Consider the following 119,421-nt stretch of genomic DNA (forward strand, 5'->3'; position numbering starts at 1 on the left):
ACTGTGCCTCTGGGTTGATCTTCCCTCCATTCCGCTCCTTCTTCTTCCTTTCTCTCCCGTTCCTGTGTTTTGCCCTCTCGGCCTCTCCCTGCCCATCCTCTCCCTCCCCATCCTCCAGCTCACCCATCCTTTCCTTCTATTCCTGCTCTTTCTTCCTTTCCTCCCTTTCCTCCCTCTCCCCTTCTATCTCCTCCCCTCTCTTCCTCCATCCTCATTCACCCTACCCCCACATTACCCTCCTTCACCTTACCCTCCCGTTCCCTCTCCTTTCTCTATTTCCCTTTCCCCATTTCCACCCTTCTCCTCGGTGGACCCTCTCCACCCCCTCTCCCATTCACTCTCTCCACCCCCTCTCCCATTCACCCCTCTCTCCCCTACACCTTCACTCCCCGCTCCACATCTCCCTCATTTCGCCACTCATCCTCTTCTTCGTTTTCCCTCTCCCCCTTTACTGCCTCTTCTTTCCCCTCTCTCCCTCACCCCTTCACTCTCTCTTCCCCCTCTCCGCTCTTTCCTCACTTCCCCCTCTCCCCTTCTCCACTGCCTCTCTCCCCAACAACCCCCCTCCTCGGCTCCCGGTCGAGCGCAGCCTCATCACATGACAAAGCCGATCATGGCTTTATTTCCGCGTTCACACAGCTCGCCAGTCTGAACCGTTCTCCCGGCTTCTCCCTTCCCTCTCTCTCTCTCTCTCTCTCCTTTCCGTTTCCCCCTCCGCAGTTGTAGGGTTGGGATCTCTCTCTCTCTCTTACCTGAATAGGAGAAAACGAAAAGAAGGCAGCAGCAGCAGCAGCAATAAAGGAGATACGAGCCTGCTCCTTAAAGCGAGGGGGGCTCTCAGCAATAACATGCTCACCCGAGTGAAATCTGCCGTGGCCAATTTCATGGGAGGCATCATGCCGGGCAACGCCAGCGCTGAACATATCAATGGCACCGAGCTGCCCATGAAATTTCCTTACAGCAGGCCGGAGTTCCTGGGACTCTCGCCGGATGAGATCGAGTGCTCTGCAGACCACATCGCAAGACCCATCCTCACGATAAAAGAAAACCAGAGGCTGCCCTGGTCAACGGGCTACGCAGAGTGAGTAACGCACACTACTAGCCAAAATTAAATACATTAATACATAATATTTTAATGTCCTTTGATGGTTGACAAAGCTCCTCAACAGACGTGCCTGGCTTTAAAAAATAACAATCGTGCAGGTTTTCATTTTAAATATACATAAACCTCAATGCAGCAAAGATGACTCTATTGCTAATCCATTTTGTCAGTGGGCTTTGAGGGTCTATTTATCCATAAATGTAACCATATGTTTAATGTAGCAGCAAACGCAGGGGAATATAACGGCGAGGTTCAATGCAGAGTTACTAAATATTATAATATTTTTGATTCCCATATCGTTTGCCTAAAGATGAGACTGAAGTAAAAATCAGTGTGAACGCAGTTGAATATAATGGTGAGGTTCAAAGCGGAATTTGAACTGAATATTTCATTTAAAAAATAATAATTTGTCTGAAATATAAGATCAAAGTATTCAATGGATGTAATCCCACGAATGTGGGGGGAGGGAAATTTTACTCGTATCCTGGTGAAATGACCATCTGTTTTGCTGGGTTATTGAATCTGGAATTGGAGCGACTGCTGGAGGTGAACGATTGTTTATTTATGATGTCGGTGCATTTTTTTTTAAAAGACGCAATGGGTTTGGTGAGGGGGGGGGGAGAGAGAACGAGAGAGAAATAATGAATGCAAGTGGCTTCAACACGGCTCAGATGTTGTTTCTGGAAGATTACGGATGTAAAACAGGGGGGTCAGATCCCCGCAATTTGCTCCTTATTCTAACGCTGTATGCGTAAAGGTGACGTGTGGTTGGAAGGCACACGGGACTGTTTCCGCTATTAAAGGTTTGCTGCTGCTATCGGCATCAGCGGCGGCTCCAGCCAGCGTTGCTGTAACGTCGCTCCTTTAAGGCATTGGCGTGGCGGATTGTGTTACCTGTTAAGGTGTGCACACGAGCGCCTCTGCATACGTCCTAATTCCACACCCCGTCTCCTCCCACAACCTGCATGGCCATGGTGGGGATTATAAACGGCATCTTTGCTTCAAAGCTGCCCGTTTTATGCATGGAAAACAAGGAACTGGTTCCCACTCTTCCATCTCCACTCCCCCCCCCCCCCCCCCCCCTCCACACTCCACTCCCCCCCCCCCATCCCATCTCCACTCATCCCCCCCCATCCCATCTCCACTCATCCCCCCCATCCCATCTCCACTTCCGCCCCCCCCCATTCCATCTCCACTCCCCCCCCCCCATTCTATCTCCACTCACCCCCCACCTCCCCCCCCCCCATTCCATCTCCACTCATCCCCCCCCATTCCATCTCCACTTTCATCCCCCCCCATTCCATCTCCACTCATCCCCCCCCATCCCATCTCCACTCCCCCCCCATCTCATCTCCACTCATCCCCCCCCCCCATTCCATCTCCACTCATCCCCCCCCTCCCCCCCCATTCATCATCCATCCCATCTCCACTCATCCCCCCCATTCTATCTCCACTCATCCCCCAACCCCCCCCCCCCCACCCCCCCCCCATTCCATCTCCACACCCCCCATTCCATAGATAGACACAAAAAACTGGAGTAACTCAGCGGAACGTGCAGCATCTCTAGAGAGAAGGAATGGGTGACGTTTCAGGTCAAGGCCCCTTTTTCTCGCCTAAAAAATCGCCTAAGTGGGACAGACCCACAAGTGTACGGGATGATCACTTGTCGGTGCAGACTATGTCTGATCTAGCGCTGTGTCTCGAAAGTCTAAGCTAAGGAATTGCAGATGCTGTTTTGTAAAAAAAACACAAAGTGGCGGAGGCAGGCAGCATCTCTGGAGGAGAAGGATTGGCAACGTTTTGGTGGAAGGTTGATGAAGGTGGTTGAATTGATGTATCTGTAAGCATTTGGAGTAAGTCATCAGATTGCTAGCCCACTGCGTCAGAGGTAAGATGAGGATTTTTTTCAATGCAGCGTTATGATCTGGAAAGTGCTGCCTAACAGGGCAGTGCAAACAGATTCAATAGCACAGTGTAAAAGGGAAAGGAAGAATGATTATGTTTTAGTATAGAGATACCGGGCCAAAACAGGCCCTTCGGCCCACTGGGTCTGCACTGACCAATGATCCCCGCACAATAACACTACATACTAGGGACAATTTACAATTTTACCAAGCCAATTAACCTACAAACCTGAACGTCTTTGGAGTGTAGGAGGAAATCGGAGATCCTAGAGAAAACCCACTCGGGTCACAGTCCGTACAGACAGCAGCCGTAGTCGGGATTGAACTCTGGTCTCTGGCACTGTAAGGCAGCAACTCTACCGCTGTGATATCCTGCAGCCTAATTTGCTGTAACAAAGTGTCCACATGTGCTCAATAAACCAACCTCATTGAAGCAACAGCCAAGAAGGCACTCCAACTCCTCTTAGTCATCGAGTGATACAGTGTGGAAACGGGCCCTTTGGCCCAACTCCCCATACCGGCCAACAATGTCCCAGCTATACTAGTCCCACTTGTCTGCGCTTGGTCCATATCCCTCCAAACCTGCCCTATCCATGTACCTGTCTAACTGTTTCTTAAACGATGGGATAGTCCCAGCCTGAAGTACCTCCACTGGCAGCTTGTTCCATACACCAACCATCCTTTGTGTGAAAAAGTTACCCCTCAGATTCCTATTAAACCTTTTCCCCTTCACCTTGAACCTTTGTCCTCTGGTCCTCGATTCACCTACTCTGGGCAAAAGACTCTGTGCATCTACCTGATCTATTCCACTCATGATTTTGTACACCTCTATAAGATCTCCCCTCATCCTCCTGCCCTCCATGGAATAGAGACACAGCCTACTCAACCTCTCCCTATAGCTCACACTCTCTAGTCCTGGCAACATCCTCGTAAATCTTTTCTGAACCCTTTCAAGCTTGACAATATCTTTCCTATAACATGGTGCCCAGAACTGAACACAATATTCTAAATGCGGTCTCACCAACGTCTTATACAACTGCAGCATGACCTCCCAACTTCTATACTAAATACTCTGACTGATGAAGGCCAAAATGCGAAAAGCCTTTTTGACCACCTTATCTACCTGCGACTCGACCTTCAAAGAATCATGCACCTGTACTCTTAGATCCCTCTGCTCTACAACACTACCCAGAAGCCTACCATTTACAGTGTAGGTCCTGTCCTTGTTCAACATCCCAAAATGCAGCACCTTACACTTCTCTGTATTAAATTCTATCAACCATTCCTCTGCCCACCTGGCCAATCGATCCAGATCCTGCTGCAATCGTTCACAACCATCTTCACTAAACCACTAACTTTTGTATTATCAGCAAACTTGCTAATCTTGCCCTGTATGTTCTCATCCAAATCTTTGATGTAGATGACAAACAGTAACGGGCCCAGCACCGAACCCTGAGGCACACCACTAGTCACAGGCATCCAGTCTGAGAAGCAACCTTCCACCATTACCCTCTGCTTCCATATCCATTCAGCTATCTCTCCTTGGATCCCATGCGATCTAACCTTCCAGAGCAGCCTACCATGCGGAACCTTGTCGAATGCCTTACTGCAGTCCATGTACACAACATCTACATCTCTGCCATCATCAACCTTTTTGGTCACATCTTCAAAAAAAATCTATCAGATTTGTGAGACACGACCTCCCACATACATGCTGACTATCCCTAATCAACCCTTGCCCATCCAAATGCCTGTATATTCTATCCTTTGGAATACTCTCCAGTAATTTACCAACTACAGATGTTAAGCTCACTTGCCTATAGTTCCCAGAATTTTCCCTGCAGCCCTTCTTGAAAAGGGGCTCAATGTTTGCCACCCTTCAGGTTTCCGGCACCTCTCCTGTATTTAAGGACGACTCGTAAATTTCAACCAGGACTCCCACAATTTCCTCTCTAGTTTCCCGCAATGTCCTCTGATATATCTGATTAGGCCCTGGAGATTTATCTACCTTCAAACATGGCAGTATCTTCAGTACTTCTTCGACGGTACAAGACACTTCCAGTGACTGCTCCAATTTCCTCTGTCCTATTGGCTTCTTGGTAAATACAGAGGAGAAATACTCATTTAGGACCTTGCCCATCTCCTGTAGCTCCACATAGAGGTGACCGCTTTTATTCCTGAGAGGTCCCATTCAATCTCTAGTTACCCTTTTACCTCTTATGTAGTTGTAAAATCTTTTGGGATTGTCCTTAATGCTACCCGCCAGAGCTATCTCCTGGCCCCTGTTTGCCCTTCTGATTTCCTTTTTTAGTTTACTCCTTAGTTCCTGAAATTCCCCCAGTGATGCGCTTGATCCCAGCTGCCTATACCTGTCCCAAGCATCCTTCGAGTTTTTGACTAACATCTCAATTTTCCTTGTCAGCCAAGCTTCCTTACGTTTGCCTGCTTTGCCCTTCACTCTAACGGGGACGCACGCATCCTGAGCTTTCTTCAGTACAGTTTTAAAAACATCCCACGTGGCTGATGTTCCTTTCCCATCCAATAACCTGTTCCAGTCAACTTGAGCGAGACCTTCTCTCATACCCTCAAAGTATGTACCCTTACCCCAGTTGAGCATTTTAACACGTGGACCCTCTCCGCCCCTATCCATAACTATCTTAAACCTAATCGAAAAGCTAAAAGGCTCCTCCACACACACTTCATTAACTTGCCCTTCCCAATTTCCCAATACTAGATCCAGCATTGCCCTCTCACATGTGGGGGCCTCCACATACTGTTTACGAAAATCTCCTGGAGCACTTTTGAGGAATTGCACCCCATCTAAACCCTTCTGCTATGATTTTCTCAGATTATATTGGGAAAGTTAAAATCCCCTACTTCAACAACCTTATTTGCCCTGCAGCTGTCTGCAATCTCCCGGCAAATTTGTTCTTCTAATTCCAGTTGACTATTCAGGGGTCTGTAGTACACCCCCAACAAGGTGATCATCCCTTTCAGCTCCACCCATATAGCCTCACTAGATGAACCGTCCGTAATGTCACCTCTGAACACAGCGGTAACATCCTCCTTAACCCACAATTCAGCTCCCCTCCTCTTTTTCCCTCACCCCGTCTCTCTTGAAGTTCCTGTACCCCGGAACATTGAGCTGCCGGTCCTGCCCCTCCCTTAACCAGGTTTCAGTCATGGCTACAACATCCCAGTCGCTCGTACCTGAAGAGACTGAGGACATTTAGCACGTCCCCGATGACCCTTACAAACGTCTACTGTGCACCATAGAGGGCATACTGTGGGGATGCATCACAGTTTGGTTTGGGAACAGCTCTGCCCAAGACCTCAAGAAATTGCAGAGAGCAGTAACTGTAGCCCAGTCAATCACACAGACCAAACATTCCCACCACTGACTCCATCTACACTTTGCATTGTCTCAGAAAAGCGGCCAACATAATAAAATACTCCTCCGTCTCAGTCTGAAGAAGGGTCTCGACCCGAAACATCACTCATTCCTTCTATCCAGAGATGATGCCTGTCCCACTAAGTTACCCCAGCATTATGTGTCTATCTCCCTGTCCCACCCCGGCCAGTCCCCCTTCTCCCCACTCCCATCCAGCAGAAGACACAGAAGCTTGAAAGTATGCAACACCAGACGCAGGAACAGCTTCTTCCCCTCTGTTATCAGGCTTCCGAATGGTCCTTCCATAAACTCGGGTACTGTCCGATTCACCTCTACCCCATTGTGGACATTGGACTTTGTCTATGGAACTGATGCACTACAATGCTGAGAACCATATTCTGCATTCTGTACCTTCCCCATTGCATAACCTATTGTACTTGAGTTTGATTTGGTTGTATTTATGGACAGTATTATCTGTTTTTCAGTGTACCTTAGTACACGTAACATTAATAAACCTAAACCAAGTTAGCTGAATGGCCTCCTCCCTTCAATATCACTCCTTGCTTCTTTTATGGTTGTTAATTGATTAAGGTTGATGGGCAAAATTTTTCTCAGAGAATTGAAGTCAAACCGGCAAGAGATGTTCTCGATGGTAAACAGATTCGTAAACCCAGTACTCAATAGATAACATAATAAACGGAACGGCAACTGAACCATCCTATCAAAGAAACTAGTGAGCCATCCTGACCTACCATCTACCTCATCAGAGACCCTTGGACTATCTTTAATCGGATTTGATCTTGCACTAAACATTATTCCCTTTATCCTGTATCTGTACACTGTGGAAAAGCTCGATTGTAATCATCTATAATCTTTCCGCTGATGGGCACAAAATGCTGGAGTAACTTAGCGGATCAGGCAGCATCTGTGGAGAGAAGGAATAGGTGACGTTTCGGGTCGAGAAACACCATCAGACTAGTCTTTCCGCTGACTGGTTAGCGCGCAACAAAAAGCTGTTCATTGTAACTCAGTACTGGTAGCAATAATAAATAAACTAAACTGGATCTGGCTACACGGTCCTGGCTATAAAGTGTGGAGCAGATTGACGCTCCAGTGTGGTACTGAGGCAACTCCGCACTGCATGAGTTTCCATCCTTCAGATAAGCCTCGGTGCCCCCTGCCCATTGGAACAGATCCGATGATGCTTGAGGCAGAAAAGGGATTGTTTTGAGGTCATTATTAATCCCGCAACGTCACTAATACAAACAGTTAATGTGGTTGCTTTCTGTGTAATATTGTTGTGTAACTATTGGTTGCCAATGAAACTTCAAAAACAACTCGCAGTAACACGGAATTTATGTGAGCAGGTGATCGCTGGTCGGCATGGACTCGGTGGGCGAAGGGCCTGTTTTCATGCTGTATCTCTACACAAAACTAAACCTTCCCAGGCAACATGTTCCAGATATCCAGCATTCTCTTTTTTTTTAAACAACTAACTTATCAAAAAATCTCATCCCAGTCCCCCCCCCACCCCCCCCACTCTTCTCCCCTCTCCCATCAGGCCAGGGGTACAGATGTTTGAAAACTTACACCTCCAGATTCAGGGACAGTTTCGACCCGGCTGTTATCAGGCAACTGAACCGCCCTCTCACCAGCTAGAGAGCCGTCCTGACCTCCCATCTACATCATTGGAGATCCTTGGATTATCTTGAATCGGACTTTACTGGACTTTATCTTGCACTAATAATTATTCCCTTTTTCCTGTATTTGTGCACTGGGGATGGCTTGATTGTAACCATGTCTTTTTGCTGACTCGATAGCTCGCAACAAAAAGCTTTTCGCTGTTCGTCAGTACACGTGACAATAATAAACTAAACCAAAGATTCCCGTTTAATCTCCAATCTTTCACATTAAAACAATGGTTTAATTGTTTTTAAAACCAGGGGAAAAAAGTGAGTTTAACATCAATGCTGCTCGTAAATTGATTCTCAAATAATTTGCACAAATGTTTGTGGGGCATATTTAAAACCAAGATGGAATGAGTTATGGGTAGTGGTAGTAGTACTTTGTTACCAGGTCAGAGAGAAATATGAATAATTAAAAAGCTGTCTGGATTTGCAACAGAATCCATTTTGTGTTAATGCTACTGAAATAGATTAAAAATAATGCATGGATTTGTTTTGGTGGTGTGCAGTGCAGTATGGTCAGTATCTGATTTAATTTTTTGAATTGCTGATCCTTGATTGTCATCTAACTCTGTACAGTGTCAAGTGGTGGCAGCGGTAGAGCTGCTGCCTCACAGCACCAGGGAACCAGTTTCGATCCTGACTATGGGTGGTATCTGTATGGAGTTTGTACATTCGCTCTAGGACTGTGTGGGTTGTCTCTGGGTATTCCAGTTTCCAAAGATGTGCAGGTTTGCAGGTTAATGTGGTGTCTGTAAAAATTGTTCCTAGAGTGTAGGATGATTAGTATACGGGTGATTGCAGGTCGATACGGACTCGATGGGCTGAAGGGCCTGTTTGCATGCTCTATCTATAAACCAAACTAATAAACTATTTTTTCTTTAAAGATTAAGTATTAATCTTTTGCGTTGTTACGATAAGCGCCCTATAAATGTTAACCCTGATATCCCACATTGAGGAAGGACCATTATTTTTATTTTTTTTATTTTATTAGAAGTTAATACAGTACAAAACAGTACAGTGGAACCTAATTTTAGGTGCCAACTATGTCATACTGTAATGCATTCTATGTACAACCTCTAGTTTTATGTTATGAGAAGGAAGTAAGCAAGACAAGAAAAAGAAAACAATAGAAAGAGGAAGAAGTGGAAAAATAGATGGTAGAGAATAGAAAAACGTGAAGTGTGTATATAAAAAAGAAAAAAAAAAGAGAAAGTGGAAAGTGGAAATAGGAGAGAAGGCCCCTTGAAAGAGAATTTTTCAAATCTGTATTCGGAGATGTAGATCTATCCACGTCATGAACTGAAATCAGCGATCTTTACGGTACCGCTGCATCACATGATTCCAAAAAGTCGATGAAAAGGAGACCAACTCCTTAAGAATTGGTCATATTTATCTATTAGTCGGAGTCTCATTTCTTCAAGGCGTGCTATTAACGGGAGTCCATCATATTCCTAATCCACAGGACCATTATTGACGAGTATTATTAACATAGATCACCAGAGGTAGTAATGACTACAAATCGGTGAGGAAAAATATCTGAAGTCTAACGAACAGGGGTATCTCAATAGGATCTCTGTAGCCGTAGCACTGTCCTATTTCCTTCGCTCCATAGATGCTGCTGCACCCGCTGAGTTTCTCCAGCATTTTTGTGCACCACTGTGCATGGAGCCAGTTTGAAAATGTGTGTTCTGGAAATAACAATATATGACAAATAAGGATTATCTCCAATGAAGTGCAGAGTCCAGTTGCCAGAAGACATTGGCAGCCACTGAACTGATTTACTTATTTTGTCACTGCATTATGATTTAGGAAAAGGGACAGTAATATGTTGTATGGCTGAGAGGATTTTGCCATTTTGTTTCCTCCCCGTGTAAATTTAATTCTATATATTTAAACCATATGGAGAAGCAGAGGAGATAGCTTTAAGGTAATTTGGGACAGATTTAAATAGGAACCTGAGGGGTAACTTTTTCACACAAAGGGTGGTGGGTGTATGGAACGAGCTGCTGGAGGAAGTAGTTGAGGCAGGTACTCTCACAATGTTTAAGAAACGTTTAGACAGGTACAGGGATAGGATAGATTTAGAGGGATATGGGCCAAATGCAAGCAGGTGGGACTAGTGTAGATGGCACATGTTAGTTGGTGTGGGCAAGTTGGGCTGAAGGGCCTGTTTTCACGCTATTCAGCACAGTCCTGACCTAGTTTTGTGCTGGCTGCCACCAAGATGGTGTCTGATAGAGCATCCATTGTAGCCAGGGTCCGCAGGGGGAGGAGTTGCTCTACTGTTAGCGACTGAAGGACTGGTGATGGAATCTAGGGAGTGGGCAGGGCTGAAGATGTCCTGGTTAGGTTGCTCCTCGGCCTTGCCAAACTGGCCATCCACAAGTCACAGTGCCAGGTCGAAGAGGGCTTTGCCTGAGCCAGATGCTTGTCACTTTACCGGGGGTTATGTCCATGCCCGGGTGGTGTTGGACAGGGACATAGTTATACAGTAGTTACTTAGTATATTTGTAACATAGTTGTTGGGAATTTAGTGACTGACTGACGTAGTGATTTTGTAATATGGTGGTGGGTGTGTCACCACAGCTGTTGTATTGTGTTCGTAATCAAATAAATTATTTTTGATGCCAAACAAAAGATGGTGTTGGAGTGTGGCGACTCTGTGTGCTGGACCCAGAAGAGGATCTGCTATCTAGTACAATTATTCCACTCATTAACCCACTCATTTCTGGGGTCATTCTTGTAAACCTCCTCTGGACCCTCACCCGAGCCAGTGCATCCTCAGATATGGTGCCCCAAATTGCTCACAATACTCCAAATGCGGCCTGACCAGTGCCTTATAGAGCCTCAACATTACATTTCCTGTTTTTATATTCCAGCCCTCTTGAAATAAATGCGAGTTTGCAGGTCGATTGGCTTCGGTGTGTAGGAGGATAGTGCTAGTGTATGGGGTGATCGCTGGTCGACACGGACCCGGTGTTACGAAGAGCCTGTTTCTGTGCTGTATCTCTAAACCTCGTTACACATGACAATAATAAACTCAACTAAACTCTACCATCTGTTTCCAAAGTTCTCACTTAAATAAAAAAAGGGGTGGATATTGGTCACGCACCTAATAGGGAAATGGACACAGAGTGCTGGAGGAACTTAGCGGCTCAGGCAGTATATCTGGAGAACATGGACAGGTGATGTTTCGGGTCAGGACCCTGCTTCCTTGATCCTGGTAAAGGCCAGCAACAGTGCATGTTCCAGCTGGACATCCGGTGGCGCTGTTACTGGTTGCCTCCGCCTTTAGTCTGGTATCTTTTTAATTTTTTGTTATGTTTGAAGTATGTTTTAAAATTTTTTTTATTTTTTTTTATGTTGGGGGAAGAGGGTACGGTAAGGGGTAACCGCCCTTCAGTCGCTTCCTGCAGAGGGTGCGACTATTATTTGAGTGGCGTCCTCGACCCCCACCCCACAGCCTACCTACTGGATTGGTGCGACCTTTCCTGCCGGGACCGACCAAAGCTCCAGCAACGGCGGTAAGCGCTGGATACATCGCGGAGCGGGCGATGCCTCACCTGGGATCGCCGTTTGGAGCTCCGGAGTGTTGGGCCTGCTGCATCGACATCGCGGCGCTCCCAACGCGGGCAGCGCTGACCAACATCGCGGAGCCCTGCGACCCTTTGTCGGGGGTCCCAAGCGTGAATCTCCGCCCAGCTCGGCCTGTGGACTTCAGGAGCCGCGGACTCTGGTGGGAGGTGGCCGATTTAGAGGTCCGGGCCACTGAGGATGTTCTACCGTTCGACGTCGGGGTTCCATCATTCCCGGCGAGAGGGCCTGAACATCGGGCCACCCGTAGCGGCGACTACAGCGTGCTCGGGAGGCCCCGACCACGGGTGAACATCTGGGAAGATCAGCGAGGAGGTTGACTGGACTTTGGTTCCTTCCCTCACAGTGGGGAACTTTGGTGCCACTGTGGGGATGTTGTGTCGTGGGCTGTGTTTTGTGCTTTCTTTTCCTTTTTATATTTATTTGTATGACTGTAAGGAAAATAGCATTTTGTTGTCTCTTAATTGAGACAATGACAATAAATTGAATCCAATCCAATCCAATGTTGCAAATAAATGTCTATAGGGTGCTCGTTGCCCTTGGGTCTTGTGCCAATCAAAGGTAAGTTCTGGTAGAAATAACAGAAACACTTAATCGGGTCATAATTATATCTTGTTGTAATTTACTTTCGCAGCTGGCAAAATATAATGCGTCATCTTGTAGCGGTGGAAATCACGGAGACTGCAAAAGTCTCTTGATACAAAGCATAAGGAATCTGCTGTCCCTGAAGATATGACCTCCCTGTTACTTTCTATAGAATCACAAAGTTAATGGAACAAGAAAGCGGATTATTTATTGGCTTGGGCATGATAACCAGATAAACCTCTCTCGGCGCTGTCATTGCTGTTTGCGTTTCACTGTCTAATTCCAGTCACATTTCCACCCAGCTGCTGGTTGTTATTCTGTGGTCTGACCTGATTATGGTTCAATCTCTGCCACACCACCAAATTCTCTTTTTTGAATGTTTCAAGCCTCTTGATTCACTATTGAGGCGTTGTTAGTTTAAATGTGACCTTGTGTTTGCTGTTTGCTATCAAAGAGAAATAGTCTGCTTCTATTTGCATTTCTGACCACTTTATTTATGCGATCAGGAGACTGTCTGTTTTGGATGAGTGCAGCAGGAACTAACCTGGTTCCTAAATGCCAAGAATAACATTATAGTTCATGTAAAACAAAACACACGCACGAAATGCTGGAGTAACTCAACGGGTCAGGCAGCATCTCTGGAGAGCGTGGATAGGTGGTGTGCGGTGTATGGTCGGTGTGGTAGAGACCCAGTTCAACCCCGACTACGGGTGCTAGCTGTACGGAGTTTGTACGTTCTCCCTGTAACCACGAGGGTTTTCTCCAGATGCTCCGGTTTCCTCCCGCGTCCCAAAGACGTGCAGCTTTGTAAGTTAATTGGCTTTGGTAAAATTGTTTAAAATAATCTTGAGTGTGTAGGATAGTTTTAGTGTACAGGGTAATCACTGATTGGCCCAGAATCGGTGGACTAACGGGCCTCTTAGTAAACTTAAAAAGGTCGGGACCCAAAACATCACCTATCCTTGTTCTCCAGAGATGCTGCCTGACCCGCTGAGTTACTCCGGCTCTTTGTGTCTACTACAGTGGTTCCCAACCTTTTTTTGGCCATGCCCCACCTAATCACCTCTAAGATCCTGATGCCCCCCCCCCATGTGGTGATATATAATTCTTATCATTTAAAAAGTGAACTCCGTTTCAGCTGAAGAAGTTTTTCGGAGCCCCGCGCGATGTCGGGACCAGCTCCACACAACTCCATACGGCTCTGGCGATCGAAGTGGGACCAGCCCCGCGAGGCCGTATGGCTCAAGCGACCACGTTAGGTCGCGCTTGCCGCATGGAGTCGCATGCTCATGGGACAGGCCCTTTAGGTCGCGCTGGCCGCATGGAGACGCATGCTCGTGGGACAGGCCCTTTACTTCCACAGCCCACTTGTTTGTCACTTAATTAAGTTTGTTCTCTGCTAAAGAATTCACATTTACTTCATAAAGTTGTTGCCTAACAAAAGTCCATTGTTGAAAAAAATGTGATCTACTTTTGGAATAGACCTAATGAGTAAGGACAAATTAATAAATATATTTAGTGGCAATAATGTTCATTAGTAGAATATTTTCTTCTTGTCGTGTGGAATACCCAATGTGCACTAAATCTCCTTCAATGTATAAGTAGTCGTTCTATAAGATGTATCAAGGTGTAATGATTTGAAGCTTTCCTCATGTAACTAATTACCACATTCATTGAATTCATTGCCAGAGACAGCTGTAGAGACCGTGAATTGATATTTTTAAGGCAGAGGTTGACAGGTTCTTGATTAGTACAGGTGTCAGGGGTTATGGGGATAAAGCATGAGAATGGGGTTGAGAGGGAAAGATAGACCAGCCATGATTGAATGCAAGAGTAGACGTGATGGGCTGAATGGCCTAATTCCACTCCTATAACTTATGAACTCACACACTCTAAGGTGATCTTCTATCAATAGTTGCTTCCATTTTAGTTGGCCTAGCAATGAAGCTGATAATGTGAGCTTAGTTTTAGATTTGTTTAGAGATACAGTGCAGAAACAGACCCTTCGGCCCACTGAGTCCATGCCGACCAACGATCCCCGCACACTAATACTATACTACACAAACTAGGGAGAATTTACAATTTTACCAAGCCAGTTAACCTACAAACCTGTATGTTTTTGGAGAGTAGGAAGAAACCGGAGCTCCCTGAGAAAACCCACGCAGGTCATGAGGAGAACGTACAGCTCTGTAGAGACAGCTCCCGTGGTCAAGATCGAACCCAGGTCTTTGGCGCTGTAAGGCAGCAACTCTACTGTTGCGCCACCATGCTGAGCTGTGTGGTTTTGGAACTGTACGGAATTGTAATCCACTGTGACTTGAGCAAAGTGCCTCCCCTTTTCAGACTCCTCGGAGCTTGCGATTAGACTTTCCATTTCTAAGTTTACCATCAATTCCCTTTGAAAGAACTTATTTTAGTTTAGGGTTACAGCGCTGAAACAGGCCCTTGGGTCCATGCCGTCCAGCGATCCCCGCACACTAGCATCATCCCACACATACTGGGGACATTTTACAATTTTACCAAAACCAATTAACCTACAAACCTGTACGTCTTTGGAGTGTGGGAGGAGACGGGAGCACCCGGAGAAAAGCCATGTTCTGGAATATGTTCCACCCCCAACATTCAGGAATTGCATCTCATGGAATATAAACTATCCGGAGTTATGCCGCAATTAGGAATTTAATTGTTCTGTTTTGGGACTTTTAGACTAATACGTTGACGACACAGTGACACGTTGTTGCTACCTTATGATGCCAGAGACCAGGTTCGATCCTGACCACGCATGCTGTCTGCACGGAGTTTTGTACGTTCTCCCTGTAACAGTGTGGGTTTTCTCCTGGAGCTTCGGTTTCATCCCACATTCAAAAGACATGCAGGTTTGTAGGGTAATTGGCTTCTGTTAATTGTCCCTAGTGTGTAGGATAGAACTAGTGTACGGATGATTGCTGGTCAGTGTGGACTCAGTGGGCCGAAGGGCCTGTTTGCATTCTGTATCTCGAAACAAAACTCTTGGCTCTTGATTCTTGGTAAGGGTAAAAGTGTCATATTTACAGGAAATTTTAAAATAATTCGCAAAGCTCTCAAATTTCCCAAGATACAGTTGAAGAACCTCATGTGGGGGCCTAACTGAAGTAACATGATAGCTTATGATAGTTTAGCCAAAAGTACATTTGTCTTTATTCTCCTTCTATCTCCAATGTGTAACTCTATTATTCCATAGATGTTGAAATCTGTGGTCAATAGTCCAGTTAGCTTAGTTTAGAGATATAGCACGGAAACAGGTCCTTTGTGGCCTATCGATCATCGCTGACCAGCGATCCCTGCACACTGGCACTATCCTACACACTAGCGACAATTTACAATTAATTATTTTTAATCAAAGCCTAGTTAACCTCTCTACGCCTTTGGAATTGTAGCTGCCGTTATTGTAACTGTTGCTGAATAAAATATCAACATTGGTAGATAGGAGGTAACCTTGTCAGAGATTTTCTGAATCGTGGACAAAAATGCTTTTGGCAAGAGAATCAGTGCGGCAGTCTAATAATAAACGGGAAATGCTGAGTTATGAGAGCCTGAGATTGTGTATTTCAGTGGAAATTGATGAACTGTTTTCCAATGCATATCCACTGTACCCCAATAACTGCTCCGCAGCTTTGCCTCTCTTGTAGGTTTATGGGGACCACCCCCTCTATTGGCCTTTTACCATCTTCAACGTATTCCTTTATAATTTCCCCCACCCTATACAACATTAATGAATTGAATAGAATAGAATAGAATAGAATCTTTATTTGCCACGCAACCAGTGTTGGTGGTATGTGGGTTCGGTACATGATGGTACACTGCTTTAGTCACATTAACACGTATAACAACACAGATCATAGTAATAAAGTGCATCCATACCAAATCACAAATCTCACCAACAGAACATAGTGCAAATGAACAGACAAAGACCATAGACAAGACACTATATACATCAAGAGTCCTTAGTGTTGTCTGTTATTGGAGGGAATTGAGTGTTCTTATTGCTGAGGGGAAGAAGCTGTTTTTAAAACGGGTGGATATTGTGGCAAGTGACCTGAGGAGCCTCCTTGAAGGGAGAGACTGGAAAAGGTGATTTGCTGGGTGGGGGGGGTCCGAGATGATCTTTATTGCCCGTTTTGAGGTACGTTGGAGGTAAATGGAATGGATTGAGGGGAGCTGGCTGCTGAGTCATGGCCACCATAACCGTCTGTTTGGGGGGGGGGGGGGAGTTGATGGTCCTGGAGGCCTTGGAGACAATGCGCTATAATCTGTGTAGTGAGTGACTGTCAGTGTTTTCGTACCAGACTGTGATTGAGGAGGTGATGATGCTTTCGATAATGGATTGATAGAAACGGACCAGGAGGTGTTTGTGGACTGTGAACTTTTTGAGCTGTCTGAGGAAGTATAGGCGTTGTTGTCCTTTCTTAATGATGTGGTCTGCGTTGATGTGCCATTTTAGATTATTGCAGATATAGGTGCCCAGAAACTTGAATGAGTTTGTGGAGTTTATGGGATGGGAGTTGACATGGACCGGGGGTTTGGGGCTTTGTTTGCGTCTGAAGTCTATGGTGATTTCCAAGGTTTTTGATGTATTAAGCTGGAGGTTGTTCGGCCATCTTGAAGGGAGAAAGCTTTCTGAAGCTTTATAGTTTTAGCGAAACAACATTTTAATTTCAAAATAGACTTTATTCAAGTAATAAATATATACAATACAGGAGCGGTGCAAAAAATTCATCTGACATCCTCGGAGGTTATACAAACATTCAATTTTGTTAGCACAAATTTATCCCCCACGCTTGCTACTCATGTGGCCCACTGGCGTAGAATTCCTTCCCTTATTTTTGAGGGGCTTCAACATGGACACACACCTCTCAGTCCTCTGATTCCACGCCGGCCATCGATCGCCCGTTCACACTAGTTCTGTTATCTCACTTTTGCACCCAACTTACATTCTTGTTAAATTTTCCCTACTCTATAACAACATTAATGCTGGGCTATCGTGAATAGACATTCTGAAGCTAGTTAGTTATAATTTAAGAGAAACTGAATCCATGCCGACCATCGATCACCCTGTACACTAGCACTATCCTACACACTAGGAGTCATTTATAATTTACAGAGGCCAATTAACGTGCAAACCTGTGCAGCTTTGGAGTGTACATCTTTCGAGTACCTGAGGTACTCCATAAAATCCATACTGTCACGGGTAGAACGTACAAACTCTGTACCGACAGCACCCCCTAGACGGGATTAAACTCGGCTGTCTACCGCTGCATCACTGTCTGTCCTAGTGGAGCTGTACATGTTCTTTATTGACGGCACAAACAGTCAAAAGTAAACCGCAGTCTTGGTACAGCAATGTAACAGGAGTCATGCCGTGTAACACAAGGCTCTAGTGGTGTGGGTAGGATTCGGACCACAGGTGCTGTTTGTGTGAGCTTTGCACCTAATCCCTTGTGATTGTCTTTCCCCAGAGCCTCTAGTTTCCTTCCACCTAAAGAAGTGTTGGTAAATTGAGTGGCTCCTGAAATTAGGTTGGTAGCAAGAGAATTGGGGAGATTGTTGGTGGTTTGGGGCAGGGAGATGGGGGATAGGGGGGTGGGAGGAGAGGACATGCAGAGGTGCAGCAGCATCTATGGAGCGAAGGAAATAGGCAGCGTTTCGGGCCAAAACCCTTCTTCAGACCCGAAACATTGCCTATTTCCTTCGCTCCGTAGATGCTGCTGCACCCGTTGAGTTTCTCTAGCATTTTTGTGTACCTTCGATTTTCCAGCATCTGCAGTTCCTTCTTCAACACGTGCAGAGATGCCCCATTTCTACCCAGCAGAAGATGCCTGCAGCCCTGCATCTGCTGGAAAATCCATCCCATCCCTCCAGTCTCCCAAACATTTGTTCGCATGTACGGGGTGTCCATAATTTGGGCATTTGTAACACGGGAGGGCCCTCTACCTGTATGTGAAAATTGGGAGGAATTGGTATAGAAAGTTCTCTGGGTGTAGATTGATTTGTATAGGTAAGAAAAATGAACTTTCGATACTGGTTTAAACCAAAGATAGACAGAAATTGCTGGAGTAACTTAGTGGGTCTGGACAAAATGGATAGGTGGTGTTCGGGTTGGGACCCTTCTTCAGACTCATTGTAGGGTGGAGGAACTGGAAGCAAGAAAAGAGCAGGACAAATCAGGGCCGGCAACGGATGACCTCAGGTAGGGAGGTTGCCTGATAGGCCGATTGTGGTCTGGGAACGGTGTGACCCCAAGAGGCATACATCGTTGTCAACTATGGAACAGATTAACTGAGTGGGGAAGGGGAAGAGGTGTTTGTATAAAGGTACCTAGAATGAGAGAAGTGAATGATCATCCCATTGCGTTGTAAACCACCCAAGGAGATGTGATGTGCCTTCAGCAAAGTGCCTCCCCTTTTCAGACTCCTCGGAGCTTGCGATTAGACTTTCCCTTTCTAAGTTTACCATCAATTCCCTTTGAAAGAACTTATTTTAGTTTAGGGATGCAGCGCTGAAACAGACCCTTCGGTCGATGTCGTCCAGCGATCTCCGCACACTAGCATTATCCCACACGTACTGGGGACAATTTACAATTTTACCAAAACCAATTAACCTACAAACCTGTACGTCTTTGGAGTGTTGGAGGAGACGGGAGAGCCCGGAGAAAAGCCATGTTCTGGAATATGTTCCACCTCCCAACATTCAGGAACTTGTGTTCCTCTAATTTATGTGTGGCCTCAATCTGGCAATGGAGGAGGCCCAGGTCAGAAAGGTAAGGGGGATGGAAAGGGGAGTTAGAATTTTGGATTTTGATATGGAGATGGTGTAATGAGCAGCCACATGACATAGGGGCAGAATGAGGCCATGCGGGTCCACTTTGCCATTCGATCATGGCTGATCTATCTGTCCCTCTCAAACCCATTCTCCAACCGTCTCCTGTAACCTTTGACGTCCTTTCTAATCAAGAACCAATCAATCTCCGATTTAAAAATACCCAATGCCTTGGGCTCCACTGCCGTCTGTGGCGATGAATTTCACAGATTCACCTTCACCTTCAGCCATCAAGGAAGGTGAGTGAATGTTGTAATTCCACACATGGACTTGTTTTGTCAGATCCTCAACAACATCACGTGCCCAGGCAGCAAGGTGATGGAGTGCCCCGACCATTATAAATGATAAATGGCTGCAATCATTCACCTCTTGCACTCCACATGTATTGTTGTCCTTTGCTTCTCTGTTCTTGCAGAAATGTGTGTTCGATTTGATTTTCATAGGTTAGTTATTAAATCAATAAAATTATGAATATTTCATATCATGTTGTGCTTCCTTGCTAGACAATGCATTCGGAGCATTCTAATTCTACTTTCCCTCAGTAGCTGCATCACATCACATCAATTATGCTGTTAAAGAATACCATTAGACACCATTTTTCTTCTTCTTTATTTACTATTCATTGGGTAAAAGCTTTTTCTGCAGCCCTGCTAATCTTTTTGTTCTTGATTGCAGAAGTAAGTCAGGTGCTCCAATTATCATGGCTTTATCTAGGCTATGAGCTAAACACAAAGTGCTGGAGGAGCTCAACATGTCAGGCAGCCTCTGTGGAGGGAAAGGACAGGGGATAGTTTTTATTTAGAGATACAGCGTAGAAACAGTCCCTTCGGCCCATCGAGGGAACACTGACCACGATCACCCGTACACTAGTTCTAACCTAGACAATTTACAGAAGCCAATTTACCTACAAATCTGCATGTCTTTGGGATCCGGAAAAACCCCACGCGGGAAAACATGTAAACTCCACACAGACAGCACCCGTAGTCTGGATCGAACCCAGGTCTCTCGTGCTGTAAGGCAGCAACTCTATCGCTGTGCCACTGTGGGCCCTCGCCCCTGGGTTGGGATGCTTCAGTCTGAAGAAGGGTCCTGATCTGGAATGTTGCCTGTCCATTCCCTCCTCAGATGCTGCCTGGCAAGCCGTGATCCTTTGACTTCTATAAAATGTAAATTGTCCCTCGTGTAGGATAGTGCTAATATTTCAAAGGTTTCAAATTTCTTTTATGGTCACGTGTACCAATTAAGGTACAGTCATATTCAAATTACCATACAGCCGTACTTTAAAAAAAAAAAACAAGACACAACAAGAAGGGTCTGTTTCAGCGCTGTATCCCTAAACTAAAATAAGTTCTTTCAAAGGGAATTGATGGTAAACTTAGAAAGGGAAAGTCTAATCGCAAGCTCCGAGGAGTCTGAAAAGGGGAGGCACTTTGCTGAAGGCACATCACAACTACATAAAAGTTAACATAAACATCCGCCACAGCGGATTCCCCACATTCCTCACTGTGATGGAAGGCTTCTTCCTTCTTTATTCTCTCACAATCGTGGCAGTCGAACCATCCGTTGGGGCGGTCGAAGCTCTCGCAGCTGGCAGTCGAAGATCCCGCGTCGGGGCGATCAAAACTCCTGCAGTTAGAGCTCCCGTAGTCGGTCTCTAATCAGGGACCGTGAGCTCCACGATGTTAATGTCCGCAGGCTCCCGCGGTTGGAGCTCCTGAAGTTGGTCTCCAGCAGAGGCCGCTAACTCCTCGATGTTAGGCCACAGTGCGGTCGGAGATATGATACGGAAAAAAAATTGCATCTCCGTCGAGATAAGAGATTAAAAAAAGAAGGAAGAGACATATAGACTGTTGGCGAGGCAGCCATTGCTGGCGCCACCTAGTGTAATGTACAGTGTGGTCACTGGCCAGCACGGGCTCGGTGGTCCAATGGGAATTTTTTCGGGCTGTATCTCTATAATCTCCAAGGTGAGGAACCTTCTGGTTCCAATATGTACTGTTCTTGTTATACCATCTGTCACTATACCATGTCTTAAATGGGGCTGATCATGCATCATCATTCAGATGATTCGCAAATGAAACTGGTCCAATGAAAACACTAATGCATACCAATAACCAGATTCCCCTTGTGATGTAGAGACAAGGAACTGCAGATGCTAGTTTACGAAGAAAGACACAAAGTGCTGGAGTGACTCAATGGGTCAGGCACCATATCTGGAGAACATGAACGAGTGATGTTTCAGGTCAGGACCAACTCAATCAAATTCATGGTTTGAAAGGTATAAATTAAGGACTTAATTGCACCTAGTATAGAAGTGAGATTGACCCACTGACCAAATGGTGCCAGCACAATAACCTGGCTCTCAACACCAGCAAAACCAAGGAACTGATTGTGGACTTTGGAAAGGGTAGGATAGGGACCCACAATCCCGTTTATACCGTCTTCTACCGCGGGCGCGGTATGGACTTACCATCTCCCCTGGAGGGGAGCTTCGACCGCCAGCCCTGCAGACGGCGGTGCTTCCGGCTGCGGCACGGCAGCTACTTTAAAACTTTGACCGCCGGCCTGCGGCCTACACCAGCCTGAAGCCGCGGTCTCTGGTTGGCAAGAGCCGATCCTGGACTCACCTTGACTTTGACATTGTCCCTTACCATCTGGACGCCCGCAGCAAAGGCTGTGGAGGGTGGAGGTCCCGAAAATGGAGGAGGACTGGCCAAGTTCTGTGCCTTCCACCACAGTGATGATTGCTGTGGTGGATGTTTGTGTAACATTTTTATTGTGGTTGTGTATTCTTTATTATTGAACCGCTGCTGGCAACCCAAAATTCCACCGACCCTGGTTGTGTGGCAATTAAATTATATCAATATCAATGGTGGAAAGGGTCAAGAACTTCAAATGTTGGGTCCCAGATGTGCTGGTCATCCAAGCAATTTCCACCTCTCCACCATTCTGGAGGGCTGATGCAAACACTGATGGGCTAAAAAGGGAGCAGGTTTCCAGACTTCCTTAGTATACGGAGAGTTGGTATGTTAAAGAGATTCTTCGGGCTGGCGTCTCAGTGCTCACTGGTTGCATCATGGCTTGGTTCAGCAACTCACTCAGCTGCGTGGGCCGAAAGTTGACTCAGTGCCCAGTACATCATGAGCTTTGACCTCCCCAGGGTCGAAGGGACCATATTCAAGTGTCGTTTCTTAAAAGGCTCTAGCATCATCAAGGCCACCAAATGCCATGCTGGTTTCATACCATTTGAAGCTATCAGGTAGAAGGCACAGCCACCTGAAATCTGGTACATCCAGGTCATGACCTCTCTCTTCCTCCATCTTGCAGAGACTAATTCAGCCACATCAAACAAACTCTGTTTTATAACATCCTGTTACACCCCTCCCCCCGAAAAAGTGTGTGGCTTTCAAGGATATGATTGACAGGAGAGATATATCTATACATTTTTATAAAAAACTAATATACACTTATTTATATTGATATATAGAATTCTCTGCATCTAGACTCAGCCGAGGGAGAGACTGAGTAAGATCCCAAAATCACAGCCGTAAGTGATAGCGTTTTATCTAAAATCAATATCCACAGTCCACCAAACAGGCTAAGTGGGTGCATTATGGGGTGAAGGGATGCCTTCCAGAACTTCAAGCCAATGCACCCCAAGCCAATGGATTCTTGGGCAGTGAGTAATCAAGCCTTTCAACTGGCAACTCACTCACGGCTACCATTTGTAGTTGAGTCACAGCTTTCCAACTTCTATTTCAAGCAGGGTATAAGGCCATCATTTGCAGTAAGTAGTGCCTTACCACTTGAAGTAGGGTGCAAAGCCACTAAATTTGCAGTAAGTGACCTGTCCCTCCTCCATCTTGCAGAGACTGCACCCCACCACATTTCCGGGTTTAAGTAGTCCCCCCCAGAAAACTGTGGCACACCCAAGGAGTGATTAGCAGTGAGAGTTGCCTTTCAACTTCAAAAAATGCTCCCAACACTTATTTTTAATTGAAGGGAAGAAGTTCTCTGCCTCTCTGCTTCATGCCAGGACCATTTGCAGTAAACTAATGGCAAAGCACCCAAGCGTACAGTGATAACGTTTTATCTAAAATCAATGCCAGTGCAAACAGGCCAGTAATTTGCAGTAAGTAGTGCCTTTTTTCAAGCCGCACCCAAGCCACCATTTGCAGTAAGAAGTGCCTTTCAACTTCAGGCCAAATCCACACGCCACCATTTCCAGTAAGTAGTGCCTTTCAACTTCAAGTCCCAATTTGCAGTAAGTAGTGCCTTTCAACTTCAAGCCACCATTTGCAGTGCCTTTCAACTTAATGCCAAAGCCCCCAAGCTACAATTTGCAGTAAGTAGTGCCTTTCAACAATCAAGCCAAAGCACCCAAGCCACCATTTGCTGTAAGTAGTGCCTTTCAACTTCAAACCAAAATTTCCCAGTAAGTAGTGCAGTCAACTTAAGCCAATTCAACTTCACGCCCCCATTTGCAGTAAGTAATGCTTTTTAACTTCAAGCCATTGCACCCCCCCCCCACCATTTTGCAGTAAGTAGTGCCTTTCAACTTCAAGTCAAAGCAACCAACCTAGCCATCATTTGCAATAATAGTGCCTTTCAACTTCAAGCCAATGCACCCATGCTCCCCATTTGCAGTTAGTGCCTTTCAACTTCAGGTCAAAGTTCCCAAGCCACCATTTGCAGTAAGTAGTGCCTTTCAACTTCAAGCCAAAGCAATCAATCCACCATTTGCAGTAAGTAGTGCCTTTCAATTTCAAGACACACCCAAGCCAAGCCAACCAGGCAACACCCAAGCCACCAGGGGAGTAAGTAGTGCCTTTCAACTTTATGGAGCGCTAGTATGAACCATTTTAGAACCAATAGACATTTTTTTGCAAGCTTTAGAACTAATAGAGACCAATTTTTTGCAAGCTTTAGAACCAATAGAGACTTTTTTTGCAAGCTTTAGAACCAATGGACATTTTTTTTGCAAGCTTTAGAACCAATAGACAGAACCAAAGCTTTAGAACCAATAGAGACACTTTTTGCAAGCTTTTGAACCAATAGACATTTTTTGCAAGCTTTAGAACCAATAGACATTTTTTTGCAAGCTTTAGAACCAATGGACATTTTTTACAAGCTTTAGAACCAATAGACATTTTTTTTTGCAAGCTTTAGAACCAATACATTTTTTATTGCAAGCTTTAGAACCAATAGACATTTTTTTTGCAAGCTTTAGAACCAATAGGCATTTTTTTGCAAGCTTTAGAACCAATAGACATTTTTTTGCAAGCTTTTAGAACCAAGAGACATTTTGTTTGCAAGCTTTAGAACCAATAGAGACACCTTTTGCAAGCTTTAGAACCAATAGACATTTTTTTGCAAGCTTTAGAACCAATAGACACATTTTTTGCAAGCTTTAGAACCAATAGACATTTTTTGCAAGCTTTAGAACCAATAGACATTTTTTGAAAGCTTTAGAACCAATAGACATTTTTTTTGCAAGCTTTAGAACCAATAGACATTTTTTGCAAGCTTTAGAACCAATAGAGACACCTTTTGCAAGCTTTAGAACCAATAGACATTTTTTGCAAGCTTTAGAACCAATAGACACATTCTGCAAGCATTTTAGAACCACTAAGGGCACTTACATTTGAGTTGACATGTGTTCAGTGTTATTCACAGCTCAGAGAAATGTGACCCTCTGCCTACATTAATATCTCTGTCTTTTTTCATCAACGGGAAAAATCCTCGGCACACATGCGGCTGAGGGGGGCTCTGAGCAAGGTGGCCAAAAATGACGGCCGTAGGTGCCGGCGTTCTCTCGGAAATCGCAGCACAGATCGCCAAAACCGGTCAAGAACAGAGTTTTAGTAATATAGATATATATGTATGGTCTATGCTCTATAGACACACTGAACTGTTCTGTATTTATGCTTACTATATTCTGTTGTGCTGCAGCAAGCAAGATTTCATTGTCCTATCTGGGACACATGACAATAAGCTCTCTTGACGAGGATGTGAAAATGGGCTAATATGTAGAATATTGTGAGCGAGTGTGATCGATGGTCAGCATGGACTCGGTAGGCCGAAGGTCCTGTTTCTATGCTGTATTTCTAAATGTACTCTTGACTCATTGCCCCCTTTCACACTAAAATGTGCTGTGTAAATATAATTAGTGTAATAAAAAAATCCATCCATGCAGTGAAGTTCCCTTTAACCATGGTGACACTGTTGGAAATAACTGTCAATGGACTATGGATATCGACAGTGGGGCCAGTCCTGCTACCGGTCATTTTGACACAGATTTTTCACATTTTATTCATGCAACTACATTCATCATGCTGACGATGATTGGAGCCAATGATTCAATGATACTTTATTGTCACGTGTACCTAGCAACAGTGGAATACTTTGTTTTTGCAAATTACCCGGTAAAATGATACTGTAGATAAGCACAATCACAGATAGGTAGAGAAATGCAATGATTATAGTGTAAGAATAGTAGACATCACAGAGACAAGCCTGACACATTGCTGTCCCAAGACACTTTGTGGTTTACTTTGAGGGTTTGTGCCTTCAATAAAGAGTATGTACAGCTCCACGAGGGCGGCACAGTGGAGCAGTGGTAGAGTTGCTGCCTTACAGCGCCAAAGACCCGGGTTTGATCCTGACTGCGGGTGCTGTCTGTACAGATTTTTTACGTTCTCCCTGTGACCGCATAGGATTTCTCCGGGTGCTCCAGTTTTCTCCCACACACCAAAGACATACAGGTTTGTAGGTTAAATGGCTTCGGTAAAATAGCAAATTGTCCCTAGTGTCTGTAGGATAGTGCTAGTGTATGGGGCGATCGCTGGTTGTCACGGACTCGGTGGGCCGAAGGGCCTATTTCTGCGCTGTATCCCTAAAGTCTGTATCTCTAAAAGTTAAAGAGTCTCCATGCTTCTGGTGCCAACTTGTGTCCTTCAAGTTTCAAAGTTCTTAGTAGTACAGAGTCTTATCTTGGCCTTGTTGTCCTGGAGGCACTGGCTCAGCATTGTAGTGGTCAGCCTGGCCTGGCAATGCTGTCACTCTTCTCCACCGTTCCGCGACGCTGCAAGCCATGCCCTCTCTCGGCCTCAGTGGATCGTCCAGCAGTGTCCGATCCCTGCACTCCCAACATTTTCTCTTTTACTTTCTACTATTTCTCAACGTTGACGCGAGTGTAGGAGGGAACTGCAGATGGTGGCTTACACCAAAGATAGACACAAAACGGTTTAGTAACTCAGTGGGTCAGGCAACGTCTCTGGAGAAAAGGAAGAGGTGATGTTTCGGGTCGAGACCATTCTTCAGACTGAGAGTCAGGGGAGAGGGAGACTAGAGCTATGAAAAGATACAGAACAAATCAGAGCCGGCATTGATGGCCATGAAAATTTGGAGCCCACAATGGTCCATTGTTGTCTGTGTGAAGAGGCAACATGGTGAAGTGAACAAGTGATCAATACTGTGCTCTTAAGCCGGGGAAAATGCCGGGATAAGTACGGCAGATTTAAAAGATAATTACCTAGTAGTCATGACACTGAAATTGTGCAGCAGCTTCTGTCAATTCACTGCAGGGCTGTTATAATTTGGACTCCTTGTATAGATGTGATATTTGAAGGCAGAAAGGAAATTAAATTGTGAAGATAAGACAGTTATCTATGTGTAGGAAAGAACTGCAGATAGTTTAAAATGAAGATAGACACAAAATGGTGGAATAACTCAGCGGGACAGGCAGCATCTCTGAAGAGAAGGAATGGGTGACGTTTCGTGTCGAGACCCTTCTTCAGACTGATAGTTATCTGCTATCTAGCACAGGTTATTCATGTTTTTGCAATTTCAGTCTATTTGACATTGACTATGTTCTGAGTTGCATCTGATATGAGGTTTGGGCTAAATTATGCTGCCAGTCACTCTTCACTGATGTCCATTCCATTATGTTGTGCCTGATCTTGAAAATAACTAGAAGCAACACACAAAGTGCTGGAGGAACTCAGCGGGGCAGGCAGCATCTGCGGAAGGAATGGATAGATGACATTTCGGGTCGGGACCCTTCATCATTTGTTTTACCCCACTAGAGCCCTGCTCTATCTCCATATGAAGGGGGACATTGTGGCACAGCTGCGAGAGCTACTGCCTTATAGCGCCAGAGATCTTGATCTCAGGTACTGTCTGTGCGGAGTTTGCACGTTCTCCCTGTGCCCCCACGGGTTTTCTCCTGGGGGCTCCGGTTTCCACCCCCAACCCAAAGACATACGGATTTGTAGGTTAATTGTCCCTCTGTAAATTGTCCCTAGCGTGTTGGGCACAGAACTAGCGGGGACGGGGTGATCGATGTTGGCGAGGACTCGCTGGGCTGAAGGGCTTGGCTCCCATGAGTAGGAAGGAACTGCAGATGCTGATTTACACCGAAGATAGACACAAAATGCCGGAGTAACTCAGCGGGTCAGGCAGCATCTCTGGAGAAAAGAAATTGGTGAAGAAATTCCATAATGTGTCTCTAAACTAAACTAGCTCTGCATTTGCTGACTGCAGTGAAAGCAAAGTGTAAGGTTGAGAGGTTTAAGTCCTCCCTCTGATAACTGGGAATCTCAGAAACTCCTGACTTGACTCGCTATTGCAACATATTTCACAGTAGGCGACTGTTAGTTTTATCCGCTTGTAATGTTTCCCCTCCTCCGCCACACCGGCCTTGGTATTGTGTCTGTTTGTAACTCTGTGTCAAGCTGCACTTCACTGAAATGTTTGGCTATTATTTGGGAGTAGGAATTTAATTTTATAGCTTACAATTTTTATTTACAGAGGTAAATTAACCTGTGAAGAGTGAGGGTGGTACACTGATGCAGCTGCCACCTCGCAATGCTGTAGACCTGAGTTCCATCATCGATGCTAACCTTGGGTGCTGTCTGTGTGGAGTTTGCACATTCTCCCTGTGACTGTGTGGGTTTCCTATAGAGTTAAATAATGGAAGGGGCTAATGGAATCAAAGGATATGGGGAGAAGGCAGGAACAGGTTATTGATTGTGGATGATCAGCCTTGATCGTCCACAATCTGGTCCCTCCGTCCCCCTTTGTTTAATCATTCTGTATTTCCTGATTATTCTGTATCTTCTCTCTTTCTATTTTTTTTTCTTGTTTTTTCTCTTTATGTACAACTACTACGGACTGACGCAAAACTGCATTTCGTTGTACTGATACTTGTATTTGTGCGATGACATTAAAGTTGAGTTGAATTGAATTGAATTGAATCACAGTGAATGGCGGTGTTGGCTCGATGGGCCGAATGGCCTCCTCCTGCACCTATTTTCCATGTTTCTATCTCGAAAGACATGCGGGTTTGCAGGTTAATTAACCTCTGTAAAATTGCCCCTAGTGTGTAGGGAGTGGATGGGCAAGTGGGATAACTTAGAACTAGTGTGAATAGGTGATCGATGGTTGGCGAGGACTGGATGGGCCGAAGGGCCTGTTTCCATGCTGTATCCCAGAACCAAACAGTTGTTATTCAAAAGAAAAACAATTTGCAGTTTATCTCGCGTTGAGAAGTGAAATTCTGCTGGCATGAATTTATCATTAGCCTGTTAGTTCCAATATGATTATTTGTGCCTTTTGTAACGTACACAATGATGAACATAATGTTGGATTTCCTGAAGTGACTTTGTCCCGTATGGTAGATAAACATGAAGGAAAGTAGTACATGAGCTTCTCTGTGAACTTTCTCTAAGCTGGCACCCAAGGGCTGCCCTGAGGTACGGGTGGAGTTACTTCATCCCTGATGACTTCTTGATTGTGTGTGGTTCTTGGCCTGTAAGGGCACAGCATTCTGATGACAGGAGTTTCCAAATGCAAATATCGTCTGTATTGCACAATACTTTTACAGAACCTTTGAAGTTGGGGTAGTCCAGAACCAGGGGTCACAGTTTAAGAATAAGGGGTAGGCCATTACCCAGATAGTTCTGGATATGGGGAATTCTCTACCACAGAAGGCAGTGGAGGCCAATTCACTGTATAGTTTCAAGAGTGTTCAATCGAGCTCTCAGTACTAAAGGAATCAAGGGATATGGGGAAAAAGCAGGAATGGGGCACTGGTTTTTGATGATCAGCCATAATCATATTGAATGGCGGTGCTGGCTCGAAAGGCTGAATGGCCTAATCCTGCACCTATTTTTCTAAGTTTCTAATCATGTGGTGTCTTTCTGCTGACTGGTTAGCATGCAACAAAAAGCTTTTCACTGTACCTCGGTACATAGTCATGGAGTCTTACAGCGTGGAAACAGGCCCTTCGGCCCAACATGTGCCATCTACACTAGTCCCACCTACCTTTGTTTGGCCCATATCCCTCTAAACCAGTCCTGTCCATGGACCTGTCCAAATGTTTCTTAATATGTGACAATAAAGTAATGACTACTTTTAAATAGTTAGCAGTTCATCCACCTTCGATCCCTTTTCCCAGTCTATCTGTTCCAGTTGGACTCCAGTCTGTTGTTATTCCAGTCTGATCTTTCTGTTGCAGTGCCTCCGTAATCCCTACAATGTTTGTGTTTTCCTAATGCATAATTGCAGTTCGCTCCTCTTTTATTTTAATTATAGACACTGTGCGTGTGTGTTGCTGTGCCGACAGTCTAATTTATTTTTAATTAGATTTCCTTTCAGTTAATGTTTATTATCTTATTAGTCTCTCGTTCCATAACTCTATTTACTCCTTTGCCACTAATATCCACCCTCACTTTAATTTTGATCATGCTTTTTCTTCCTGTTTGGCTCCTATTTATGTTGCTTATAATCCGTATGCTAACCATGCGTTACAAGAGATAGCTATCTGCTGACAAAGATGATTAGGCAACAAAGGTGTACAGGCTCATGGATATGCAGGGAGTGGAGGACTGTGGATCATGTGCAGGCTGTTAAAGAGTTGGGCTTGGCATCTTCTTTCAGCACAGGCATTGTGGGCCAAAGGGCCTGTTGCTGTGCTGTGCTGTTCTATACCAAAGATAGACACAAAATGCTGGAGTAACTCAGTGGGTTGGGCAGCGTTGCTGGAGAAAGGAAATAGATGGCGTTTCAGGTTGAATCCTTCCACAGAATGAAAGATAGAGAAGGCCAGACCAAAGATGGACCAGACTAAACCAGAACCAGCAAAAGATGACCACAGGAAGAGTGGAGTCCATAATGACCCATTGTTGGCTGGGGAAGATGTGCTAACGACATGGACACAAGGATGCGACCAGTCAAACCAGTAGGATGTCTAGGGTGAAGGAGAGGAAGAGAGAGGGTGGGGGGGGGGGAAGAAATGCAGGTGTTACTTGAAATTAGAGAAATCACGAAATAGGGTTTCGGCCCGAAACGTTGCCTATTTCCTTCGCTCCATAGATGCTGCTGCGCCCGCTGAGTTTCTCCAGCATTTTTGTGTACCTTCGATTTTCCAACATCTGCAGTTCCTTCTTAAACACAATGACGATTCTTATCACTGGGTTGTGAACTGTACAAGCATAATGTGTGCTGCCCCTACAGTTTGCACATGTACTCTCCGGTTCTGTTCTATGTCGTGTAGCAGCATTCATAGGATGATAGGAACAGGATTAGGCAATTATCTGTGTGATCCTCTTCCACCTTTCAGCTCCACCGTTTGTTCTGTGATTTAACTCCATCTACTCAGCAAACCTCCATACACCACCATTAAGCTCAGCTTGACACTTTCCACTCACCCACCCTTCTAACCTGCCTCTCGGTTTCAATAGATTTTGAGATTACCATTACAGTGCACGAGTTACCTACTGACATCATTATAGAGACAAGGAGCTGCAGATGCTGGTTTGCACAAAAGGACAGACACAAGATGCTGGAGTAACTAAGCGGGTCAGGCAGCATCTCTGGAGTAACATGGATAGGTGGCGTTTCGGGTGGGAACCCATCTTCAGATTGATAAGTAGTAACTCTACTCAATAACCAACAATCTGTAGCCTCCTTTAGCTCTGGTATTTTATTTAATTCACATGTTTAATTGACGTTTTATTATTAATGTTTAATATTTTATGTGTCATTCCAAATTGTCACTGTATGTCATGTTGTCACTTGTGGGCGGAGCACCAAGGCAAATTCCTTGTATGTGAACACTTGGCCAATAAACTCCATTCATTCATGAAGGGTCAACAGTCTGAAGAAGGGTCTTGACCCGACACGTCACCGGTCTATAGAGTCAGACAGCGTGGAAACAGGCCCATCGGCCCAACTTGCCCACACCAACCAACATGTCCCATCTACACTAGTCCCACCTGCCTGCTTTTGGCCCATATCCCTCAAACCTGTGCTATACATGTACCTGTCTATGTTACTGAGATGCTGCCTGGCCAACTGAGTTACTCCAACTGTTTGTGACCTACTGACACAGCTTGAACTGTCGAGCACCAATTTTAATGTTATGCCTCTGTTTTGTTCTCCAACATTGGAGGACTTACACATTCAAATGCTATAATTACCTCAAACCACTCCTCAAATTACCTCAATTAGGTAATTCCTTAATCTTCTAAATATAAAGGAATGTAAAACGGGTCAATTGTAACCTGTATGTGTTCTAGAGTTGGAATTCTGACAAAGCTTGAGTGACACCTATTCTGGGCTGCTATATGTTCCAGAACTAAACACAATATACCAGGAAGTAAATGTTCATAACTGAAATAATTTACCGGCTATTTCGTCATGTATCCTTTTTTTTAAATCAGTTTTTGTTCAGAAGAATAATGTAATTGAAAAAAGAAGCTACAAAATCATTCATAGAAGTGCCCAAAGGTCAAAGGTCACTGACCAATTCCTCCACAGATGCTGCCTGATGCACTCCAGCACTGTGTTTTGCTCAAGACTTCAGTATCTGCAGTTCCTTGTGTATTCGTAAAGGGCCTGTCCCACTGTACGAGGTAAATCAAGAGTTCTCCCGAGTTTTCCCCCAACTCGGAGAATGTCTGTAGCGGGTCCGTAGGAGTTCATGAATGTCCCGTAGTGGCTCGCACGAGTAACGGTAGGTACTCTGGAAATCCGGTAAACTCCTGACGTTTTTTTTCAACACCGTGAAAAATGTGCACGAGTAAATAAAAATACTCGTGATGAAAAAACTGGTTACTGTCTACTGGTACAAGCCGCTACGAGACATCCACGAACTCCTACGGACATTCTCCGAGTTCGAATCAGGGGAAAACTCGGGAGAACTCTTGAATTACCTCGTACAATTGGACAGGCCCTTAAAGGTGCAACTTGTTTCTCGTACAGAGCCTAACTGTTGTATAATGCACCGTGAATGCACTGTGGCATATTTAGTTTAGTTTCGAGATACTGCGCAGAAACAGGCCCGTCTGCCCTACGAGTCCGCGCTGACCAGTGATCACCCGCACATCCTAACACTATCCACACACACACACACACACACACACACACACACACACACACACACACACACACACACACACACACACACACACACACACACGACAATTTACAATGTTACCAAGCCAATTAAGCTACAGACTTGTACGTCTTTAGAATGTGCGAGGAAACCGGAGCACTCGGAGAAAACCTGCGTGGTCACGGGGAGAACGCATATACTCCGTACACAATGCACTCGTAGTCAGGATCGAACTGGATCTCTGGCACCGTAAGACAGTAACCACCGTACCGCCAATCAGGTATCTAGTTATATCTCGGTATCTTTTAAGGTTAAAGTCACTGGAAAGATATCACCAATGCTATCTGTGCAAAATCCTCCAAATCACTGAAAGTTTCTTTGCATGCAAACAAACATCTGTGTCTTCCCTAGCATGACATTCTCAGCCCTAGTTGCCGTCCGTCTGCTACCTTGGGCTGGCCATGTTGTGTTAGGGTTGGTCATGCAGCGCAGAAACAGGCCCTTCGGCCCACTGAGTCCATGATGACCATCAATCACCCATCTACACTAAACCTATATTTTATTCTCCCCACATTCTCAGCAACTCCCATCAGGCTCTCCCCCTCTACCCACACACGGGGGACAATTTACAAAGGCCAATTAACCTATAAACAGGTATGTCTTCGGGATGTGGGAGGAAACCAGAGCACCTGGAGGAAACCCAGGCGGCCACAGGGAGAACGTTAAAACTCCGTACAGACAACAGCCGTAGTCAGGATCGAGGCCATGTCTTTGGTGCTATGAGGTGAATGTGATGGGTTTTGTGCATGTATGTGCAGCGTGCGTGTGTGTGTCGTGTGCGTGTGAAACCGGTGCTCTCCCTACTACCCATCTCCTGAAGAGTCTGCAGTTCCAACAGCCATCTCTTCACATCAGAGCTCACAAATTGGAGTGAAAGTGAGACATCTTCAAGCACGAGGGGCAGCACAAAAGGAAGGAATGCTGAAGAAATGTTCCAGGCACCTTTTCCCTCAGGACTGTGGCCGTGATGTACTCTGGCAGGGAGATGATTGTACAGAAGTTGCTGCCCGCAGGAGTTATTTATACTTGTGTTGCAGTGCTGTTCATGCATTATCTTTTCAAACTCACAATCTTGGCCGGATGATTCATCGACTGTCGAGCGCTGTGCTCCCGTGTATGATTTACCGTTGGCTCCTGATGTGAATCCGGTCCCTGTGTTTCTGGTGGGGACACGTCAGTGTTTACAATGATTTAGCTGCTGTAATTATTGTCCCATTGTGCTGAGAAGCAGCAAAGGTTTCTGTACTCAATAAATGTCAACACCATGGAAACCGATGGAAACAGCCAGAGCAGCCAGCTATTCGGCCCTTTGAGCCGATTCTATCCCTCGAATAGATCATGACTGATCAATGCTTCAACTCCAGTGGAAATGTTTCATTTGACTTCCAGCAACTGCCCCCTGCTGTCGGGATAGTCGAGATTCAAGAGTGTTACATTGTCACAAGCACCATGTGGGCGGCACGGTGATGCAGCGGTAGAGTTGCTGCCTTACACCGGCAGAGACCCAGGTTCGCTCCCAACTATGGGTGCTGTCTTTACGGAGTTTGTAGGTTCGCCTTGTGACCGCGTGGGTTTTGTCCAGGTGCTCCGGTTTCATCCCACACTCCAAAGACGTGCAGATTTGTAGGTTAATTGGCTTTGTAAATTGTAAATCCCTAGTGTGTATGATAGCGCTAGTGTACAGGTGATCGCTGGTCAGCATGAACTCAGTGGGCTAAAGAATTAGTGCCCACGCTGTATCTCTCTAAAGTCTAATGTCTAAATGGAACAATGAAATTCTTATTAGCAGCAGCATAACAGATACTGTTGAGGAGGTGATAACAATAGCCCCTTTGTGTGCGCCTTGGCCATTGGTGCCAGCTCTGATTTGCTCTGTACCTTTTCATAGAAACATAGAAATTAGGTGCAGGAGTAGGCCATTCGGCCCTTCGAGCCTGCACCGCCATTTAATATGATCATGGCTGATCATCCATCCAATTCATATCTCTACTTTCCCTCTCCCCTGACTCTCAGGCTGAAGAAGGGTCTCCACCCGAAACGTCACCTATTCATTGATTTAGTAGGTCGGGCAGATGCTGGTAAAATGGATCTTGCATAGATTTAGTATTGTATTAATAGGTGGGATTGGTTTTATGTTGATGTGTTTTACTGCAGAGTTTTGCTGACATGTTAAGCATTTTCCTCTACAGTGTTCTGCATTTTACTGAGTTGGATTGAGGAGAGAGGATTATAAAATTCTGTTAGCTTCAGGTTGTGAGATTGTGACCTAAGTCAAGCCCAGTCACACATGCTAGTGGGGGAGGGATAAGCATCCTTTTAGATAATTGCCCGAAACAAGAAAGGACAGTGTAGTTAACAATAACTTTGTGTTACGTCCATATTTTCAAATCTGTCCATGGCCTCTGTCTTTCCAGTCTCTGTTTTCTTCATATACGCACAAGGATGGCACGGTAGCGCAGCTGGTAGACCTGCTGCCTCCCAGCACCAGAGACCCAGGTTCGATCCTGACCTCGGGTGCTCGCCATGTGGAGTTTGCACGTTCTCCCTATGGCCGTGTGGATTTCCTCCGGGCACTCCGTTTTCCTCCCACATCCCAAAGAGGTGCGGGTTTGTAGGTTAATTGGCCCTCTGTAAAAATCTCCCATTGTGTAGGGAGCGGATGCAATAGTGGTATAAAGTCAGAACATGTGATCTATGGTCCGATTGGACATGGTTGACGGTTGTCCGAAGGACATGTTTCCATACTGTTTCTTTCAATCATTTAGCACGCAACAAAAAAGCATTTCACCGAGTCCCTCTTTATCCAGGTTGACCGCCATATTGGGGTGTTCTGACATTTAAAAGGACCGAGGTATGTTTGTACACTGGTCACTGCAGCCCATGTGAAAGTGCAGCATGCAATTAGAAAGGCACGTGGTATTTTTGAGCGTAAGAGTGTTTGATACAGATGGCAGCATGTTTTAATACAACTGAATGGGCCCTTGATAAGTCTGCACATGTAGAACTGTGTACATTGTTGGTTTCCTTATCATGAAAGGATAGTTTACTTTAGTGTAGTTTATTGTCACGTTTACTGAGTACAGTGAAAAGCTTTTTTGTTGCGTGTTATCCAGTCAGCTGAAAGACTACACACGATTACAATGAAGCTGTCCATAATGCTAAATAAAGTCCAGTAGGATCTACAATGAGCTAGATGGTAGCTCAGGGCCGCTCTCTAGTTGGTGATAAGATAGTTCAGTTGCCTGATAACAGCTAGGAAGAAACTGTCCCTGAATGGAGGTGTGCGTTTTCACAATTCTGTACCTCTTGACTGATGGGAGAGGGGAGATGGGGGAGTGACTGGGGTGAGACTGGTCCTTGATTATGCTGGTGGCTTTGCCGAGGCAGCGTGAAATGTGTAGCTGGAGTCAATGGAAGGGAGGTTGGTTGGCATGATGGTCTGGGCTGCATCCAAAATTCTCTGGAATATCTTGTGGCCTTGGATGGAGCTGTTCCCAAACCAAGCTGTTTTGCATCCTGATAAAATGCTTTCTATGGTGCATCTGTAGACATTGGTGAGAGTTGTTGGGTACATGCCAAACTTCCTAAGCTTTCAAAGGAAGTAGAAGGGTTGATGGCAGACAAAAATGCTGGAGAAACTCAGCGGGTGAGGCAGCATCTATGGAGCGAAGGAAATAGGCAAAGTTTCGGGTAGAAACCCTTCTGCAGTTGATGTGCTTTCTTGGCCATTGCTTTGTTACGGGTGGTCCAGGACAAGTCGCTGGTGACGCATGATTCCAGGAACTAGGGGATTGTAATGGTTTTAGAGGGAGTGTAACGGAGTCACTGGACTGCATAGAGGGCTGGCAGGTTTGTTGTACAGAGAGAGACTGGGTGGACTGGGACAGGTTTCTCCAGCGTTTAGGCGATGAAATCTCATTGAAGATTACGGAATTGTTAAAGGGCTTGTGAAGCTGGATGCAGGGAGGATATTTACTCTTGCTCGGGTGTCTGTTAACAGGAGGCTGAGTTTGAGAAGAAGGCACAGGTCAATTGGAGCTGAAATGAGGAGAGGGAAATTATTTCACTTCCCAGCCCTTGCCCCGCCCCTTCCTCTTTCCATCAACAATCCCACCCTCCTCCATCAATCGGAAGAAGGATCCCATCCTAAAAAGTCGTCCGTCCATTTACTTCCACAGATGCTGCCTGACCTGCTGAGTTGCTCCACCAACAACTCTAATTGGGTTTTTTTAAGTCAAGTTTCTATCTGCAATCTCACGCGCCTCCAGAAATTGCTATTTTGCTGCCAATGATTGTTTTAGCAGAGGGACAAAAAAAAAATGCTAACGTAACGGAATATTCTGTCATGTCCTCTGCATTTTCTTGCCTACGTTGTTTGGCCTTGTATGTACTCTTCATTATCTGAAACAGGCAGTGTTTTGAAAACTAGTGCAGCATCGATGAACAGTAGAAATAAGGAACTGCAGATGCTAGTTTACACAAAAAGGTCCCAATGTGCTGGAGTAACTCAACGAGTCAAGCAGCATCACTGGAGAACATGCACAGGTGACGTTTCAGGTTGGGATCTTTATAACAGAGACAAAGAGCATGGAAATTGGCTTTTGGCCAAATTTGCCCACACAGACTAACATACCCCATCTACACTACTCCAGCTGCCTGCATTTGACCCTCTAAACCTGTCCTGTCTAAATGTTTCTTAAACATTACGGCAGCCAGTTCCATACACCCACCACCCTTTGTGTTAAAAAGTGACCTCTCGGGTTTCTATTAAATCTTTCCCCCCCCCCCCCCCCCCCCCCCCCCCCCCCCTCACTAAACCTATGCCCTCTAGTTTCCAATTCCCCTACTCTGGGCAAGAGACTCCGTGCGTTTACTGGATCCATTCCTCTCATGTTTTTGTACACTTCAACTCATTCTTCATACTCATTCCAGTGAATTTGAGAGCAGTGTGGAAGTTAGTGGGGAAGTTAATAAAATCAACAATGAGTAGTGAATAGTGATGAACCAACAGTGTTGGTTTGTGCATCTTTTAATGATGGTCAGAACATTATTATCATCCATGTTATTCCACGTCAAGGAAGTTATGCAAACAGCCAAAGGAAATGTCATGTCATGGACTTCCATTGTGCAAAGGGATTCTCCAGATAAGTTAGCTTCAAACCCTCAATGTGCAGGGATAATATCACATTTTCTGCTGAGTGGCAGTTTGTTGCTCCCTTGTGTCTGGAACGACTTTGAGAGTCCCTGAAAGAATACGACGAGGACTCTGATACCGCTGATGCAGAATATCTCATGGTGTGATCTTTCTCCTTTGCCCTCCAGCTGGAAGATGTTTTTTATGCAGCAGGTGAAGCCTGACAAAGACTGAGGGCAACAGTGTACTTCTGGGACCTTTCCAACAATCAGTCAACTGTGTATCTCTGTAACAGAGAATGTACATGAAAGATACACACAAAGCTAAGACGATTAGAGACATTTTTAGTTTACTTTAGAGATACAGCATGGAAACAGGTCCTCCGTCACACCGAGTCCACGCTGACTAGTGAGTGATCACCATACACTAACACTATCCTACACATGCTATAGACAATTTATAATTGTACCAACCCAATTAACCTGCAAATCTGTATGTCTTTGGAGTGTGGGAGAAAACCGGAGCTCCCGGACAAAACCCACACAGGTCGTTGGGCGAACGTGCAAACTGTGTACAGATTGCACCCGTTATCAGGATTGAACCTGGGCCTCTGGTGCTGTAAGGCAGCAACTCTACCGCTGCTCCACCGTGCCACGCAAATCATGTACAATGGCGCCAAAATCTGGCCACTCTTACATATAGACTCAGTGGGCTGTTTCAATGCACTCTGTACTTAATCAGGGACTGGTTGGCATGCATGGCAATAATCTTACTGGTCTCAAATGGGAAAAACAATAATTTCAATGTACCTTGGCACACGTGATAATAAAGAACCATTGAATCATTGAGAAGGAGAAATGAGGGGACGGAAGATCGGGCTCATTAAAGCAAGAAAGAAAATAGAAGTTTTAATAAAAAATACTTGGTCCCTGGAAAGTATTGTAATGTGTCGGTACATAGTTCTCTGAAAATGGAGTCACGGGTAGTTGGGGTAGTCAAGAAGGCTTTCAGTACATTGGCCTTCATCAGTCATTGTTGAAGCGGCTCGAGCTGTTAACTTGCTGTTTCATTTGGTTGCCAGGTGAGCTATTGCAGCAGTTCCATAAAACACATTGCATGACTGAGGGCTGGCTGACATTTTCATAAGACTTATCTGAAAGAAAGCAATTCATAATTGTTGGTGTTATCTCTTCCACATCCCAAGTCACTGGACGTTATTAATAGTGTATGCCATTAACCTTGACTTATTTTACCAGGACTGCTGACCCATTGTATATGTGCTCGCATGAAAGAAGGTAGTCGCAGTGAAATTTGTGTTGGGCGATTGTCAGAGAATGACACATGAATCAACATCCTGCTCTTTGCATTGCTTGCTGTTAGGTATTAGTTTTAGTTTAGTTTAGAGATACAGCATCAAAACAGGCCCTTCGGCCCATCGAGTCCATGACAATCAGCGATCACCCCACACATTAACATATCCTACACAATAGGGACAATTTACAATTTTTACCAGCCAGTTAACATACAAAGGGCAGGAACCTGGAGGGCAGGAGGAAACCGGTTCACCCAGGAAAAAAATTACACGGTCACAGGAAGAACGTGCAAACTCCGTACAGACAGCATCCATAGTCAGGATCAAGCCCGGGTCTCTGGCGCTGTGAGGCAGCAACTCTTCCACGCCACCAAAGTACCACCCCAAAGTTTATTATACCATGTAGGAGTACAATCACACCAGGCACTAGGTGACAAGGTGGCACAGACAAAAGAACCAGGATGCTGATTATAATGTTACAGCTACAGAGAAAGTGTATAGAAAGAAAAAGTGCATTGCCTGCAGCAAGGTAGATTGGGAGATGAGGAATACATCCTGTTTATGAGAGGTCTGATAACAGGTGGAAAGAGGCTGTTTGTGAAAGCTGTTTGTATCGTTCACTCGGTGGGAGAGAGGAGAAGAGGGAATGACCGGGTGTGAGTGGTCCTAGATTATGTTGGCTGCCATCCCAAGTGGGAGGGGGAGGCTAGTTTGCCTGATGGACTGAACTGCGTTCACAACTTTCTCCAATATCTTGCAGTCTTGAGCAGAGCAAATTGTCATTCATTTGATGAACAGACTGATGGCCAAATTCCACTTTTACCTAAAATATTCCACAAAGGATGCACAATGTGGCCATTAGTGCATAGGAAGTGTGACAGAAATCATGTTTACAGTGCAATAATGGTAAAGTATTGCTGGCATCATTTTGTAAGATGTCTTGGCCATTGATGTTTAGTTTAGAGATATAGCGCAGACACAGGTCATTCGGCACACTGAGTCTGCGCCAACCAGCGATTCCCGCACACTAATGCCCCTGTCCCACTTAGGAAACCTGAACGGAAACCTCTGGAGATTTTGTGCCCCACCCAAGGTTTCCGTGCGGTTCCCGGAGGTTTTTGTCAGTCTCCCTACCTGCTTACACTACCTGCAACCTCCGGCAACCACCTGCAACCTCTGGGAACCGCACGGAAACCTTGGGTGGAGGGCAAAGTCTCCAGAGGTTTCCGTTCAGGTTTCCTAAGTGGGACAGGGGCACAACACTATCCTCCACACTAGGGACAATTTACAATCTTTATCAAAGCCAATTAACCTACGAACCTGTACATCTTTGGAATTTGGGAGGAAACTGAGGCACCCAGAGAATACCCACGCAGTCATAGGGAGAACATATAAACTCCACACAGACAGCCAGGATTGAACCCGGGTCTCTGGCGCTGTAAGGCAGAAACTCTATTGCTGCGCTACGGTGCTGATTTTATTCAGTGTATGCGCTATTTGCCTGTACGTGGAAAATGCAACCTCTATATCCTTCTTTGTTTTGCTTCTTGCTAGCCTGTCTGCATCAAAAGAAGGATATTCTCAATCCGAGAGAGCGGGCATTGGTTTTCTTTATGCTGCGAATTGTCGTGGGAAAATTACGCTCCAACAAAAGCACAATAAATAGTAGTTGTCAATTGCATGAATGGTTTGTGGGGTGTACACTTGTTAAGTTACAGCTATGCACTCCCACACCACTGATCCACTGATGGAAACTCTCCCAAATGTAGAGCTGTAGTCTTCAATTTTCCAACTCCTTCTCATTTTAAATACGAGATTGGTGAATTAGTTATAAGGTTTTGTCATCAATACTAGGAGTGTCACAGTGACGCAGCGGTAGAGTTGCTGCCTCACAGCGCCAGAGACGCGGGTTCAATCCTGACTACCTGTGCTGTCTGCACAGACGTTGCATATTCTCCCTGTGACCACATGGGTTTTCTCCGGGTGCTCCAGTTTCCTCCCAGTTTCCAAAGAAAGTGTGCAGGTAATTGCCTTCTGAGGTTTGTCCCTAGTGTGCAGGATAGAGCTAGTGTACTGGGTGATCACCAGTCAGCCAGGACTTGGTGGGATGAAGGGCTTGTTTCCATTCTGTATCTCTAAACTAAACTACTTTAGCATGTGACGTGTACTGCAAGATTGAATTTTGCAATTATCAAAACTATCTGCATGCAGGCAATTCTAAATTAAAATTACATGCTTCAAATTGCTAATTGAGTTTCAATGCTGAAAAATTATTTTGATTCATTTTTTGCCTAATGTAATTAATTGACATATTTTAAATGTTTGCACAATGAGGATATGCAGTGAGGGAGAACACCTCAGAATAGCAAGAACATTTTAGTTTAGTTTAGAGACACAGTGCGGAAGCAGGTCGTTTGTTCCACCGAATCAATGCCGTCCAGCGATCCCCGTGACATTATCTCACGCTACACACTAGGGACAATTTACAAATTTTACCGAAGCTGATTAACCTACAAAACTGTGCGTCTTTGGAGTGTGGGGGGAAACCTGAGCACCCGGAGAAAACCCACGCGGTCACAGGGAGAACATGCAAACTCTCTTTTGGCAGCACACATAGATCCTGATCGTACCAGGATCTCTGGTGCTGTGAGGCAGCAATTCTACCGCTGCACCACGATGCCAACATTTGAGCTGAATCAATGAGACTTGGCTGGGTCTTACATAAAGGTTATTCACTAGCTACTTCAACATTCTTGTTACAATATAATCCACTGCGACGCGAGCAAATTAGTGCATTTAATGTCTGCTGGGGTGTGATTTCAATATAAAATATTCACAAGGCTTGGCATTTCAGGTGATTTGTAAAGAAAGCTCATTTATATTTTATTATTCAATGTGAAACATCTAGAATCATATATAAAACTCCTTTTATAAAATTCATGGTTATTCTCCTTTTTGAGGTCCCAATACAATGTGATTTTTTGATATGAAAATCGAATATTCCAGTTGTATTTCCGTTTGAGGAAAATACTGCAGCTATGTTTTGATTAGGCATTTGCAAATATCCAGCTTTGCCAAAAGAAACTTGATTTTTCAGTGCATGTGGGAATATAGAAACATAACAAATATGAGCAAGGATTGGACATCCAAATGCCACACCTTGTTCCAGTTTCTCTCCACATCTCTTGGTCTTTCTAGCCTCCAGGCAAGTATCCAATTCATTTTTGGATACATCTGATAATTTGGCTTCAATACCTTTCTCTGGGAACAAGGGAGTTCAGCAGTAGAGTTGTTGCCTTACAGTGCCAGAGACTCTGGTTCGAACTTGACCACAGGTGCTGTCTGTACGGAGCTGGTACTATTCTATCCCTTTTGCATATCTACAGGCACTTTTACAGTCAAATTTTATGTTTCCTACAAGCTTATTCTCATATTCTCTTATCTCCTTCCTGATTAATCCCTTTGCAGAAATACAAACGCACAGTGACTTTGTGCACTCCCTTTTGACTGGGCTGCATCTGGCCTGAAGCTCACAATATTGAATTTGTTTATTGTTCCTAAGCGTCGATGAGGGATTTGTAGTCTTTCGGAGGCCTACGTCGCAATTAAGTGTGAGGAATGATGGTAACAGTCATTAACGGAGAGAAATAGTCACAAAAATAATCCCCGAAATAGACAGTGGGCCAGGCAGCATCTCTGGTGAACATGGATATATGACCTTTCGAGACAGAGCCTTCTTCAGACTGATTGTGGTGAGGTGGGAGAAAGGTGGGGGCAGGACAAAGTCTGACAAGTGCGGCACAGTCACACAGCGTGGAAACAGGCCGTTCGACCCAACTTGCCCACACTGACCAACATGTCCCAGCTACACTAGTCACACCTGCCTGCATTCGGCAAGCTGGAGAAGTAGTAATGGGGAATAAAGAAATGGCAGATTAATTGAATACATTTTTTATACGTCAGTCTTCACAGCGGAAGACACCCTGTAAAAGGATTGATTGTAATCATGTATTGTCCTTCTGCTGACTGGTCGGCACACAACAAAAAGCTTCTCACTGTGCCTCGGTACACCTGACAATAAACTAAACTGAAACTGAACTGAAACACCAGCAACATGCCTGAAATTCTTGAGTCAGGGGGTGGAAGTTAGTGGTGCTATCACTAAGGAGAAGGTGCTGGGGAAGCTTACGGGTCTAAAGGAGGATGTCGGACTACACCCCAGGGTGATCCCCGCATATTGAAACTATCTTGCTTTACAACATAGGGACAATTTTACATTTATACTACCAATTAAGCCACAGTGCGAGACGAAACCTGGAACTAGGAGAGGACACCAGTAAATGGGCGTTTAGGGGAGGGCACCAGTAAATGGGCATTTAGGGGAGGGCACCAGTAAATGGGCATTTAGAGGAGGGCACCAGTAAATGGGCATTTAGGGGAGGGCACCAGTAAATGGGCATTTAGGGGAGGGCACCAGTAAATGGGCATTTAGGGGAGGGCACCAGTAAATGGGCATTTAGAGGAGGGCACCAGTAAATGGGCATTTAGGGGAGGGCACCAGTAAATGGGCATTAGGGGAGGGCACCAGTAAATGGGCATTTAGGGGAGGGCACCAGTAAATGGGCATTTAGCGGAGGGCACCAGTAAATGGGGAATTTGGGAAGGGTACAACAAATTCTGTATCATTTTAAATGGTGATTGCACAAATGGTCAGTGAGGAGAGTGTGGTAAGAAGATGGAGAGAGGGTGCATAATTAAGAGAGCGAGAGATGGAGCCAGTGAGAGTGAGGGATAGACTGTCATAGGCAGATGGTGTCAGTGACTGCATCTGTCTCCCTCTTTCACTGACGCATTCCATCTCTCCATCTCTGTCTCTCACTGACATACCATCTCTCTCTGTCTCTCACTGAGAGAGAAAATGTCATTGAAAGTGGAAGAGAGGTGGATCATGGCCTATCTTTCTCTCTCAACCCCATTCTCCTGCCTTCTCCCCATAACTCTTGTAATCACAGAGACCATCATATTAAAGGCAATGGGTCTTCTGGTAGTTGGCTTTCACTTTAGTTTAGTTCAGTTTAGAAATACAGTGTGGAAACAGGCCCTTCGGCCCACTGGGTCCGCGCCAACCAGCGATGCCCTCACATTAACACACACACTAGGGACAATTTACATTTATACCAAACCCAATTATCCTTAGATCTCTATATCAAGGTATGTTTTAAGGTCAGTTTATTGTTACATATACCAATTAAGGTACGTTCTCCCCAGGACCACGTGGGTTTTCTCCGAGATATTCGGTTTCCTCCCACTTTCCAAAGACTTACAGCATTGTAGGTTAATTGGCTTGGTGTATGTGTAAATTGTCCCAAGTGTGTGCAGGATAGTGTCAATGTGCGGGGATCGTTGGTCAGTGCGGACTCGGTGGGCCGAAGGGTCTGTTTCTGCGCTGTATCTCTAAACTAAACAAAAATAAAAACTAAGTGATAGGTGGATGCAGGTGAAGAGCAAGATCGGTTATGATTGGCAGAAGGTTGGACAAAGGAGAGATGATAAACAAACAAATCTAATTGAATTCTCCAATTTTAGGTAACTAACCTACAAACAACCCTCCCCCCTCCCCCCCCCCCCCCCTTTTCCTCTCACTGGGACACCCATGCTGCCAGCGGTGGTGGTGAAAGCGTGTATGATAGTGGTGTTTAAGAGGATTTTATTCATGCCGGGAATGAAGGAAATGTGGATCACATGCAGGCGGAGGAGATTAGTTTAACTTGGCATCACGTTCAGCACAGGCATTGTGGGCTGAAGGGCCTGTGCTCTACTGTTCTATGTTATACTGTCAGGTCCATACAATTTCAGGTCAGCAACTGAAAGTTTGGCTTGAGATATTGTACCAAGAGGGTGGGGCAACAAAGTGGGCAAGTTTCTAGATTAGCATTAATGTAGAAACATAGAAAGTAGGTGCAGGAGTAGGCCATTCGGTCCTTCGAGCCAGCACCCGCCATTCAATATGATCATGGCTAATCATCCATGATCACATGGGTGTCGACCCGAAACGTCGCCCATTCCTTCTTTCCATAGATGCTGCCTGAGCTACTCCAGCAATTTGTGTCAATCGTCAATTTAAACCAGCATCTGCAGTTCTTTCCTACACATCCAAAATCCGTACCCGTTCCTGCTTTCTCCCCATATCCCTTGATTCCGTGAGTGTGGCCTGTGCCCTTGATCCAGTGCCAGACTTCACAACAGCAGCTGGGGAATTACCGAAGCTTGGGATTGAAAGGCTGGTCTCACTGTCATTTAAAACAAAAAGCTGGACTTGGTTGACTGATGTCCTTCAGAGAACAAGAGCAGGTCTGTGAGCCACTCGGACCAAAGGATGCGCTGACAATTAACTGCCCTCTCGTGTAACTTGGAAAGGCACTCATTTACCAAAGGAATATAAACAACAGCCTTGACAGGGATGTTCACTTTCAATGGACAAATATAAAAAATATTTCCTGTCAATAGACAGACAACAGGTGCAGGAGTAGGCCATTCGGCCCTTCGAGCCAGCACCACCATTCAATGTGATCATGGCTGATCATCCCCGATCAGTACCCCGTTCCTGCCTTCTCCCCATATCCCCTGACCGCTATCTTTGAGCCCTATCTAGCTCCCTCTTGAAAGTGTCAAGAGAACCGGCCTCCACCATCCTCTGAGGCAGAGAATTCCACAGACTCACAACTCCCTGTGAGAAAAAGTGTTTCCTCATCTCCATTCTAAATAGCTTACCCCTTATTCTTAAACAGTGGCCCCTGGTTCTGGACTCCCCCAACATCGGGAACATGTTTTCTGCCTCACGCGCGTCCAAACCCTAAATAATCTTATGTTTCAATAAGATCTCATCCTTCTAAATTCCAGAGTATACAAGCCCAGGCACTCCATTCTCTCAGTATATGACAGTCCCGCCATCCCGGGAATTAACCTTGTAAACCTACGCCTCACTCCCTCAATAGCAAGAATGTCCTTCCTCAAATTAGGGGACCAAAACGGCACACAATACTTCAGGTGTGGTCTCACTAGGGCCCTGTACAACTGCAGAAGGACCTCTTTGCTCCTATACTCAACTCCTCTTGTTATAAAGGCCAACATGCCATTCGCTTTCTTCACTGCCTGCTGTACCTGCATGCTTACTTTCATGACTGATGAACAAGGACCCCCAGATCCCGTTATACTTCGCCTTTTCCCAACTTGACACCATTTAGAGAATAATCTTATCTTCCTGTTTTTGCTACCAAAGTGGATAACCTCACCTTTATCCAATTTAACTGCATCTGCCATGCATCTGTCCACTCATCCAACCTGTCCAAGCCACCCTGTATTCTCATAGCATCCTCCTCACAGTTCACACTGCCACCCAGCTTTGTGTCATCTGCAAATTTGCTAATGTTACTTTGAATCCCTTCATCTAAATCATTGATGTATATTGTAAATAGCTGTGGTCCCAGCACCGAGCTATGCTTCTTTGTTTCATTGTATTGAAGAGTGATGAAGAGTGACACAAAAGAGGAGGAAGAGGGGCGGTTGCAGCGTCAGAGATACAGGTTCGATCCTGACTAAGGGTTCTGTCTGTACGGAGTTTGTACGTTCTCCCCGTAACTTGGTGGGTTTTGTCCAGTTTCCTCCCACTTCCCAAAGACGTGCAGGTGTGTATGTGTGTATGAACGGGTGACCATTGGTTGGCGAGGACTCAGTGGGCCGAAGGGCCTGTGTCCACACTGTATCTCTTTTCGAGGAGGAGAAGGGGGAGAACTGGTGCGACATCAACCAAGATTCAAGGGAAAGGATTAGGGGGTGGGGGGAGGGGGAAAAACATCCCAGATGTTTGAGGGGGAGAAAGGGGAGGGGGAAAGGAGTTGTTTGTAGGGGTTACCTAAAATTGGAGAATTCAATGTCATATCATTGTGTCGGAGGCAACCAAAGAAGAATATGTGTCCAGTTTACCTGTAGCCTCGCTCTGGCAATGGAGGAGGCCCAGGTGAGAGAGGTCACTGTGGGATTAGGAAGGGGAGTTAAACATTTTTAATCAACTGGGAGACCCAGTAGGCCTTGGCCTTCAGCGAAACAGTCAGCGAGTCTCACAGATTGTTGGTGGGGTGGGCGAGTGAGTGGGGAGGAATACTCATCATAGTGCGTGCCCAACAGCCTTGCATGGGACACGGTGCTGTTGTACTTTGTTTTAAATGGGATGTGTCGTGGATAATAGGGCAGCCACAGTGGCGTAGCAGTAGATGTGCTGCCGTACAGCACCTGCAGCGCTGGAGACCCGGGTTCGATCCCGACTACGGGCGCTGTCCGTGACCACGTGGGTTTTCTCCAAGATCTTCGGTTTCCTCCCACACTACAAAGACGTACAGGTATGGAAGGTTAATTGGTTTGGTGTATGTGTAAATTGTCCCTAGTGTGTGAAGGATAGTGTTAATGTGCGGGGGTCGCTGGTCGGTGCGGACTCGGTGGGCTGAAGGGCCCGTTTCCACGCTTTATCTCTAAACTAAACGACACTTAAAAAATAGGGATTATAGATATCTTGCTTAGAATGGACGAACTGGGCCAAAGGCCTATAACTACGATTCAATGTATTTTGAAAGTGATCATCCAATGCAGACAAAATGTGGGCCATCCAGGCTCAGGTGAGGCAGAGGTTGATGTGCACCTGCTCCAACCTCATCTACTGTAACTGGTGTTCTAGATGTGGACCCCTATATATCGGCGAGACCAAGCGCAGCCTGGGCGATCATTTCACTCAATCCGCCCTGGCCTACATGATCTCCCATTTGCCAAAACATTTCAAATCTCCTTCCATTCCCCCACTGACCTTTCTGTCCTGGGCCTCGCTTACTGTTAGAGTGAGGCCACAGGCGAATTGGAGGAACAGCACCTCCTATTTCGCTTGGGCAGCTTACAACCCAGCGGTATGAACACTGATTACGTTAATTTAAAGTAACCTCTCCATTCCCCCACTCCTCCCCCCTCCCCCACCCTAGTCATCCTACTAGTTCCACTAGTTGTATCCCTGTTATCCCAGCCATTATGGGCTCCACCCTTCCTTGGTCATCTATTGCTGGCCTTTTCCTATTTCCATCTCCCCCCCCCCCCCCCCCCCCCGACCCCTCTCTCCCCTCTTCTTTCAGTTGAAGAGGGTTCAGACCCGAAACGTCACCCATCATTTTTCTCCAGAGATGCTGCTTGACCCGCTGGGTTACTCCAGCGTTTTGTGTCTATCGTCGGTATAAACCAGCATCTACAGTTCCTTCCTACACAAGATGGACTTTGAAAGCAATGATTACTGTATTTCAAAAAACCTTTTTGCAGAAAAATGATTCTATGTTAATTTCAATGCAGTCATTGTAAAAGTGCTGTGCGCCATTATAATCTGATCACAGAAAGGTTGTTAGTGTAATTTGTTTTCTTCGCAATAGAAAATTGCCTCAAGTTGGTACAGAGTAATGGAAATCTATGTCTCCTTGGGCCATCCCGCTTTGTAAAGGGAGGTAATGAGTGGGCTGCTAATCGGTAGCCTGCCATTGCTTCACAGATGTAATTAGTTAGCAGAACTGTTATTCTCAATATTTAATAAGATGAGCGGGGGTGAACTGTGCAGCTCCAGTAGAGATGGGCCTGTGTATAGACTACAGAGTGGCTCAAAGAATCACCAGCACTGCTCCACTTTGGTGAGGTGTATCTCTACCTTCTAGTAACCCTTGTGTCCCCTCTCTCTCCTCCCTCCCCCACTAGTTTTGTTTGTATCCGAGTTAGGTGTATTGTCGAGTTACCTGGCTAAGGGGATAGTGGAGAGACCGGGATTGTGTCCCATCTCATATTGAATGGCGGTGCCGTCCGAAGGGCCCCCTACCCTGCACCTAATTTTATGTTTCTTGTTTCTATCCCTTCATTATCACTTCTACAGCCAACAAAGGAACCACAGTGGACTCCACCTTTCCTGAGTCATCGGTGCTGCCTCTGATTTGTTTTGTACCTTTTCGTACCTTTAGTTTCCCTCTCCCCTGACTCAGTCTGAAGAAGGGTCTTGACCCGAAACGTCACCTTTTCCTGTTTTCCAGACCTGCTGCCAGACCCACTAGGTTACTCCAGCATTTTGTGTCTATCTTGGGCGATGTGTTTGTTTGGACACTTTTGCCTGATGCCAGGGGCACACATACATGTGCTCACATTTGGAGGGAGTACTTGTGCACGTCCATAATCTGACCTTAAGTCTTTGTTTTTTCCCCAAATTAAACTTTTCAGAGTAGGAAATATATACAAAACGAGAACAGTGCAAAAACTCCTCAGACAGTTATTAGTGTCATATTCAGTAGTCATATAGAGTGATACAGTGTGGAAACAGCCCAACTTGCCCACACCGGCCAACAATGTCTAAGCTACCTTAATCCCACTTGCTTACGCTTGGTCCATATCCCTCCAAACCTGTCCTATCCATTTACCTGTCTAACTGTTTCTTAAGTGTTGGGATAGTCCCAGCCTCAATGACCTCTTCTGGCAGCTTGTTCCATACACCCACCACCCTTTGTGTGAAAAAGTTACCCCTTGTATTTCTATTAAATCTTTTCCCCTTCACCTTGAACCTATGTCGTCTGGTCCTCGATTCCCGTACTCTGGGCAAATGACTCGCAACAATCCTTAAACCAAGCAACCTTGCTCTCTGGTGGCCTCTTGGAGTGACATCCCTTCCCCTGTTTGAGGGGCGTCTCCACCACACTCTGCCCCCCAATGTCCAGCAGCGGAAGGACCCTAGACTGTAGTCCTCCCCCACAGAGCCTTGGCGTTGGCTGCACCGAGCTTCAATGCTTCCCTCAGCACGTACTCCAGCAGTCTAGAGCAGGACAGTCAGCAACATTGAGGAATTCTTTGCCATGGACGGCTGTGGAGGCCAAGTAAGTGGATATTTTTAAGGCAGAGATAGGTAGATTCTTCATTAGCACAGGTGTCAGATGTCATGGGGAGAAAGCAGGAGATTGGGGTTAGGAGGGAGAGATAGATCAACCATGATTGAATGGCGGAGTAGACTTGATGGGCCGAATGGCCTGTCTACCCCTTTTCCTTATGACCTTAAGACCTTATTCCCTGGCGGACATCTCCTGCTGTGGGGCCAACATGTTCCGAGCAGACCAAAGTGTCTTTCACCGAGGTGAAGATGTTCCAGCAGCGCTTGATGTCCTGACATCCTTCATGTGATTATTGAAGGGGCATGTGGGAGGGTGACGGTCGTTGTGTCGTTGTACCCTCACTTGCTGCCTTGTTATTTACCCCTGCTTGCAGCAGCTGGTTTTAAGTAGTTTGCAAAATTATATTGGAGCGACCGATAATGTAATAACACAAAACAATAATCAGTTTGAGATAAGATAACCGGCTTTCTTGGAACATTATTCAGCAGAGTGTTAGCAAAGTTAATTTGCATTTTCAAAAAGAAAAATCACATTTCATATCTGAAAATCTACCTGCTGCAAATAGGCTAATCTGGTGTTTCCCACGCAGAAGTATTTATGTTTTATTCATCTGACATTAGCTAAAAATAACTTGTTTGTTTGATGTAACAAATGTTCCTGAAGCCATTTGATTAATTTATCTGATTACAAAGCCTTGCCCCGTTGAGTTGGTGGCAATTTAACTGAATACATTCACCCCACAGAGTTGCACGGGATAACAAACTGATGAAATGCGGTGTCATGCGGCCCAGATGGAACAATTAAATTCTTATTTGCTGCAGCACAATAGAATATGTAAACATAGTATACTGTAAACAACACGATAAACAAGAGAAAATAAAACGTTCAGTGTGTGTATATATATATATATATATATTCACTTACCCACAAGTACACACACACACATACACATACTATATATATATATACACACACACACACACACATACTCTAAAAACAAACAATAGTAGTGTAATAATAATAATAGTCTATTGATGTTCAGAGCTTATTTGAGGTTGTAGTGTTTAATACACTATGAGGTACTTTGAGGTCTGAAGAAGGGTTTCGGCCCGAAACGTTGCCTATTTCCTTCGCTCCATAGATGCTGCTGCACCCGCTGAGTTTCTCCAGCTTTTTTGTGTAACCTGTAGTGTTTAATAGCCTGATGGATGTAGGGAGGAAGCTGTTCCTGAACCTGAATGTTACAGTTTTCAGGCTCCTGAACCTTCTTCCCGATAGTAGGGGAGAAATGAGCGTGTGGCCAGGATGGTGTGGGTCTCTGATGATGCTGGCTACCTTTTTGAGGCAGCGACTCCGATAAATCCCTTCGATGGTGGGGAGGTCAGAGCCAATGTTGGACTGGGCAGTGTTCATGACTTTTTGCAGTAATTTACGCTCCTGGACGTTCAAGTAGCCGAACCAGGCCGTGATGCAACCACTCAATATGCTCTCATCTGTTCACCTGTAGAAGTTCAAATCCCCTCTGCTTCTTGTATTCCTTATGCTAAATCTGTGTCCTTCAGTTTCCTTGCTCTGATCAACCTCCTTATGTGTTTGTTTTAAAGGTAGTACCAGTCCAAGTAGATATTAAGAATTTTTTATGTTAGTCTGCACCTGGACATTCATATTTTACTTGGCAGCTCACAATCCAGCGACATGAACGTTGATTTCACTAATTTCAAGTATCCGCTGCATTCCCTCTCTTCCCACCCCCACCCTCCCTCACCTTAGTTGTCCTACTAATTCCACTGTTTGCATCATTGTATCCCTTCATTATCACCTCTTCTGCAGCCATTAATGGGCTCCACCCTTCCTTGGTCATCTGTTGCTGGCTGATTTGTTCTGGCCTTTTCCTACCTCCAGTTCTCCACCCCCTTTCAGTCTGATGAAGGGTTTGGACCAGAATCGTCACCTATCCATCTTCTCCGGAGACTCACTGAGTTACTCCAGCACTTTGTGTCTATCTTTGGTGGAATTCTCGGAAGCCATTTTAAGGAGATAGTACAAGTTATCTTTTGCATGTAGAAGAGAAAGAGCTACCAGAGGCTGAGTACAGAAATGGCAGTGTGTGTGTGTGTGTGTGTGTGTGTGTGTGTGTGTGTGTGTGTGTGTGTGTGTGTGTGTGTGTGTGTGTGTGTGTGTGTGTGTGTGTGTGTGTGTGTGTGTGTGTGTGTGTGTGTGTGTGTGTGTGTGTGTGTGTGTGTGTGTGTGTGTGTGTGTGTGTGTGTGTGTGTGTGTGTGTGTGTGTGTGTGTGTGTGGGGGGGGGGGGTGTTCTGTTCTGTTCCGGCAGCACAGTCAGAACAATGCTTCAGTAACGAGAAATGATGGTGCGAATGGTTGCCCTGATTGTCTCATTGTACAGCTTCAACTCGCCACGTTGATTAGTTAAACGCCATAGTTCTGTTTGATTGCTGGTTGCCGCTTATCAATGATAAATTGAACCTGGTGTCAATCTTGTATCTCTTTCAGCCATTATCTTTTTGCCAATTTTCATTCCCTTGCATTGAATGGTATCTGTCATAATTTTGCCCATTTGTAGACTATGTCAACTTTTTTTGTGTCGGAAGGCTTGTTTATACCAAAGATGGACACAAAGTGCTGGAGTAACTCAGCGGGTCAGGCAGCATCTCTGGAGAAAAAGAGTAGGTAATGTTTTGGGTCGGAACCCTTCCTCAGACAGCATTCCGACCTAAAATATCACCTATTCTTTTTCTCCAGAGATGCTGCCTGACCCACTGAGTTACTCCAGCATTTTGTATATGTCTACTTTTCATTTTAGAGATAGCACATAAAAACAGGTCCTTTGGCCCACCGAGTCCACACCGACCATCAATCACCCATTCACACTAATTCTATACCATCATTCTTCTATCTCATCCGCTCCCTACACTCTACTGGGCATTTTACACAAGGCAATTAATCTACAAACCCACATTTCTTTAGGATGGGGGAGGAAACTGGAGCATCAGGCCAAAACCCACATGGTAACAGGGAGAACGTGCAAACTCCACACAGACAGCACCTGAGGTCAGAATCAAACCTGGGTGTCTGACGCTGTCAGGCAGCGGCTCTACCAGCTGTGCCACCCTACTTCATGAGCTGCTTCATCAGATTCAAGTGCCCCTTCTCCATTTAATAGTATCTGTAAGTTCGACCAAAGCTCAGTTTAAACTTTCAGCAAATTAAAGGGCCTGTCCCACTTGGGCGTCATTTGCGCATCACACATGTGGCGCGCGAGGATTTTGAGCATCCCAAAATCCTGGGGCGCCACGCGCTACTGAGCGTCACTGCATACGCCACCACACCTCACCACGCATCATGCACGGCATGCGCGCGTCACCACGCGCCAACCAAGTTTTAGGATGTCACGCAAATGACGCGCAAATGGCGCCCAAGTGGGACAGGCCCATAACACATCTTGCATCAGTCTGAAGAAGGGTCTCGACCCAAAACATCACCTATTCCTTCGCTCCATAGATGCTGCCTCACACGCTGAGTTTCTCCAGCAGTTTTGTCCACCTTCGGTTTATCCAGCATCTGCAGTTCTTTCTCAAACATCTTGCCATTTAATCTCTGACTGCCAGGATTTTCTCTGTTTGACGCTTGGGTTTAGAGCAAAACAACAGTGTGATTTATGCAGAGTGAATTTTTATATAAAGCAAAATCTTGTATTAATTAAACTGCTGTCTTTGGAATGTCTTGTTATGGGTCAGCTAATTGATTTTCATAATTCTATAATGATGGTGCAATCTCACTTGTGTTCACATCCAAGTCAGTTCCTTGACTGCGGCTTCACTGCTGCTGCGGCAGACACCAAGGCCGCAGCCTCACGGGTCAGAAGTGGAGACAAATAATCTAATTATTTCGATTCAGAAGTGGATTATAAATAATCTAATTAAGCAAAGTGGTGCCTGGGTCAACAGAGCCCACAGCTGGAGCCCGAGTCGATGGAGCCCGCAGCTGGGACCAGGGCAGATGGAGCCCGCGGCTGGGGCCTGGGTCGGCACCACGGAGGCGTCTGGATCGGGCCCGGCGGCGACAGTGGAGAGGTCGGTGTGGTAGTCGAGGATGGCGCCGACCGACATACGAGGGCGGACCACGTGGGAGTGAGGTCGCTGCTGCCGGGGGAAGGAACAATTGAGGACCCGGTGTGGGAGGCCCACCATGGGGGGGGGGAAGAATGAAGGGGACCTGGCACGGATACTTTGTAACTTTGTCAGTGCCGTATGTGGCGACTAATCGCATACCTGGGGTCTGCAAGCAAAGACTTGACACATGTGACAATAAAGTATTCTTGCCTTCATTCATTGATGAACACATAATCTGCCTGGCATTTAGGTTCGGCACTGAGGTGCAATTTTTTTGAATGCGGCATTAATCAGATGCCCCACCTACCTTCTCAGACTAATGAAGAAGACTTATTACACCATTGTCTGTGTCTAGCCAATATTTTCCACTTAACCAACATTATTAAAAGAAGGGTTTCAGCCCTGAAACGTTGCCTATTTCCTTCGCTCCATAAGTGCTGCCTCACCAGCTGAGTTTCTCCAGCATTTTTGTCTACCTTATTAAAACAAAATATGTTATCACATTACATTGCTATTTACAAGACGCTGTAGTATGCAATTTAATTGCTGCGTTTTCTAAATGTTGGTAAGGACCACATTTTAATAACCTCTTGGATTTATGTAGCACCTTTTAAAAAAAATGTCCAATGGCATGATGTTACCAAAATCAATTTGACACTGATCCACAAAGGGAGATATTAGGACAAATTTTCAAGAGCTTGGTCAAAGGGATATGTTTTAAGGAGGTCAAAGAGAGATGGAAGAGTTTAGTCATCATAACCACATATGCTGGAGCATTGTGGGCATTGGGTTTACTTAGAAAGATAATTATCATAGTGTCAGCTAAATAATTGAGTGACCATTTGAGGCAAAAACTAATGTTCTTTAATTTACAAATAATCTATTTAAGCAAAGGACACAGCAAGAGTGAAGAGTGTTTAATTAGTATATGTACTGACAATAAAACACTTCTTCTTGCAAATGAAACATAAACCAAAGGAATAGTTAGATCTCAAGCCGGATGTTGAGCAGCCAGGTTGTTGTCTCTACGTCAATATCTGCCAGGCCCTGAGCTCCATTTGGTGGGTGGTAGAGCGGGCAACTGGAGATGACATGGTTGGCTGTTGTGTGGTTCTGCTCCGCATTCATAGGCTGGGCTCTAGTGGAGCCCCCACCTCCACATAGAAATATAGAAACATAGAAAATAGGTGCAGGAGGAGGCTATTCAGCCCGTTGAGCCAGCACCGCCATTTATTCTGATCATGGCTGATCTTCCTCAATCAATAACCCGTGCCTGCCTTCTCCCCATATCTCTTGATTCCACTAGATCCTAGAGCTCTATCTAACTTTCTTAAATCCATCCAGTATGCTGGCATTGAAACGCCCAACTCCAGTACGAAGTCTGTTGAGCTTCACCCCTGCTCCTCTGGGGAGGTCAGACCCTGTGCAGCTTTTATCTGGTGAAGAGATGTAGCTCTTTATCTGGTGAAGAGATGTAGCTGTGTAATGGAGATGAGGTTGCCTTCCACTCCTGTGACCACTTGGTGGCTATCCAGTGTGCTTTTGTGTGTTGGCTAGCTGGATGGATGCTAGGAGTTGTTTTCCATGTGGAGCAAAGTGATGGGACTTCAGTCGGGGTGGCCTCTGCTCTCTGCTGATGGAGAAGGTGATCTGGGGCCACGGCACGACGAGATAGTGCCAGAGTTGCTGCTTGCCTTTGGATCCCTGCAGGTGGAATGCCTGCAAGTATAGGGAGCTGCTTGAATGGAGGAGGTTGATGGCACCCAGTGATGGTTCACAAGGTGCTGTTCAGGCTCGTGTCTACCAGGCTAATATGTCTACCACTACTCCATACGGGTGCTCAGTACTCAGCTGGCATATACACAAGAGCTAAGGCAGAGGTACAAAGAGTTGATGGACTGGCTCCCCAATTTGTTCCTGCCAGGCGTCGGATGAGGCCGCTGCGTGCCATGACCTTGTCGCGGAGACCAGCCTGGTGTTGACGAAATGTAAGCGACCTGTCCAGCTTTACGCCGAGGTAAGTGGGTGTTTGTTTGAAGTCCAAGCACCTGTTGTTAACGAAGACAGCTAGCTCTCGCTTAGCTTCACAATAAAACGCTGAAAATCTAACATGCAGCATGTTAACAGGCCCATAAATGCAACATACATAGATGATTAATCGGATTCATTAATTCATTAATTAATTTTAAAAACATGGTGGTGGAGTAACTCAGCGGATCAGTAATGTCCCGCTGAGCTACTCTAGCACTGTGTCGATTTTTGTAAACTGGCATTTGCAGTTCCTTAGACGCAAAGTGCTGGAGTAACTCAGCGGGTCAGGCAGCATCTCTGGAGAATAGGAACAGGTGACTGGAGAAGGGCTCTGACCCAAACGTCATCTGTTTCTTTTCTCCAGAGATGCTACCTAACCCGCTGAGTTACTCCAGCACTTTGTGTCTATCTTCGGTATAAACCAGCATCTGCAGTTCCTTCATCCACAATTTATCTGTAGTTCCTTATTTCTTGAATAAAGTAATACCCCTGAGAGTGCCAAAATGTAGGTCTTTGATCTTGGCTGCCTTTTTGAGGCAATGCCTCCTAAGATAGATCCCTTTGTCAGTAGCTATGGTGGGCCGGGCAGTGTCCACCCCTCACAGTAATCTCTGTATTCCTGGGCATCTGAGTTGTTGTGATGCAACCAGCCAGTATGCCCTCGACAGTGTCCTCTACTGCACCCAACGGTGGCACAGCGGTAGAGCTGCTGCCTTACAGCCAATGCAGCGCCCGAGACCCGGGTTCAATCCCGACCACAGACGCTGTCTGTACGGTGTTTGTACGTTCTCCCCGTGACTTGTGTGGGTTTTCTCTGAGATCTTTGGTTTCCTCCCACTCTCCAGAGACGTACAGGTTTGTAGGTTAATTGCCTTGATAAATGAAAAATTGTCCCTAGAGGGTGTTAGGATAGTGTTAATGTATGAGGATTGCTGGTCGGCGTGGAACCAGTGGGCAGTAGGGCCTGTTTCCGTGCTGTATCTCTAAACTAAACTAAAAGTGTACTGCAAGAAGCTGAGAAAGCAAGATACTTGGATTACATGTGTAGGAAGGAACTGCAGATGCTGGTTTTAACCATAGATGGACACCGAAAGCTGGAATAACTCAGCAGAGATCACCATGCAGAAAAGGAATAGGTGACGTTTCGTGTCAAGAAAAGGGTCTCGATGCGAAACGTCACCTATTTTTCTCCAGAGATGCTGCCTGACCTGCTGAGTTACTCCAGCTTCCTAGGCCTTTACTTGGATCACATATTCTATTTTAGAATAGGAACTATTATTCACAAAATATTCGCCGTCCTTTTCAATAGCAGTTAAGTGAATATCTGAAGGTGGTGATGGAATTTTCGCAGAGCCTTCTGTTAGCTCCCTCTTGTGGTTGAGACCTTGCATAACAAAAAGCAGAACAGGGTGACTATCAAGGAAAAAAATATTATCACAGAGATGTAGACGCAAAGATCTACTGATTCTGAATTACAAAAAAAGACTCAAAATGCTGGAGTAACTCGCAGAGAACATGGATAGGTGATGTTTCGGGTTGGGAATCTTCAGACTCAAAGGATCCCGGCCCGAAATATTACCTATCCATGTTCTCCAGAGATGCTGCCTGACCTGCTGAGTTACTCCAGCACTTTATGTCTGTTTTTTTTTAATATATCCTCACAGATTTGATATTTGGATGGAAGTAAGAGCATTTTTTTCAGACCCTTGCCTCCTTTCTACAAGTTTAGCTTGACATAGTTAAAACTGGTGAGAAGATTGTAGACCCAAAACAAATTCCCAAGACTGAGATAGAAAGAGTGCAGGGAAGATTAACAAGGATGTTGCCAGGACTCGAGGGCCTGAGCTATAGGGAGAGGTTGAGCAGACTTGGACTTTATTCCTTGGAGCGCAGGAGGTTTGAGGAGCGATCATGAGGGAACAGACGGGTGAATGTACATCGGCTTTTTCCGATGGTGGAGGAATCAAGAACAAGAGAGCATAGGTTTAAGTTGAGTCAGAAAGATTTAATAGGATTAAATTTTATTACACAGAGAGTAGTGAGTATATAGAATGAGCTGCATTTAAATGAACAACATTTAAAAGACACTTCTCCTTTCGTGTCCATCTTCCATGTTTCAAATGTTGACATCGCTGTCATCTTCTATCCTGAAAGGACGCAAGCTTCCAGCAACAATCAGTGCGAGCCATCACTTGTTGCAATAGATGATGGTGGTAGCAGAATTAGCTCAAGATACTTCCAGTTTCCCACGACATGAACGCTTCTGCTATGGGGCCAAATATGCTGCTAGGAAAGATTAAGAGGGCAGGGCTAAATAAGACTAGCATAGGTGGGGCATATAGGTCAGTGTGGATATGTTGGGTCAATAGACCTGATTCCATGTTGTGACTTAAAGATGTACTCTGACTGTTAAGGGAATAATGGAAAGTTAATGAACTTTTAATGCTTCGCTACTATTTATGGTGTTGAAATGATGTTGTTTTTGAGCAGTATTTGAAAGAATCACATGCAGTTCCCCATCTTCAATGGCAAGACTCCAGAACAGCTTTCTAAGGGTTCCCTGTGTAATGCCACGCGATGTCAGTTTCAGAATGCACCACACTACTGATACTACTGCTATTAACATTTAGCTAGCAGATGTAACCCCAGCAGCCAGCCTGTTTAGGCACATGCGTACGCAACCTGGAGTCAACAAAGTGGATGCGTATTCGTGCAGCTAATGGGAAAGAGCGTGTAGGAAAGGTCATGTTTAAATTAACAGGGCAGGGGGGTGAGACCCAATGCAAGGAGACAGAGGGTCATAAAAGGAGGACAGAAGCAAAAGGTAGAAGGAAGATAAGAAAAACTAACCTCATAGCGTTGTGCCTTAATGCGAGGAGCATTCAAAATCAGGTGGATGAATTGAATGCGCAGTTAGTAGTTAAGGGATATGATATAGTTGGAATTACGGAGACATGGCTCCAGGGTGACCAATGCTTGGAGCTAAACATGCAGGGGGATTCGATATTCAGGAAGGAAAGACAGAAAGGAAGAGGATGTGTGGGTGTCTTTGCTGGTTAAAGAGTCAAGAGTGTTTTATTGTCATATGTCCTGGACGGGACAATGAAATTCTTACTTGCTGCAGCACAACAGAATATGTGAATATGTAAACATTGTATATAGCAGGGGAAAAATAAAAAAGTTCAGTAAATAACAAATATAGTGCAAATAACAAATAATAGTATAGCCTTTTGCAGTTCAGAGCTCATAGCTTATTCGTTGTGTTTAATAGCCTGATGGCTGTGGGGAAGAAGCTGTTCCTGAACCTGGACGTTACAGTCTTCAGGCTCCTGTACCTTCTTCCTGATGGCAGTGGTGAGATAAGTGTGTGGCCAGGATGGAGTGGGTCCTTGATAATTTTGGCTGCCTTTTTGAGGCAGCAACTACGATAGATCCCTTCAACGGTGGGGTGGTCAAAGCCAGTGATGGACTGGGCAATGGTCACAAGTTTTTGTAGTCTTTTTCACTCCTGAAGAGGAGATTAATGCAATAGCAAGGAGAGACATTAGCTTGAATGTTGTAGAATCGGCATGGGTACAACTGCGAAATAGCCAAGGGCAGAAAACGCTTATTGGAGTTGTATACATCCCACCAAGCAGTAAGGAGGTTGGGGACGGCATCAAGCAGGATATTAGGGATATGTAGCAAAGGTACAGCAGTTATCATGGGTGACTTTAATCTACATATAGATTGGGCCAACCAAATTGGTAACAGTGCTGAGGAGGAGGATTTCCTGGAATGTATACGGGGTGGGTTTTTAAACCAGTATGTGGAGGAACCGACTAGAGGGCAGGACACCCTTGACTGGGTATTGTGTAATGAGGAAGGATTAGTTAGCGATCTTGTTGTGCAACAGGGGCCATAACATGGTGGAATTCTGCATTAGGATGGAGAGACTCGGGTCCTGAACTTGAATAAAGGAGACTTTGAAGGTATGAGACAGGAATTGGCTAGGATAGACTGGCGAATCTATACTATTACTACAATTACTATTACATCTTGACCACTGCGTCTGCGTTGTTTATTAAATTTGCGGGAAAAAGGTATCCTATATCACTAGGATTTTTTCGCCACCATACTCACCGTTCTCCTCTGCTCCAAGCGCACCAAGTTTTTGTCCCGAACGGTGGAAGATTGCAAAAGTTATGAAGGGGGTTTTTAAAAAAGCGTCAAATTGGTCTTCTCGCCTGTCAGTCACCATGAAGGTAACACCCTTCCGGCACCGGCTGGAGAATAAAACCCCGGAGGTGGGGCTGAGTCCATGAGCATGTCAGGAAGCCGCCTGTCCAGAAGCCGCCTGTCCAGAAGCCGCCGAAAACAAAGCTGAAGCAGCGAAGTGTGGGCTGTGTTCCGTGGGCAGGGGCGGGCTGTGTTCACGGGGGAGGGCTGTGTTCGTGGGTGGGGGCTGTGAGCGCGATACGTGCTGGGGTCTGGAGCACCTGAGTGAGTCTGGAGCCGGGTCCGAGAGCAGGAGTGCGGTTGGGGCCGGGAACCGGTGAGCCCACACACCCCCCCTCCCACACACCCACTGCCCTACACCCCCTCCTGCCCTACACCCCCTCCTGCCCTACACCCCCCTCCTCCCCTACAGTGCCCCCATCCCCTACACCCCCCCTCCCTTACACCGCCCTCCCCTACACTGCCTACTCCTGCACCTATTTTCTATGTTTCTATGTAACCTAAAATTATAGTAACGGTTGAAAGTCAAGATTGATCATGAGTTTGACCAGGGGTAAAAATCTGAACATAGGCAGTCACAGATCTACTGTCACAAATGGGTATCACGGTGGCACAGAGGTAGAGTTGCTGCTTTACAGCGCCAGAGACCCGGGTTCAAGCCTGAATACGGGTGATATCTTTATGGAGTTTGTACGTGCGACCACGTGGGTTTTTCTCCAGGTGCTCTGGTTTCCTCCTACACTCCAAAGGTGTGCAGGTTTGTAAGTTAATTGGTTTTGGTAAAACTATAAATTGTCCTTAGTGAGTAGGAAAGTGCTAGTGTACTGTGTGATCGCTGGTTGGTGCGGACTCAGTGGGCTGAAGGACTTGTTTCTGCTCTGATTCTCCAAAGTCTAAAGGAGTCACAGATCTCCGTGAGGAGAAAGAATGTTGAACCCAGTAAAAAAGCCAGTTGTTCTGTTAGTAAATAAGGACTCTTTTTCTCACAGAAGAGCGGTTGAACACGAGTCCGAAGATGAATTTTGGATATTGTATGTTTGACATTTCAGGGAATTTTTGCCAGAAGAAAGTTTCAACTGGCCTATTTTCAATAGGTTCAATTTCCAGGGTTGTGTAAAGGAATCTCCAAGCCTCTGTGACTTTATATCGAGGATCTGCCTGCTGTTGGGTCGTTATTGTTACCGGCAGCCCAGGATAAGATCCACCACGTGTTCAGATAATGGTTGTCCACCACTTAACATTATCAAAAAAGTTTAACTGGACTTTCAACACTTAACTCGTTCTGGGACCTCACTCAGTGTGTAATGGTCGCTAAGTCTGCCTACAGAACATCGGAAATTCATTGCCAGGGAGAGTTTGAAATTGCAAAAAGCCCAATATAAATGCAAATTCTTTCATTCTTACTGTCTCAAAATTCTACCATGAGCCATTTTGTTAATGCAAATGAAATTTCTTCATTACTCTAATAATTGGCCCAGAGTACACTTAATAACTAAAATGACCAGCGAGGATTCCATTATCTATTAGAATACAAGTGCAACAAGTCACATTTGCAAGGGAAAAATTGAGAGGGGCAAAGTTTAAAGGAGATGCGCAGGGCAATATTTTTTACATAGAGGGCAGAGAGTGCCTGGAACATGCTGCCAGGGGTGGTGGTTGAAGCAGATATGTTAGTGGCATTGAAAATACTTTTGTATCTGCAGGGAATTGAGGGAGATGCTGCCTGACTGCTGAGTTACTCCAACAATAAGATGGACACAAAGTGCTGGAGTAACTCAGCGGGCCAGACAGCATCTCTGGAGAAAAAGGATGGGCGGCGTTTCGGGTCGGGACCTTTCTTCAGACTGAAGAAGAGTCCCGACCTGAAATGTCACCCCTCTTTCTCCCAATATGCTGCCAGACCCGCTGAATTACTCCAGCACTTTATGTCTAAATGGGTTGATCAATGCATTTGGAGACACGAGAGACTGCTGATGCTGGAATCTAGAGCAACAAACACTCTGTTGGTCGAACAGCATCTACCGATGGACAACCGGTCTTTTGGGTCGACGCTGAGTGGAGAGGGAAGGTGGTTAATTTAAAGAGGAGAGCCGGACGGTGGTGAGACAGAAATGAGAAAAAAGTGATTGGTGAACTGGGGAGAAGGGGAAGATCGATGGGTATATTGAGCCCGGTAGAGGAGGGGGAGAGATGGAGTTGGGAGCAGAGGCCGGTGAATGACGGGCGCTGCTCATCCCGCTGAGTTCCCCCAACAGATTATTTGCCAATCGTTGCATTGGTCTTTATTTTTGTGCACAATTATCTTACCAAACTCTTTATATTTTTCCAGGGTGATTAATGCAGGGAAAAGCACGCACAATGAAGACCAGGGGTCATGTGAAGTGGTGACAGTGAAGAAGAAAGCAAGTGCTCAGACCACACCAAGTAAGAACTCTTCAGTCAAAAGGAGGTCTTCATTGCCAAATGGTGAAGGGTTACAGATTAAAGACAACTCAGTAAGTGCTAATTCATTCTACTTTGTGAACACTGAGGGAAGAATGAGCAATGGCAATCACCTGGAAATATCTAGAACACTAAAGTGGTGCAGCGGTAGAGTTGCTGCCTTACAGCGCCAGAGACCTGGGTGAGATCCTGACTGTGGGTGCTGTCTGTGCAGAGTTTGTAGGTTCTCCCTGTGACCGTGTGGGTTTTCTCCGGGTGCTCCAGTTTCCTCCCACACTCCAAAGACACACAGGTTTGTAGGATAATTGGCTTTGGTAAAATTGTATATTGTCCCTAGTGAATAGAACAGTGTACGTAAAAAGCTGGAGTGACTCAGCGGGACAGGCAGCATCTCTGAAGAGAAGGAATGGGTGACGTTTCGGGTCGAGACCCTTCTTCAGACTAGTGAGGGATAAGGGAAACAAGAGATAGGGACAATGATGTGGAGAGATCGCTGGTCGGCGCGGACTCGGTGAGCCGAAAGACCTGTTTCTCTAAACTAAACTGAACTAAATTAAATAAAGGAAGATTAAGTATAATGTGTAAATACTGTGTGATGTAGAGTTACAGTAGATAGAGCCAAGAGTACCGAATCAGTCCATTTGGCTCAACTGGTCTATGCCAGCTGTAAATGGTTCTTGTCATATACCACTACATCTAATTATTGCCTGTTTTAGTTTTGCACTCTAGCCCCCTTCATGTGCTATCTAACTTCTCCCCAAAGATATCTATCTCAATTACTATTTGTGTAATATAGTCACAGAGACTTAAAACTTGAAAACAGGCCCTCACTCAGACCAACATGCCCCATCTATGCTTGTCCCATCTGCCTGCATTTGGCTATATTCCTCTAAACCTATCCTATCCATGTACCTGTATAAATGTTTATTCAATGTTGTGAGACTACCTGCCTCAACTACCTCCTCCAGCAGCAACCGCTCCATACACCCACCACATTTTATGTAAAAATAAATTGCCCCTCGGGTTCCTATTAAATCTTTCCTCCCTCACCTTAAACCCATGTGGTTCTCAATTCCCCAACTCTGGGCAAGAGATTCTGTGCTTCTACCCTACCTATTCCTCTCGTGATCTTATAAACCTCTAAAAGATCACCTCTGTAAGATCACCTCTAGAAGAGTCCTCCTGCACTCCAAGAAATAAAGTCCTAGCCTGCTCAACCTCTCCCTATAGCTCAGGCCCTCGAGTCCTGGCAACGTCCACATAAATCTTTTCCACGCCCTTTCCGTCTTAACAACATTGCAGTATTGATGTCAATCCCACCATATTCTGGGTAAATAGGGCAACACAGCCCTCGGCCCACAATATCCATACTGAACATTTGGCCGTTAAACTAATCTCCTCTGCCCGCGTGGATCTATATGCCTCCGTTCCCTGCATATCCATGTACCCATTCAAAAGCCTCTGAAATGTCACTATTGCATCTGTCTCAACTACAGCGACTCTTGGCAGCGCATTCCAGGCACCCTGTCTGTAAAGAGAAACATGCCCCGCACATCTCTGAAGAAGGGTCCCAACCTGAAACGTTACTTATCAGTCTGATGAAGAGTCCTGACCTGAAATGTCAACTATCCATGTTCTCCAGAGATGCTGCCTGACCCAATGAGTTACTCCAGCATTCTGTGTCCTTTTCTGTAAGCCAGCTACTCCAGTTCCTTTTTTCTTTAAACTTTGCCCCTCTCACCTTGAAGCTATGCTCTCTGGTCTTTGATATTTTCACCCTGGGGAGGGAGGGAAGGTCCTACACTGTAGCTATCTACCGTATCTATATACGTTTTTACACTTCTATCATGATTTTATATATTTTTTCCAGTGTGATTCTAAATGCTGTATTTCCACCTCATATTCTCTGTCGCTACCCCAGGAAACTGCTTCACAATTTTGAACATGGTTTTTAGTAGTCCAGGTTTTTGCAGAGAAAAGGCAATTTTGCTAACTGTCTTCATCGATCCAAACCCATCATTGTAATGTCTGTTCACAGCATGTATTCCTTCCCCTTTTAAAATTGATTGAAAAACTCTCAAGGCCGAGTCTCATCCTGGACACTGCCTCTTCTCCTCTCTCCCATCAGACACGAGATGAAGAAGTGTGAAAAGGCACACCTCCAGATTCAGCCACTGTTTCTTTCCAGCTGTTATCAGGCAACTGAAACATCCTATCACCAACTAGAGAGCGGTCCTAACCTACCATCTACCTCATTGGAGACCCTCAGACTATCTTTACTCAGTCTTTACTGGACTTTATCTTGCACTAAATGTTATCTCCTTCATCCTATATCTGTACATTGTCGATGGATTGATTGTAATCATATATAGTCTTTCCGCTGACTGGATCGCATGCAAAAAAAAAGTTTTTCACTGTACACGTGATTATAAACTAAACTAAACTCATCTTTGATACACAGTAGGCGACTGCCCATATGTTCAGCATCCCAGGTTTTTGTTACACTCCTTTGGGTGCCTGTCTTGCTAAAAGCACTGAATAAATGCAAATGCTTAGTGTAACACGTGCCGTTTTGCTTGTTGGATGTGCACTATTGCTTTAATGTGCAGGGATCATGGAGCTGGAAGAGAAATAATCTGTGTTACATTCTCACTCTATGCCTGTGAATTGCATTCATGAATGCAAGTGCACAAAACTAATAAGTCACAGATAACAGGAGAAAAGGCTTTTCAGAGTTCATCTGGCAAGATCTTGCATTCCTCGCAGATGATTCCTGTTTATCTTTTCAGTTCCATTACATATCTATTCCACACTTTTGAACGATGATGATCTTTTGAGACATGCTGGTAGAGTCATACAGCACGGAAAAAGGCCCTTCGGCAAACTCATCCATGATGACCAAGATGCCCATCTAATCTGCTCCCATTTACCTGTAAATGGACACATAGTCCTGGAGTAAATCAGCGGATCAGGCAACATCTCTGGAGAATATAGAGAGATAGTGACGTTTAGGGTTGGGACCCTACTTCAGAGTCCGACCCAAAACATCATCTATCCATGTCTCCAGTGATGCTGCCTGACCCGCTGAGTTACTCCAGCAATTTATATCCGTTTGTGTAAACATCTGCAGTTCATTGTTTCCCCATTTATCTGCATGTGACCCATATCTCCCTCTAAACCTTTTCTATACACGTATCTGTCCAAATGCCTTTTGAATGTTGTTATTGTACCGACCTCAAATACTCTGGCAGCTTGTTCCATATAGTGCTGTAGTGACAAGGAACTGCAGGTGCTGGTTTACCAAGGAAAGACACAAAATGCTGGAGTAACTCCATATAGTGCTGCATCTCCAGTGCTCCAATTATACTACTGAGTGAATGCTGGAGACTGGATTAGACAAAGTGACACACACAATCATCTTCTATAATTATGTTTCTTACATAGATTACTTTTATTGGTGCAGGTTTTTATTTATCTTTTTAATGTAGAAAAATACCATTCTGACACTATATTGCAGTGGGAAGGCAGCACATCATGAACACGTAGATGTCTGGTGTGAGGGTGGGTGGTTGTGAGTTGCATGATGAAACCTGTAGAGTAATGGCCTATTGGTATTTGCAACACTAGATTATATTGCACCCGTCACATTAAAAACTGCTCCTTCCTGTTTTATCATCACCACAGCCTAAAATTTTCATTGGGTTGAAACACCCAAATACAATGATTGTAAGTCACCCTCCCAGGCCACCATAATTGAGATGTTCTCCAAAGTAGCTAATATGAAGTGAAAGAATGTGGATATTCAGTAATTCAAATTACACAGCTCGGGGCTCGAGTACACTTGAGGTAAAGCGATTGCTGTGGTTTTGTGACCACAGGTGACTCGGGGGAGTACTGGTTAAAAAATTGTTCCTCCTCATTGACTTAGTGGTGAAGCAAGCACATTAAAGTAAATCATGTGCATCGTACAAAGCTGGCACAAGGCAGTGCCAGTGATCTGGAAACCAACGGTCCCGTGCTTGGGCTGTATGGCGTGCATCATGTGCTTGAGGTCAGGGCAAGGAGAAAGGCAATGCCAGCACTCAATGATCCATGACTACAAACCGCCCATTGCTTCTCAAATATTGTAACATGAGAGCCGAGGGAGATAGGAATCGCAGCAGACATTTGAAAATGCCATTTTAAAACCATTGTGTAGGAAGGAACTGCAGATGCTGGCTTAAACCGAAGATAAACATAAAACGCTGGAGTAATTTAGCGGGACATGCAGCATCTCTGGAGAGAAGAAATGGGTGACGTTTCGGATCGATATCCTTCTTCAGATGGTCTCCACCCGAAACGTCACCCATCCCTTCGTTCCAATGATGCTGCCTGTCCCATTTTAAAACCATTGTTAGGTTGAACTCGGTTTTTCCAATGCATCTAGTGAGATGATGACCTGTAAAGTATTGGTGTACAATGAGTTTTGTTTAGTTTAATTTAGAGATACAGCGTGGAAACTGCGGTAATGTATTTGCAGGCCAGGGACAGTTGCAGGGGATCATGAGAGGGTGGCTGATAGTTAGGGTGCTGGAAGTCTGGTTGAGTTGATGGCAGTCTGCAGTTGGGAGGTTCGTGTTGATATATGTGTGCGTCAAGGGTACAACGGTGAGGTTTTTTATTCCTCTTTTTATTCATCTTTCTAGACATAGCTGCCAAGACCAGCGTTTAATTATTCATCCCTACTTGCACCCGAGAATGTTTTGGTAAGATGCCCTCATGAAGTGCTGCAGCCCCCCAATGATACTAAGGAAAGGGATGTCTCAGGGCTTGGACCTAAAAAAAATAAAGGAATGGTGCTCAGTTTCATAAATTGACAAGTCATAGGAGCAGAATTAGGCCATTTAGCCCATCGAGTCTACTCTGCCATTCAATCATGGCTGGTCTATCTTTCCCTCTCAACCCCATTCTCCGCCTTCTCCCCATAACCCTTCTACTCTAGCCTCTACTACTCAAGAACCTTTAAATTTTAAACCTTAAAAATACCCAATGACTTGGCCTCCACAGCAGCCTGTGGCACAGATTCAACATCATCGACGGTCACTTGAAACAAGTATGACTGTCCTCTCATGGAGGACGTCTGTGCGTGACCTTGTTTAACGTGGGGAGACTGGTGCACAGACAGCCACCACACTGTCCTTGACAGATCTGGGTCAGAATCCAGTGGCATGGAATCCAAGACCACCGGAGACCCTTTTCTGCTGCAGCTTTCATCCGCCTTCCCAGCCGTTGTGATGCTCCACTAAAGTCAGCCATCATCCTCCGCCTGTTCCACCGTTGAGGTCTTGGTTGGATTGCTCTTTGTCAGAGACCTTACCACCATGGGTGACCCTACCAGGAGCATCGCTCCGGACGGCATCGCTCTCAGGATCACACAAGCTTCTCCACCACGACAATTAGTGTTTAATTGGTGGGTTAGCATTCAATAACCTGGACCAATGATGGGATGGAAGCTGTGAAAATAAAGTTAATATAATTAAACGCAATTTGAAATAAAAAAGCCAGTATGAATGCTATATCCTGCAATCTTTCTCTAATTCTAGCCTTTGTGCTTCTGTCAATTTCTTGGTCCTATCATTGAAAATCATACTTCCACCTTATTCTAAAATATTCTGGTTTCTTGTTTTTCTTTCATTTACCCTTTAAAACCCATCTTATGGACAAAGCGCTCCTAATACAGCTCAGTATCGAATCATTGTCTGATGTGCTACAATGAAGGATTTTAAAAATTGTATCTTTGTGTTTACTTAAGATTCCAGCTTCTACAGTTTTGTAGAACATCGAACTTCAAACAGTACAGCATAGGAACAGGCCCTCACCCTACAATGTCTCTGCCGAATCTTATCTGCCTGTACATAACCCATATCCCTCCATTTCCTGCAAATGCACATGCCTGTCCAAAACTCCCTTAAATTCCACTATAATATCTGCCTTAACCACAATCCCTGGCAGTACGTTCCAGGCACCCACTGTGTGGGGGATAAAACACTTGTCCCACATGTCTGCTTTGAACTTTGCCCTTCTCACCTTAAAGCTATGCCTTCTAGTATTTGATTTTTTTCCCATCCTGGGGAAATGTGTTCTGATTGTCTATCGTATCTCTGGCTACAATCATTTAATATATTTCTATCAGCTCTCCCTGCAACCTTGTGTCAACTTCAAAATGTTAAAAAGGCTATATAAGACTTTAGAGATGCAGTGCGGAAAGAGGCCCTTTGGCCCAGCGAGTCCGTGCCGACCTGCGACCCCCGTCACCAGCACTATCTTACGCACTTGGGTCAATTTACAATTTTTCTGAAGCCAATTAATCTACAGACCTGTACATTTTTGGAGTGTGGGAGGAAACCAGAGCACCCGGAGAAAACCCACGCGGTCACAGGGAGAACGTACAAACTACGTACAGACAGCACCATAGTCTAAGGCAGAAACTCTACCGCTGCGCCATTGTGCCGCTCTAACTCTGTGCCAACCTTGTGTCGAGCAAAATATTAAATTAGCTATATAAATGCAAGAAGCACTGGAACGTTGAATGATAATTAACATGGTGACTTTTGAAGATGTAAGTACACCACTGAAATCCTGTGCCACTCAACTGGGAAATAAATGAAGGGTTAGACAGGAAGAGTGAGTGTGGAGCAGTAGCTGGATATTTCCAGCGAAGTGATGGTGTCGTCATGTATGGGTTTAATTGTCTTTTGCTTTGTTGATCTCTCGATTCCATCGTTGTTGGCATCAATTGTCAATTTAAGGCACAGTTAGTACATTCTCCGGCAATGCAGATCACACAAGACGGTATAGATTGTGTGTGTTTGAATGGGACTGAAGAAGGGTCCCGACCTGAAATGTCACCTGTGCATGTTGTCCAGGGATGCTGCCTGATCCGCTGAGTTACTCCAGCACCTTGTGTCTTTGTTTGTGGTTCAATGTTGCATTGTTTGTCATGTGCAACTGCACAGTGAAATCCTTTTTGCATATTTACACTTGCAGACGCTGCCATGTTTTGGCGCCATTTCCAAAGTCCCGCGCGCTCTGTCTACCTCCGTCACCTTCGACAGGATCGGACCGCGAACCAATGCCCCTCTCCTCGCCTGGCCATCTTTGTGTCCCAGCGAGCCTCCTGCAGCCAAGCTTGACGGCACTGGAGGCATTACCCCGGTTCACCCTCCTTCCAATCCTTGCTCCTCGTACCTGACCTCTCTAGCTGCTCCCTCTCAGTACCGGGGTTTCAAGAGCTTCGGGTCATAGATTATGGAATAATTTCCACTTGTCTGGCAGCACATACGGGAAATAGACACAAAGTGCTGGAGTAACTCAGCGGGTCAGGCAGCATCTCTGGAGAAAAAGGACGGGTGACGTTTTTGGGTCGGGGCCCTTCTTCAGACTTTAAAGCAGCATCTACGGGTTCTTGTTTCACTCGAATGTGAGATGTATCGCTGAGGATATCTATGGTGTGCTTTCTTTATCTAGGAGTCGGAGGGGATGTCATTTAACTACTGGGCTCTATTTGATGGGCATGCAGGAGCTGGCGCTGCCATTGTGGCCTCCAAAGTCCTCCATCACAAGATCGCGGAGCATCTTCAAGAGGTGATGGGCGTGCTGCGCAACTCAGCGGTTCTGCCCCCGACCTGCCTCAACGATGAGCCGGAGGTGGTGACCAACACAAGGACGTTAACCAGAGCGGCCTCGCTGCGGGGGTCAATGGGGACCCCGGGGTCACCGTGCAGCCCTCCCACCCGCTTCTTTATCGAGAAGAAAATTGCACATGAGGGTTTGGTTATTGGAGCAATGGAAAATGCTTTTAAAGAAATGGTAAGTTCATGATGGTCATTTAAAGTGTGGTTCACAAAATATCTTCAATAGACCAGCAAATTCCATTGAGAATTCTCTGCGGCATATTGCGACGAATTGTAACATTCTTTGTATCTTTTGGATTTAATGCCTTTGTCTTTGTTTTTAAGGTAACACTGGTAGAGCTGCTGCCTTACAGCGCCATAGATGCAGGTTCGATACCGACCTCGGGCGCTTTCTGTGTGGAGTTTGCACATTTTCCCGTGATCGTGTGGGTTTCCTCCGTGTGCTCCCGTTTTATCCCACATCCCAAAGACGTGCCAGTTTGTAGGATAATTGACCTCTGTAAACTGCCCCTCGTGTAGGGAGTGGATGAGAAAGTGGGATAACATAGAACTAATGTGAATGGGTGATCGCTGTGGATTTGTTGGCCAAAGGGCCTGTTACCATGGTGTAGCCCCAAACTAAACTACAGTAAACTCTCATTTTAATGGACCTCTTTATAACGGATTTTGGTTATAGCAGATGGAGCGACCAACCTTCACCGCCAGGCCCGGCTGCCGATGCCACCTCCTGCCCGCAATGTCTCACTGGCCGCTTCCCTGCCCTGCTTGTAACTGCTACTGCCGACCCTCACCTGCACTACAGCCACCAGCCGTCTGCGACCATGGACTCCGCCAATCCTCGCCTCTCCCCCGCCGTCAGCAAGCCGGATTCCAGGCCCAGTTCTAGACTGAGAGTCTGAAGAAGGGTCTGGTCCCAAAACATCACCTATCCATGTTCTCCTGAGAAGCTGCCTGATCCGCTGAGTTACTTAAACACTTTGTGTCATTTTGTGCATTAACCAGCAATGCAGTTGTTTGCTTCCACTACTTGATAAGTCATAGGAGCAGAATTAGGCCATCCAGCCCATCGAGTCTACTCCACTATCCAATCATGGCTGATCTAACTTTCCCTCTCATCCCCATTATCCGGCCTTCTCCCCATAACAATACACACACGTACTTATCAGGAACCTGTCAATCTCCGCTTTAAAAATGGCTTTCACAGTCGTCTGTAGCAATGAATTCCACAGATTCACCACTCTCTGACTAAAGAAATGTCCCCGTATCACCTTTCTAAAGGTATGTACTTACACAGTGATCATTTATTACTCAGTTATAGCGGACAATCGGCAATAACGGGCACCAGTCCATCTACGATGCAGCAATCTGATGTCCTTCCCATTAATCGGTGCAACAAAGACCTGGGGGTTGCAAAGAAGTTACTTTATGTGCATTTGCTCCTTATTTCATCATATTGCAGTGGATCTGATGGTACATTGGCACTGTACATAGTATAAATTTTAGATAGAGCACCAAAAAAATGGTGAAATCCAACCTAGATTTTTTTTACTTTAGCAAAAAACGTGCCATAATCTCGTCAGGGACAGCATGCGTTGATGTAATGTCGGATGCTTTGCATTTACTTGCCACATCTTTAACACCTCATTTAAAATATGGCACCAAATATGAGCATCAGTCTGATTATGCTGTCTGAAATAAGGCCTGAACTCACGACCATCTGAATCACACAAGGTTGTTGCCAATTAAACCTGTCTTCAAACAAAAGACACAAAGTGCTGGAGTAACTCAGCAGGTTAAGTTCCCACTTGGGCGTCATTTCGTTGCCATCATTTACGCGTCACGCCGCACGACGCACGTATGGCATGTGGTGGCGCAGGCAGTGACGCACGATAGCGGGCGGCGCCCCAGGAGCGCGCGGCGCCCAAGGATTTTGGGATTCTCAGATGGATAGGTGATGTTTCGGGTCAGGATCCTTCTTCAGACCATGCCTAATATCAAAGAGATACAGGAGACTGCAATCTGGACGACTGGAAAAACTCACTGGATCAAGCACCTTCTGTGGACGTAAAGAGATGGGCGATGTTTTGTGTTGAGGCGCTGCTTCAGTTCTTTGCCTCCATGGTTTAGTTTAGTTTAGAGATACAGTGCGCAAACAGGCCCACCGAGTCTGCACCCACCAGCAATTCCCCCATACACTAGCACTATCCCACACATTAGGGACAATTTATAATTCTTACCGAAGCCAATTAACCTACACACCAGTACATCTTTGGAGTGTGGGAGGAAACCGGAGTACCGAGCGAAAACCCACATGGTTACATGGAGAATGTACAATCTCCTTATAGACAACATCCATAGTTAGGATCGAATGTGGGTCTCTGGTGCTATGAGGTAACAACTCTACTGCTGAGCCATTGTGCCGCCCCGAATATTGCTTCATTCACTGATTTCTCTCGGACGTTAATTTTAACTCCTAACACCAGGTGACTAGCTTGGGATAAATTTCAGAGTCGAACTAAAATAATTTTGTTATCCTTTTTCTAAATACATGATTTCAGCTCCCTCATGAGGTCGTGCAGAGAAAGTGCTCAAACAAGCAACATTTCTTGGAGTACAAATAGCACAAAACCATTAAAGGTGTTAGAAGAACATTAAAGAGGTTATGAATAAAGACATTATGTCTATATGAATAAAGACAGAAAATGCCGGGAAAAGGTGATGCCTGTGGAGAGAGAAACAAGAGTCAATGTTTAAAGGCAATAACTTAGAAAATTGGCAGGCAATTAAAAAAAACCACAGTAGGTAAACAGGAAAGGTTGGAAATATTTATCTGATCACAAACCATGTGCAGATTTTAATATTTATCCATCAACATTACAAGGGCAGATTATTGTGTTATTACTGATTTGCTGGATGTGGGGGGGATGCAGTGTGCAAATTGCCTTTGACGTTCTTTATATTGCAACAGTGACTACACACCATAAAGGTATTTCATGCTTTCAAAAGTATCCACAGTACTTTTGCTTTGTTCTGAAGAAATACAGGTAGGTCTGTCTTACTTCAAGCAGTTCCGTAAGTCGAATCTTGCTAGGTTCACCTATACAATCTTGAATGCATTGAACTGATTATTGCTGCTCAGGGGTAATAAAAAGTGTAGCTTCCATTCCATTTTAATACAGTTAATCAGCAAGTTATGGTGATTTGGTTCATACCTGAGGCAACCCTTTTATATTCATTGCAAAAGCTGGACGTTATGCTAATTCTGATTTCATGAAATGAAATTACATCCGTTGTAAATTGCTAGTTTGGTGCACATTGGCCTGATCTGCCTCGGTGACACTGGGAGGATAATGTTCTGAATATACATATCATAATTTACTGAATAGAGAGTACCTTGAACAAATGGTCTGATGATCCAATGCTGGACTTAAACAAAAGTGCCATCCAGCGAGTTCAACATGATAACTCCATCCCAAATACCATTTTTGGACTGATTATTATTTTGAAATCAATGAAACCACCTCCTGTCAGCAATATTCTAGTCACACTTGCTGAGGCAGGAATATCCATGAGAGCAATGCTGAGAGGCTTGGTGTATCCTGAGCAAAACAGCGGGTCAGGCAGCATCTCTGGAACACATCGACAGGTGCATTTCGGGTCAGGACCCTTCTTCAGTAGACAGGTAAATGTGTTTGCAAGAGGTATTTCATGTAGAAAAGGGGCTGCTCTTAAAGCAGCTGCAATGTGGTGAAGCTCAATACCATTAAACAAGCCATGGTCAGTCTAAAGAAGGATTCCGACCAGAAATGTCTCCTATCCATGTTCTCTACAGATGCTTCCTGACCCACTGTTTTGCTCAGGATTCAAAACACTTGACCTGTGTCTCCATGCAGTAAGGATATTTCTCTTATGTCTGAGAAATCTAGAACTGTGGTGGGGGAAAGGCACAATCTTGAAATAAGGAGGGGTCATAATTCAAATAGAATTCAATGAATTTGTCAATATTCATTGAAAGGGATATGAGTATAGAACAAGAAAATGGAGTTGAGGAAGCTTGACTGGCTGTGAGGAACAAAATTCTGCTTCTGTTTTTTTGTGGTCTTGTTAAAGTGAATTGATGTTCTAAAGAATAATGCAAGATAATTGACCACCAGGTGGCACTATCAGGGTGGTGTTGGACTGGTGTAGGTCACATTTTGACCACCGGGTGGCGCCACGATGGCAGCCTCGCCAACAGTTTGTCTGTCTTTTCGTCGTTTTTTTGTTCTATTTTTTGTGTGTTTTAAACGTTTATGTTAACGATCTCTGGTTTGTTTTATGTGGGGGGGGTCGGGAAAACTTTTTTTCCAAGATCGCCCCATCAACGGAAGGCTCGAGGCCCCCGACTGCAGGAGAACAAAGAAGGGAAGAGATTTAACTTTTTTTTCACCTTCCATCACAGTGAGGAATGCGGAGGAGTCACTGTGGTGGATGTTTATGTTAAAATGTAATTTGTGTGTTTTGTTGCTTTTTATTGGTATGACTGTATGGCAAATCAAATTCCTCGTATGTTGCAAAACATACTTGGCTAATAAAGTATGATTATGATTAAAAATTAATGTGGCGAATAATGCAGAAAAAAATCAAAAAATCAAAATGGATCTTAATGAAACATCAATGATGACTTGGAATAGACATAACATGCTGGAGTAACTCAACGGGTCGGGCAGCATTTCTGGAGAAAATAGGTGACCAAGGGGTCTGAAGAAGGGTTCCGACCCAAAATGGCACCTATACCTTTTTTCCAGAAATGCTGCCTGATCCACTGTGTTACTCCATCAGTTTGTGTTTATCTTCAGTATAAACCAGCATCTGCAGTTCCTTCCTAAACAATGGTTTCAATTGTTCCTATACAATGATGACTTGGAGTTGACTGAGAAAGCAACACAAAGGCTTTGAAAAAGTGAATAGAAAATAAAATGCTCCGTCATTTCAAACAGTCCAACACCACCCTGATAGCGTCCCTCTGTAAGCCTTGTCGCTTACAAACTTGCTGCTATTTCCCATATTGTATCCAGTTCCATTCACCCTTCACAACTCTCCTTGCAGAATGGTTCCTGGCCCCTCTTCTGAAATTTGACATTCCATTTCCTTTCTTTCTCTTCAAACCATTTCCCACCAAATCTTTAAGTCCGAGAATTCTTCTCTTTCTATTCACACCCCCTGCCTCTCCACTGATGGTTTTACCATTCGTCCCTCGAATTCCATGAACCTCTGCAGCTCTTAAACTCCTTTCCATCTGCCAGACTCTTCTTAAAACTCATCCCCCTATCCATGAGTTTCAGCTCCCTCCAATATCACGTTCACCATTTTAACTACTGTAAATGCACCACTGTCACGAGTTAAGTAACCAAAATAGGTAAGAATGGAACCAGTTTGTATGTGAGAGTTATAGATGTGCTTTATATTTTACTTCAGTAAATGGTGAACGTGGGACCCAATTCATGTCTAAGGAAGAGGTATAAGTGTGTTCCAGTTTCCTCTCGCATCCCAAAGCATGCAGCTTTGTAGGTTAATTGGCATCTGCAAAATGTCCCCTAGTATAGGTAGTGAATGCCAAAGTGAGATAGCATAGAACTAGTGGAACGAATGGTCGCCATGGACTCGGTGGCTGAGGGGCCTTTCAATCAAAAACGACACAATGTGCAGAAGGTTCCAGTTTGGTAAATGGTGTGTCCATTATTGAAGAGCTAAAGGTATAAGCTAGAAAACTATAGGGCATTGAGCCTTTCAGTTATGGTCAATATTGTGGAGAGTAGAAATTGATATGCAAAAATTAATTTATCAGATTTATACAAATATCAATCCTCTATAGGCAGTGAGAATGAAAATCATGCATTGAGATTAAACGCACAAAATTACATCTTGAAGTAACATCACTTCATTGACTAACAGCTGGATATTTCTATAAAGGGGGACAAAAATGCTAACAACCCCAAATCGTTGAAGGTGATCACGTAATTTTCCAAGAGGTTAATGAACTGTATAGAGTTACACACTGGGGGCTGAAGCAAGCAAATGAATGACCCTTTGTGGCTTGTGTACTTGTGTTTGCTAAACTCTAATGATATTTTAACCCATTTCCTTGTTTGTGGTATTTCTGATCGACAAATTTTATGTTGCAAATGCTGGCGATAGCAGGTAGGATCAACTGGGCACGTCAGATTTCTAACACCACAAGCAGTTTATAGTCTGTTATTTGAGCCAATTTTCATAACTTTCTATCATGTAATTAAACATTCAAGCTCCATTATCCAATACTAACTCCATCGCCCCCAGGGTTCACCACATTTATTATGAGATGGCAAAAACTTGCTAAATCAGCACATCTCCTTATTAAATGTTTTTAAGGTTCTTGGAAAATTTGATGGACAGGTGGTTGAAGACTTGTTATACTTCATCATTGGTTGGCATTACCAAGCACTTATTGAATTGTCAGCAATTTGTATGCATTTCTTGTGTCATTGAAGTCAATGGAATACAGTACGTGGATGTCCGTGCATACACGAGTAATAAAGGTTGTTTGCACTCACCTTCATACACTTCCTTCCTCTTAGAGAGTGCCAGAAGTTCCTGTGACTATTGAATACTGTTGTTTATGTCTCATTCTTACTGCTGTTTGCAGGACACTCAAATTGAACAAGAGAGAAGCGTTTACAATATCTCAGGTGGATGCACTTCCTTGGTTGTGATATTTCTGATGGGCAAGCTTTACGTTGCAAATGCAGGGGATAGCAGGTAAGATCAACTTGGCAAGTCGTGTTTCTCTAAGAGTAAATGTGAGGTGAAGGTTTCAAGCAAGACCATATTGCTCACTAAAGGCTGTGTTTGATATCAGACTCAAATGTGGGAACCTCCCCTTTGAATCAGATGGTTCAGACTTTCTCCAGAGACTTGAGTATAAAAATCTCACTGATGCTTCTGTGCAGTATAAGAGAGTGTGATCATCGTTTGGTGATGATATCCTTTTAATGAATCATTTAATCAACATTCTACCTGCATCTGGCCCACACACACACACACACACACACACACACACACACACACACACACACACACACACACACACACACACACACACACACACACACACACACACACACACACACACACACACACACACACACACACACACACACACACACACACACACACACACACACACCAGGCAACTTTTAAGAAAGTTTAGCGGGCATTTAAAATTACTGGTCGGTTTTCCTTGGTTCTGAAAACTCCAATGAGCCAATTAAAATGCCCAGTCAGCAAAGGAGATTGCCTACGGCTACCTCGACTGCCTATAACTACATAGCGACCCCACTCCACCGCACTACGAGTTCAAAAAAACCATGCCGACCAATTTTTACTTGCGGAAAATTTTTCAGCATGCTGAAAATGTTTCCTTGACCAAACTGAGGCCACGAGTTTGCGGTAACTTCCCTCGAGCATGAAGGAGAGTTCCAGTGACCTTCTAGGGCCACGTGTCGACCATGCTGCAAGTTTGAGTCGAGCGCAAACTCTTCTAAATTCGCAAATTAGGTCCCCGCCGTGGGAAAGGCCCTTTACAGCACCAGAAACCTGGGTTCGATCCTAACTACGGGTGCTTTCTGTAAAGAATTTGTACATTCTCCGTGTCACTGCAAGGGGTTTTCTCCAGGTGCTCCAGTTTTCTCCCACACTCAAAAGACGTACAGGTTTGTAGGTTAATTGACTTTGGTAAAAATTGTAAATTGTCCCTATTTTTGTGTAGGATACTGCCAGTGTAGCTGGTTGGCACGGACTTGCTGGACCGAAGGGCCTGTTTCCACACTATAGCTCTAAAGTCTAAAGCTACACTACTGTGCTGTCCTCCATGGCTGCATACCCTTGGATGTGAAATACACCTGATTGTGGATTTCATACCTAAGAACACCGGCTGAAGTTGTTCAGTAAGATTCTATATTCCATATCCATAGTTATGCAGGAAACAAAATAACAGCATTCCTGAAGATAGAAAGAACTGAATTAAATTTTCATTTGAGTTCTTATCCCAAAACAAGTGCATAACTGCCACCACTATTTCACACCAGATATCTGGCAATGTTGTTTAATTATCGACTTTTAGATTAACTAACACACTGTCAATCTCCCCACTGGTAAATAGCATAGTTCAGCATTATAATTGCCTTCTGAGATACGTATCACTGTTTCTATTTACCATAAAGATTAAGACATGTTTGCAGATGCTGGGGTTAATATTAACTTTGTGCGATAGAGTAAGTCAGAGTTGGTGAATTGACAGCTTGAGTTACAAATGTTTTTTTTCTCATTAAAGTCAAAGGGAGAAATATATAATGGGCAGCTACTGAGTCGTCGTCCCCCCCTCCCCCACCCCACCTTTACACCTCCACATAGAGTAAGATGCAACCCCAATCTGCTGCTTAGATTAATTTCATTACTTTAAATGTCAGCTTCTGGCTTCATTATTCATTTTGGTAATGAATTGTGACCATAAACAGGAGGGGTTTGTGAAAATCTTGACTGTAATTCATAACAATGTCTTTGCATTTGTGTGCACTGTGAGTGACTTGGTGTGAATTATACTGTGCTAGCTCTCCCCCCTTGCTTTAATGTCAAATTAATAGCACAAGTACATAAATTCTTGGCTGAGGGAATGATTTTATATTGGAGAGCTTTGTGTAGGTTGCATTCCAGAAGCAAGAGGGTATGAAAAGGCAATTCAGTGACTGTCAGGGGAGGTCTTACTGTGTGAACCTTTGGAATGCAGTTTAAGTAGTAAATCATGTTAAAAACTGACCAGTGACTAATGGCGCAGTCATGCTTAATTGCATCATTTACAGTCCTATCTCGAGGTCTGATAAAACGCCTAGTAAAATACTTGTCTGAGTGACAGTGACTTTTATGCCCTTGGTAGGATGAAGGCACAGCAGTAGGGAGCACTTGGGCCATCTCCGCCATTTTAAAGATCACAACCAGTCTGAATTTGGCTGAAGCTCAGTTTTTCTGTTTATTTTTCATAAACTTTGCCTCTCCAAAGTGGCTGAAATGTGATGGCATGCGGGGCCTGAATGAAATGGCAATTAAAGTGAACAAGCAACACCAAGAGTGTTTGCAACAGAAAAAACTGCAAACAGTTAAATTAGCCAGGCCAGTTTAAAACTGACAATGGGACAAACGGAAATGCTGCAACCTAATGAAATGTTGCTCAGTTTCTCACTGCATGGATATCACCTGACCAACGGGCTCTCCCAGCCTTCTCGGTTTTTGCTCTTGTTCTAGATTTCCAAACTCCAGCCCATTTCCCTCATTTACCGCATGCGAACATTGGGATAGAAAAATCTGCTGACTGAGCTCCATAGAGATGAATGTTCACGGTGCTATTAAAACCCTTACACCTCCATGGTATTCACTTTGATTGCATGTGAAGATGCCGCAGCCATGACGATGGTGCGTGAGTGGGTGGCTCTTTGTATCCTCTTCCAAGAGATTTACTACCATGTGATACAATTACTCTACTCATTAATATCTCCTTTTTACCTGTAAATAGAAACATAGAAACATAGAACATAGAAAATAGATGCAGGCTATTCGGCCCTCGAGCCTGCACCGCCATTCAATATGATCATGGCTGATCATCCAACTCAGTATCCTGTACCTGCCTTCTCTCCATACCCCCTGATCCCTTTAGCCACAAGGGCCACATTAACTCCCCCCAATGAACTGGCCTCAACTACCCTCTGTGGCAGAGAGTTTCCTAGAATCTAGAACTATATTCTTCACTCTGTATTTCCCCCTTTGCTGTACCTGTTGTTTTTGTTTGACTTGATCCTATATGCGTGTAGTACTGTATTATCTGATTTGATAGGATGCAGAACAAACCTTGGTACATGTGACAATATTAAAACTAAGCATCATCGTGTGAATTTAAAGGTCACGCAAGTCTGCTTCTTTCCCGCCCCCACCCCCCACCTTGCATCAGTCTGAAGAAGGGTTTCGGCCTGAAACGTTGTCTATTTCCTTCACTCTATAGCTGTTGCCACACCCGCTGAGTTTCTCCATCACTTTTCTCTACCCACACAAGTCTATTTTTACATCCTATACCTACATCATGAATCCCGGTGGGTCAGCAGATCCTCCTTTAATATTCTGACTCTTCCATTTCAGGGCCATTATTATTCGAAATAGGGAAATCGTTCCAATGTCTTCAGAGTTCACGCCAGAGTCAGAAAGACAACGACTCCAGTACTTGGTAAGAGAGAAACAAAGTGCTTGGGGGCCTGGCTATTTTCAAATTAGTTGCTTCCATCTCTCGGTATCAGAGACAGCACTCGAAGAGTAATTTGAAGATTTGAAGCACTTCAGACATATTGTATGGGGAATTGGCTGGGGATTAAAAGGAAAGGGAGGGAAGAAGTTTGTGGCTGCCATTCCAGAGAAGGAGGAGGGAGGTTAGGGATCAGGAGAACTGAAATCAAGATTCTGGCAACAAGTGGAAGTTGTGACTCAAGTGGGGAATGCAGGGGGCTATTGTAGGCTGGGGTTGTGGAGGTGGGGAATCTATGGCAACTCACTGTGGCGGAGAGGTGGCCAATCTGACGTTAAGAATGTGAGCACTGGGGAATTCATACCTTGTTCTCTTCGAATCTTCGAATGCCCTGCAGTGATTTGGACCACAATGTTCTGCTATACTTGGAAAAAGATTGTTGCACGTGGAATAACACCACCCCGTGTGATCTTAATGTGGAAATATCATCCGGGTCGCAAGGGTCATTCTCAACCAGAAGAGACTGGCTGGCTGAATTTCTTCATTGAAAAAAAATCACTGTACAATCAAATGTCGAGGGCGTTATTTTAAACCTGTTCATTCTGAACTTTATGAATAAAAGACTGAAGCTAGATGGCAGCAGGCTCACTCCCAATCCTTTGTCTGGCCACTCAGTCGGCAAGGATGCAGTCTCACAGACTTACACTATTCTGTGTTTTGTTTTCTTTGTCGCTGTCAGACAAAATTATTCATATAATAATTTAATGGTCTTGGTACCGCCTATGTGTATTTTAATAGTGTAATGATTATGGATCTATGATACCGATTCTAAGTCTAATATCTTGGCTATTTTAAGATTCACGACCTTGATTGTAAATGCCTCCGGAACATCGTTCTGTCAATGTCTGTTACTATTTCTGGCTGTATAATTCTTTAAGATCTCTACATTCCTTCATTTCTAGTTCCATTATCAAACCACAACATTTCTCGCTGCCAGGGGTGGTGGTGAAAGCAGAAACAATAGTGGCATTTAAGAGGCATTTGGATATGCAGGGAATGGAGAGATATGGATCGCATGCAAGCAGAGGAGATTAGTTCAACTTGGCATCATGTGCAGCATAGACATTGTGGGTTAAAAGGCCTGTTCGTCCTATGTTGAATCCCTTACTACAGTTTGGTAATTTAACATCACTCCAATTCTTATTCACACTGCTGACTGATTAAAACAAAGTGCCGAATATCTTCTGCATCACCTGTGATGCCACTTTCAGGAAACTGTGAACTAATACTCCTAGGTTTCTCTGTTCTATAACACTCCGCAGGGCCCTGCCGTTCACTATGAAAGTCCTGCTATGGTTTGACTTTCCAAAATGCAATACCTCGCACTTATCTGAATTGAATTTCAATTGCCATTCTCCAGCCCACTTACCTAGCTGATTGCGATCCTGCTGGAATTATTACTAACCTTCTTCATTGTCAACAATACCACCTATTTTAGTGTCATCTGCAAACTTATTAACCATAGATAAATACAAAATGCTGGAGTAACTAAGTGGGACTGGCAGCATCTCTGTGGAGACCTCTCCAGTTCTGCACCTGCAGTTCCTTCCTACACAACTTATTAACCATGCCTTGTACATTCGCATCCAAATAATAAATAAAAATGAAGAACAACAGTGTTGATCCCTGTGCCCCATCACAGGCCACAGGCCACCAGCCCAATAAACAACCTTCCATCATCATCCTCTGCTTCCGAACATCAAACCGCCTATGTACGCAATCTAATCTTCCACACTATCCTTCCTTGTGACCTTGTCAGAGGCCTCTGTGAAGTCTTATAGACAACATCTGTTATAGATGTATATGAAAGAACTGCAGATGCTGGTTTAAATTGAAGGTAGACATAAAATGCTGGTAACTCAGCGGGTCAGGCAGCATCTCTGGAGAAAAGGAATGGATGACGTTTTGGGTTGAGACCTTTCTTCAGACCGATATAGATGTATTATTATAAATCATATGGACCTCCAAATACTATTGTTAAGTTAAATTTATTGTTTTACTTATTATTTGGAGCAGTGAAATGATTAGATTAGTACATTTTAATTATATTTTACTGACACATCAGAACATTGCCACTTTTTCTTTATTTACTCTTGCCGTATTTTTATTCTAACCCTTGACTAGTGAATTGATTTTTGATGCCTCCAATTATCTGTTTTTGAGGATTGGGATTTTTTTGCCAGTTGTGAAATATGATTGCAACATTTTTTACCAAATAGATTATGGTTTTGAACTTAATCAATAATGAGAGGCTGAGGCAGCACTAAAGACATAGGCACCCTGTATTGCTGATAAAGCTAAGGGCAAAGGCTCAGTGGTGTGGCTGAAAATGAGTCAGACCAAGGATGCTCTCAGTAGAGACAGACAATGAGATATTTTTAGGATTAGGGCCAGTTTGTCATTTATTGGGCAGTGGGATAAAATTGTTAGGGTTAGGTTGTGGTTTGTGGGCAGTGGGACACATCCCCTCTGGTGCTGGTCTCATTGCTTGAGATGTGTTTTCACCATTTACTACCACTGTTGTTAGGGTTAGGGTTAAACTTGGTTCGTCGTTGAGAAATCCTGGCATATGTATGTATTGAGATGTGAAATGGACGAGGCAGTGATGTGTATTAAAAAGGTTCAGTTCCTAGATTTGTTAGCCAAATGCTTAAAATTGATTTTTGATTAAAAGTCGCACAATTCATTCACACCTGTATGTGCAACAATCAGGTTGGGGAATTGCATAAGAAACACCATATTAATCACTTAACCCCTTCTCCCTCAGCAATGTAGTAAGTGTGTGCACATTGTAGAAGTAATTCCTTGTAAGGCATCGCCATCTGTTGTATGCAAGCTAATTTTAGTTTTTAACGTTCCTGATTACATTTAGTGGCTTACTGTATGTTTGTTCTTTGTAATCTTGGAGCAAGCAACAATGAGGCACTTCACCCTAGGTTTATGAAGTCTGATGCTTTCATAACTATGGGTTTATCAGTAATAAGGCTGATTTGCATACATTGGTATTATAATGTACAAGAATGAAATTGGATTTAATTGGAATTGCACCGGATCTCAAAAATACTTTGGGGATAGTTTTAACTTAACCTGCACATTTTCTATTTTACGTTTATGTCCACAGGCCTTTTTGCAACCACTTTTACTGGGGAATGAATTTACTCAACTAGAGTTTTCCAGAAGAGTGCAGCGCAAAGAACTTGGCAAGAAAATGCTTTTCAGGGATTTCCACATGACTGGCTGGTAAGACTGTAACCATAAAGGTTATTGAGTCTGTTCTGTGGGGAGTTCCCTAATAAATACATTTAATGCATACAATAGGTGTTCGGGTACAATAGTCTTAGTGCACAGAAATGGCCCTTCTGCCCACCACGTCCTTGCTGCCCTTTTTGCCCAGCTACAGTAATCCCTTTTGTTCGAAATAGGACCCTATTTTTCTATGTTTAAAATGGAACTGCAGATGCTGGAACATCGAAGGTAGACAAAAATGTTGGAAAAGCTCAGCGGGTGAGGCAGCATCTATGGAGCGAAGAAAATAGGCAACGCTTCGTGCCGAAACGTTGCCTATTTCCTTCGATCCATAGATGCTGCCTCACCCGCTGAGTTTCTCCAGCATTTTTGTCTACCCTATTTTTCTATACCTTGCCTATTTATGTGTATCTGTCTAAATCCCTCTTAAACCTAGTAATTGTGTGTGATTCCAACAACAATTCTCTGTGCAAAACAAAACTGCTCTCTCCTCAGATTCTCTAACTCTCCTCCCTCGCGTCTTGTACTTCTGCTCTCCTGTATTTGTGCCAACTACTTAATTCCCAGGAGTACAAAGTCACGTATTTTGGGAAGTTAAACCAAGGCAAGACATATAGGTTGAATGGAAAGACCCTGACTGTGTAGTTGAACAGCGAAACATAGGGTACAATTACATGGTTCATTGAAAATGGCAACACAGGTAGAAGTCATATGGATTGCTTGCCTTTGTCAGTTGGATTATTGAATGCTAGCATTGGGACATCATGTTCAAGTTGTACAAGTTGTTGGTCAGACAGCACTTGTGTACACTTCTGGTAGCTGCACTATAGGAAGGGAATGGTTAACTTTGGAAATATTCACAAGGAAGTTGCCAGGACTGGAGGGCTTGAGTAATAATGAGAGGCTGGATAGGCTGGGACTGTTTTCCAAAGTGCTGAGAGATGACCTTATAGAGGTTTATAAAGTTTAAAACTTTAAAAGGGGGCATAGGTTTAAACTAAGAAGCGAAGATGTAAAGGGGATTTGAGAGACAAGTTTTTCACACAGCATGGCAGGTATATGGAACGAGTCACTGAGAGGAGATTATGGCAATGGGGGCTTTGCTGATAAACGAAAACCAAAGTGTGCATCAAAAGATGACACTATCCAATTGTGATCACACCTCACTCAATTAATAAACCATATATCATACTTCATGGATTTACCTGAAGCCCAGATCATGATATCCAGTTGGAGAAATTATTCTCCAAACCATGCTCTTAATTTACATTCAAAATCAAGTTGTCTCTCTGTCACACCGAGCATACAGAATAGGAAGATCCCACATTTATCATCAATGTATGAAGTTTGTAGTTAGGTTTTGTGCTGCAGAAATTCACGGTGACTGCAAACTAGGTACAGTGAGCTCAAATTCTTTTCACATAATGCAGTGTTTTTTGTGCATTATACAAACTAATTTTATTTAAAATCTGGCCCAGATTGGTCTCTGTACACTTAGAAAGGCAGAGTGGTGGCACAGTGATAGTTGCTGCCTTACAGCGGCTGAGACCCGGGTTCGATCCTGACTACGGGTGCTGTCTGTACAGAGTTTGTACGTTCTCTCCGTGACCTGGTGGGTTTTCCCTGGGTCCTCCGATATCCAGCCACACTACAAAGATGTACAGGTTTGTAGGTTCATTGGCTTTGGTAAAAATTGCAAATTGTCCACAGTGTGTAGGATAGTGTTGGTGTTTGGGGATTGCTAGCCACGCGGACTCGGTGGGCCGAAGGGCCTGTTTCGGCGCTGTATCTTTAAACTAAATTAAACTGGTACAAGTGGATGCATTGTGTGCATATGGTGCACATGTGAAAATTCAATCCAGGTTCCCTGTGCTTGCTCACAAGGGAGTTTGAATGGAGGAAGCAGAGAGGAAAAGAGAATCTCAAAAATCAGGAACCACATGCTAGTGTCCTTACACCTCTGACACCTGTGTGAAAAAAAAACCTTTGAGCCCAGATTGGTCTCTGTACACTTCACCGCACTGTAAGGTAGAGAACATGGTCTTACTCAAGAATGAGTGAGGGACAAGAATAACTAAGGCACATGTCCCAGATTCATGAAGTAACTCCAATGTGCAGCACACATCTTGACATCACTCACACTAAATTCTTCTGCACATCCATGACCTTTGAACATCATAGGTCACCCGTGTCAAAGCAGGGCTTAAATAGTTTTTATGTTTTAGAGATAGAGCATGGAAACAGGCTCTTCAACCCACCACGTCCACGCCGGCCATTGATCACACTGGGTTAAGCCACTTTCTTGTCCACTCCCTACAAACCATGGGTCATTTACAGAGGGCCAATTAACCTACAAACCTGCACATCTTTGGACGTGGTGGGAAACCGGAGCATCTGGAGGGAACCCATGTCGTCACCACAGAACGTGCAAACTCCACACAGATCCTTGCACTTCCCAGTTATACTCTCTATCTCAGCCCACACCAGACTATTGAGCACCCTTGACTGGCTGTATAATTGTCACTTTATTATGAGTGGCAGCTAACCAGGCAAATGTGATTAAAGATGTTCCATAACAGCTCAGGAAGAATCATAATTACAAAAGCTTTTTGTACGTGGGTTGAATCATTCCAAAATATTGCACAATTAAATAATTTTCACAGCTCTGATGTACATCTCTGATGCAACATATTTATTTAAGTCATGCCTTTTGCGGTGCTGTTAAACATTGTTGCCAGGCGCACAATTGCGAGAATGTATTATAATTTGCGGTGCAGGGTGAGTGTTTTTACGCATTGGAAGAGGGGAAATCACTGGCAAATGACTCCTGAAGCTGCAGCCAAGAGTAGATTGTTGACAGTAATGGTGGATTGTACGCTACTGAATGCAAATGTCTCAACGTATTTGCATGGACCCAGTGAAACAGCAGGGAACCTGGCCTGAGTTGTATGGCTTTTCTGACAATGATGGATGACTGTGTGTGTGTGTGTGTATGTGTGTGTGTCTGTGTGTGTGTGTGTGTGTGTTTATGTGTGTGTGTGTGCGTCTGTGTCTGTCTGTCTGTCTGTCTGTCTGTCTGTCTGTATGTCTGTCTGTCTGTCTGTGTGTGTGTTTGTCTGTGTGTGTCTGTCTGTGTGTGTGTGTCTGTCTGTGTGTGTGTCTGTGTGTGTGTGTGTGTGTCTGTCTGTCTGTCTGTCTGTCTGTCTGTCTGTCTGTCTGTCTGTCTGTCTGTGTGTGTCCACACGTGCATGAATGGGGGAGAGCAGGATGATTGCCTGACAGTAGCAAGAAGTATGGAAATCAGATGGATAATTTAGTAAAACATTCTCTGACTTTCATTTTTCCGTGTTCTGGCACATCTGGCTGGAGTAATTTTTCTCTCCTCATTTTTGAACCGATTCCAATGCAGATTTTGCACAGGTTTGAGGTATTTTCAAATTGACCACTTACACTGCAAGCTGATGAGATGCGCCTTTCATTTGGTGGAGGGGGCAGGTTGGGGAGGGAAGAGCATCCATCTCATTATGGGCGCTCCACCACTGAAAGAAAACTACTCAAAGGTTTGCTTGGAAGCGTTTAAAAACTGCAGTCTAATTCCAGATATTTTAGCCACAAGAAAATATAATGTCCTTCAATTTCTAATTAAATCAAGGCCTGGGGGGGGGGGGGGGGGGGGGGGGGAATGGGATTGGCACCATGCACACCTTCAACCCTAACGGACATTAACAGTGAGGCTGCACGCTAGACTATGTAGTTAATGCAGAAATGGCCTGGGGTGGGAGGGATAATGAATCTATTCTGCTGATGAAAACTGTTTTCTTTTCACCACAGGGCCTATAAAACCATCGAAGAAGATGATCTAAAGTTTCCTTTGGTATACGGGGAGGGAAAGAAGGTAGGGAATTGTGTTGCATATGAATAGGAGTGTTTGTATTTCTATAGGTCATTTGGTGAGCAGGTTAGATGGGGATTGTAGCAATGAAATAAGAACTATTTCACCCTTTCATTCCCAACCCCCACCTATAAGCACACAGCTCCATTTATTATTATTCTTGCAAGATTACTATGCCGACCTATAAAATGTAATTATTTCCAAAAGTCACACTCTGGTAATTTTAACAGGGCACATCATGAAACTGGGCTTGCTGTCAATCATAAGCTGCACTCAGTGAATTAATCCTGCCACATTTTTCATCCCAATACTTTAATGCACATGCCTTGGTTGAGTAAACAAGGGTATTTGCTGAATGGTTATTTCTGCAAGTAATTTCCATTTTATTTTCTACCCTTTCCCTTTTCTGGTTTGCTGATTCTGCTAATCTCTTCTCAGCTGTTCTTCTGTTACTTCGTTCAGAGAATGTAGATTTATGGGAATTACTCCAGAGAACCAGAGGGAAGACAAAGAAAGGACACAAAGTGCTGGAGTAACTCAGCGGGTCAAGCTGTATCTCTGGATAGGCGATGTTTTGGGTAGGGACCCTTCTCAAACCCAAAAACATCAAAAAAATGTAATGTTCTCCAGGGATATTGTCTGATCCTTTGAGTTACTCGAACACTTTGTGTCCTTTTGTGTAAACCGGCATCTGCAGTTCCTTGTTCTACCAAAGGCAACAAAACATTTATTTCATTAATTTTAAAATCTAGGAGGCACTAGGAAGTGGGCGGTGGAGGTAGATTCAATTTAACTGTGCAGTACCTTGCATTTAGAAACTTTGCATCATGTGGCAGAGCACAACACTATTTCATAGGAGTGTCACCAAGAGGTGCTTGGCACCAAGCTGGGCTATATAAGGAGATGGTGGAGCAAATGCTTGCTGGAGGTGCAGGTTTTAAAGAGCATCTCAAAGGAGAAAAGAACAACATTTAAAGAAAATGGGATAAATTGGAAAATAAAGTATAGAACCTACGGGTAAAGAACAGGGTAATAGCATAAAATGGACAACTCTTACAAAATAACGTATATGCTCAGTTGGCCAAAATGTACCCATTAAACTCCAGGGCATTTAAAAAAATTATTAATTTGCCTGATGTTCTTTCCTACATTTTTCCTTCGTCTGGTTCTGTTGCCTTATTTTATCTTCAGTTTTTTATTGCATAGAAGCATAGAAACATAGAAAATAGGTGCAGGAGTAGGCCATTCGGCCCTTCGAGCCTGCACCGCCATTCAGTATGATCATGGCTGATCATCCAACTCAGTATCCTGCACCTGCCTTCTCTCCATACCCCCTGATCCCTTTAGCCGCTAGGGCCACATCTAACTCCCTCTTAAATATAGCCAACAAACTGGCCTCAACTACCTCCTGTGGCAGAGAATTCCAGAGCATCTATTCTGTTTGTTTATGTTCTTCTAGTTTACAATTTTGTTTCTTCCTATTATGCTACTTTATCTGCTGTGGATTATTTTACTTAGAATGTAACAATGGATGGAACCAAATCATGTTACAATCATGACCAGATACCATGTTAAACTCAACTATTGAATTGTAGGTTGGTGTTTTATTCTTGGAGTCACCTAAGGTGATTCCGCCATGCTAAAACCATGCTAAGTTATTGGATACACTATTCAACAGAATGTTAGTGGTCCCACACTGGTTAGTTGTCCCTGGGCAACTTTCTTCCCTTAAGGCAACACTGCAAAGGGATTCCTACTATTGTTTCTTAGCAGAGTGCCAAATGGCTGCCTTTGAGGGACTCCATTTATAATATACTTGCCTCTTGAGTCAGTAGTTTAGTTTAGAGATACAGCATAGAAACAGACCCTTTGGCCCACGCTGACTATTTTTGTTTACTTTTTCACACAAGGTCCATGTCATCCTACTTTCCCAACCACTCCCTATGCATTAGGGGTAATTTTATAGAGCCAATTAAACTACAAACCTGAACATTAATCGGAAGTGGGAGAAAACTGGAGAGCCCAGTTCTTCAAACTGTGCAGCTCTACAAACTAAGTGCAGATACAGAAATTGGAGTATGAAAGTGTATGTTTATTTTCCCTTGTGTTACCCAAGGTATGTTGCACTGTTGGGAATGCCACCATTCAGATAATATGCAAAACCGAGGTCCCACCTGTCCTCTCAGGTGGATGTAAAGGATTTCAGAGCAGTGAGCTATCCTTGGAGGCTTGGCCTTTGATGATCCTTCACTCAATTTGACATAATATTGGCTGGCATCACATTACTGTTTCTGAAAATGTTCTGTGTGTACACTTATGTGTCTTATCTCTTTAAACACTATAGCATCTATGTTTTCATGAAGTATTTAATTGGCCCAGGTTATGTTTTGAAGGTAAACCTTAGACATACAGTGGGGATGGGGTAGGTGTACAGCAAACGCTCCTGCGATACCCACTCCCCCCTCAACATACTACTGCTTGCATAGTCTTGACAAGTGCTTTGGGATGACTTGAAATGGCCATGTAAGGTACTATATAAATGCAAGCCACTGACCGAGTTTTTCAATGTAACTACAATGATTCTGCCTCATGATGAATGCATTTTACACAAAATGCTGTGGAGCATTTCTGATAAATTGGTTATATAAATGCAAATTTTTTCTTTCTCGACCAGTTCCGCTGGTCCCTCGAGTCAATCTCATTCTTTCTTCAGGCTTTTATTGTTCCATCCATTTTTAACAATCTAATCTTTTGCTTTGACAGATGTAAAGTTCATACTATGCCTGTCTCACCATCTCGGTCTGTTCTATGGTATAATTATGTGAACCCTTTTCTTTTGGTTTTTAAGTATCGAAAGAAAAATAGATTTGTGTTTATATATGCTTTTCATAACATCAGAATGTCTCAAAGACTGTGAGAAGAAATGACATGCTCTTAGAATTGTCCCTGTCGCAGTGTCGGAAATGCGACACCCAGTTTGCACATGGCAAGCTCCCACAAAAGGACAAAATATTGGGGTAAAATGTATCCTCAGCCACGTGCTCTAAATGCACAGTCCAATAAAATATACATGTTGCAATCCACTTTGACGTGCAGAGTTCAAAGCACATTTTGAGTGACATTTGTCACTTTAAATTGCATAACATCAGACGAATTTCCACCCAAATTTCTTTCTATGATACCAGAACACCAAAGATAATTTATCTGGTCTTGTTTGAAGTGGTGCCAATGGATCATTTTTGGAAGCCTATGTAATGGAATAAAAGGAGGTTGTAAGGATTCGGATCAATGATGAAAGAAGAACAATTGTATCAAATTTAAAGCACAAACATTTAGTAAAGGCTGCATCAAAGTACCAAGAATATAGCAATAGGATAGCTATACAACTTCAGTTAAAGCAACGAAAATGACAAATAAACTGCAATATAAATAGCAGCAGAATATACCATATCGACACTGAGTCTGACAATTGTTTTAACCTTGAAGGCTGTAACTTCAAAAGCTTGTTGGGAACTCTGTATAAAGGCTTGGACTGGAGATCTTTTGAAGAACCTCTGTGTCCTGGTGCCTCACCAGAATCTTGGCCCAACATGAAATCCCCAGAGCACCTGTGTAATAGACACTTTTATTATACCTTAAAGCCCAAGCTTCTATGCTAATCTAAGAACAACAGATGACTTTATTTTACAACTGTCTATCCTCCTAGCGTTGAAAACAGTTGTTTGTCGAATCAGGCTAATAACTGATTATTAGTTAGTCTTCAGAAGCTAATTCAAGTAGTTAGTCTTGAGCTTGTTTTGAATTACTCTGAGAAGGTAAAGGTTTATATTAGTGACCTTGCAGGTGGCCTCATGATTTACAGGTTCTTCCAAGTTACCCCAAGGATTTTCCTAACCATTTAATTGTTTTTCTAAGCGAACATACTTGCTTGACATGTGGTGCTGTTAATTTAGCTGAAAAACATGCATAAGGCTGTTAGCTGACAACTCCATTTTAGCTGACACAGTCTGTTTAACCCTCGCGTTACAATTTGCTGTGCACAAATTGGATGCCATGTTTCCAGAAATTACAACATTGACATATTTTAAAAGCACTTTTTTACGTGCTTTGCGAAAACCCAGCTGTTCACTCATCTGCATGTGTGAGCCTTTCTGTTCTTTCGCCCTTTCATGGGGCTGGGTTTCTTTACTGACTTTATTTTTCTTTGTTGGTATCCCAATGGCTCCCTTTCTTGCCAAATATGTCCTATCTCTCTGCCCCGAGTAATCTATGCCAAAGGGAAAAAAACATGCTGACAGTCGCTCTCCATGGACAGGAATGTCTTCACAGCTCAAATAACACAAATTGGAATTATGGATTGTGTTAATGAAGCACAGGGGAAAAACACAAATGCTTGTGCACAAAACAAATCCCAAATTATGGTTAAAGCATTCTCATGAAAATTAGTTCTGTTGCAGAAAATCTCTGCCTCAGTCCAATCAGTGTATCGCAAAGAAATGAAAAAATGATTGAGAAATTGATGCTTTTCATGGTTATTGAAATTCACCTCATGTGTCAATTTCACTGGTGGATAGATACTGGAGCTCATAAATATTCAGAGGCTCACTGACTGAACATTTGCAAGATGTGAAATGTTCAATGTGTCCAGTTCATGATGACTATAGGCTGCTACATAACACTGGAAGGTCACCAGTGAGACACACTATCTACTCCTGGGTTACTCCAGAATTTTAAAGAATAAAGTAAAGGGAGTCCCAATGCCGCCCTGTCAAAGGTGCCTGAGCTGAACAAAACACAAAGTACCGAGGAACCCAGAGGGTCAGGAGGCATTGGTGGAGGGAATGGACAAACAATGTTTCAGGCCAGGACCCTTCTTCAGACAGGTGTCAGACAAGGTCTAGTCAGCTGTTTATAAAAGAGCCCATCATGGAAATTAAAAGAAGAGCCAGATACTTCTCCTTTACACAGCAGCCAATATTTATCGTTTAAGTTGCATAATAAAACAATACATTATTTGGTCATTGCTGTTTGTGTAGGTTTTCTTTGTGCATTTCTATTCTGGTGTTTCCTCATTTAAACGGGGACTATTCTTCCAAAGCAGGTCAGTGCCAATAAGGTGCTTTGGGTTATCCCGAGATTATGGTAGGTGTTATTAAAGTACAAGTCTTTCCTCTCTTTGCTGGGTATGAAACCAGTCATTTTACTACACTGCTGAAAACTTTCTATGATTGAAATTAAGTGGTTTATTTCAGTGAATTATTTGTCAGTTTATAAATGATTCACCTGTATTTTAGGCTGACCCGTTTGTCACTGCATACTTACATAACAAGTGTCATGTTATGTAGCAAATCTGAAGACCAAAGGCTGTGAGAAGCATATGCTTTGGAAAATCTATGCACCATGTCTATAGTTTTGGAAAATGTAGGTGTTTAAGGGTGCTGTTTTACAAAGTGATGCTTCCACCATTGAATCTCACAGGAATAGTTGTGAGGATGGGACATAATGTTTAGTCATTAAAATATCTTGCTAATGGTGGAAAAATCTGAAACTCCCTTACACATTTGTGGTTGAAGGAGAAGGCAGAGCAGTCAACGTCCGTCCATGTATGTATGGTACAACTGTATATTTATGCCTGATAACTGAAAGATACACTGTAATCATAAAAGTATTTGCCAAGTTTAATATTAAGCCAAACCTCATTTGGTTGTTCTGTTCAAAACAACCTACATCTTTCTAAATCTTAGGTAGACACAAAATGCTGGAGTAACTCAGTGGGACAGGCAGCATCTCTGGAAAGAAGGAATGGGTGACGTTTTTGGTCGAGTGTGCTAGGTTTGCTCAACGTACATGGAGCAGCTACAGCTGGAGTCCCACCTCCCCCCCCCTCCAACACACAATATTTTCATTATTGCCCTCACTCATTCTTCACTTTCTCCAATTCCACTCCATATAACCATATAACCATATAACGATTATAGCACGGAAACAGGCCATCTCGGCCCTACAAGTCCGTGCCGACACAACTTTTTTTCCCTTAGTCCCACCTGCCTGCACTCATACCATAACCCTCCATTCCCTTCTCATCCATATGCCTATCCAATTTATTTTTAAATGATACCAACGAACCTGCCTCCACCACTTCCACTGGAAGCTCATTCCACACCTCTCCTGCATTAATATTGAGCAACTAATAATCTGTTGTGCCCAAAGGTTTATTTCTCACCGTAAAAAACAAAGGTTGGTGTTTTGCAATCCTGGGTTCACACATATACAGGACTGGTATCTGCACTATGACACCAACATGCTGGTTTTATTTGCTGTCTTGTATACAATGGGTGTCTCAAACCACCATGCAGATAATGAAGTGCCTGTGAAGCATGTTGTAAAGTACTATTAATTTAAAATCTTTCTTTGAAATCACAGTGTTTATCGGTTGATAAGTGACGTGCAAACTGAGGGGGAAAATGTGATTTGTTCATTAGGCACGTGTGATGGCAACCATTGGTGTGACCCGAGGATTTGGAGACCATGATTTGAAGGTTCATGATTCAAATATTCACATAAAGCCATTTCTCTCAAGCGCACCTGAGGTAAAGCAATCTTACTTTCGACTACATTGTGTAATTTGTAAATTTTAGTCCATTCCCTTTTAACTACAGTTAGCATTTTAACCAGTGACCTACTGACAAAAAAGGACACAAGTTGCTGGAGTAACTCAGCGGGTCAGGTAGCCTCTCTAGAGAACATGGATATGTGACATTTTGGGTGAGGACCCTTCATCAGACTGATTATGGGGTGGGGCGGGGAGAAAGCTGGAAGAGAGGTGCGCGCAGGTCAATACCTGGCATGTGATAGGTGGATACAGGTAACGGGAGGGGTGGGGTTGATAGGTGGTTGGACAAAAGTCAGAGATTAAAACATAAAATGTTCGACACAAGGATAGGAGAGGTGCAAATTGTGAAGCTAGAGGAAGGAATGGGGGTTGGGGGGGAAACGGGTGCTAATCCGGGTGGGGCACAGGGAAGGTAAAGTTAAAATGGTTAGCAGATGAACCAGCATCTGCAGTTCCTTGTGTCGCCAATCTACTAACAAAAGATTGGATGACTCCAAATTTCCTGTCATTCAATATTGACAATAACAAGTTATCCTTTTCATATTTCTTGACCTCAATTTCCATAGCTGTCTCCTCAGACTAGCTGGAAACCATATTGTTTTTTGTGTTTTTAAATTGATCTTTCCCCCGCATGTGGACAGTTGGAAAATCACATTCATCCATTTCTTTTAGACTCCAATACCTACTTTTGCCTGTGGTCATGGTGGAAGCAAATACAATTGTAGTGTCTAAGAGGCTTTTGGATGGATACATGAATATGCAAGGAATGGAGGGAAATGGATCACATGCAGGCAGAAGGGACTAGCTTAATTTGGTATGATGTTTGACGCAGACATTATGCGCCAAAGGGCCTATTGTGTACTGTTCTATGTTCTTGTATATGAGAAAATAAATGTATTCTTGGACTGTCACTTTAAGAACAAATATTACAAACAAACTAATGCTTACAATCTTCATTGTCTCCGGTAGCTTTAGAGTCTCTTGTAATCTGTATTTTGCTCATGTTGTGAAAGGGATTTCTAATTCTGTCCAATGTGGGCACAAAGATGTGACATTTTGTGGGCTGGATCAGTAAACTGTGTATTTGCTATTGAGGCTTCACTGCATCTTGATACCCGAGGGTTTAAGTCAATCAGTTGGCGGGTTGAGCCAATACAGTTTCAGGCAAAGGCAATGGGAGTTTGGAGAGAACTGGGCGGTGGGAGACACAGAGGGCGTTTGAAAGAAAAACACGCAGTGAGCTTGCAGCATTTCTATAGAAGATCTCTGTCACACCGTCTGTTCCCACAAAACGTAAATAAGAAAACAGATTGAAATCCTTCTTGTGGAATGGCCACCTGCGTGCAGCTTAAATGAAAGGATGACTCAAAGCCTGACACAGATGTAGAGCATTGGTCCTCCACAATTGCAAACGGAATGCTTTGCAAATGAAAAACTCCCTGTAAAATGAGTTGGTGCTTCTTTATAAGGCAGCCATGACAATGTAGTGCTCTGCCAACACAGTATTGCAGTATTCAATGGATGCAACGAAAATAGTTCAGCATTGTAGCCCTCATCAGCAATGTTGGTATTAGCCAATAAAATAGTAACCAGGGTGCATTCTGCCTCGCAATCAGAAAAGTAATGTGTTTTGAGACTTAATGCTGACTTGGTTGACACAGGAAGCGGATATCTTAAATGCAGAGCAAGGATTCTGTTCTATTCCCATTAAAGTGAAGTATCTGCTGGCTCATCTGAATTCTTCTGCTGAAATGAAGCTTGTGTATGTGGCCATCCGATTTGAAATTTAAATAATTATCTTTGAGTCTTAATTTCAAGATATAGAACAGTGTGGACTACTGGCTGGGAAAATGGAAACCCAGCCACAGAACAGCAGAAGTGTGTGGTCTGCTGTCATCAGGCAGCCTAGGGAGGACGGTTAAAGAGGTTAGTGGGGCGTGGGCCCAGCCAGCAAGGGTCTGCAAATTGAACCTTGTGACAGCAAAGCTGCTACAGCCTCGGGGTGGAGGTGGGGTTGAGAGCAACAATTAGCATTCTGGGAGGGTCGCTAGGGAGGGCAAGCAACAGCAGTTGAACGAACAGTTTTGCTCATGGAGAGAGAAAATGGTCAGCAGATTGGGAGAGGTTGGGATGGGTGGTGGACGATGGGATGCAGAGGTTTTGTGAATGAAAATGGAGGAAGATACCAGGAGGGAAAAGGGGTGAGTGAAGGGATCGTAGTTGAGAGGGTCACGAAGGGTGGCGATTGGGAGGAGGGAGATAGAAATAGGCAGTCTGAAGGAAGGCAACTGTAGGAGACAGGTAATAATGGTAAGAGAAAGAACGTCAAGGCAGAGGCATTGGACTAGATTTTGTAAATATACGGGTGTACTTATTTCTCCACTAATGTACAACAAGAGCCTGGTCTCCAATTGTCTTGGACTTCCTTGCCATTGGACCAAGGTATACGCCATCAAGACCACATAGTATCTGGTGTGCAATGTCCATTCCATGTTAAAAAAATTAATGCACAGGCATATTCCACTTCTTAAAACTAGAGTGGAAACAAATCATCCTTGACCCAAGGGATAGCCTAAGAAGAAAATAACATTAATATGACAGTGTTTTCCCATGCAGCATGTTACCCCTGTACATCCAGTCCTGCAGTTTAATCAATCAGCATACTAACCAAAACATTTTTGAATTAAATACTTGATTTATTCTATTGGTTGCAAACTTAATATACATTTTTTAATTTTGCAAATGAGTGCCGAATATTGAGTGAAGGTGCATCCGGGAGAGTGAATGTTGTAATTCAGTTTCAGAAGGAGAAATGTTCATTTCACTCCCGAATCTGACAGCCCAAAGCCATAAAGTCACTGAAGACTTGAAGCATAAAAATATTAAATGATTAATGTGAGTGACCCTGTAATTTCATAAAATTTATCTTCATTTTCTTTCTAGTTTGCGCATATTTGTCAGAGAATCAATGTCAGCGTTCACAGTGCAATGGGCAAGAATTACTTCTGTACTTTCTGGAAATTGTGCTTGCGCCCTGAAGCCATAAAAGCAATAACTTAAATGAATGCAAACAAAAGCAGACATTCTTTCACATCAACAGTTCAGTTTGCACATCGGTGGGTGTGCTGATTTTACACCCAACGATTTTACATAGTACATAGAACAGTACAGCACAGGAGAGGGATCTTCGGCCCACAATTTGTGCCAAACATGATGTCAAGATCAACTAATCTCATCTGCCTGCGTATAATCCATATCCCTCCATTATGTCCGTGTGTCTGTTTAAAAGCCTCTTAAATTCCACTATCGTCACTGCTTCCACACTACCACTGACAATACATTCCAGGTACCCACAACTGTCTCTGCAACTGTTCCTGTGTTTTAAAACACCTTTAGCAGACATACAGAATGTTTCCCTTTCAGGCACTGCTCTTGTTTCCAACACAATACAGATATGTATTTTAGTTTATTTTGCTCTGTTGCTTTCAAACAATTTTGTTATTCATTTTGCAATCTACCAGATATAACCAGCTGTAGGATCTAACGATTAATTACAAAAACTTTAGGACTGATTTTCAGTTCCTTAAATAAAAGCATGATATCTATTTATTTTAATCCAATGTAAGTTAAACAATACGTTAAGAATGCAGTTTCTACAGATTTTCCAGTCACTGTAATTTCTACATATGAGAATTTTGCATCTTCTCTGCTCAGAGTAATTCAATTCAAGGGTGTAAATCTACAAAGCAGAGTTGAGCCTATCTTGCATGGTTTATGAGCTACTGCGATGAGACGGGGTGTTGCCATGGGAATTTTAACTGTCGAATTTCCACGGAGAAGCCAGTGAAATGCTGTTGGCCTAAATGCATTTTAAAGCTAAGAGCCTTACGCTAGTGATGGGTGACAACATTTCTCCTGAAATTAAAATAGAGCACATTTGCAATCAAAAGCATTTATAAACAAAGAAAGCGATGGTTTCCCACATAAAAGATGAATGGAATAGATTATTCTGTATTTTTGCTTGTTGGCATTTAAGATTTATTGTTACTCACTGTCAGTTTGATTTTACAACCATGGGAATCTTTAATGCGTTGGTTGCATGAATAAATGATGGAATAATGGTGAGAGAATTTGTTCGTGCTTGAAAAACATTTTGCCTCCTTTGGAATATTTGTTTCAAATAAATACATTTTAATTGATGTGTGTACAGGTAAGAGTCTACGATTGTATAGAGCAAGAACACGACGCAGACGATACACTGGTTCTAGCCACGGATGGCCTCTGGGACGTTCTGTCAAATAAAGAAGTAGCTGATGCTATCACCAGCTTTCTTGCTAACTGTGATCCCGATGACCCACACAGGTCTGTGAAGAATTCCATTTGGTTATCGGTTGCTAGTTAATAATCTAGAATGAATAATCTGTAATGGAAATATTTTTAGTGAAAATACTTATTATGCCATTAACATATATCGGTTTAGGAGCGTTTAGGCGATTTCTTGCAGGGTCGTTGAGCATCTATGAATTTCCAGTGGTTTTTGGATAGATGTTCAGTCAATGAGTCAACCCTATTGATTGATATTCAGTCAATCACATTCAAGGCTGATATCAATAGATTTATGGAAAATCGAGGAATATAAGATTGAAATGTTGAAAAGGGTACAGAATCAGCCATATTCTTTTTTGTCTATTCTAACATAAAGATTAGGAGTGTCTAGACATCTGATGTTACACGCTTGTTTATTATAGTAAAACTCTGATAATCCAACACCAGGCCATCAGATGTTTCAGACTATTGAATGTAACTCTTATTAAAATGCATACATTTGTCCATTTCACTTTTTCACATGTTACACAGCAGTGTAATACATTGTCCAGTTAATCTTGTGAGGTTAAAGGGAGTGCAGCTACACATCTGACACACAGACTGGACCCTGGCTGTGGCTGCACTTTGGAAAATGGCTCTGGCCACTCACTCAGCTTGTATACTGGGCCCCGGGCTCATATTCCAAGCCCAATCCCAAACCATCAAAGTTCCAAACAATCAGATCATTGCATTCACAAAGGTCATAGTTGATCTTTCACCCTAGCTCTATTTTCCTTCACAGCTCGCATATCATTCAACTCCCTTAATATTCTGAACGTGATATGTCTCTGTTTCGAATGAACTTGAAGACAATTTATCATCGTTCAGGATACAACATTGTAAAGATTTACCCTTCTCTGCATTTTCTCTTTATTTCAGTCCTAAACAGCCTCCCCTTTATTCTGTGACCCTTGAATCTACAGTCAGGGAACCAACTCCCTGTGTTCACCCTGTCAAGCCATGGAAGAATTTTGTAAGTTTCAATGAGATAACCTCACCTTTTACAAAACTAAAGAATACAAGTTCTTCTCATGCAGAAAATCCACCATCTCAGGAAGCAGTCTAGTGAATATTGTGCTTCCTCTATAGCACGTATGTTCTTTTTTGAGGTAATAACTAAAACTGTACATGATTCTCAAGGTGCAAGAGACTATAACATTGCAGTAAGACATACTTTTTCTCCTATCCTCAAATTTTATTATAATAAAAGCAAACATATAATTTACCTTATTAATTACCTTATTAATTGTTTGTTGCATCTGCATATTCGTTTTTAGTGACTTGAATACACAGACACCTAAATTTTAATATCAATATGGGATAGTATAGACTAGTGTGAATGGGTGATTGATGGTCGGTGTGGACCAAAGGACCATTATGTTATCCCATATTGATATTGAAAAATAACCCATGCATTACTCACAACGGCCTTCCACTTCGTAAAAATTTAACCCATTTTAACCCATTTCCTCAATCTCTTTACAAAGATTTAATTTACTGCACAATGCTCATTTAATCCATAAATTAGAGGAAGTAGTCTATTTTCATTCACTGCATTAAATCCTGACACAGTTTTGAAAGTATCCATTAAATCTGCACTTCATGTCTCAGATGCAATATAAGGAGTCCAACAGTGTCATATTTTCTTCCTCTTAACTTCAGTCTCCCATCTTTGTCGTCATCTTATTGAAACAATTATTCATTCTGTGAGACCACTATTTGTCAGCAGTTACCTTTGGCTGAGCTTTGACTGTCTGGTTGGTGAAGACATTAGATCTCTTGAAAACCCCAACCCTCTGCCTCCCACAGCACCAGCCCCTTTATTGTCTCAAAATTGTTATATTGCTAGTCTGACATTTAGCACCAAATGAACAAAGATTTCCACTAACTAACTATTAGGTTATTAGATGGAGGCTATTGTTTTTGGAACCTGTAGTAAACTTCATTCCTCAACCATCTGTTCCATCCACCTCCTTGGCAACTATATGTTTCAAATCTTAATGTATTTGACTGTCTTAAACTTTTATACGCATTTCAGTCCTTCAACATGTTGCCTACATTGTCAAATAGCCAAACCTCGCCTTGTTTCAGTTTATCTGCTTTTGTAAATTTCCTCTGATTTCTTTTTAAATGTTCAAACATGTCAATGCTGTCTTGATGAGCCTGAATCCCACCAAGTCTTGCCCACTACTTGGTGACCTGCAATGAATGCTGGACTGACTCAGTTTAGAGATTTTCATACTTGTTTTCCAATCCCACCATGGCCTCTCTACATCCAGAATATCCTCCACCAAACATTTTCCAGCTCTTCCATTTCAGGCCTAGTGACCCAAAATTATTTTCATAGCTAAACTATCGACTTCAATGCTTTGTGGTGCCTTGGCTTTTTATTCCCACCCCTTTCTGCTTCGTTTATGACACTTTGTATAAGCTACTGCCCAGAAATTCAATGACATGGCTGGTTCTTCTTCCAGTGATGTGCAATAGAACCAATGTGAAACACTGTGACAATCACTCCCAGGACATTTTGCATTTTTATAACAATTCATGAAATATAAGGCCTTCTCTCTTAATGTACAGTTGATGCATCAGTCTTTCACAGGATGACACTGATTCTCATACCATGCAGCTTTGGAGCAATCCCAGGTAAACTAGACCAAATTGTCCTGGGAGTGGCCATTGTTAGTCATTTCAATGACAACAATGATCTCCTTGCATATCAGTTGGTTCTGGGTGCAAAATTGAGATAGTGCATTCATGAGTTATTGTAACATTAAACAAAATCTAAAGTAAGAGAAACTTTAAGAAGGATATGAAACATTTAATTCAATGACTCAGTCTTTGTTTTAAGCATATGCATAAATGAAAGTCCAACAATGGAATAAAATGAGGTCAATTAATAATTGAATGTAACGTGGTATAACATTCAAGATTTTGTTTTACCAGCCGCTGTTTTTAGTTGAAATTAATTACGTTCAATAAAAAAGAGAATATATAAGAGGCTGCAAATACTGGAATCTGGAGCAAGAAACAAAGTACTAGAGGAACTCAGCTGGCCATGAACTCTGTAGCCTGAAGGAGGGTCCCGATCCAAAACATCAACTGTCCATTTCCCTCCACAGATGTTGTCAGACCTACTGAGTTACTCTAGTTTTTTTTAAATTCAATAAAGGATGTCTTTTCGTTAGCTCCAGCTCTGTTATCTGCCTTGTTACACTGCAGCATCTAAGAGACTAGAGACACATGTGGGGACATTTGAAAGAACAGGCACAAGGCCTCCTTCTCTGTTGAAAGGTTTTCTGATTCTATAAAAAAAATATCGGCAAAATGCACTGAATCCTGCAATTGTCTGCAAAAGATCCCAATATGCCTGCCCTGATCTCGTGCAAGTTCTATCCTCTTGTTCAAATTATAAAATATCCACGTGGATTCATGCTGTGGTCACATGTCAAGGTAACAGATTGGCAAAATTGCCCCAGTGGCTCCCTTTCCATAATGAAAAACAGGTTGCAGAGCTTCAAAGGGGAACTACTTGGCAGGACTCAAGATTTGAGAATTATGTCTTTGTGAGGCTGTGATTTCTTTCAATGCATTGCAGTTCAGAGAGATACAATGGCGTCAACTTTTTTTGTCGAGTATGAAGGCAAATCACATTTGCAGAACACTTGTACTTAGTGGGGAACTGCATGATAATTTGTTGCCACCAAGCACATGAAAAAACACCTGTCACATTTAATTTCAACCCACGGTCATCATTCACCTGTAGTTTTTAATTATACGTGTGGTCTCAATCTGTTCACCTGTGTGATTGCATTGTAGCCAGTAAAATTAACAATAATCAACATAATCATGATCTATTTGTATCTAATGAAGTAACAGATGGTCAATGATAAATTACCAAAGTGTAAATTCTACTGTGGCTTAAAGTAAAATCTGTTCTCAGCTAGATCAAGCAAATATTGCTTTTTACATGCAGTTACTTTTATTTGTGTTTGTGTTGTATCAAAATAACTTTCAAAAGGTATTTTCAAAATAATTTTTATCCATGGTTGGAACTCGGAGGAAATTAGGGACCATCAAGAAATTGGCTTTAGCAAAACACAAAGTACTGAAGTAAATCAGCGGGTATCTCGGCATCTGTGGAGGGAATGGATAGGTCATGTTTTGGGTTGGGACCCCCTTTCAGACTAACTGTGGTAGGGGGAGAGGTGGGGGAAAAAGGTAGGGCGGGACAAAGCCTGGCAAGTGATAGGAGGATACAGATGGGGAGGGGGTTGAATTGGCAAGACGGGTGGAGTAAATGATAAAGATTAGAGATGATAAGGAGACAAAAGGTTGTCATATAAGATTGCAGGAAGTGACTCCTAAAATTAAGCCTCTTCCCATTTCTCCTTTTAAGAATGTTGAAATATTATTTAAATTATGTAGGTACAGGCTACATGCTTTTAGGAAGGACATTCTTTTAGAAAGGCGATGAGGAGAAATGTATTTAGTCAGAGGGTGGTGAATCTGTGGAATTCTTTGCCACAGAAATCTGTGGAGGCTGTCAGTGAATACCTTTAAGGCAGAGATAGATAGATTTTTGATTAGTACAGGTGTCAGAGGTTATTGGGCTAGGAGGGATGGATAGAATGGCGGAGTAGACTTGATGTGCCAAATGGCCTAATTCTACTCCTATCACTTATGACCTTATACCCACTGGCACATTTCTGTCCACAAAAATGTACTGATTGGGGGTAATAATACATTTGATGGTGAAAAACATGCATAGACAAATTGGCAGCCCATATTACATCTTTAGTTTAGTTTACAACAGTCACAAGTAGCGAGGTACAGTGAAAAGCATTTAGTTGTCTGCTATCCAGTCAGAGAAAGACTACATAATTACAATCAAGCCGTCCTTCGGTGTACAGATGCAGGATAATGGGTATCTGCTGAAATAAAGATTAAAAATGTGGAGTGATTGTAATGTATGATAGCAGATCCACTTTTCCCTATTTTTACCTCGATCGATGAGAATGGGATATATGCAAATTGCCAATTTACTATCGTAGACAGTTGTTTGCAGTCAGAATCTATCCAAATGCATCAGTGCAATCAAAGAGAATTGGACAAGTTACAGTATTTAATAAGTTTACTGGATAATCATTCTGTCGTCAACATTTGATACAAATACATCGATAGATGCTCCTGAACACATCATCAGTGATGTAACCTGGGGTCATTGGGTGTTTCGGGTCTTTCAACATCAGACACCCTCACCCAGGCGACCCAGCCGTGGTTGATCAGACCACGACTTGTGTTCAGGTGGCATTCGCGCCTCCCCATGGACCTCCTCTCCTGATCCAGAGCCATCTCGAGGCCTTCTCCGCTGCCTCTGTGGTGTTCTTGATGGCCCTTCTCCTTGCCACTCCGTTGATGCCCAGTGCACTCAAGACTTTGTAGAGCGATTGCCCTGCAAAACCTCTGCAGCCAACCTCGATGGGCATACACAGAATATTTGATGGTTTGGGAAGTTATCCAAGACAGTTTCACATTACAGTAATTATCACTCTAAACGGTACATAATTGATATTATTTCTCTACAGGTACACTCTGGCAGCCCAGGACTTGGTGATGAGAGCCAGAGGTGTTTTGAAGGACCGAGGATGGAGGATATCAAATGATAGGCTTGGCTCAGGGGACGACATCTCTGTCTATGTCATTCCACTTTTGCAGGGGAATAAGTGGACATGATAATGAATATAGCATGTTAGGGGTAGTTTTTGTTTTGCTGTGCCCCGTAATAATATTGATGGAGGATTTCCTTTGATTTTGTTACTAGTAGCAAAGATTACCTGTGCAGTTTTACTACAAATAGAAAACAATAGGAAATCTTTAGGGTAGCCAGAAAGTGAGGCAGGAGGACCAGAATTGATTCAAGCAAGTCTTATGAAAAGTCAGGAGATTAATAAACTGCGCATCAGCAGATTCCATTGCAGTTCAACTTTCGTAATTCTTAAATTCCATTTCTGTTTTTTTTAGTTTTTTTCCTGCAATCAAGTAAAAATATCCTGTATAAATCTAAAAGGAAGTATATTTATCAAAATCTCTGGAGTCTTTATGTTATGAAAATTTTGATGTATATTTTCCAAGTGCTGTAATGTTAGTGGAAGATAATTTCTTTGTTTGCCCTGTGTTTAGCATTCTTTATATGATCTGTATGGCAATCCCTTAAGGGAAAATGATGTAATAGTGGAGTAAATATTGTTTCAATTTTTATGGCTTTGTTTAAAGATGAAATCCATTAGACATCATACTTCATTGAAAAATACTATAAAGCACCAACTGTTGTATATATATATCGGCAACTGCGGGACAAGATATGTAAATCTGCTGGTTATTTTTGTAAAATGATTTTCTTTTAAGTATTGAGTAGAGATGAGCCAAGATTTCCAACAGGCTTTCATAAATTTGTCTATTGTCATTGTCAACATATATTGCACTTATCATGAAAGAAAATTTGATTGCACAGTTCTGTTCTTGGGTTCCTCCACTGATTATATTGCTTGGCAAGAGTCAAAATGCTGCGATAATCACACACTACTTATGCCAATCTCTTACTGAAGCACCGTTTGTAGTTTTAAAGTATTCTGCAAGTGACGTTCATCTCATGGAAGTATTTCAGGTTTGATCAATGCTACAATGAAATATTTAATAGGTGCCAAGAGAAAATTACTAATTTTAAAAGAAAATAATTTCTGAGATTGAAATGTGAATCATTTTCATTCCAAAGCAATGTTAATTTCAGCAATATATGATGTTTATTTATGTTTTAAAAGTACTGTATAAGGCCAGATTTGAGATGTAAGCTACTTCATGTACTGCATTTGACACAAAGGTGAATTGTAAAATAAAGTTATTGTTGCACTGTACAGTAATTAAATTTGCTTCATGTTTAAAGATTTGAATTACTTTTCATTTTCTAGTCCGCACAAATGGCAATGGAGTTTTCACATAAACCTATTTTTTACTTTGCATAGAACATCTTTTATGTCCATACAGCCTTCCAAGAATTAAAATGAACAGGAAATATAGACATGTAGAAAGCACATTTTTACAAGCACATTAATTTTACAAATGTTTGTGTTCAGTTCTGGGCACATGTTATAGAAAATATATTGTCAAACTTGAAAGTGTTTAGAAAAGATTTACGAGGATGTTGGCAGGATTAAAGGGTGTGAGCTTTAGGGAGAACCTGAGTAGGCTGGATGTTTATTCCATTGAGCGCAGGAGGATGAGGGGTGATCTTATTAGAGGTGTACAAAATCATGAGGAATAGATCGGGTAGCTGCACAGAGTCTCTTGCCCAGAGTAGGGGAATCGAGGACCAGAAGACATAGGTTCAAGGTTAAGGGGAAAAGATTTAATAGGAATCCGAGGGGTAACTTTTTCACGTAAAGGGTGTGGTAGGTGTATGGAACATGCTGCCAGAGGAGGTAGTTGAGGCTGGAACTATCCCATCATTTAAAAATCAGTTAGACAGGTATATAGGTAGGACAGGCTTGGAGAGATATGGACCAAGCGCAGGCGAGTGGGACTAGTGTAGCTGGGGCACTGTTGGCCGCTATGGGCAAGTTGGGCTGAAGGGCCTGTTTACAGACTGAATCACTCTATGACTATGACATCACCAAAAGTCATTACATACAAGCTATTGGAGCTGCCTTAAATTTAGAACATAATTAGTTTTGTTTTTAGGTATGTAAACAGAATGTTAAAGTGTCTAGAGCCAAGACGGATGCATGGAATTAAAATATATGTCCGTCATGATTTCATTAAACGCTAGATATTTAGTGCTAAATGTCTTCTCTTGTCAATCGAAGTTGAGCATATGGGTAAGCTCAGCTCTCTCTTTGGGCACTTTATGAGTAGCAAAAGCTTGACATCTCATGTATTGTGATATTTATAATTAAGACAAAATAGAACTTCATAAAATTTGCTTGAGGAGAGAAGTAGAGAACATATTCCCTCCTGAAGTCCCCATCATCAGCCACCTTCAGCCACTCAAACTATGAACAGTATATATCAGTAAATGGTATGGAGTACTGGATACTCAAAAGCTACACACAAAGCAATGTCCTGGCTGTTCTGCTCAAGACTAGCTTTCCAAAACTAGCTACATCTCTAGCAAGATGTTCCTGTACAGTTACAGCACTGGTATTTATTCAAGAATTGCCCAGGAATCACCTCAAAATCTGGCTAATTACTTCCCCATCAGTTTCTATTCAATCATCAGTAAAGTCATGCCACTTAAGAACCAACAATTAATCTGCTCACCGATTCCTGCTCTGGATTTTGCCAAGGCCAGCCATTTCCAAACATTGCAGACTATTCCAAACCTGAAGGAGAGGTGAATTCCAGAGTATAAGGTGAGAGTGATTGGCTTAACATCAAATATCATTTGACTGCACATGATAACTACAGGCACAGAAAAACAGATGCGAATCAATGGGAAAATTCTCCAATATGTGGAATTACATATCTCACAAAGGAAGATGGTTATGTTTATTAGGGGTCTCCGTCCATCTGAGCAATCAATGCTGGAGACTTCAGGGTAGTGTCCTTGAATTTTCAGCTGTTCCAGAAATGACTTTCCTTTCCAAATAAGATCGGAGGTGGGAAAGTTTGCTGATGGCAGCACAATTTTCAATGTTATTCCCAGATCTCATAAAATAAGTTGCATATTCTTGCATGTAGCATGGCCATGACTAGCAGTTTTCAATTGTTGTTGTAATGGAATACATTCGTAACAATCAATTGCCGGTTATAACCTAGTTAATAGCTTAAGTGGAAAATACATGAATATTGGCACAAAAGCAGAAAATGCTGAATGAACTCAGCAGGTGGGACAGCGTACATATTTTGGTCCAAAATACTAGTTATTAACTTTATCAATCCAACGCTGTCCATTATAAGAAGCAGAATCTAGCTTTTTTGAAAAATGGTGTTACAATTTTGCAGATATCTCAGGTTGTGATATTTTGGGCTTGTTTATTCAGATGTCTAAATGCAGATATTTTAAAAGCTAATCTCTAGTTAAATCGTTGCCCAATTCTGTCTTTTCTGGATTTATCTTTTAATTTAAATTAAATACAAAATAAAGCATCTGCACATAGTTTTTATTAAAACTAATAGAATTCAGAAATCAGAGGTGCAAAGCAATTTGGGAGTGCTGGTGCAGGATTCCCAAAAAATGTAATTGTACATCGAATCAGTAGTAAGGAAGGCAAACACAATGGTAGCATTTATTTCGAGAGGACTAGAATACAAAAACAGGGATGTAATATTGAGGCTTTATAAGGCGCTGGTCAGACTGCATTTGAGTATTGTGAGCATTTCAGGGCCCCATAACTGAGGAAGGATGTGCCAGCACTGGAGAGGGCCCAGAGGAGGTTTATGAGAATGATCCCAGGAATCAGTGGGTTAACATATGATGGGCATTTGACAGTGCTGGGCCTCTCTCTACCCACTGGAGTTTAGAAGGATGAGGGTGGACCTCACTGAAGCTTACCAAATAGTGAAAGACTTGGATCGAGTGGATGTAGAGAGGATGTTTCTACTAGTGGGAGAGTCTTGGACCAGAGGTCATAACCTCAGAATGAAAGGATATTCCTTTAGGGAGGAGATAAGAAGGAATTTCTTTAGTCAGAAGGTGGTGAATCTGTGGAATTCATTGTCACAGAAGGCTATGGAGGCAGTCAATGGATATTTTTTAAGGCAGAGAAAGATAGATTCTTGATTTGTACTGGTGTCATGTGTTATGGTGAAAAAGCAAGAGAATGGGGTTGAGGGGGAGGGATAGATCAGCCATGATTTAATGACGGAGTAGACTTGATGGGCCGAATGGCCTAATTCTGCTTTTATCACATGAATATGAACTGGTCTGTTCCATGCTAGTTTGAAGACTTGCACACATCAACATTTACTTTTTAACCAATTGATGCATTTCTGATCAAAACTTTTGATTTGTACCATTTACAAAATATGGTGTAGTTGTTCACCAACGCAATTCCAACCGCACTTTCCAAATCCATCCCTATGATCAACAGAGACAAGTGTAGCTGGTGCATGACAATGCCTTCATCTGTATTCTTCTCTCCTGCTTACATACCATCCTGACTTAGAAATACATCTTCCTTTCTTCATCTAAATCCTGGAATTCTTTATGCATCTTCCCAACAACCATCAGGCTATTGAACACCACAACTAAACTTCGAACTACGAACTGTCTTGTTTGCAATAGGGACTATGGGCTTTGTTTTGTTTTGCACTAATATTTGGGCTTTATTTATGCAACATTTTTTTGTTCATGTTATTATGTTAAGTACTGATGTTCATTATTCGATTTTGGTAATTATGACAATCAAATTCTCTTGCACACCACTAGAATTATAGAGCTGTTACAAAAGCATGGAAACAAGCTATTTGGCCCCTCATCCATGCCAACAAAGTTGATTAGCAGAGCCCGTTCCACTTGCCTGTGCCTGCCCCTACACCTCCAAATCTCTCCTATCCATGTTTCTGTCTGTAACTTTTAAATGTCGTATTTCATGTGAAACAATTGGCTCTCGCCTTCCTTTTACACATTTCCTCTCTCACCTTGAACCTATACCCTATAATTTTAAATTCCCCTACTTTGGGAAAAAGACTGTGATTATTTATCGTATCTATGTCCCTCATGGTTTTATAAACCTCCATAAGGTAATCACTCAGCCTCTTTCACTACAAAGAAAAAGTCCCAGTCTATCCAGCCTCTCGTTATAACTCAAACCCTCCACCCAGTAACATTCTTGTTTATCTGTTTTGCACTCTTTCTAGTTTAAAGATATCCTTCCGATAGCCGGGCAACTAGAACTGTGCATCATGCTTCCAATGTCTTGTACAGCTGTAGACACCCTAACTCTTCTACTCAACATCTTATCCCTCTCTACACCCTCTTCCCCCTCAAATGCCTATCAACACCCTCTGAGACCACACCTGGAGTATTGCGTACAGTTTTGGTCTCCTAATCTGAGGAAAGACATTCTTGCCATAGAGGGAGTACAGAGAAGGTTCACCAGACTGATTCCTGGGATGTCAGGACTTTCATATGAAGAAAGACTGGATAGACTCGGTTTGTACTCGCTAGAATTTAGAAGATTGAGGGGGGATCTTATAGAAAATTACAAAATTCTTAAGGGGTTGGATAGGCTAGATGCAGGAAGATTGTTCCCGATGTTGGGGAAGTCCAGAACAAGGGGTCACAGTTTAAGGATAAGGGGGAAATCTTTTAGGACCGAGATGAGGAAAACTTTTTTCACACAGAGAGTGGTGAATCTCTGGAATTCTCTCCCGCAGAAGGTTGTTGAGGCCAGTTCATTGGCTATATTTAAGAGGGAGTTAGATGTGGCCCTTGTGGCTAAAGGGATCAGGGGGTATGGAGAGAAGGCAGGTACAGGATACTGAGTTGGATGATCAGCCATGATCATATTGAATAGCGGTGCAGGCTCGAAGGGCCGAATGGCCTACTCCTGCACCTAGTTTCTATGTTTCTATGTTTCTATGATTCATCTACCACCTATTATACTTGGGGTCATTTGCAGTTGCCAATTAATCCACCAATCAGCTGGCCTTTGGGAGATGGGAGCAAAGTGGAGCAGAATAAATCAAAGAAGAGAACATGCAAACTCCACACAGACAGTAGCATTAGTTGCTAAGCATTGTGCCACTTCTAACCCTTTTTGGGGAGAGTTTTATTATTTCTAAATGTATACTTTTGCACTGACTAAATTTTTATTGTGAACTAAGTATGATGCTGTCATTTGCAGGATTACTATTTATGATAATTCCATTGTCTATTCCTCATCTGTTTTAAATGCCAAAGGAGCATATCAAAATATAGGGACACAAGTGAATACAGGCATATTTTGCGTTATTTTAATGTTAAGATGTGGAAAATCAAGGGGATTGTATAATGGACAGTTAACCCTCAATCCCTCAAGCAGCCTTGGCTCAGGTGTAGCACTCTTCCCTTCGGGTCTGTATATTTTGAATTAAACCAAAGACTTGTCTTTAAACTACACCATAGAAACATAGAAATTAAGTGCAGGAGGGGGTCACAGTTTAAGGATAAGGGGGAAATCTTTTAGGACCGAGATGAGGAAAACATTTTTCACCCAGAGAGTGTGAATCTCTGGAATTCTCTCCCACAGAAGGTAGTTGAGGCCAGTTCATTGGCTATATTTAAGAGGGAGTTAGATGTGGCCCTTGTGGCTAAAGGGACCAGGGGGTATGGAGAGATGGCAGGTACAGGATTCTGAGTTGGATGATCAGCCATGATCATATTGAATGGCGGTGCAGGCTCGAAGGGCCGAATGGCCTACTCCTGCACCTATTTTCTATGTTTCTATGTTTCTATGTAGGAGGAGGCTATTCAGCCCTTCGAGACAGCACCGCCATTCAATATGATCATGGCTAATCATCCAAAATCAGTACTCTGTTCCGGCTTTTTCCCCATATCCCTTGATTCCCTTAGCCCTAAGAGCTAAATCTATCTCTCACACCAGAGCAATAGCGCATCGCACGGAAACTGTTGTACTGTATTTTACATGGTAAGTTAAAACCAATGTAAATGATCCTTCAACACTATCTTACAGTGAACTCTCCTGGATATCCTATCCAATATGACCAAAGTCTCTGACAATTTATGTTATTATTTACCTTGTCATTGTCAACAGCATTTTGGTATGCTGATGGTTTCACTCTAAAAATTAGCATTTTTATAAAGGGGTACCACGTTGGCTATTAGAATATCTCAAGGACATGAAAGGCACTATTTAGAGACTTTTTAGAAAAACTATTCCTTTTTAAGTGATTATGGGAGTCAACCTAGTGCACTTGTACACAAGTGTCTTATATTCAGCGTAAATCAGACACCATCACTAGTAAGTTCCTGTCCAAGTACAACACAATTCTGACATTAAAATATATTTTTGTTTCTTCAAGATTTCTGGGTCTAAATCAAGATTGCCTAGTAACAATACTCTGGGAACAGCACCAGAAAGACTGCAGTTATTCAGGAAAGCCTACCATCTTTTCAAGGGCAATTAGTGATGGACAATAAATGTTGAACAGCCAGAGGCACAGAAATCCCATGTATGGATAAAAAGATATCAACTCCCATTTTGTGAACCAACATTAATGACTACACTTCAGAAGTTTTCAATGGATTCAAAATCAATTAAACAAGCTGTAAAAAATATGAAAGGCATGATGCAAATGTAAGACCTTCTTTTCTCCATTTACTTAATCTTGATAGACAAGCTGAAGAAAAACACATTGTCAAATTATTTTACACGCAATGTTTCCACCGTACAGATGGCAAGAAAATACTGTGGAATCGGCAGGAAAGAATATGAATATTTTTTAAATTATATCTTAATGATGTGAAAAAGTCTTTTTTTTCAATATCTAATTACTATATATTTTTACGCACTTTTGTCGACAATGGTTTGACCTTGGTGAGGTTTGTTTTTTACCCCGGTTGTACTTAACTACAAGTGACAGTCAAAGCCTATGGCAATTTAAGCTTCATAAACAGCACTTGAAGGAAATATGTTCACAATCACAACAAATTACTGTCACTGCTTTCATATTTTAAAGGTTTCAAAGTGAGAGTGGCTTATGTCTGTTACAGTAAAAAAAAAATGTTTAGTCAGGGAATAGCCAGTTCTAAGAAAGCACCCATATGAAAGGATGTGGTGCATAACCCACAGCTAAATTGTAAAATGAAAGCACGCTATATCACATAAGTCTCACTATGTGACTAATTGCTCTAGAGTTACTTTCTATTCAGCAAAGTTTTAATTATTTAAAGGAGAACTATATCGAAGAACACCTAACAAGTAAATGAAATGTCTTTGGTATAAATTTATGTATTTAAAAAATATTAAGATATATAGTTGGACATCTGTTGTCTGGATGCTTTAGATATTATTAAGCCCTTTGACCTCAAGCTGTGGGTGCACAGATCAGTGATAGGAGATGTTAGCAGCTGAGTGACACACCAGATGCACTGGAGCAAATTTAACGATTCCTGCAAGTCATTTGTGATGTCTATGATACATTATTGCAAAACAGTGGGAAAGTGGTGAGGGACAGTAGTTGGGTGCAAATTCTAAATGTGTTGGGGTTTTTTCTGCAATTTACCAAAATTTGACACAATCTACTGAAAAGATAATTGAATTTTCAACACATGGCTTTCAATGCACCTTGAGTTTCCATAATCTTATGCGTTATTTATTTACCAATGCCTAGGGATACATTCACTGCTTTGGGTGTGATTGGTGATTGAGGCACAAGTTGTGCTTAAAATTATACCAGTTTGGAGAACTTTCCTTTCCTCAACTTTCTGTTTAAAATTATTTGTATATTATCAAATTAAAAATTAAAAAATGAAACACAAATCCATATCTCCAACCAGTGCTTCTTATACACCTAATTACCGCCGTGTTTAGTTCTTTTCGGGCATTTAGATACTCTCAGATTTCTAAGTTAAAAAATCAACATTCTAGATACTATACGCCAATGCAAATAGCAAATAATTCTATGTCTTTCTTTATGCAATCTCCACTAGCTTAAAATTAAGTTATTTACTGTTGACACCATGTTTAAAACAACTACTTTCTTCCATGGGCAGAGTGAGTCCCACCACAAATTTGAGGAGCAGCACCTCATATTTCGCTTGGGTAGTTTACACCCCAGCGGTATGAACATTGACTTCTCCAATTTCAGGTAGTCCTTGCTTTCTCCCTCCTTCCCCTCCCCTTCCCAGCTCTTCCACAGCCTCCGCTTCTTCCTTTCTTCTTCCCACCCCCACCCCCGCATCCCCACATCAGCCTAAAGTAGGGTCTCGACCCAAAACATCACCTATTCCTTCACTCCATAGATGCTGCCTCACCCGCTGAGTTTCTCCGGCATTTTTGTCTACTTACTTCCAATGCCCGTTTACATATTCTTCATATTCATTGATAGCACAGGACGCCACCCATCAAAATCAAATAAAATAAACCTAACTTTCTAACTTTTGATCTACCATCTAGTTTATGTCTCTTTAAGTGGTTACCGACATAAATTTGACCAAGAGTGGTCAATGTCTCTGCATCTGAAGAAAGACTGGATAGACTCGGCTTGTACTCGCTAGAATTTAGAAGATTGAGGGGGGATCTTATAGAAACTTAAAGAATTCTTAAGGGGTTTGACAGGCTAGATGCAGGAAGATTGGTCCCGATGTTGGGGAAGTCCAGAACAAGGGGTCACAGTTTAAGGATAAGGGGGAAATCTTTTAAGACCGAGATGAGAAAAACATTTTTCACACAGAGAGTGGTGAATCTCTGGAATTCTCTGCCACAGAAGGTAATTGAGGCCAGTTCATTGGCTATATTTAAGAGGGAGTTAGATGTGGCCCTTGTGGCTAAAGGGATCAGGGGGTATGGAGAGAAGGCAGGTACAGGATACTGAGTTGGATGATCAGCCATGATCATATTGAATGGCGGTGCAGGCTCGAAGGGCTGAATGACCTACTCCTGCACCTATTTTCTATGTTTCTATGTCATTCCTGGCCAGTAAAACATGCTTTGGGCACGGGCAAGCATAGCCTCAGTACCTGGGTGGCCACAGTGGACATCTTTGTAGTATTAATCTTGCAGTGGACCAATAGTGGACTAAATATCTGTGACAGGCAAAATCACATCTGATACAGATTTTGCCTGTCACAGATATTTTGTCCACTATCGGTCCACTTGTTTTTGTTTACATTTTCCACCAATATTTTCTCCTGGATATACAGTTCTACTGGATTTCCTGTAAGTTGCCAAATACATTATCATTCTTTCACAGGTGTATGGTAGAAAGCATTCTGAGTGGTTGCATCACGACTTGGTTAGTTAACTCAAATGCAAATGATTCTGAACATTCATTGGTTGTAGGAAAAATTCGTTTTGACTCATTGTGGATAGAGAATTATACAGCATATACAAGATCAGGTAAGATCATTGATTCATGTGTGTATTCTTATGCTATTCTCCAATAATTTTAAATATATTACTTAATGTATGGTATTAGGTTTATCGTGAGCTGTGCTTTACAACAGCAATGCAATTAATTCACACCATACAAAATCAGAATTAAAGCACTCAAATTGTCTTTTTCAATATCCTCAGGTATGGTATAATCCTAATTTCTAAATTAACTCTATTGACCATTTTGCAAGCATTTGGAAAACTTTCACAACAAATTTGTTCTAGATGTCATTTTGAGCATGACCTGGTATTTAATATAATTCCTAGACACAGTAAACACAAAAATAAATATGTATAGGCTTTGGAGATGAAGCAAAGGAATAGGATGATTGGATTGGTCTTTCTAAGAGTTGGCATGATCATGAGGATGAAATGGCTTATTTTAGCGCTGCACATGTTTTTGATAATATTCAGAGGTAACTACGTAACCATTGTCAAAATATTATCCTTCAATATCAAATATAGTTTAAGTATAGTATTTTCCTTTGCAACAGTTCAATGAGAATGGTATTATCAACACATGCATTCCTTTTGTCTTTACAAGGCCCATCTAGCCCTGTTCCCTACTGTCAATTTAAAATATTGGAGTTTAATAGAAATGAGCTTCAATAACAATGGTAAGCTGTTGCTGATGATCATTTCTGAGTTGTCATGTGATGTCTTGCTTTTTTACTCAGTGGGTAAAAGAAGTGCTTTATTCCTCATTTGTGCTTTGTACATAAATCATTCATTTTCATTGATAGCACAGGACGCCACCCATCAAAATCAAATAAAATAAACCTAACTTTCTAACTTTTGATCTACCATCTAGTTTATGTCTCTTTAAGTGGTTACCGACATAAATTTGACCAAGAATGGTCAATGTCTCTGCATCTGAAGAAAGACTGGATAGACTCGGCTTGTACTCGGCTAGAATTTAGAAGATTGAGGGGGGATCTTATAGAAACTTTACAGAATTCTTAAGGGGTTTGACAGGCTAGATGCAGGAAGATTGGTCCCGATGTTGGGGAAGTCCAGAACAAGGGGTCACAGTTTAAGGATAAGGGGGAAATCTTTTAAGACCGAGATGAGAAAAACATTTTTCACACAGAGAGTGGTGAATCTCTGGAATTCTCTGCCACAGAAGGTAATTGAGGCCAGTTCATTGGCTATATTTAAGAGGGAGTTAGATGTGGCCCTTGTGGCTAAAGGGATCGGGGGTATGGAGAGAAGACAGGTACAGGATACTGAGTTGGATGATCAGCCATGATCATATTGAATGGCGGTGCAAGTTCAAAGGGCCGAACGGCCTACTCCTGCACCTAATTTCTATGTTTCTATGTTTCTATCCGCCACTTATGGACCACAAGTTCCAGACAGCACAATTTTGATTACTTTTCCCACTTTTATTCTTCCCCCTAATCCTACCAAAGCATGTTCCATGCCCCTGCTCCCCAACCATGCACATTCCCCAAGTTATAGTGTAAGAAGGAACTGCAGGTGCTGGTGTAAACCAAAGATAGACACAAAAAGCTGGAGTAACTATGGGACAAGCAGCATCTCTGGAGAGAATAAGCGATAACCTCAAATGGAAAACTCACATAAGCAATAACCTCAAATGGAAAACCAACTCAGACCATATTTACAAAAAAGCCAACCAAAGACTCTTCTTTCTCCGCCAGCTCAAGAAGTTTAGAGTGGGGAAACATCTCCTAATCCGAATTTACACAGCCATCATCCAAAGCATGCTCACTTCATCAATAACAGTTTGGTTCAGCAGTTTGGACACTCACTCCTGTAATAAACTACAGCGCATTGTCAACAAAGCATCCAAAATCATCAGCACCCCCCTCCCATCAATAAAATCACTCAATCTCAAACGGTCCGTGTCAAGGGTGAAGAAAATCATTTCTGATCCCTCCCACCCAGCTCACCACATCTTCCACCTGCTGCCCTCAGGGAGGCGCTACAGTTCACTGCCTGCCAAAACATCACGATTCAAAAACTGTTTCTACCCATATGCAATTCAAACTCTGAACACTCTATGATAATATCACAAAGCCACCATGTGCATGTACTGTATACTGTATGTTGTCTGTGTTCTATGTTATGTTATGTTCTGCTTACTGTGTTCTTCTGTACCACAAACTGTATGTCTGTATGACTGGAATCAGCTTATTGTGTAAAATCCTGTACTGAACATGAATTCCACCAGCTTGACTGTGTGGTCATTAAATAATCTTGAATCTTGAATCTTGAGAAGGAATGTGTGACATTTCGTGTCGATACCCTTCTTCAGGGTGGTTAGGGATAAGGGAAACAAGAGATATAGACAGTGATGTGGAGAGATAAGGAACAATAAATGAAAGATATGCTAAAAAGTAACATTGATAAAGGAAACAAGCCATTGTTAGCTGCTTGTAGGGTGAAAATGAGAAGCTAGTGTGACTTGGGTGGGGGAGGGATAGAGAGAGATGGAATGCCGGGGCTACCTGATGAGAGAAATCAATATTCATACTACTGGGCTGTAAGGTGCCCAAGCTAAATATGACATGTTGTTCCTCCAATTTGCATTTAGCCTCACTCTGACAATGGAGGAGACCATTCTTTCTCTCCAGCTTTTCGTGTCTATCTTCGGTTTAAACCAGCATCTGCAGTTCTTTCTTACACACTAGGCCAGAAAAGTCTGTGTAGGAACGGGAAGGAGAATTAAAGTGTCCAGCAACCGGGAAATCAGGTAGGTTCAGGCGGGCTGAGCGAAGGTGTTCCGCAAAACGATCGCCCAGTCTGCGTTTGGTCTCGCCGATGTATAAGAGTTCACATCTTGAACAACGGATGCACTAGATGAGGTTGGAGGAGGTGCAAGTGAATCTCTGCCAAATCTGAAAGGACTGTCAGGGTCCCTGGACAGAGTCGAGGGATGAGGTATAGTGACAGGTGTTGTGTCTTCTGCGGGTGCAGGGGAAGGGGTGGTTTGGGTGGGAAGGGATGAGTTAACCAGGGAGTTGCGGAGGGAGCAGTCTCCATGGGAGGAGGAAAGGGGTGCAGATGGGAAAAAGTAGCTAGTGGTGGGATCCCATTGGAGGTGGCGGAAATTTTGGAGGATTATGTGTTGTAGGCGACGGTGATGGGGTGGAAGGTAAGGACTAAGGCGATTCTGTCTCAGTTGCGACTATGGGAGGGGGGGGAGCAAGGGTGGAGTTCCGAGGTATCGAGGAGAAATGACTGAGGGCCTCATCTATGATGGAAATGGGGAACCCCCATTCCCTAAAGAATGAGGACATCTCGGATGTTCTAGTATGGAACACTTCATCTTGGGTGCAGATGCGGCGTAAACGGAGGAATTGGGAGTAGGGGATAGAGCCTTTACAGGAAGCACGGTGGGAAGAAGTGTAGTCGAGATAGTTGTGGGAGTCAGTGGGTTTGTAATAGACGTCAGTCAATAGCCTATTTTCCTGTGATGGAGACTGTGAGATCAAGAAATGGGAGGGAGGTGTCAGAGATGGTCCAAATAAATTTGAGTGCAGGATGAAGATTGGTGGTGAAGTTGATGAAGTCCATGAGTTCTACATGGGTGCAGGAGGTAGCACCGATGCAGTCATCAATGTAACGGAGATAGAGTTCTGGGATGGGGCTAGTCTTCGCCTGGAACAGGGATTGTTCAACTTGCCCTACAAGGAGGCAGGCATACCTGGGGCCCATGGGGGTGCCCATAGCTATGCCTTGGACTTGGAGGAAGAGGAAGGAGTCAAAGCAGAAGTTATTGAAGGTGAGACCAGTGTTAGTAGAGGGAAATTGGATGTTTCTGCGGGAGAGGATGAAATGGACGGATGTAAGGCCTTCCTGATGGGGGGATGTAGAGTGACTGAACGTCCATAGTAAAGATGAGGGAGTGGGGGCTCGGAAAGCGTACCCCCAAGTTATAGTCCTCTTTGCTAAGGAAATTTGATAATTTCTGTTCACCCGGTCTGATTTCTTACAATTTTATATACCTCCATTCAATTCTTTACTGCAAAAAGACCCACAAAGTGCTGGAGTTACATGTGAGCAGAATACGGGGACAACGCAACCCAACGATATGAACTTCATATTCAACCTGGGCAGCTTCCAATCCAATGGTATGACCATGGAATTATCCAATTAGAGGTAACTAACCTACAAACATCACCCACCGTTTTTCTCTGGATGTGCACCCATTTCTCCCAGTGCCCTCGTCACTGTCGCTGTCGCCGCCTCAAAAAGGCTGGCAGTATCATCAAAGACCCACAACATCCTGGCCACACACTCATCTCCCTTCCGGTAGAAGGTACAGGAGCCTGAAGACTGCAACAACCAGGTTCAGGAATAGCTACTTCCCCACAGCCATCAGGCTATTAAACCTGACTCGGACAAAACTTTGATTATTAATAA

General features: G+C 43.4%; 1 protein-coding gene across 1 annotated transcript; it reads left to right on the top strand.

Annotated features, from left to right (window-relative positions):
• Window positions 1-615: 615 nt before the first annotated feature.
• Window positions 616-106,051, top strand: ppm1h (protein phosphatase, Mg2+/Mn2+ dependent, 1H). The gene is made up of 10 exons (XM_055650666.1): window positions 616-1,081; window positions 62,674-62,839; window positions 70,293-70,634; window positions 77,124-77,236; window positions 80,660-80,744; window positions 83,941-84,059; window positions 87,897-87,960; window positions 94,440-94,547; window positions 98,781-98,932; window positions 104,524-106,051. The coding sequence occupies exons 1-10, from the start codon at window positions 849-851 to the stop codon at window positions 104,669-104,671; spliced, it is 1,530 nt and encodes a 509-aa protein (XP_055506641.1). The 5' UTR covers window positions 616-848; the 3' UTR covers window positions 104,672-106,051.
• Window positions 106,052-119,421: the final 13,370 nt, after the last annotated feature.

Source organism: Leucoraja erinacea, chromosome 19, assembly GCF_028641065.1.
Source record: "Leucoraja erinacea ecotype New England chromosome 19, Leri_hhj_1, whole genome shotgun sequence".
Lineage (NCBI taxonomy): Eukaryota > Metazoa > Chordata > Chondrichthyes > Rajiformes > Rajidae > Leucoraja > Leucoraja erinaceus.

What these genes read in the sequence shown, in the direction of transcription:
- ppm1h (XM_055650666.1), top strand. Translation starts at nt 849, where the DNA reads ATGCTCACCCGAGTGAAATCTGCCGTGGCCAATTTCATGGGAGGCATC. An exon ending in GACAACGACTCCAGTACTTG is followed by an intron (nt 80,745 to 83,940) that starts GTAAGAGAGAAA and finishes TTATGTCCACAG; the next exon opens with GCCTTTTTGCAACCACTTTT. An exon ending in TTCTCTCAAGCGCACCTGAG is followed by an intron (nt 94,548 to 98,780) that starts GTAAAGCAATCT and finishes ATGTGTGTACAG; the next exon opens with GTAAGAGTCTACGATTGTAT.